This window comes from Lepisosteus platostomus, chromosome 14 (genome assembly GCF_059453375.1).
Source record: "Lepisosteus platostomus isolate fLepPlt1 chromosome 14, fLepPlt1.hap1, whole genome shotgun sequence".
Classification (NCBI taxonomy): domain Eukaryota; kingdom Metazoa; phylum Chordata; class Actinopteri; order Semionotiformes; family Lepisosteidae; genus Lepisosteus; species Lepisosteus platostomus.
The window spans coordinates 25733927-25850480 of NC_142624.1; the positions used below are offsets into that span (position 1 = coordinate 25733927).

General features: G+C 39.1%; 4 protein-coding genes across 12 annotated transcripts; 3 read left to right on the plus strand and 1 right to left on the minus strand.

Moving 5' to 3' along the window:
* Positions 1–558: 558 nt before the first annotated feature.
* sp9 (sp9 transcription factor) lies at positions 559–4583 on the minus strand. Of its 2 annotated transcripts, none has more exons than XM_088605263.1 (2): positions 4436–4583; positions 559–2614 (listed from the first exon to the last, which is right to left on the minus strand). In XM_088605263.1, the coding sequence occupies exon 2, from the start codon at positions 2579–2581 to the stop codon at positions 1307–1309; it is 1275 nt and encodes a 424-aa protein (XP_088461389.1). In that variant the 5' UTR covers positions 2582–2614; positions 4436–4583; the 3' UTR covers positions 559–1306. The 2 variants fall into 2 exon arrangements, with proteins under 2 accessions (XP_088461389.1, XP_088461388.1); XM_088605262.1 differs by lacking the exon at positions 4436–4583 and adding an exon at positions 3271–3442.
* An 8223-nt stretch (positions 4584–12806) lies between these two features.
* ola1 (Obg-like ATPase 1) lies at positions 12807–65567 on the plus strand. Of its 3 annotated transcripts, XM_088605264.1 has the most exons (12): positions 12884–12950; positions 13591–13691; positions 14603–14723; positions 17653–17796; positions 18681–18808; positions 40566–40741; positions 44573–44653; positions 45009–45106; positions 57561–57701; positions 58270–58366; positions 60638–60760; positions 65054–65567. In XM_088605264.1, the coding sequence occupies exons 2-12, from the start codon at positions 13685–13687 to the stop codon at positions 65153–65155; spliced, it is 1218 nt and encodes a 405-aa protein (XP_088461390.1). In that variant the 5' UTR covers positions 12884–12950; positions 13591–13684; the 3' UTR covers positions 65156–65567. The 3 variants fall into 3 exon arrangements, with proteins under 3 accessions (XP_088461392.1, XP_088461390.1, XP_088461391.1); XM_088605266.1 differs by lacking the exon at positions 14603–14723 and having other exon boundaries at positions 12807–12950; XM_088605265.1 differs by lacking the exons at positions 12884–12950; positions 14603–14723 and adding an exon at positions 13358–13513.
* A 19142-nt stretch (positions 65568–84709) lies between these two features.
* Positions 84710–100517, plus strand: LOC148649086 (transcription factor Sp3-like). Of its 6 annotated transcripts, none has more exons than XM_088605267.1 (7): positions 84710–84866; positions 85165–85262; positions 85449–85544; positions 86575–87946; positions 91219–91408; positions 93178–93374; positions 98499–100517. In XM_088605267.1, exons 1-7 carry the CDS (start codon positions 84860–84862, stop codon positions 98816–98818), a joined length of 2280 nt encoding a protein of 759 aa, XP_088461393.1. In that variant the 5' UTR covers positions 84710–84859; the 3' UTR covers positions 98819–100517. The 6 variants fall into 6 exon arrangements, with proteins under 6 accessions (XP_088461393.1, XP_088461395.1, XP_088461398.1 ...); XM_088605269.1 differs by having other exon boundaries at positions 85458–85544; XM_088605270.1 differs by having other exon boundaries at positions 84723–84905.
* A 3341-nt stretch (positions 100518–103858) lies between these two features.
* LOC148649087 (dynein beta chain, ciliary-like) lies at positions 103859–116123 on the plus strand. The gene is made up of 11 exons (XM_088606672.1): positions 103859–104104; positions 104850–105040; positions 105841–106012; positions 107036–107135; positions 108799–109010; positions 109333–109566; positions 110422–110589; positions 113631–113768; positions 114494–114618; positions 115459–115654; positions 116118–116123. The coding sequence occupies exons 1-11, from the start codon at positions 103859–103861 to the stop codon at positions 116121–116123; spliced, it is 1788 nt and encodes a 595-aa protein (XP_088462798.1).
* Positions 116124–116554: the final 431 nt, after the last annotated feature.

The window sequence follows — 116554 nt, forward strand, 5'->3', positions numbered from 1 at the left end:
AATTAAAATAGATATTCAAGGGAGCTTTGTCATCGCGGTTTTCCCTTCGGACAAGCTCAGATAAAGTTGGGCAGAACAAATGATGTCTAGCAGATTAATTAGATATTTGATAAGACATGAATCCCTAATAGGGAATACAAGACACAAGAGGCTGCTGTGTGCTCTAAGTCAAAATTAATAACATTTAACAAGATTTTCATTTAGGCATGAAATGTCTGTTCCGGGGTATTAACTACTGATATATTCCACAGAGGAAAAAGCTAAACGTCAATCCGTGCGCTTGTATGAGCTTTTTAGCAGCCGCATGTGTGTGATATGATTGATTTTGTAAGTGTCTAACTGCTGTTTTGCCAGATTTCCCATTTCCGCGTCTCTGTTTGCATTTTCAATATTGCAAAACAAAACGTACTGTCATGCAACTAAAGTGTTCAAGTAACCAAAATGAAAAATGTTTTTTGCGCCTCTTCCAAAAAGAGGTGTTTGAAAAACACCACATCTAGACAGTATACTGTATATAACCACAAATTAGTTTTAATAAAATACCAAAAGCTCTAGACGTGATGATTAGATCCCTTTAATGATAAGAAAATGAAAAGCTTATACTTGAGAAATTTTATACAAGTAAATGTTTATAATCTCTTTAAAATATGAGAGGCTCAATTACTCGAAGTAAAGAAATGATTAACTCATTTAAATAGCCGTTTACATACATACTGATATCCACAAAGTGCATCGAAAGTAAAGGAAATTCCCTGAATTTCAGGACCCCAACCACGGACAAAACTATTATAATTAACATTTACAAGAAAAAATAACATGTTTCCTTATTAATATCGTTATCTGTACAGTGAATGTCAACGTTACACACTGATAGTCCCACCAAGTTCATCATTTTTGCTCACCTTTTGTGCAATGATCCATACAAAAAAAAGTCATTCGTTTAAGCTCTTTACAACACAGCTTGTCTTGAAAATGTCTGAAAGACGAAAAGTCTATTCTTACACAATTGTGTTTTGCGTTTTATCTCATGAGATGTTCGGCATCCGTAAAAGTTTTAAAAACGTTCGGATTACTGCGAAGTGCGAAGTCGCTTTCATTATATATATATAAAAACTATTCGTTTTTATTATTTTTTTAAAAAAAGAAATCTTCTTATCGACCGCCTTGTGTTGAGAGGACTACTTGTTTCGCAACTTCCAGACCCGTTTTTTTTAATTCTTTTTAAATAAAAGGTGTCGTGTTAGGTGAGAACGAATTACTTTTTCAGAATGTCAGGTTAAATCCGGATTCCGCTTTCTCGGCGTGTTTACGACTCGTTGTTCTGTGGAGTGGAGTCTTTGCCCGGCACTCTGCCAGAGTTCACCCCCTCCAGAATGAGTTCCGGTGACTCGGATCTGGGAGTTTCCAGGTTACTGGTGTCGGTGTCACTGTCGCTTCCCTTTTTGCCTCCTCCGCCGCCGTTGTGGGTTTTTATATGCTTGCTAAGGTGGTCACTTCTCATGAAGCGTTTGTTGCACACCGGGCAGGCGAACCGCTTCTCGCCCGTGTGAGTGCGGAGGTGCCTCTGCAGTTCATCGGACCGCGTGAATCTTTTCCCACAAAAAAGCCAGTTGCAGACAAACGGCCTCTCTCCGGTGTGCCATCTCAGGTGGGCTTTGAGGTGGGACGTTTTGCCGTATACTTTGCCGCACCCGGGTATGTGGCAGCTGTGAAGACCCTTCCTTCTGAGGCTGGCTCCAGCTGGACCCAGCCTTTCCGCCTCTTGGCAGTTGGGACAGTCGCACGTTGCCCTGCCCGAGTACCTCCTGGCAGACCTGGCCGAGCCCCCTATGCCCGTGCTGGCTCCCGAAATCATGGCATTGGCTGTGGTGGAGTCCGTGTAGGAGGGAATCACGGTTTTGAAACCTTCCTGTGTCAACAGGTGCTGGCTGGTGGACAGGAGGTGAGACGCTGTGGGGCTTATCCCGGTGGAGCTGAAGGCGGAGTGCGTCAACGTGGAGAAGTCGGGGTTGTACCCGCTTAGCTGGGAGTGCAGGGTGGCTTGGGGGCTGCCCGAGTGTAAAGAGGTCTGAAGAGTGCTCGCCGGGTTCTGAACCTCCAGCCACGAACTGGGGTTGGTGTGAACATCCCACCAGGAGGAAGCGCCGTTGGCGACCTCGCCGGAGATGGTCGAATGGAAGCCCGATTTGTACCAGGACTCGTACGGATGGGCCATGCCTACCCGGGGGTACAGCGTTTCTGCCGAGGTGTGAACTTTCGAGATGAAAGCGGACTGTCCCGGCTCTTGCGACGAGACGCCGGCCGAGTTCGAGAAGAGGCTGCTGTACTCGGTAGTAAACGCCGAAGAGGTCGGGGAGGTGGACGCCAAGCAGAATGCGCTGTTGCCTGTGCCGGTACTTGTAGTTAGTCCCGTGGATCCCCTGCTGGTCGCTACGGCGAACCCAGAGAGGCTGGATCCCAAGTTGCAGCTCGAGGAAGACCTCTTCCAGGGATGAAATCCGCCCTTTGCGAAAGCGCTTGAATCAGGCAGAGTGGTCAGAGGACTCGTGTTACCAATCTTGTTGCAGGTTGCAGCGAGCATGGCTAAAGGCGTAGTTCCAAATCGTGGTTCTTCCTGGCAAAGGGAAAGTTTGAAATGGTTACGCGAATCTCTCACACGGGCTGGATCTGGGGACGAATTTCTCAAAAGATGTTCCTTTGTGTTCGCAGGTGCGTGCGGTGTTCAGCGCGAAAATCGATTAGCATGTAAAATCTCATAAGCAACTAAAATATACTAATCTTTAGCAAATCGCAACACACACAGGCAGTTCTGTTTCAGTCTTAGTATAAGTTGTTATAATAATAATAATAATAATAATAATAATAATAATAATAATAATAATAATAATAAAGAAAATTCTATTTTATTCTATAACTATGCTGCATTATTTTCTGATGGTGAAAACCTTAACTGTGCTTTAAATACGTTCTACTATTCAAAAATTGAAATGATCTTCTAACATCTAAAGTAATGGAAAAGAATCTCGATGTCGGAAGTCAACATGAATAAATCAGTCTTGTTCGGCAGAAAAGCCAGAGAACCGCGTTAACAGACAGAAAAAGAAATACAATGTCTATAGGAAATCTTTACCATCGGTGAGATGTTCCAAAACAAAGAAAAGGTTTGCATGAACGCATCAGTTGTCTTCCGTGCAAAGTAAGTGAAATATATATTTTTTTTAAAAAAACTGGAAATAAGCAAAAGCGAAAACAGTTCTTTTTGTGACTTACCCCAAGTATAGACGTAGCCATAGCCAGGGCCTGCGTTACTCTGAATTAAGAGCTACAAGAGGCAACTGCGCTATATGACAGAGTTTGATCAGACTTCCACGACGTTTTACTCAACTTACACAAGTGACTAACTACACTCTTGGCTCCGAGCTCCTTACTCTACCTAGTTGTAGAGAGCGCGTGCTTTGAAGTACAGCTGGCCAGAGCACCCAGCCAATCTAAGCGCTGCAATGCGCCGCCAGGAGTACAGCTCGGCCAATAAGAGATTCAGAAATGACAGAAGTAGCACAGCTCCACGTCAATCAATAACTGTTGCACGGAGCTTTCTCCTTAGCGCCCAGACCATTGTATTTTTATACGTTTCTTTTATACACATATGTATTGGCCCATCATAGATTTCACTTCGATATATTTCAATAGACACCGTTTCTCTAAATGGGTAAGCCGTGCTATGCTGAAGTATTTGGAATCTGTAGCGCTTGGAGAGACATATTTTCTCATTTCGTTTCCGACTGTAGATTTAGAGAGCCTATTTATGTTTGTACGTATGTAGGTAATAATTTACCATTGCTGTTTGAGAATTAAGCTTTATGTGCACAGACTGCACATAGTGTCTCGGTCTATTTTTTAAAAAGAAATGTCAAACCTGCAATGTTTCTGCAAGTCTGTTCGGATATTTAAGAGTGTTTGACGTGCTTGACTACAGATTAACAGGACATATACCGTACAGCGTTTAGGGGGAAAATGACAATGTTGAGATATGCACTACGTTTCAATGTGGTAGCTTCTAGATTCTACTCTATGACGTAATTTTCCTTTGGCGAGCAGGGAGAGAGTTTACTTGCTCAAACTTCTTTTATTAGCAGTTGACTTTTAAAACACTGATCGTGTTGAACTGGGGGCATGTCTAAAAGGCTATACACAATTATTTTCGCTCGTGCATCCACACAATTGTGTCCATAATCGAAGACGACATTTTAATTCGGGCATTTTTGTAAAAACTCTGCGCCTTCAAAGCGTGCCAGTTGGACCGATTCCATGGATTGTAGCACGCTAAGCGGTTCTTTATAAAGAAATTGCACACGCGCCCAGTTCCCATCAGTGAATCGCAAATTGAATTACCAACCTGAACTCTACCTCAAGCATGAAACAAACTGGGTCTTACCTACGGGGCCAGTAATCTCGGTCATACGGATTTCTCGTCGGCGCTGGATAATTCGTCGGAAGAAAAACAGAAGACGCGTGTCAATCCCACGAGCACTACAGGATCACTCACAACAGGTGAATCCTTTTTTTTTCTCCCGTGATTTAACTTAAGGTCCAGGTTATTTATGCGATTTAGAGGTGTGATATATATGTAGAAATAGAAATGACTGTGAGGTGTTCTGACCAGCCCAGAGGCAGGAGAGGGAGGAGTGAAACGATTTTTTGTGAAAGACAAAAGTAAAGCGACAGCACGTGTAATGTTAAATAGGTTTAACCCGACTCCAGTGTCTCCGTGTGCTGGGCATGTTTACAATAAATGACTGAATAATCTAGATCCTTATTATTTCAATTGCACGCACGCTTCATTTTGTTCATGGGCTGCTTGCTATATAGGTATGGATCAGCCTGGTCTGTGACGTACTTAATAATCCCGTAAAAAGATATTTGCCCAACGCCTTTTTAAGATCTTTGGCGAAGGAGATCCGAATCGCCTGCGTGAAACAAGAAGGAGTTACGATTAATTGAAATTTTGAACAAATATTCTGCGCAAGCCTTTCAAGAGTCATCTGCATTCTATCAATGGTTATGTGTTTTCCACTTAAGACTTTTTTTTTATAAAGATCAATGCATTATGCCAATGTGTTTCACAGGCTGTTAAAACATTTAGGGGTAATGACAATGTAACAATGGCCCGGTTTGGAGTGAATCATCATCCTTTTAAAAGTTAAAGCAATTTTCGGGAGAATGGCTTTCAGCGAAAGCTGTACATTACAGTATTCAAAACGGCCAAATAATGCTCTATTATAGCGCCTGAATGCTGCCAGTCAGTCCAAGTGCAATTTGTGCAAAGGCTCAGTGCCTTAAATCCCCACCTATGGAGAGGTGAATATAAAACAATTTCTTCAAATCCCAGGCACGGAGCTCAGAAAATTGCTTCATTTCTGCAATCATGGCAATTTGACTGGAGAGCAATTAGCACTATTAAATGTCGATTCTGCATAAACAAATTCGATTGAAATGCAAAAGTGCAGAGGACCTCGTGAAAAAAAAAACCATGTATCTGTATATACAGTCACACTTCGATAGATTCTTAAAGCGATCATTAATAACTACATCAGAAATATTTTAATATCTCCATAGTCACATTATTCAGTCTCTCATGCCTTTTAGTAATTGTTATGCCTCTTAACCCACGAACATGATAAACGTGAGATAACTACAAGTCTACTTATTTTAAGAAAAGCATTACAACATTTACAATTACCTATTATTGTAAGGTTTTCCTTTATTACAGGAATTTAATCTATGTAAGTGTATTTAATGTTACACATTACATATATGGTGTATATACACGAATGCATTATCAGATATTTACCTATGTGCGCCATAGTGTATCATGGTAAATGATCTTAAACCTTTGCATTTCTTCTAAGGTTAAAAGAGCCTGCAAATTAAAAGGAGATCGTTTGTCAAAGAGAGGAAGATGAATGTTCTAGCAGAGTGTGGGGTTTTAATTAGAGTGATTATTCTGAGATTATTCAACATACTACTGGCTATTCAGTCTGCTTTGAAATGCATTTCACAGAAAAAAAGACTATTTTAATGAACATCTCTATGTCTGAAACTAGAAAAATAAAAGATAATTGCCGTTTGGATTTTAAATTTTATATAAAGATATATCTAAATCGGTCCTGTTTGCTTTTTAATGTTTTCAGTTTTCACATTATTTAAAAACATACCTCAGAGAATATGTCGCAAGCGTTATTATAATCGAACACTAAAGTTGTCAATTATTTCACCTGTATCATTTCTTGATCGTTTCCATTTCTATATATAATTCCACAGAATTTACTTTACATCTGCTACAAGTGGCGACCACAAAAATACTAGAATTTAGTAAACGCTCCTGATTTAGTATTTTTCTGATAATCTGGTACTGATTATGATAATGTTATACAAACTACTTTTCTCTCACTCTCTCGAACTATTTTAATAGGTCATATAGTTTTTTTCTTCTTCTCACTGTTGTTTAAACTCGATGTTCAGCTTCATGTGTATTATGAATTAAACAGTTACTGGAAAATAATGTCAGATATACATTTATGAAGCTATCGTTTCTTCATTTGTTTGAAATGACCAAGACTGCTTATTAATTCGTGGGTTTTATTTAATTTGCTAATAAAGATATGATAGGAACAGTCACGCAGGACGCAAAGATATAGGTGAGGACGTAACACTTCACGTTCAAATACGAGAGAGTGCCTTTTTCTGGTGGCAATTAGGAACCCATTACAAGCCATTAGATTGATCAATGTACCTTAAACAATGCGAATGATTTATTTGGTTGGAACAAAACGTTCTGCATCTATTGTAGTGAAGCTGACTGAAAGAGCATCCATCACGGCGATAAACAACAAAAGATAAATGATTAATCCTGGCCTATTTATTATAATACTTCATACAAAGGCATTTCGACTTCCTTAATTTCTAGATTATTATAGTCTCGTTTTCAGTATGTTAAACGACCCAGGGTGCTAGATTTAAGAAACATCAGAGGAATACTCTACTGGTTGCCGAATGGATTAATTCAACATTTGCCTTTAGGTGAAAACCTTATTTGTAAACAATTAAACACCTAATCTTTTCTGCCTAATCTTAAAAAGCCCCGTGAGCGCAATCTGTTTATTTGAAGAACCTGTTTTGATCGAAGTTTAAAAAAAATAGTACGGAATTAAAATAATGATATGACAACTAAATTAAACAGAGGGCATAAAATAAACAAGATGTCACGACAGAGAAATCAAATCGTGAATCATATGAAAAATATGAATAAACCTTAAATTGTAAAGTATCAAACGTATAAAAATAGCGTTTATCTTCTGTTGTTGGAACAGGTCAGTAAATTACGTTCAAATGTTTTTTTTTCCCTGGAAATCTGTACTTTAATTTAATGAAAAGAAGTGCGCTAGTGTACAGCAGTGTTCTCCATATTGTGCGTTTTCACCTGACAGGGTGCCTAATCAGATTTACAAGAACAACCTATATCTCTCTTAGCACTCATCTTTTCGGTGGAGAGGAAGAAGCTGGAATCTGTAGTAATGCGCTTATTTCCATTTTTTTTTTCTGGTTTTCGGTAAAGTATGAATTCACCAGGTTTAACCCTTCTGTGTTGACTGCACATGGATGGCTCGGTCTCTCGCTCCAGGACGGAGTCATAAGGGTACCCCGATTAAAATAACCTAGTTGTTATCAACATAGCGTCAGCTGCCAGAACTGATCACCGCACTACGATCTTATCTTTTTTTAAATGATTACTATTTCTGTGAACGTCCCTTCACATATCAGCCTTTTGTATTCTTCGCTATTCACCTGCAGCCAAAAGGTGGTGTAGTACTGAAATACCTTTGTCGCAAGGTGTGTTCAAATATCTTATTTTATCTTCAAAAATGTTAGATCAGAGTTTAGCTCCGCTTTGTATTCAATATTTTATGCAGAACACAATAACATGTTTTGTTATATTTTCAATTAGTGTAGTCAAAATGTTGTGCAGATTACAATACCAAGTATTAATTTGGACGTAGCTTACTATTTCTCTGTGATTATGCATGTAAGTGCTTTGTCCCCTTTGTCTTAAATGTAGCGATGCAGAAGTGCAAAATACTGGATGCTAACTTTAACGTAAAAATGTAGGCTACACATTTGTCATTTTGCATTTGGAGAATGCTTGTTTTCTTTCTTGCCTTCTGAGTGCATTTCCTCATGGTATCCTATGTGTTATTTCAGTTTTTGAAACAAACCTTATTACCTTCTACAGAAGTGATCGATGTGTTCGCAGCATATAAACCAAGATTTTACTGTTAAGTGCACTGTATTTTTTAGCTTTTGAGTCTCAAACCGACAATCGTCTTTATTAACATACATAATTTGACCATTTCGCATGTTTTGTCTGTCGAGATATATATTCAGTACGGAAATCAAATGGTAAATGTTTGCCTTGGAAACTATTATAGTTATAGTAAACTATTAATCTGGCTAAGTAGAGCAATACATTTCACATAACGCCACATTATTACTGATCTATTGCAGCATGAAGTTGCGGATTGCATGCAAGTGTAAATGTATCCAAAAATTGAGAAAATGACCATATGTTCCCTTCTGTATTACTTTAAAAATACTAGGTTATAAAGGTACGAGAGAATACAGTAGTTTAGCGATTTGCATTTCCTAGTAATGAAAAAATTGCTAGTGCTAGACTCCATTAATTAGAATTGTGGTAACATATTGTAACACAGGCCTGAAAGCCACAACAAACTTGCCATATGTAATTGTGTAGTCTGCTCATAACATGTTGTATATTTAATTTTTTACATTGAGTTAATTTACTCTCTTTGAACGTCGCACTTTGAGTATTAGAAGTTCAGTGCCACGACAGATCTATATGCCTTTGTGGATCCTAGTTTTGAAATGGCAAAAACGTTTTTTTTTAAATGTTAGAACAGTCATATATTAAGTACTTAAATATGAAGTACGGAAATATTGTTACCTTATTATTTTGCCTTCGTAGATATTACCATCAATCTCTTTCACTACCTTAATTCTTAGTTTTTGACTGAATATTTTAATGTTAAAGAGATTGTAGTGATTATATAAGTAGACTTAATTTTCTCAGGTGCAAAATCTTCGATAACAAATAACACTGAGAACAGACCTCGAAGAGCTTATTTTTGAGAAAACGGGTCACATACAGTGTATGTATGTCTGAAATTAGAAAAGCTTGAATATTCATTGCTTGAATATTTTGTCCATATTGATGCCCTTTAAAAGCTATCACCTTGTTATAGCTAAACAGACATTGTTTAAGTATTTTTATTTTTTTATCCCTTTTTAAAATACTGTACTGACTAGACAGGCCTCAAAATCCACGGACGTTTTAATACACAGCACTTAATGTAACAGTAGGTTGACAGTATACTGTTTGAGATTCGTGGTACAATAATAATTTCTAAAAAAAGAAAGGTTAAAGTTTCATTCTTTAATCTGGTGATTAAAATCCAGAATACATTAAAGAAATGGGTTAATTATACCCTCATTTACATATGAAAATAATGTGTAAAGAAAATGTCACGTCTCTGTAATTCAGAAGAACCTCTTTAGCGTATATGTTCATAGGTGCGCATATTGTTTTTCAAACGGATATTTCCCCTTTAATAAAGATTTGAATATATTGTCTTTCATTGGATTTAGGGCGTGTGACAACATGTGTTTTGTGGGATGGGTTTTGAGTTCCTCTGGTATTTTTTCCTTATTCATGTTTATTACAACATTAACATTTGCTACTGTTTGTATTATTATATGCAAAAATGTGTTTTTTATTGTCGATAACTCAATTATATATTTTGCAATGGATAGTCTGCCCTCCACGCTGAAATATACTGAGCTGTGATAGTGGGTTGCCCTTTCTTACAATTTATAAATATAATACGAGTTCAGGCAATTATGCCAAGTAAAATCGTTTTTTGTCTATTAATGATTTCAATAAAGCCTACTGAATTTGTTTCTGCATGAGGGCCATAGGTAACACCATGTGAACAGCAAAGGTGCCACTTTCTCTCAACAAAGTCTGTTTCTAATATACCCATTGTTTAGCTCTGTAGAGATCTGACAAGCCAAAAAGGTAGTTTACAATTCAACTCCAAATGTATGTAAGCTACAGTTTATGTACAGTTTACATACAGTTAATATAAAGAGGCCTCGATTTATGCTTGTATTTCTTCCCTTTGGAAAGTAAACTTTGTTAATGTTTCTTTTTAATGCCATCCAAAGATAAGGAAATACAAAGCCTCATTACTTTATAATATTCCGAGTTAAAGTAAATCCAAATCATTCCTCGGAAACTACATAGTGTAATTACAGACAGAAGAAATGTTTACAGACTTTTTGAGGTTAATGAGATTATATAAGAAAAAATTATGGCTGCAGTATACAGGACTTTATATTTGCTTAAATGCACTGTCTGTCATCTTAAAAGTGTCTTTATTGAGCTTTACTCTGGTTTTAAATCTGTGGTCCAGTCTTGGTGGTATTCAGCCTTCAAGCCTCCAAGCATTTTGTGTTTTATGTCGATCTGGTACACATGTAGGGATGTTACACTTAACATACCCTCAGCCAACCAAAAGACAACGCCTGTCACTTCTAACAAGATGAAGCGACTTCATTATTTTCCTTCCCTCTTACAATATAATGAGGTACGTTGACTCCATTCCATGAAACTGCAGCCTGAGATCGTACCCAGTGTTCAGTTTGGCTGGAGCATGGGAAAGAGATTTTTCTCCATCTCTGGTGTGCTGACAGGAAGGCATCATTAGCATGGTAAAACCAGGAAGAAACTATTTGCTTCCCACACATTTTTCCTTTCTTTGTTATGTTTTGTTATGTTATGTATCTGTTTAATCTTTGGGAAAACAACTCTTAGACTTTGCAAGTGATAGAAGGCCTGCTATTGCTCATTTCAATGTAGCTATGTCTTTAACAGCACTTTTAAATAGAGGACATAACAGGTGTTAAACCAATCAACTAATTTAATGTTCATGTTTGCATGCAGGGTGAAAAATAGATATCTTAACCTGTAATAATCACCTTGAATGTTTCTGTCACTACTGAAGGAAAACAACCACACTTTTTATTATTTTTACGTTTACTTTATCATTAGCAGATTTCAATAATAATAATTGCTTACACTTATATAGCACTTTTCTGGACACTCCACTCAAAGCGCTTTACAGGTAATGAGGACTCCCCTCCACCACCACCAATGTGTAGCCCCCACCTGGATGATGCAACGGGAGCCATAGTGCACTAGAACACTCACCCCACATCAGCTTTTGGTGGGAATGAGAACAAAGTGACTAAGTCAATTCATAGATGGGGATTATTATTAGGCCATGATTGGTAAAGGCCAATGGGAAATTTGGCCAGGACGCTGGGGTAACACCACTACTCTTTTCGAGAAATGCCCCAGGATTTTTAATGACCACAGCAAGTCAGGACCTCGGTTTTACATCTCAGCCAAAGGACAGCACAATTTTACATTTTACAGTATGGTGACCCCATCACTATACCTGGACATTAAGACCCGCACAGACCACAGGGTGAGCACCCCCTACTGACCCCACCTAACATCTCTTCCAGCCACAACCTTAGTTTATCCCAGGTCTCCCATCCAGGTACTGGCCAGGCTAACACCTGCTGAGCTTCAGTGCGGCTGCCAGGTGTGAGTTGCAGGGTGATTTGGCTGCTGGCATTATTTCATATTTCAGGCATTACTGACAACATTCTAAGAACAGTACAAAAATGATTTAATGGTGAGTTCTAAATTGGTTGTTTCCACTTGTAGAAGAGTATGTACATGCCTATAGTGGGTGGAAATTTTGCTGAGCTCATTGAATAATAATAACACCATTAAGTAAGCTTTTTCAAATTGTTTGTGGACTAGTACCAACATGCAGTGGAAGCTGGCAATAGTGATGAAAACTGCATGAAACAAAACATTCCCCAGACATCCATTAGTAACAAAAACTTATATGGATTTATTTTTCCTACAATAGTTGCTGTTGTTGTTAGTAGAGTTTTTATAGTTGCCCTCCATATGCATTGCAGTAGATGAAATATGAATTCATATATAATGGGGGATGAACATTTACTGTAAATTTCTGAGCCAGTTTAGGAAATGTTCTGTTAATTGCAAGCACAATTAGGAAGGGATTTCTCTTGTAATTTTCGCACATGCCCTTGGATCTCTATTAATTGCCATTAAAAGCATTTACATTTCCTGTCTATAAAATGGTTTGAGGTTTCACGTGCATTTCGCAATATCGACGTATTGTTTGAAACACACTACTACAGGCCTGAAGACCTTTTTTTGAAAAAAAAAAAAGGCCAAATCCCGCGGACAGGCTAGTAACTGAAGATGGTGGTAGGTATCTGACTTATGCCATCCTTTTCTGACACAGGAACTCGACAACCTGGGTACGGATATTAAAATAGTTTCTGGTACTATCCAAAAGTTCTAGTGTCCTTTCCCCTGACGTTGTGTGTAGTGTTTGCATGAAGTTTGATCTTCACATACATCACAGAAAATGTAGGTAAAATAACACATACTTCTTCTAAACATACACGAATCGGTGACACCGCTCCCCCCACGTTATCTGAACGATTTAACTTGGGGTTACACACAGTATTTTCCGTGAGAAAGCTTCCTGTGGGATTTACAGCGCTCTGTCTGGCAGGCAGTACGCAGTCGCATACCCTCCTGCGCTACCGGAGTTTGGCCCAATGGGGAGCTGTGCAATGAGGATGTTCCGGTGTGTGTGACGGGCTTCCCCCTTTCCCCTTGCTCTCTGCAAAGCAAGTGCCGTGTGTACTGTGGCACCGTGTTTCAGTTTCGCGTGTAACCCCGGAGCAAACTAGATTTCGAGGTGAATTTGCACACTTTGTGTTTTTGGAAATGTGTTTAAAAGTACATGCCTCTGTTTTTGGAGCGCTTGTCGTGAACAGAATCCCACAGCCGCTTGCCGGCGGACCGTATGTTTAACGTTAAGACGGGCCTCATACAAACGTGTGTCAGTAATGCCACATGGGGTTTGAACTGGAAAGAGAAGTAACATGAAATAACTCTGAGCAGGGTATTTAATGGTATTTCATAGAAATGTAAAAGGTGACGTGCCTGCTGTCAGAATTGAAGTCCATGTTTTGGTCGTTACTGTGCCGGTTATAATTACGTGATTCCTCAATGTGTGTAAATATAGAAAGCGGTGGGGTCAGCATTTGCCATTGGTTTCATCTGGCACGGCATTCACTTGCGTGTTCTATTTTTAAGACCGAGTGGGCTAGGTTGGCTTGTGTGGATATCGGTGATCTGTGTCGGTGGTACAACCAGTCTACCTGGGAGTCTTGGAAAAATAATGGTGCAAGCAGTGGCTTTCTAACTTGCTGGCTGAAAATGTACTGGGGTTAATATGCGGCCATGGCCCCGAAGAAGGTGCGTCAGAGGCGGTTGGAAACGGGTAAGTGTCACTATATTAACAGAAATATTTACGGTGGTTTTTGCTGTTTCAGATGCCTCCGAAGAAGGGCGGTGAGGCACCCAAGCAGCCGCCTCTGATTGGAAGGTTTGGAACATCCCTGAAGATTGGAATTGTTGGATTACCAAATGTTGGGTATGCCACGCAGTTATAAACGTCTGCCACTATATTGCAATTTGATAGATTTTAAATGCAGCGTTACAGAATATACGACATATCACGTTTTTAAGCATGGTAGGTTATAAAAATGAAACATAATGTACCAGCATATGCAAGGCTCCTGTCGGTAATCGGAGAGTGATGATACATTACATTTTTAGATGAATCCCATTAATGTCAAGCAAGTATAGTTATGGAGTTTAAAGTAAGACTAATAGGCAGCTTTATCTTAAAGAAATATATAGGATGGCTGGCTTTGAAAGCAAGTTACTTAGATTGTTATCGTTGGTGTAAGATTGTTTTAGAATGCAAAAGAAATGATATGTATCTTGGGGGAGTATTTAGTCTTGAAATGGTCATGGCTGAAGCAGTGCTTTTTAGTCTGAAATAAGTCTATGGTGCAGCATTCTAAAGGCAACAAAATGGTTAAAAATTAATGCAGTATCAAACTTCACTGACGTTGTGTATTCTTGTGTTCTCACAATCCCACCAGTTTTGCTGTGAAATGGGCACTGTTGTACTGTATTTCAGAGCGCGCTTCATGACTTAATTGTTAGGGAGGAACACGGAGTCTGAATGTCTCTAAATCCCTTTCATAGACATTGATACAGTCTATACAAGGCTCAACTCAGATCCCAGCCAGATAAACACACGTGTCCACAGGTCCACAGCTTCAAATTCCTCAGCCAGCCCAGCCTCCTCAGTTCATGTGTTAAATGGCGCATCACTTTGCAGTAATTTCTGCCAGGGAGGAATGGGTTTGAATAGCCTGAGGCTGATGATGTACCCAGTGCCCACCAGTGATAACTGCTTTGCACCTGCATGCATTGCCGCTGTTAGGGCTGGATTTGGCAGGGATGGCAGTTGTGCTCTCTCCCCGAAAACAGCTGCCTCTGACCTGGCCCCCGAGGAGAGCACTTTCCCTGCCCAGTGCCAGTGGACGATCTGGAGATTCAGGGCTGCGGCGCCAAAGCTGGGATTTATCATTCCAGAGGCTCGTCTGTGTTGGCGAGTGTCGGAGAGAGGTTTTCCCCGGCAGCTGCAGAAATGTCGACTGAACTTGAAATTATTGTGATGCGTGCTCAATGAAACGCAGCCTGCTTTCAACCAGTGTAATCTTTCAAAAATATATTGGTGTAGAAATAACTCTGAGAGTTAATGGTAATTGGTTTAAAAAATAAAATTGGAACATTGCCTATTATATTTATTATACCCACCCAATTTGGAGTAGCCAGTTTGGTGTTTGGCATCTCACAACTATGAACCCCACAACTGTGACAGTTTGGATACATGATGGTGAGAACATGCCTGAAGACGTCTCCAACACAGCGACATTCAAGCCACTTGTCATTTAACACAAAACAAGCTACAGAGCGCTGTACGCTGAGTTTGGGTCCCGCTGGAGAACACTGGCAGAGCCCCGTATATCTGTAAGAGCCTAGAATGTCACCTGGATTTTTAAAAGCTGAGAGACCCCTAGTTGACTACTCCTATTTGCCCTTTGTGATGCTCAGCCAATTGTGTGCCCTGCTGTAAGAGACCCATGGTCACAGTGAGGTCGTGTCATGACCCAGGCTCAAACCCATGATCATAGAGCTCAGAAATCACTGCAAGTCGTAACCAGCAAAGGTTGACAGTCCTGCAAACAGCTCCAGTATTAGTTATCTTTAAATGGAGCAATTAGTTAAACTTTCATTTTGGAAACAAAACATTCAGGTCTGTAGTTGTGTAGATATCAGTTTAAAGCACCAAATCTATTCATTTGTCCCTCTGGTACAAATTAGTCTCTGACCTGGACAAAAAAAGATGTTATTTTTCTAAGGGCTGGAATCATGCTATTAGTTGTTAGCTAATAATGTAATCTTAATTATTTTAGATTTCTAAGATTATAGATTATGGGCTTAATTTTTTAGATTTCTTTATTGAAAAAAGTTTGGGCTAGTGTTTTTAAGTAGCTGGCGAAACACTCAGTCTTTGCACACTCAAATTCACAAGGAAATGTACAGTAGGCAACACCTTACAATTTTTATAGGTCTAAAAAGCACTCCTTTTGGTAGTGTTCAAGTTTATTCAGACTTTGAAGGAAGTTACTAAAAGTTGATATAGCACAGAAAATGTAGGTGCATATCTGGATTATTAAACATTTCTAAATTAAAATATGATACGCATGTATGGCTTGAATAGGCCAGTAGCTTAACTGTTACAAATAATGCTCTACTTCAGAATGGCCCATTTTCATTATTATTCTGTAAATATACTGAACCTGAAGCCTTCGATGTTTTTTTTAGTAATCTGGTAGCTAAAAAACAAGCTTCTGGTAGTCTCCTTGATTTCCACTGGGTATGAAAGGCTGAAAACAGGAGCAAAACACTTCGCGCCTTAAAAAAGGCGTAAGGTAAAGGATTATCAAAATCAACTTCTCTAGTGAAGTATTAAAAAATATTTCAAATTTCAAAGTTGGCGTCCATCATCTCGAAGTACATACCCAATCGAATATTTGATGTCCTACTTGGAAGGGGACATAATAAAATGTAACCCAAATGTGTGGTCAGCAGTAGGAAGCTCATGTTGAAAAACAATGCCATTCCTTCTGTGAAGAATAGAAATGGGATCTTTATAAGATTGTTTTGTATCATCTAGTGGTGGTACATTAGTTTGAAGGGATGGATGTGTTTTGAAGTTTTGAGTCCTAAGTCTACCAGGATATTTTAGGCACAATCCAGGTTCCTTCTGCTGAAAAGCCGAATCTTGGAACTGAAATTGGTCTGAAATTAATTCACAACCTGAACCACACTTTCAGATGCGTTGCCACATGTTTAAGGTTGGATGAGATCAGTAGACCTTCGCTGTCTCCAGGCCTCACACCAACAGAACAGATGTAGCATGACCTGAAGAAAGTAGTTCACAAGCACAAACTGCAGTCTGAAGGAGCTAAAGAAGTTCAGCATGAAGGAGTGGCCATATATCTTACGTTCCTGAACCTCAAAAAGTTACAGGAAACTCCTTTGTTATCAAAACCAATAGATTGTCAAGAAAATACTGGTTGTTAGAGTATGGCTAATTTTGAACATTTGCAATACAAAAAGAAAACTTGCAGTTAATTTGGACAGGTTTTTCCCTGTCCAGTTCTGATGTCCTTAACAGTTTTCTTTGCTTGTGTCTATATACAGTAAATCATCCTTATGTATGTGCAACAGTACTAAATGCACACATGGAGGGTTATTTCCTAAAGCCAACTTTCATTTGCATTATATCAAGTGTATGCCTAAATTTGGAGCCCATTATGAAGTATTAATCTACAAACTGCAGTGATAAAGAGATGAAAAGACCGTATTGCAGACAAACCACCCCCGAATGAAAGGGAACATGAGATTCGTGAATTTAGAGATCTCTGAATCTTTCATTTTTATATCGTCCCCAGGAACTCTCGCTGTGCGATTTTAATCCTTCATTTTGAGCCTAGACAACACAAGTAATCTTTCAATGAGTCCTCCCCGGGGACGTGTTTACCTTCTTGCAATTTGCACCTTATCTTTGAGCCGTGCAGTCTGCACAGCCTACTGCGCAGAACTGTTGAGGTCCTGCTTCTAGATTTTGTGATTAAAGACCCTGGTCTGCATCCTGAATGTCAGTAATAGCAGGTTATTTTGACACAAATTTAGGTTAGGGTTTCTCTTTCTGCTAGGTTTTGCCCTAAATAATGGAAGGTCATAGTTCAGGGTGATCACTTCCTACAATCTAGTACAGTTATTGTTGTTTATCTCATTTTGTATTGCTGAGAAAAAAAAACATTTCTTGAATCCAAAGTATTTGGCTGAATTTTGTACTTGCAATATGTTAAAGGTCCCCCTGACATTGTTATATCCATAGACCATAGCTAAACTAATACACAAATGTTTCCATTAGGCAGTGACCATGTTTTACTTTTTTTTTATAGGAAATCAACTTTCTTCAACGTTCTGACTAAGAGTCAGGCTTCAGCAGAGAATTTCCCCTTCTGTACTATTGACCCAAATGAGAGCAGAGTGCCTATCCCTGATGAACGCTTTGATTACCTCTGCCAGTTCCACAAACCTGCCAGGTAGAGTGAATATCTTTCAAAAAATAAGTTCTTGCCGCAGTCTTTTAACTAATTACATTGCATTGAACTGGGTTAGGCTCCAGTATTCCAAGACCATGATTTTCAAGGGCAGCTAGTTCATATTAAAAATGTTTAGAATCGGGCAATTTGTAGAAACTGATGACAAGAAAGTCTGTCAACTGGAGAACTGAAGAAGCTTGCTTGCATGCTTAACTTGAACCTTTTGGAATTTTTGTCTCTCTGTCAACAACACCTTTTGAATGTTTCTGACTCATTGCTTTCTCTGGGTCACCTGAGAAGTGTGGAGATTTTTATGTTTTCCTTGGAAACTATAATGCCAAGCTGGACACAGTGTAACTGATGGTGATTCCTCGTCAGTTATCGTTCCAGCAGTCTCCAAACAAGCAGTTTTTCCTCCACATTGGAACACAGTTGGTCTCCAGTAAAACAAAGGAAATGACAGCAGGAGTCTGTTTTGTAACTTGAATGTCTTGGAGGATATGCTGCTGAAGCATTGTCTGTTAGTTTGAATTTCTTATCAATTAAATGTTATCAGTTTACTATTAATTAAAATAAACTAAACAATGCAGTAACTCAGAGGCCGGTGTGCCTGGAACAAAATGGACTGTGCATTGAACCCATAAATATGTTTTGCTCAAATCCTTCCAGTGCGTTTTGTTTTTTTGTTCTGCAGCATTTTTAAATCCCCTTTAAAAGATTTCTAATATTCTAGTTGACACTTTTAGCGTGACACTTTACCACCAAAGTTGATTTGCCAGTTCCTATTGCGTATGTTTGGTATACAGTTGCAGTAAAAGGAAAGCCTTTGTACTAGAAATTCAGATTCAGGTCTTTTGTCTTCTTTTATTTTTTTTCCTATAAAGCAAAGTTCCCGCATTTCTGAACGTGGTGGACATTGCTGGTCTGGTGAAGGGAGCCCATGCTGGGCAGGGCCTTGGGAATGCTTTCCTGTCTCACATCAATGCCTGCGATGCCATTTTCCACATGACACGTGAGTGCACCCCTACTCCTCCGCCTCTGCGTCGAGTGGTTTTTTATTGAGTGCGTGTGTGTTTTTAAAAATCACTTGGGAAATCCCAGTCGGAGTTTGGTTAAGCCGTCAGGTGACGGTCTGTATCGATATTCAATACAGGCTATGTAAAACATATACCAAAGTTTCCGTTTTAATGAACCACATCATTCGTCATTCACTAGCCACCACAAGCTTCTAGAATTCTGCGACCAGCTGCCTTTTATTTGTGTCAAACCGCTGCTAAGGAAAGCTCTGCTGGGATGAAAGTGAACTTCAGTTTGCATATTGTATGTTTGTTCTTAAACAATACTGTTTACCTATCCACGGCGTGTTGATTCTGATTCTCTGTTTGTATCCTTGATGTCGGTATACATTTTATTTTTTTAAAGCGTGGTTATATAGGTAATAACCCAATCGATCAAATATTAATTCTCATAATGGTGCTGGTTATAGTCTCTGACCTGCTTAAAAGGCCTAACAGCTAATGAGAGCACATAAGATGCCTATTTTAAAAGTTATAGAACAGAAGACGATCAGTTCCAAGTTTGTCAAAAAGTAAAAAGAGACCTATTGTATTTCCATATTTCTTGAAACTACAGTTCAAATGGAAACTGGTTGGAAAATGAGGTTTTAATCAAGACATTTAAGCAGTGTATAAGACCATATTTGTGGGGTAAAAAGGGAACCTTTCAAACATGAATCTTTGAGGATTTATGTTCATATAATTTAGTAACTTTAAAAAAGTGAAATTACCTTTTGATGTAAGGTGATTTCATTTTTGCAGAGGCTTTATTTCCAAAGCCCTAAGCCCTCATTGTCAGAGTTCAAATAATGTTAAATTATATTTCATCATTGCCGGTGTCCATTGTCATAAACTGCCAGTGTAATGAAAGGATGATATCACCTTTCGTATTAGCAGCTCTTAAGCTCCTGTGATTTGATTCCAGAAATGCTGTTCCATGCGTCTTTGCTTTAGGAAAATGTTTAAATTTCATTCAGAGTTGTTCTGCATAAATGAAATAAGAATACTGTGATTGATTGTTTGAAACTAAATGTAAATTCACTTAATAGGCTATTATTTTGTGAAGATATTGCAGGCAGTTTTGTGATCAGTCCATTTTATGTGATCGTGTGTGATTCAGGGAACGTGCTATGGGTCTTTTACAGTAAAAGACAGTGCAGTAGTACTGAAGCTTACAGAAACACTCCGGTTGACATTTTCTTTGGATTAGCCCTTGTCATATGCTAAATGAAGAAAGCAGGGGAGAATATAATTTGTGCCTTTGAGGAAAAAAACTCAAGGAATGTACTGAGGGGTCCAGATGAGGGTAAGCGTGGAAGATGTTAAGAGGACTGCGGAGAGATTTCCAATCTTTAGATATTCTTCGTTACTGACACTTTTTGCGTCATAACCCCAAACTGCCACAGAGGTGCATCTCAAATGAGTAGCATTTTGCTTCCGGTTTTATTTCAGAAATAAAAACGAATAAAACATCCAATGTAAAGCTGCCTACTGTAGCATTCTTCTCACAGAAAAGCATGTTCACTCACTCCATCAAACCAAACCACAAAAATCTGAATTAAATTTACTCAAGGTGTAAAGAATTCTATAATATACTGCACTAGGAGTACCTCATTTAGAAAATGTGTGCAATTTGATTGTTTTGGTACACTAATAAAATAAACGATCTGGGGAAGAACTGACTCTTTGTCATATTGAAGAGGGATGACTGTGAGGGGACCTGATTCCAGTATACCATTCCACCAACATCTGCGGGTGTTCCATTCTTGAAATGGAAAGTGGTCAGAAAAAAATGAGTTGTTAACCATATGGCCTTGTGGAAATCAGAGTAAGGGGGAACCGCAGTTGTGCTCTTCTGTGTTGTCCTTATAACAGACTCGTTAACTGCCATGAGCCTCCCTACCAAAGTCACAGCTTCCAGTTTCACCACGAACAAGATGGTCACCCACTTGTAATTTTCTGTATGAGGACATGCAATTTCTGGTCTTTTTTTTTTTTACAGTTTTCTGAACATTAGAACTGAGTTCATGCTTGTGGGTCCTGTTCAAAGGCCAAGTTATTACTGCAAAGTGTGTATAAACGCTGAGCCACCCAACAGTGTCCACTCGGTTACCGTTCCTATGCAAGAGAATGATTAGAGGGCAGTAATAAGTAGGATTTACTGAGATAATGCGGTAGATTTGAAATTTCAAGTGTGGTATATGATGACTAAGCGACACAATTCCATAGTGCGGTTTGTGCGGTTGTATGCAGGAGGAAACTGTGGTGGGTAAATGCTCAAAAACATTGGCAAACTCATCCCTGCGGACGTCTTTAGAATGAAAGTAAAACCTGAACCAGAGAACAGGTGGAACTTGGGAGAAGTGCATCTGGAACTCAAAATGAGGCACTTTTTACGCCAAAGCGTGGGGCAGTCTGAACAAGTATCCCAGCCATGCTCGTGAAGGTGATAACCTGGCTCATTTCAATAAATGGCTGGACAAGATCCTCAGATCAGTTAGTTATTAACTACCAAATGAGCTAGATGAGCAGAATGGCTTCTTGCATTTGTAAGCTATCTGATTTTCTTCTTATATTCTGAAAACACTTGGAAGTTGTCTAGCACTGTCTTGTCCAAACCAGCATCAGCAGGGGGCTATAAGTTATTACTAGCTTGGTACTAGTATGGCCATTCTGTGTGAAATCAACTAATTTTGGCATGACCATCTCAAATATTTCCTCAAATTTCACTTCAATTGAGGCTAGATGTGATGTTAATATCTCTTATATATGGTCATTAAAGGGTGGCATTTTTATACCTACCCTGGCTACCTTGAAGGCATTGTCTCCTCTGATCTACACATGCTACAGTCACTGTTTTGTTTGTCATCTTAAATGTTTTCGTACTCTGTTGCTTAATTAACCCTTGAGGTTAGGAGTGCTCGGAAAGGTGAGGGGGAACAGTTAGAGCTTTTGAAAGGTGCTGAGGTGAAACGAGTTTGAGAACATTAAAAGCTGCAATGTAAAAATATTTCCAAAGGCTGGGGTATACATACTGCTGCTTTGACTCCTTTTAAGGACATGTCAAGAGTTATTAAAGGTTTGAGAGCAATATCTTCAACATTAATTCTAAATTTCGATTATCTCCTCAAGTAGCTGGGCAGCGTATTGGTGGAGCTTTCACAATCTAACGCTTCAGATTTGCTTTCTGCAAACGTATGTAATGTGGAAGATGTAGCTGGACATTTTATGGGCTGCTCACTAAAATACAGATTTTTCCAAATGGCTGGCCAAGAGATTAAAAAACTCAGTGAATGCTTGTCTCTCATTGGGCAATATCCAGTACAGCACAGACTTTTAGAAAGATCTGTTTGATACAGGCAAAAGAAGCTGCTGAAAATGCAATAAGAAGCAAATAGCTGAGCTATCACCATTTGAGTTGTAGAATGATTGTGGCACAGGTATGATTGCAAAGGTTAAAGAGAAATTCCTATCGTGTAAAAAGAAAAGAAACATTAATATTTGAATAATCAACCTAAAAGCTGCGCCTCTGAGGAAATACAAAGAGCTTAGAGCCTGTAATTTCATGCTTAAAAAAAACTAAAATGCTGCTTGGGGAAGAAGGGATGCTATCTATTCTGAAACCAAGGTCTAGTGGATTCTTATCTGATTCAAAGAAAGCACTGGAAAACTGATGCAGAAATGTTGGAAGAGCAATGCCAGGGAAATGAACATGTCCAGAAATGGCTCGTGAACATGAATTTAGATGTCCACGAGTGGTAAAGATACGTTTTCTTACAGTTTGCAGAATAAGTGCTTGCTGGAGAAAGTGCCACCCAATATATACAAGTTTGCACCAAGCACCACAAAATCAAAATGATTAATAATTCAGCAGCTACAGGAGGTAACTGCTTTCACCTACTTACCCTGCCTAGCTGCTGTTTTTTCAATACTGGTCTTTCATACTGTTATCTTGGAGAGTATAGATAGACGCAGACAAACTGTCCACCATGAAAGATACTCTTCAAAGCAGTTTGTACCTTCATATAATCAGTTTGGATCCAATGAGCAGTGAGTGTCGACCGACAGAGAAATATCGCAGAAGTTGGTCAAGAGTAGTGATGAATTCTGAGATGATTTTTCAGACCAATCTGCACCTTTTACCAGTCATTATTTAATTTGCAAAATTTTCCAAACAGGTAAAATACCTTAAACCAGGTGAATATGTTGCTTATTTGTCTGAGTATTACTGTTGTGCTCTTCATTATGATGCGCCAGATTTTCATTAGAACATTCAAGGAGCATTCCATACATGTGTCTGTCACTATAACAGCGGCAGTCATCTTGGATATGATCGTGTCACTGTGATTTCTGACAGCAGGCATTACGACAGTGTGGCAAGGCACCTCTTTCAAAAGATGTGAATTTGTCATTAATGCGAACATCCAACCAAGGAATTTTTCGTTTGATCAGATGGGGCAGCATCACATTATAACAACTGTAAAAACCTTGTCAAGCCGTGTCCCATGTAAAGTTTGTTTTGCAGTCCAGTCAGAATGGTATTTATTTGCCACATTTCTTTGAAACAAATGTATGTGAATGTGATAGGGGACCTATAAAGAGAACTGTTGGGGAAAAAAGCCTTCAGTGACTTTACTGCCACCAAACCATGGCACTAAGACAGCTTCTGCTTTTGGAAAAGAGAGTACAGCTGGCATGATCATGCATTACACAGTGGAAGAGTGAGAAGATTGAGAGGTGACAAGATAAATGACAGAGCCAGTGAGGTTAAGATACTCTAAGGTGCTCACAAGTCCCATTTTGATAATGTCCCATTATCAAAAACTAACCTGCATGTGAAAGTATAATCAGATAGCTAGGAATTTAACTTTGCTTTTGTTGGCTGAAAGAGGCCAACTTTTGAAGTCATCAGGGGCTTTGTCAAAATGTGATGGGAAATGGTAGCCTGGCGCTGGAGGATTTTCACCGCACATCTTCATTGAAAGTGAACATCTCCTCCCATCTAGACCTGCTCACTCATTCTTGTGTCCTAATTGACAGTGTTAAGATTTGTGTTTGGACACCAACTTTTGACAGTTGCAGAAATTTTAAGTTTGTTTAGTCATGAGACTTAATCTAGCAGAGGTCTCACTCTGTAAATGGCTGAGCACATCCAGTGGAATGTTCTACTGAAAAATAAAAACAAGGCCATTTTGAAAAATGACCAGTTTAAATGCCCATAAACGTCTCTCAAAAGGGATATGAGAGATTGATGTGAGATTTTGCCACTATCTTTCAGCCTTGCAACAAATATACATGCTCAATTTCCGGAAAATATGACATGGCCGTGCTTCCAAGTCAGATTTATTTGACCCAAAAGAACGCTAGCAATCTTTAATTCCTGCAAAATTGTCAGGCACCTTGTCAAGCTTGTGACTAGTTGGTTTCTCTGAAATGTGAGGTCAATTTGTGATTTTTCTGGTTTGTCCCATTCAGAAGTGGAAGTGACCAATGAGAAGTGACTTGCCCATGAGATATTTGTTGTGTCTACCACGGTGGAGCAACTTCAGTGTTGTATGCCATGGCACAATTTGCACAATTATGTCCTGCATCCAGACATTTGTTAACCCACTTATGCATGGTATGGCTTGTCACTGCAAATGCAATTTTGTGAAGATGGGAGCACAACCCTGTTTTAGCAGCCAAATGTTTATGTCTTTAATACATAACATGTTAATCTAAAATAAATACAGATCTCTGTGTATGTTTACTGTCAACTTACAACAGCATCACTTTTTATCTCTTTTGTTTCATAATCTGGAAATAAAATTACCTACCTTGTGAGAAGTAGGTCTATACATGTTACTTTTCTAAGATTCATTACGTTAAAAACTTCCATTTCTCTCTTCATTATTATGTTTGTTTATATTTGAAGAATTTTCCATGCCTTCAGAAAAAAAAAACCACATGCAGTTTCTCAGCTGAAATAGTATCTTTGTCTCTCCGATTTAGTACTGTAATTGTAAAAAGGGAGTTTTTGTAACAAAATAGTTAAACCAGGATTTTGATTTTTTTGGTTACTCCCACTAACAGCCCAGTGCCGCCTTCAGATACATAAGCAAACTAATTCTTACAAAATGCTTATCACTTGTCATCTCACAGTGGCAGCATAAAAATTACTTGTAGTTCTCCCTTTGCTACAAGTTCTTTTGTGTCTCCGACATCGTCTTTGTCTTACACAATTAAAGTGTTACACGCTAGAATAATTTAAATTGCCAGTGCTAAATGGAGATTGGGTCCTTTTAAAAATAGCTGAATTTGTTTACTGATTGTGTGCAGCTATTGACTTTTCCATTATGTGAAAAGGCTCTGATTAGTCAGACAATTTCTTAGCCCTGGTAGTGGTAGGCAAATGGACAGTGTTACAATACAGTATATTTTCTGTTATTGTCTTCAGACGAGGCTAGGATTAGTCTGTGGACAATATAATAAGCATGTCATTTTAGTGATGAGGGTACTTTTTAAACCTGGTACAGCAGGCTCCCTTATTTAAACTAGGTGGGTTTAGACCCATGTAAAAATGATTTGCGTTTTAGAATGTTTTGCTAGATAGTCACAGTAAATTATGAATATGCGATTTTCTTTGTTTGGTTAAGGAGGGTGCTCCTGGGTTAAGACAGCTTCTTTATCTAAATGTGAATTCCAGTTTGATGGTCACTGTTTGCAGGAAGAACCTTTTTGTGTTCTTTCTCCTGCCTGAAGTGTAGTTATCCAACTGAAGCTGAGTGACCATTTTTCAGTAAAAGAATAATTTCATAGTGCGTTACGCAGTGGATCATTTAGATTGAAAGACACAGCCTCCTTTCTTAAAAGTGCTGTAAGGAACCACAAGAAAAAAATTGCGCGAAAGCAAGTGTCTTTGTGGGAGCTGTCATCGATGTTCAATAGCTCTATCATCTGTCTACAGGAATTTGAATTGCTCAAATGATAGCTTGTATATAATTCTTTCCCGTTTTCTGCAGATCTTGCTCAGGAAATAAGCAAGTGATCCTTGGCTCTGCAAAAAATGCTGAAATCTCAGTTTTTTAAGATTCGTACGACAGTGAAAAACAAAATTAAGACATTATCACGCCTGATTTTTCCTTCAATTCCCAAATAATTCCTGAGTACAATACATATTGGAAGGGACCTACTTCATCCAGAACTGAAGTGCAGCATCCATATACAGTAGTTGATTGGTGGCAGTCATGCCCCTCCAGCCTCACTTCACAACAGTGTACAACTGGTGCTCTAAACTGTTGCAAAAACAAGACACTCTTTGGTCCCTAACAGAAAAGTACCTCAATAAACACAACTGCCAAATTGTCCCTGGTGACCATTTCTTTGTTAATTTGGCTGTGCGGTTTGGATCATTATCACGCTGGAATGTTCATTTTCTGCCAGTCTTGAGCTTCATGGCAGAAAGAACAAGGTCTTTGACCGACATATCTTGGATTTTGGTATTTATGATCCCCCAATCTTAACTAGGGTCACAGAACTCACAGATGGAAAACAATCCCAAAACATAGTAGATGAGGGGGGACCTTATTACACACTGTTAAGAGTGTTTCCTCAACATACATAAGCTTCAGCTTTTTATGTTAGACATTATGCTGATAAAGCTCAAGTTTACATTTCGTCCGCATCTGGTCATAAGACATGGTACTAGTTGTCATTAAGATGCACTTTGGCAAATTTGAGTTAATTCTTTTTGTGGATCACTCTCAGAAAAGGCTTTTTATTTTAAATCCAGTCATGGTCACATTTACACATGCTAAAATGTCCCCACTATATGTCAACGTTAGGGATCAGAACGTCGTGATTTCTAGCAAAACAATATACGTATATACAAATAGTATATAGATGATATTTTTCCATAAGAAAAATAGAAGTAAGGGGTTAGGGACTGTAAGAGCAGAACTCTTGCCCATGATAAAGGGGAATATCCATAAGAAATAATGTGATGAGCATCAGATACTTTCTCAATACGGTTCAAACACATGTATTTACAGTACATGTAATGTAGCTATAACCCATAAAAAAAAAATAGAAATGGAAATGGCGTCACCAACACTTTTTGAATTGTGTTCTCGTTGAAACCAACAAAATCATTCACGGTTTCAGAGTAGATTCTTTTTCCACACACTCTTCATGCATTCAAAGTTAGTGGTCATTCCTCGATCTAATGTTTGGATCACATGGTGCAAGCTGGTAAAAACTCAGATTTAATTTGTGAGATATATTCATAACTAATTTACTTGCAACCGCATTGTCTACAAGAAGAAAAACTCAATCTTAGAATTTGCTCCTCTCAATTTTTCATTTCTGGAACAAATGTATCCAGGAACCACCTTCATTGTTGGCTTTTAGTAACTTGAAAAACATTGTAACTTTTACTAGGATCCAACAAATTACAGAACAGAATTCCTAGCATATGAGCCAGACTGAAATATATGACATACTGTAACCCATTGAGTGCCTTAGGAAGCTCCCCAGGTAGGTGTTATAGTAGTTTAATCTTTGGTAACTATGTGACTTTATGATATGGTCAATGTTTCAGCATCAGATATGCAAAACAAGGGTCTAAACTGAGCTGCATTATGGATGTGTTCCTAACATGCTTTAAATTATTACACCGGCTCCAAAATAACATATCATACTTCCATCAGAGAAGAGAGGAAACAGTTTACCTGTTCATACTGTACTTTGTACCTGCTTGTATGTACTGAATTCCTTCAGCAGTTCTCAGTATTATTAAAACTTTAACATGTTATAAATTCCACATCCCTGCTGATCATCTGGCCAAATGGGTTTAAACTATTCCTTTTTATTAGTATTGTTGGGAGTGCTTGTCTGAAGCATGGCCTACATTGTAAGAGACTGAGTAGTTTAACAGTTAACGTAATAGTGCTCATTAAAAAGTCTTCATCAATAGTTTGTGCATATTTCCAAAGCAGTGAAACATGTACAAAAGGCTTGTAGTTCTTTCTTTTGCAAACCTTTTCATCAAGTGACATTACCAATTGATTTTACTTTTTCCCTCTCTTAAAAATGCAGGGACGTTTTAGAAGCCTTTTTATAGTGCTTGTTAGTACTATAAAAATGCTAGACTGGTTTGTGTAAAAGAATCAAAGTATTTGGGTTTAGATTCCAGTGAAACAAAGTGAACTGGTCAAACTGATGTCATGTTTTCTGAGATTTATGCAGGTTTGGGTCGTTGGGAAATAAAGCAATAACCCAGCAGTGCTGTTTGTCATAGCTCTTTTTTGTCCTATTTTCAGATTAAGGGTTAGTCTTTTGTTTGAAGTCTGAGAATAACACAGATTCAATCATACACATCTGTTCACATCTGCATGACTATACCGTTTGTGCCTCCATGATCACTGTGCGTGCAAGGTTTTGTAAACACTTAATTGCTCAAAAATGTCTACTTCTTTAATGTAGTGTCTTTTAACAGCTTTTAGTTTAATCTTTTTTAATGTAGTGTGGTCCTTTCCTGTTGATCCCCAAAATGAAGTCCAGCAAACCCAAGGCTCAAATTCCACAAGTTCTTGCATTGTTTCTCCTAAGGCAGTGGGCTTTGTCGCAAACTCTCTGCCCCAGCCATGTTGTGGAATTCGATACCCGTATTTAGTGTCATAGTACAAAATCTTCAGTATAATTACAGTTCCTGTTTGTAGTCTAAGTTTTTGAACCTTAACATCACACTGTGAACTGCTATGATAAATCCTGTAAGGTCGTAATTAAAGACTAAGGACTTGAGAGTAATAGACATTCCTCGGGCTCTTAAGTCAAAATAAGTAGTTTTTGTTTCCTATTCTATCATCGGCGGTAACCCATATTTTCCTCTTTATATTTAACATTCTCTCTTTTTATTGAATTTTACACAGTTATTGTAATGGCCTAACGTGGTTAGATGTTTTCCAACAACCAACAGATTTCAAAATGGACTATTTTCAGATTCACTGTTGATACAAAACTATACTAAACGATCATGTCTAGTTTTCGTTTTCAAATTCTTCCTGCTTTTATTAGAGTAATAAAGGCGATATGATTATTTTTCTTTAAAAGTTGAATTTACAGGGCTAACTCAGAATTCCTGGCTTTAGTTGCAGTAAAGACCTACACGTACAGAATTTCAGTTGCATGCCTTCACAAACTATTCACTGAAGCCAACAGTGATAAAACTGGATTTTCTGCTTTGAGTAAGTCTTTTAAAGTATAACCACTTGCTCAATCATGTCAGTAGTATATGGCCATACATGACATTAACCCTAATGGCTTTGAAAAGCTTATGTAAATAATGGATTTACTTACAACTAAAGCTTCCAAAAGCTATTTAGGAGTATTATGGCATCCTGAAAAATTATTCCTTAAATACCTTGCTAAAAAGAAGTGATCACAGAAGGAATAGTTTCCAGCACAAATGTTCCAGGGGGCCATTGACTGAAAACAGTTGGGGAAGTTAGTGGCTTTGCTAGGGAACACTCTTCTCCTTTCTCTGCAGGGGATGGATGAGCTACCCCAGTTTTTGTTGGTCTCCCTGGCTCCGTTCCTGGTGGTTTTATTTTAGCAATCAAATGCATGCAGAAATTGAACGCATACAGTTAAAGCTTACCCATGACTTTTTCATTTGCTGTGTAGTATCTCAAATCCTGTCCTTTTCCTTAGTTAAATACTGTGGTTGTATTTGCATAGTTTCATTGCTTTGATGTAAAAATTGTTTGATACTAGTCGTAGTACAACGGTTGTGACTGTTAATGCCAGAATTTCCAGAAGGAATGGAAAATGTAGTTTTGGAAAATTTCTCTTTGTGCTTCAGGATTTTTCATTTTTAGAGGTTAAACGGACTCTTTAAAGATTGAATGCTGGTTTGTGTATTAAGTCCAGTTTAATTAGCTGATGTGTCTTTGATATTCATTTAGTAAAACTGGAGGCCGTGTGTTCTGAGCTGCTCCTGTTCATGTGGGAAAAAAGCCCCGTCTTGTGCTGAAGTTCTGTCTTCCCTATGACTTTGTTCTGTGTTTAAGCACTCAAACGTTTTGTTAGAGCATCAATTTATTCTGCAATATGAGTGCCCTAACTGTTCTTCAAAACCACAAACACCAGTTTGTTTTTCTATCAGTAACATGGTCCAGATTTGCGAGATACTGATATTTTTTCATGAGATGCCTGGTAAGATGTTCTAAAAGAACAGTCTCATTTTCAGCATTACATGTACATTATCCAGATACGTTTGATTTTAAGAGCAATTGTTGTAATTCGTGTTTGACTTGATGACAACCACTGCAAATCTGAACGTGTACATACTGAAGTCTTTGTAACTTCTCATACAGTACGGTATATATTTCTAGACTTGTTTTTTTGTGGGAGCAATAATAATCTTAAACTTATTTTGCTTTTAAATAATGCTGATCTCTAGGGTTTCATTACTTCCTTGAAAAACCGATTAAATGATGTATAAAAAAATCTCATCTACTTATTTACTATAAACACATGTGGAAACAGCTTTATGCTTTGTGCCTTAAGCAGGAGAAAAGATCCTTTGGCATCTATAAATTGATTCCAGTAGAGACAAACCTCAAGTACCAGAAGGTGTGAATTCACTGCATATGAACAAATATTTTTGTTGTTGTCGGTGGCGGTGGGTTCTGTGTCCTCTCACCCTTATGATTGCAGATTTCCAGGCCCTGAAGGAATTCTTAAGCATTGCTTGAATTTTCCAGAAAACATTTAAACTTTGCAGTAGTGGTAGTGTCTCCAGCATCCACTTCCTTCATGGTATTCTGGCCAGAAACGTAACCAGAATGATTGCACTTAAGCCTGGTATTTGGGAGAATTGCACCACCAGACAGATTGTTCGGTCTTCTAGATCTCATAAACTACTTGGCCAGCTGCTGTATTCTGTTAACGGAGGAGGCAAGCCATGAAGACAAACATTTGCTACATAGGTTAACAACTTAATACAGTGTACTGTTATTAATACAAAATAATATGGTGTGGTTCAGAGTTGTCAAGCGCAGTGTATGATGTCTAATTTAGGGTTTTCTTGGGGAGTTACAGCTTTGTCTCACTGACTGCTAATCAACTTTGGATGACTGCATAACCGAATAGACGAATCACTGCACTATAAATGTAGTTAACCACTAAAAGGACTGGGCTGTTTTTAATGATACTTAAAGGGTACTGCTGTATAAGAATGTGTCCAATCTACGGTTACAGAAAGAAATCTGTAAGGAGAAAGCAGAAGACTGCAATTAATCATACTGAACAGAGCAGAGTTCTGCTAGTGGCATTGTGATGTTAACTTGTGGTTTATTATGATTTTTATTAACCAAAGCAGACGTGTATCGAATGCCGGCTTTGCATCTGTTGCTTTAAAACTGTAGTAATTACTGGAAGCAGTACTGTTAAAATGGGAGTCATGGAGCTTGTGCAGATTTTTCCTTTCTTTAAATAACTAATAAGATTATTACAAGGCGCTGAGCTGTTCTCCAGTGTTTTAGATTATATTTGCCTTAGGAAGGAAATTCGGATAAAAATCATACATGGTGTGTTTTCATTGCCTGTTGAAAGACTTTCATGCAGTTAAAATAAGCATTTTGATGCTGGTTGAATTAAGAGTTTTTGTCAGTCTCTTCTCATCATGGATGATTAGACTAAAATGTCTGCTTGTCTTGACTTGAGATCACCGCAGCTTCAGATAACATGCTTCGTGATTGAAGGTCGAAATATTTTGAATTCTAATAGGCTGCCAGATGAATTGCCTGAAATAGACTGTAAAATTTCAAGGCTTCCTTTCCCATCTGCTGTGAAAAGAACCATTGGGAATGGCTGAGCTTGATGATCATAGAATTACTGGATGGTGATTCTAAACCCCTCAAAGAGAAGTTGCTATGGAGATCCAGTTCCAAACTGTGAAATGATTCACCTTTGAAAGGCTTGAGGGGCTGAAAGCTGAACACATCATTGTTCAGGTGGCCATTGGTTAGGAAATTGCTGGTGCCTGTGCAATCAGCACTCCTATGGTAGTTAAAGATCTAAAAAGGTTTGTTCTCCGAATGATGTGGGACAACAGTGATGTGCATAAGATAGCTTCTTTCAATCATACCCTTCTCAGCCCCGCTCTTGTAAAAATACAGTGAAAAGAAAATGAAAAGGAAATGAACACCTTCATTTTTTCCCAAAGATTAATGAAATTTTAAGCTACCCTAGTACATTAATTCTTCACACATAAAGCTTGAGTAAAAGTGAAAGGGTCTCTGCACACCAAGATTAATTGACTGTACCTTTTTTGTGTTTGTATCTAAAGAAATATTAATAAATGCTGCCTGCTGTAGGAATTTGTGACTATGGATAAGATAGCATTTGAGTTTCATTGCTTCATTACTTCTCAATATGTGTGTATAATGTTCCTGTAATAACTTTACTGCTGAGCTTATCAATAAAACAAACTTAAAATGTTCCTTATACTCCCTTTAAATGTTAAATGTTATTCGTGTCTGGGTTTGGCACCCCAATGGCTCTGAAGTGGACCTTTACAGTCAACTTGGTTTCTGCTTACAGTGATGGGGTCCTGGATGAGAATGAACTAGTGCATTTTTTGACAGGAAGAGCTCTGTTTAGATTTAGGAGACTGTCAGCGACCTGTTTGTCTGCATTTTTGGCTTTTGTTTCTTTATCTGGGTTAATCTGACTTTCCTTAGAGATAAACTCGTTTAACTAGGCTAGCCTTTATATTGATTACCAGAAAAATTGCTGCTGGTCGCTTGTGTGATGCATCTTAAAATCTGGGAGAGGAATGTATTGTAAATGTGTTACAAATGCTGTTTCGTAAGCGTACATGTGAGTACACGTAAAGGAAGTTAAAAGCTAGCCAGCACTATAATTTGACAATTATATCAGTGACATGTCCTCTGAAACTTGAATATTACTGCAACCAGTTTAAGCATGATCAATATTGATATGGAATGTTTGTGTGGTCTGTACTCATTATATGGTAAGTGACTCTTGCACTTCAAACGGACAGCAGATTTGAAAGCATTTTATTTCTCAACTTTAAAACCAGCTTCTGCTGTCTCTCAAACAGTTGTTACTGAGTCTTGTGTAAAGCCCTGATCCCTGCAAATTACAGACATGAAGAGAAACAGAGAGCAGGAGTCCTTTGATTTATAATGTTGAGGGCCAAGCGCTGGACATTACTCAAAGCTGGAAACTGTGCTTGGCATTAAAGAGGGAGAAATGTTTCTAGTTCTACAACAGATAGTTTTAAAATAGTGTGTTGATAAATTAATTAAAAAACTAAACAGTCCATTAAACTGAAACTAAATAGCAAAAAAAGAAGTATGCTTACAAAAATCCGAAAAGATACAAACTGGTAATTGTGCTTTGCACTGTTTGGAGAAATGTAGAAACATTAAGTGAACATTCCAATTAAAAGGCTGGAGGGGAACCCTTTACTTTACAACTTTGTGCACGTACACATGCTGAGCATTGTGGTCAGCTGCACGATAGAGGCCTAAAGCAGTGTTGAAATTTCCCACAGCAGTCCTGTGCTTTTGTAGTTTATTTGCTGCGTATATGAACTCGACCCACTGTAGTTCACAATCCTGGAAAGCTGTCATAACTGATAAAGAATTGAACTGTCAGTATGCTGATGAGCTTTGTTCTACCCAGTATGTTCTTATAATATAGTTAAGGTTGGGAGAGTGTGCCAAACAGCTACAAGTGAGACTCTCTAGAAGTTTGTCGATCATCTACACACAACAAATGTAGCAGTGGATCTTCATGTGCACTCTGTATGTTTCAAGTATGTTGCTTGAGCACTTTGAGCTGTTCGATTTAGTAAGCCACAAGGATAGGAAATATTCATATGTATAGAGCCCCATTAACACAAGTACTGTATGTACATAAGAAATCAGAACCTTTTTCGATTACCCTTAACATGTTTTCTAATTTTATGTCTATAGCTCAGTTAATGAAAGAAAGTTGTTCTAAAAAATTACTAGACTTTTGTAGGTACCGAGGACTGTGAGTTGTTTAAGGAAACCATAACAAAAGAAATGATGTGATAAGTGCTATGTTTGATTTTGTTTCTGAAGTTATATGTTCAATACTTAAGTTTACGTAACAGTATAGAACAAACAACACTCTTAAAGCACTGATATTTTTAGTCTTGTGAAATGGTGCCTTTTGTTGCGGATAGATCACATGCTTCTTAGGACTTGGAGTGGTTTAGAATATCACCAACGTCATCGAAAGAACTGCTCTCCTTTCCCGACAAGGCCCGGGAATATTTCTAGGGCAACCTGTTCTCAGCCTGTCCATGGTCATGCTGTTATATTTATGTATAAAAGGTGATATATTTTGCCCTCAGTATTGGGGGTGGTATAGAATTGTGGTCAGGGCGTTTGGGTCCTTGCTGTCACTGTTGTATGCTCGAGGTGCTTGCTTATTGCTCTAAAAATGTGGACTTGCACTGCTGGAGTACACCCTGTGATGGGCTAGTGTCAGATCTGGGGGCAATCCTATTCTCCCATTCTATTTAATTTACAAAAAAAGATAAGCCCCTGCTTGTGTCAGCTGGTGCAGACTGGTGTAGACCATTCCTAGTGTGGGCTGCGTCCCCAGAATGTCAGTCACCCTACCAATCTCTTTTGTTTACTGTGCATTGAAAACCGTAATGAAGATCTTCAAGTTGCATCCATCGTCTAGAACTTCTAGACACGCTAGACCTTCCCTGACATGTATATTCTTTCAGAAAAGCCTTGGCACAAATGATTTTGTAAATTCTCTCACATTTCAAGCAGTGTGTCACACCATATAAATACTTGGGGAAATTGAATTTGTTGAAGATGGCATGGGAGGGAGCACTCGTTTTGTTAACCATCAACAAGACAGAAAGGAAGGGGAATTCAAAGTAAATACCCTGCTTTGTGTTTCGGTAACTTGCACAGGCATTATAGTCTCATTCATATTAATGTAAACATAAAGTGTGTGCAGATGTATGGATCCCTCCTTGTGAGACTTTGGCAAGTGGGCTGCTCAGTGCAAGTCTAGGGCCTCACAGACAAGGAGCTCGAGATCCTTTTGAAGATGAAGGTCTTTGTTCAGTCAATAAAGGCACACCTGCTAATGGGCTTTGCAAAACATACAGAAACCGAAATTAAGTGGTAAAATGTTAAACGCTACGATAGACTTGACTTCTGGAGCCAGTGGTTTTTTTTTTTTTACAGTCTTCCTTGTGGCTTTGTGTGGCGCCGCAGTCTTGTGAGTGCCGTCTTCACAGAAGCCTAACTGGATGCAGTCGCAAGGTCTAATTGTGGAGATTTTCTTCCCTTTTTTTTTCTCTTGCATAGAGCACTGCTATTAAGGCTGAATGGAGCTGGTGTGAAGTATGGGTTAAATTGGGTGAAATTAAAGCAAATTACTTTGGAATGTTGAACCCAGAAAATAGACTCTGTCACTGAATAGTTGATGATCAGCTGCTCTAAACCAAATATGGCAAGGACAAGAAGAAGACACACACTTTGTTTTTTTATTTCCACTCAGATTTTGTGCATTAATTGGTAAAGGGGTGGAAACTTGGTCAGTTCAGATGATTATTCCTTTGCCCTGAGCTACATTGGCAAAGCTTATTGCTAATATACTGTACAAGGTTTAAATTAAATCTGAAATCCTAGCCAGTTTTTCTTTGTTATACATGTTACCTACAGTATATACTTTTTTAGTATGAAAAGAATTAAGTTCCATTTAATCCTATTTGCAACTGTCCTTGTCCGGTGTTTCTTCTTTGAAGTGTGAGATTTTCTTAAGTTTGTGTGAAAGTTTTAGTTTTAAATACATCTGTGCGTAAGCAAATGTAAACAGTTCTCTCTTGATAAAATGCCTCTTCAATGGCGGTGCCTACAAAACATCCTTTAAGTATCTTCCCGTTTCTCATTGTCATTGCCACCTTTCCCATTAAATTTAAACGCATGCATTAGCTCATGATATAACAAAGTTTCTTCTTCATGCATTCTGTTTTTGTTAAGATTTTGGTTGTTTAAAAATTGTTAGAAAGATTCACACAGGAGATTATTCTGGGAGCTAATAGTTTGAACGCGAACACAACATACAATAGCAAATTTTCATTCCAATCAGTGCATAAATCTCAGTCTGTAAATTGGAGCGGCAAAACAATAATTCCACTGATTAGCCCCTTTCCATTTCTTGTAAGTGAACTGTTTATACTGTTAAGCACCTCTGGAAAAGAAGAAAAGCCAAAACAGCCTGATTAGTCAAAGAGTAATTGGATAACTTCATTTCACCAGGAGGAAGAATTGCTTGATAACAGCTTACACCCAAGTGTAGTGGTTCTGTCGAGTTGAATGGATAATGTGCCCATTATTGCAACTTTTTAGTAACGATAATTTTGTATTTTGTATAACACTATAATCTTATTGGCAATATGGTATTTAATAAGTCATACTGTTTCAAAATCAAAGTATAATTGTTTAGTTTGGTGGCAGTTCTGGTTCAATTGCATAACAATAACATAACAATCATAACAATATGATAATCTTGTTTCCTCAGGAAAGAAAAGGGGTAATAGCACCAGTAGTATTAATAGTCGCAATAATAATAATTAGTAACAGTTTTGTTATTCTCTAAAGGATGTGAGTGATATAATGTGCTGTTGTTTTTGAAGAATATTCATTATTTCCTAAGGAGGACTGACAGTGGGAATCTTATTTCCTGCTCCTAATACAAGCAGGCAGGTTTGATCGTCCTGGGCTCATCACTGTGCCTGAGAGGGGCCAGGAGTCTCTGATGTGTGAGCGTGTTACCTTCTCTGGACAGGGGGTGTTTATAATGCATCTGTTGTCTCCATAGCGCTGGGGTGGAGTAGAACAGGGACTGCTAGGGAGCAAGCAGGAGAGCAGGGATCATCTTCCTCTGACTGGAAGGCTGTAACCCACTCTGATTATCTCTCCAAGGCAATACCTTCACAACAGCCCCAGAGGGAGATTCCTCCGAACTGCAGGGAACGTGGAAATTAAATTAACCAGGCCCGGGCAGAGGAGCTGTCCCTGGGACATCTGAAAGCCAAGCTGTAAACCCCCAGTAACACACTGAGACGTTTGTATAATTAGGTATACTGGCTTTAAATTGCAAAGTCGTACAGAAGTATTAAAACGGTTTATTGATGAACATTCCTTCAATGTGTTTTTCAGAGATGTATAAGGTGACACATTGGTATAACTTATATTATTGCAATAAATACAGGTTGTTCTTGATTGGGGTGTTTTTCTGAACAATTAGCTATAATTCAAACACCTCTAGGTTAATAATCTTAATTCCCAATTACAATGAATGTAATTGAGGGGGTGCATTCTAGGATCCACTCCCAGTCAAAGATGTGAAGCCGACAATAAAAACAATTACACGCACTTATGCACGTAAAATTCCTATGTAGTTGAGCCAAAGTAATTTTTAACTAAATGTTTGTTTAGCAGTTTCTTATAAAACATGAAGGGAAGACTTGTAAGTGTTGTTAGGAAAATGCAATAGTGTCCATAAATGCATTGGAACTGCACAACTGTCTTTTAGTCTCAGTCCGAGCTTTAAATGCCATTTAATATAAAGGCGTGCAGTTATCATTGAAAAATCTTTTCTTATGGCATTAGCTGATTATTAATTGATAACTGTTTTTTAGTCATTTTATTTATTCAATGTTCTGCATAAGCACCCCCCCCCTTTGGAAAATAATTGGGTATGTTCCTCTTTTAACATACTCACATTAACAAAGGATTTTTCTGGCCGTCTCGCACCTTAACACTAAAAATAAAGCATCTCGTATTATTAATGAAAGTCTCATTAAACCTAAGAACACGTTAAGGTAAGTTCCATCATGTTTTTTTATGGCCTTTTTAATATCCAGTGAGACAGAATCTCTATCTCTATTCAGTGGCTATGAGGCACTGAATTGTATTTTGTTTTTGTTAGTGGAGCTCATTGTTCCCCACATTTTGTGTGTCATTGGACATTATTTCACTAGAAACTTCCACGTGAGTGTTCAGGTTTTCAAAACCTCTTTCATGGTGAAATATATCAATGTTTCTTTTTTTCAATAACTTTAAAGAACAATGTTTTATTTACAAATTCTTTGAATTCCTTTTCATTTTCAAGATTTTTCATTTTCTTTCACACCGTAACCTTTCTTCAGGGTGGTGTTGTCTTTATTTTTGCTTTTCCGCAAAATAAATATCCTGTAAGATGGAGACATTTGCTGGAAATTTTCCAAGAGGCTGAGATAACGGGAGATGAGCAGTGGCTGGGAGAGCACTGAGTCAGAGATTTCACAGCTGCTTGTGTGTCACCAGATTGACGCTATTCATCCTGGTGCACAACTGGGCACGCTCAGTGTATCTTGTCTCAAAACCTCTGTCAGGTTGCCTGTTGTCTACTGCTGCCAAGTGTGTTAAAGTGAGAGCTGACCTGTCCTGAATTAGGAAATGGTGTATATTTTTGAGGCTCGTTAAACCAGAAATGCGTACATCAAGAGCAATTAAATAGAGAAATACCTGTATGTTGAACCCAGTGGGTTTGGCACTTTAATGCATATTGTCAAAAATACATAGTAAAATATGAATTTGTTTTGTGCCACTTGTGATTAATTGGTGAAATGATCTCTTGTACAACAGGAGTGATTTGGCTCATGCTGGTTCTAGCTCCGTTTTAAAAAAATATACAGTAAGGGGGGTGTCGAGACATGCCCACATGCTTCATGCACACATCAAATGCTAGAAAAATAACTGTTGCAGTACTACACGCACATCATTGCAGGTATCTTTTCAGTCATTGAGAAGTTTGACAACACTGCTAGAAAAGCATAGGTATCTTTGATGATAGATTGAGTCAGTCAATTTCAACTCGAGCGCCATGTGTTAAACACTCAGTAGATGGAACAGACTAAGTAATTCAAAGTTTATTTTTCATGGAATATATGTAACACAGTTCATGTTTAAAATTGTTAGGTAACATACTGCTTTTGATAGTGTTGAATAATGTGAGAATCTTATCTGCTGATCATAATAAAACATTAAGAAAGCTTCCACTGATGCATGTTAAACCTTAATGCTATAAATAGGCTTGACCTTGATTTAACCTTCAGCTGTCAAAAAGCACTCTGTTTTAAATAAGGTGATGTTTTACCTATGGTAAATTAACAGTAAAGGTAGGTTGCATTATCTTGCGACATGTTCTGAAAGGGCGGGGGTCAGAGAGCATACTTAAGTGATATCTGGTTGTTTTACCCTGTTGTTTCCTGTTGGCAGTTTTAAATTATGGGCCTAACTGCTCTTTGAATATGTGATAATAGCATGTGCTTCTAATAAGGGCCAGCACAATTTTGTTAGGTTTGTGTGAATAGTTGTCACTCATATGTGACAAATGCACCTTCTTCTGCTCCGTGGATGGCCTTCAAACCCATACCCTGGAATCAGGGCGATAAAATTAGCCGCTGTGTAAATTGTGTCTCTAAGTGGTTCATTATCTAATCACCATCAGGACCACAGCAACAAAGAAGATTGATTTGGAGAGGAGGGACTGATTTCAGCCCATTTTTGAAGTTCGTGTTTCATGGAAACTGCATGTTATGTCTCATCTTCAAGATATATCCTCTGTAAACATTTTCATTTGTTTTTTGTACTTTCTGATTTCTATAGAGCACTCTGAGCAGTGAACAAAATATTCCATCCCTTGCTTGGGAACAAGCACATTGACATGTGCATTGTTTATTGTGGCTGTATAATTAATTCAGAATTGCATTTCACTTAGGATGTTCTGGTAATGTTCTTTATCGAGGGCGTCTCGGCTATTTGTCTGAATTCAAGGGAGATACTTTCCATTCATGAATGAGTTCAATGCTGAAGTACAATGAAATTCAAGTCCTTCCTGTTTTCAGAATGTGGAGATTTTTGTGCTAGAGCAGTGATGACCTGAGTAAGCTGATCATCATATTCATTTTACCAGTTTAACAATTTTGATGATTTCAAGAGACTTGAAAAAAACCTGCTGGATTCTCAGTCTCACGGACTGGAGTTGTGTACTCATGCGCTAGGTTGTTAAGTGTGTTTAAAAACAATGAATTTAGCTCTTTAAGAAGACTGAAGCTATCACACACTTGCTTTCCATATCTTTCCAGACGTGACTAAGAGTCAACTTTAATGAAGACTATAGTCCTTGTTTTTCTTTCAGTTGAAATAGCAATGTGTTATTTGTTTACTGGTGTCTCGCATCACAGCACAGCATTTATGATAATGCTGTGTAACTCATTAAAGTCGATCTCTATCTTTTTATCTCAGATATATACGAATATCGAAATGTGTAGAATTTACTGTACTGTTGCAATTATTATGGTTTTAATAGGTTTGTGTAGTGAGACAGCAAGTGAAGCTGTTCTCTTGAACCACTAAAAGTGACAAGCAAGACTGTATTTCCTGAAAACCAGATCTAATTTTGTTGAATCCGGGTGTGAGTTGTAAACCATATTATACAATTACCGCCTTTTAAGAAGCATTCTTTTAGTTAACATTCGGGCAGATAAAGCAATAAGTGGTTTGCGCTCTCCTGGTGAATAGAGATGGGGCGGTAAGTTCTTGAGTTTAAGTAGTTTGTGCCCAGATGGCTCATTCTCACCTGTGCTCGTCACAGGAGCGTTTGAAGACGAAGACATCATCCATGTGGAAGGGAACGTCGATCCGGTCCGGGACATTGAAATCATTCACGAGGAGCTGAGGCTAAAGGACGAAGAGCTCATCGGACCGATAATTGACAAACTGGAGAAAGTGGCCGTAAGGGGAGGAGACAAGAAGCTGAAGCCGGAATACGTGAGTCATAATCCGCCGTCTCTCACTGTACAAGCTCCCACCAGTCCTGGAGCTGCAGTAGAAATCATATCATCTCGGCGCTCGGTGTAAAAACATCGTGCAGTTTTCATTTTTGAATCTCCCCCGTCTTCCCCCTTTTGTTTTCAGAGATTGAAAGTGATAAGGGGTCAGAGGGCAGCTGCAGTAGAAATCATTAATAGTGAGTTACTTATTCAGCTGCTAACCTAGGGTCGCAGTGCTGGGCTAATGAAAGTGCTTCCGCAAGCTTCTTTTCATCTAGAGTAATACTCAAATCACTTGACGGTTCCGTCTTGCTGTGAATTTACTAATGCAAAACAGCGACAACCTAGAATCCTTCATGTAAGATAATGTAGAAATGTTTAGCATCTGTTTTGACGGTGCATTTCAGTGTTGCGGTATACAACAGAATGCATTACACTGTTGTAGCTTCTTCCCTGTTATTTTACTACGTCTTTTAACTAACTTAGTGTCTCAAAATGAACATTTTAAGACAACAAATGTGGTTGTTTGATTCTATATGTGCATCTTATGGGAATTCCTAGGGGCATTTACATCCATTTTGTTTCTTTTTTTGTTGTGTTGCTTGTTGTGCAATTCAGTCCTAAGCAGATAGGAATTTTGGTTCAATGGGTCTGTGTTTGTCCTTTTACTTTTTCTGTCCCTGGGAATACATTTCTATACCGTGTATATGTATATGTTATGAGCAGATACTGAAGTCAGGCTCTAGGTTAATGCCTAGGTGCGTCCACAGATTGCCCTGCTACCACAGGCAGAAGCTGAAAACATGCTTTGTTTGCTACGTGACTGTGTGTTCTGCTCATCTCCATTCACAACAAAAGTGACTGAGGATGCTGAAGCTGTACTTAGGGCTTTCCATTCTCAAAACTTGATTATAATCAAGCGCTTTTTTAAACAGCTCCCAGGCAGTGTGCAAAGTGCCTGGCTTTGGCATCTGCCTGTAACAGGTGTGTGTGTCCACTGGATCTGAATGGAGCTGACCCAGAACCTTCCAAGAATGGGTCACTTAACTAGGTGGAGCTCTGCTCTATTTAGGCTCTTTTATCCAGTTTGTCCAGCTTGTCTGCATGCTTCCGAAATTCTAAAATCACGTTCGGTCTGCTGCTTTGCTAACAGTTTTGCATGTTTTTTATTACAAACAATAAAAGCAGATTCATATTGCTTAATATATTTAGGATCTCACTTCAGAACAAGTGCTTTTTCCTTGGTCTCTTCAAGATAAGGACTTTATGAATGAGGACTTAGGCTGAAGCTTGAACATAGTTAATTTACTGCCTGTTCTTGGCTTTGTGGACGTAGGCCGTCTCCCCTCGCTTTACTTTCAGTCTCTTTGTTAAGTTGCAGAGGGAGTCTTAGAAATGTGGCATTTTATTTTGGGGGGGAGCGTTTCGGCAACCTGTGTTTTGCGCAAGATCGCTTACGCTCCTCTATCAGTGCTAAAGGTGAATTTGATTCAGTCTCAGCAGCGAATTATCCAGCGAGGGAGGTAAACGGAGTTGTCAGCTTTCACTATGTGCCCAATTGTTGGTCTGCTGTATGTAAGCTTTGGCCACTCATTAAATTAACAAGCTGGGCTATTTCACCTGCTGGATCTATTAGAACTCTGTTCCCTCAGTATAATCCCCTCCAACACCGGGTTTCACACTGGCTGCTGGAGGAGCCATTCAGTGTTTGCAGGTGGCTACTGACGCACATAATTGCTGACAATTTTAGGCAATGAATAAAAATGATCTACATTACTTGTCAAAGGTTGTATATGCGGTGCCAAGTGAAATCTATGGGAAGCCTTTTTAGAGTTTAAAGAATGGTTCTTATCAAGGGTTGCACAGAGCTCGGGAGAAATAATGAATTTCAGAATAAACCAATTTTGGTATTTGACATGTTCAGCTGAGTTTTATTTTAATGAAAATAAAAGGGGTTGTTAATATGGCTTTCAGTTTGATTGGAAGTTGCTTTTATCTATATGTACTTTTTCCTCTTTCCTGCTTTGCCTTGACTATAGCTTGAAATGTTAAGATGTCCGGTTGACTGAAATGAAACATTTTTGAAGAGGCTTTGTTACGATTGTAATGTATGAACATGAAATTGTCAAATGTGCTGTTCTGTAGCCCCTTTCAGAATGGCCTACTGGAAAGGCAGAGTTTTCTTACGTGAATTGGCTTGCTAACACCTTAAACCAGGAGTTGTTCATGATTTTTTCTGACCCTTTCAATAAGGTGTTAAAAATTTTTAAAATATTGCTTCATGTTCTTTAAGGCTGTTCTCAAGACAGTTCTTAGCTTTCTCAGATATTTTTTATTAAAAACATTTTCTGGAGCAGCCATGTGCAGTTAAAAGCTATTGTCTTTATTTTCAGTTTTTTTTTAATATAGTTCATGTTTTTAAATAAATTGCTTTCCCTTTAAATCAATTTTATACTGGAAGGAAGTTTATCCCTGAGCTGTGAGCTCTCTGTTCACGCAAAGTTAATTTTCACAATCTCTTTGGGGGGGGGGGGAAAGCTACGTTAATTAACAAAGATGGTGGCTTTACGTGTCTCTCATTTGATGGAAGGTGCCTAGACAATCCTTAACCAAAAAAAAATAGATGACCCTTCAACGGTCTCTTTCTGCCAGAGAATCTGTTTGACCTCCTTGGACCCGTGCGCCTTTTATTAACACCTGCCTGTTAGGAGAGGCTCGACACATGCGGCTAGCAGTTTCATGGCTGCGAAACTGATGAGGAAAACCTCGAAAGGGTTCAGTTTGTGTCACTTGCCGTTTGCTGTTTCCATTTCACAGATGATTAATCTTTCTGTGAGGAAAGGCCAGAGAAACAAAGTGCACTGGGCTCGTCCTGCAGTTGCTTCTGCTCAATGCACACTAGCTCACTAACTAAAAGGCCTTTAGAATTCCTGTGGAGAAAGATGTTCTGAAAGTGAATGCAGCTGGTTGGAGGTCATCAGCTTGAGGTTTTTGCCATTGTGTAATTGAGGCTTTGGCAGGCTTCTTCTTTCTCTGTTTTTTTTTTTTTCCCCTTTGAGGGGAGTGCGATTGTGGAGTGATTGGGGGGAGGGGAGCGTGAAGGAGGTGGTGAAGTTGACAAAAAAAATTAATGCAATATATTAAAGGGGAAAAAAGCGCTTTGACTTGTTCCGCTAATTTCTGTGGGGCTGGATCAACAATAATAGGCTCAATTTCTTTATTACAAATTTTATAACTCCCTCCCTCCCATTTTCCCACCCATTTCCACTTCCAGCTTCTTTAATAGCAGAGTTATCTTGCCTGTGGTCTTAACCCACAATGGCTGAAGTAATGAATGTGGCAACGCAGTTAGGAAAAGCTTGATTTTTTTTTTCCTGCTGGATAAGCTGAAATTAATTGGTACCTTCCTTTTGTATACCGCACACTAAATCGGCGTTGTGGAAAGCAGAGTGCAAAAAGGGGACAGAACCGCCACTTTCGCGAACTTTTCCCCCGTGAATGTGTACGTTTAACAGATTTTCGTGCCTCGAACCACTCTGCTTCTTGCGTTAAAATAAGATTTATCGTGCGTTCCCTTTTATGATAAACGTTTCGAATCGAGTGCTCTATAAGGCATTTGCTTCTGATTTGGAATTTAAAAAAAAAATCCTTTGTGCATCCTGTCCTTGTCAAAATTCAGCCTTTCCTGTTTGAATATGAGCATGCATTGTTCATTTTGGCATCAGGATGCCATGCATTTAGGAAATAATTACCCAGTATCCTGCTGGGTTTATATTCTTTTTCATCTACTTTAATGACTTCTTTTTCATTCCTTTTTAATCCTGAACAGGACATAATGTGCAAAATCAAGAACTGGGTAGAGGATGAAAAGAAACATGTCCGTTACTGTCACGAATGGAACGACAAGGAGGTAGGTCTTTGATGTACACTCAGATTTATTAATATGCCTTTTCTTGGAATCTTTTAATCTGTGCTGCATGTTGGATTCCTTCTTTTAGTACAAAGGTCTGTTATGCAAATTGTGACTTAATGTGCATGTTTCTTTTATTCTTTTTATTTAATTTTATTTTTATGGGACTAATGACATCTGTCCGGAATGCAAGCAAGCTTTGGAGATGCTGCCTGTTGCGTCTAACCTAGATTTGAATTCAGTCATCTTTTCATTTTCTTTCTTTAAATTCATCTCCTGTGTAGTTGTGAAAGAATTTTTGAACTCTTGTGTTCCTTCTGTCATTGTTTCAATTGTGTTTTTTTTTCTGCCACAGATTGAAGTATTGAACAAATACTTGTTTTTGACTTCCAAGCCAATGATTTATCTCGTCAACCTGTCTGAAAAAGACTACATTAGAAAGAAGAACAAATGGTAAGTTTGGCAAAATAAACGTTAATTTGTTGTTGTTGTTGTTGTTGTTGTTTTTTATTATCTGATGAACAAGGCGGCGAGTTCATCTTCCTGTTTCAAGACTATTTAAAAAGACCACTGAGAAACTGTTTTATTTGGGCTTTAAAAACATAACTTTTCTGTGTCTTCAGGTGTCTTGTCACTTTGGAAAGTATGTTGAAGAAAGCCTGAATGATGGTCCTTCACTTAAAACTTAAGTGGTGTGAAAAGACATTGTATATTTTAAATGTTTTCGCCTGCCTGTTTACCTCAATGAAATTCAGATCGGTATTACTTCTGCGTCTTAGTGAAAGAACTGCCATAACTTCCAGCTCATAAGTGAACAAGCTTTGGGATCAGTGTGCGCTGATGCCATTCTAATGTGGCCAGCGAGCTCTCCCTTTTCTTAGATACTCACATACAAATGAAGGTAAGGTTCCATCAGGCAAGATATGCTTTGGATTAAAACCTAACCTGATCTGACACAAAACAACGCTCTGAAAGTACATGGCCACTGCTCTCTGTAGTTCATTAAGTACTTAAAAGCACATGGTTTCAATTTACCATTAAAAAATTTCTCATTTCCATATGATATCAAAGAGTCAAAAAGCTTTAAACTAAAAAATAAACATTCATAGACTGGAAGCCAAAGCAATAATTAATGTCATGTGGGTATCTTTAATAAATCATAAGAATTCTTTCATTGAATATCATGCTGTCCAGAATTGTCCCTCTTAAGGCTTAGGTTGTTTTCCCCATTTGAAGGCCCTCTACTTTTTTCAGATGTTGCGGTACTGTCCATGTAATATTTATAAATAATGGCTTCTGTTGTCCAGTACCATCTGATTTATAAGAAAATGGCCCCAAAACGATTGTGGAGCAATGCATTACACTGGTACAGTATATATGGATTAATGCGTCTTTTTTTGCCAAATGCAGTGGTTCCCAACTCTGTGCTGGGAGGAACACAGTACCTGCTTTGTCATTCCACACAAGCTCTAAATCTCACAAGTTAATTAATGACTTAATTGTTCTGCTTGCCTGTGTAGACCCCTAAGGGTCTCAAATACCATTCTGCAAGGGGACACCTTCCATCAGTTTCAGCACATAGAACTTTAAACAGCTTCTCCTCAATTTGCTTGCCATTAATTCTCACTTATGCTGCTTTTACTTGCTGATCAGTTTGATTTTTCATTCTTCAAATGTCCAGTGGGTTTGATTTCAGGCCCCACGACTGAATGATTGCTGTTCTGAAACTTAGAAATTGGTACAGGGTTCATGTCAGTTTCAAATACCATTTCAAATACACTTTTGGTGCTGAAAGGAAATTGATGAATATGTCGTGAATACAAATCAAATAGCCTGTTCCTCCAGGGCTAGTATTGGAAATCACTTGTCTAATGCAAATTACGTGTTGCAAAGGTTCTTAGATATGTTTGCAAGGATGGATCAAAAATATCTCCCAGAGGTTAGTTCGATTCCTGTCCGGTGTTTGACTTGACCGTGACAGGCCTGGGATGCCCTCACTCTTTTTCTGTATGGGAATTGTATGGCCAGGGTGAGCTGATATTAATAGCACTTCTCTATCTATGCAGGTTGCCACTGGTGTTGGCAAGCATAAGTCAATACTGGATAACCACCTCCTTAGACAGTCCAGTGACCTAGATCTCACCCTGCTCCATGACAGGCACACCATTCTGTTTGTTGCAGGATGCAAATTGCTCAGTGACAGTTCCTGTTCTAGCCCCGTACAGGAAGTGTTCCAAAGGGCAGGAGTCACAGCACCTGGGTTGCCGTTTGCGGACAGAGTTCCACATTGTGCAGTGTGGAAAGGCTTGATCTCAGGAAAGGACCACTTACAGTTTTTATAGGGAAATGTGCAATTTATTTTTAAGGTTGTTGAACCTTGACGTGTAAGTGAAGGTACACATGTAATTCATCATAATAATCAATTTTACTCCAGTTATACACTTACTTTTTTTAGAACATCATTAGAAAAATGCATGATCCAATGTCTGTCAGGATGTCTGAATTGCAATTATAGTTGTGTTATCTTCTACATTTGTCAATACTACATTTTTAGTGTAGTTGTGTTTATTACGCTGTAATTGGCTGTATTTGTGTATAATCAAAATATCCCTGCAGTTGTAATTTCAGCTAACAAGACTGCTGTAATTTTAATTACAACTGACCTGTGAGTCTGGTCTTACTGCTTTTCCATTATACCCCATGCTGTGGAGATAACGTCTGAAGTGTTCTCATCAGCTCTTTCTCTTGTTCTCCTGTTTTTCAGCAGGGTTTGCCTGCTCTTCACATCACCTTGCTTTGGTCATCCAGGACACCCATTAACACAGTGGTCATCTTCTCTTAACATGAGCAATCACTTAGCTGATCGCCAGCATGGGACTGTCCAGTGCTGTGTCCTTGACCCACCTCTACTCCCCTTCTGAAACCTCGGAATTTTTCCATGTCTCGTTTCATGGCATTTCTGTCTTGAGTGCTCAGGTCCCGCCTGGCCCGCTTTCCGCAAGCAGTCGTGCTCATTTTGTGACTGAAGCTCCCTGTTTGAATCTCGGGGTGTGTCTATTTACTTAAGTCAAGACTAGGAAATATATGACCAAATAGTTCTACATGTCACAGTTCCTTGCTTGTGTTCTTGCGAACAGCAGAGTCTAACAATATATCAGACTGATTCCTTCCAGTAGGTTGCGCATTTTAGGTTAACCTTAATAAATCAAGGAATTCTTGCCTTGTAAAATATCTGTCAACGACAGGAAGGATTTTTTTCTGTTTTTGCCTAACCCAAATGTGATAAATCTTTTGACTTTTTGACAACGCATACTGTATGCTGAGCTTTCCTGAGGCTCACTGCCACATGGCGGGATTCAAAGTTTATTTATTTGACATTTGATGAGTCACTTCCCTTGTCCGAAAAGCTCCTCACACCTGTACAGAGATGATTACAGGTAGATCTCACCGGCTCTAATTGCACAATAAATGCTATTTTCAGAGCCTAATGGTAGGCAGTCTGCTCTTGAGACGCCAGTCTGCGATCTTGCTGTCGCCAGGCTCCCTGAGTTTTTCTACAGACCAGTTGTGATGATGACATGGTTATAGCTTATTCAAAGCAAGCCATCAGACAAATTGCTATCTCAGCTTTAAGGAGCAAAAAGGAATTTGAAATATGACAAACAAGTGAGTTAATCATTTTGTGGAAATGTATTTAGACTGTAAGCATTTTTATTAAGTAATCGATATTCTTAGTTTTGGTTTTCACTGCATAGCTATACCAAAAATGTATGAGTTCTGAAGGTAGACTACTTGAACACTTGAAGTTGTACAGCTTTCCTAGAAAAATGAGGACTTGTTAGGCTACCAGAAATGCTCCTGAATTTGCGTGTCCGCTACATCAGCGTCTGTTCTTGTAAGAAGGAAGCTGTTGTTTGTTCAAGAGTGCAAAGGTATTCGTAATCGAGGGGTCATGTAAAGAAACATTTTTGTGTGCATATGTTGTAAATACATAAAAAAAATGAAAAGGCGACTCCTTGCTCGTTTGGATTTTAGTGTAATTGCAGTCAGGAGATCAAAGCCAGGCTAGTCGAGTGATGTTCCAGAGGAGAATTTACCACATAGCCATTTTTTCTGCACAGTTTCTGCCGCCTGCTGTTCCTATTTTCCCTCAAGCTAGCCATTGACTACCCCCTGCACATCCCTGCTCGTAAAAAATGATTGAGGAAGTATTTGTCATGTCTTTATGAGTGGGAAGCATTGCGTGATAGAGAATGGCATCTTGAAGAGCCGAAAAGAGATTGCTGTTTTCTTTTTTATTCGGTTGCTTTGCCATGGCTCCAGTTCTCTGTGTGCCGCAGTGCTCGTATTAGAGAGCATGAAGCAGATGAGTTCATCACTAAGAGAGCAAACCGTGGCAGCAGTTCATGCAACATCACAGAGGGTCAGTCTAACGTTTGAAAAACAAAAGAGTTCCCATCATATCCATCCATTTAGAGGAACATTAGCAGTCGGTTCATAGTTGCGTTTATTGTCTTTGAAAAGATTTTCACGTGATTGACCGTCACGTGACCTGTCTTTCCTTGGCAAAAGGTGAGCCAAGTGTGTCTGGTTTTGTAGGAGCCCTCAGTTGAAGGTAGCAAGCTCTCCTTTTTCATTTCCAGTGAGCTTCAAGCGAGCAATTTTCATGCTTTCAAATGACATTTTTGAGGGAAATTGGAAGAGGGCGGCTTTCAGCTTTAAAAAGTTCAGAATGTGAGGACTGGACATGTTCCAAGTAAGCCCCTCACCCGACTTACAATTAGCCTGCGAGGCGAAGCTGACAGTGTAGCTGTGCCAGGCGCTGGGCCTGTCTGTTCAGATGGTGAAATCTGGGGGTCGGCTGTGGGGGGGAGGGGTGGCTGAATCGGTAGTCTCCTCCCAGCCTGGCCTGAAGGTGGTGCTGGTACAGTGTGGCTTGAAACTGGCACTCAAGGTGAGGAAAGATTTGCAAAGACCACTACTTTCAATCAGCTCAGTCAGGCCCAACAGCTGTCAGCCCAAGTTTGGTTTTCCAGACCAAAGAGAAGGTGGAATACCACACACAAGTCCATACTTGGAAATTGTGCGTGAGAGCCCATTGATCCACAGGTGTTTACCGATAATGGAATTTTGACTTGCTAATAACTATGATCCAAAAAGGATAAAAAACGCTGACGTCTGTGTTTTGAATTTGGGAGAGTACTTGGTAATAAATCAAAGTGAAACAAATTGGAATGGCATTCATGTTGTTTATAGCAAAGAGGGTGTAAATATTGCCACACATTTGTCATTAATGTGTCTACGTGAGATGATCCTCATGTTTCATGTTAGGCAAAGGTAGTAGTTGTTTTCTCCTTGCTTTGCAGACACCACTATTCAGGGTGAGCTACAGAATAAAAAGAGATTTAAAGTCCAAGTCCAAGAACAAGTCATTCAGGCAGAATAGGTGACCTCTATTGCAGGTGTCTGCCCTTGTGCTCTGTGCTATTCCTGTAAGAAAGCATGTTTTGTTTAAGAGTTCATAGAACAATGAAACAGTGGGAAAGAGAAACATCGGAAATGTCTGCTACAAACTATGGGAGAGTGGGTATTTTTTCTTTCCGGCAACAAGAAACGCTCACTGACTCTCGAGCCATAAGATTGTAATTGAACATTTGTTAGGTGCAAAAAAAAAACAGCAGTCTTCTCTGGTGTGTTGTTACTTTCATTTTTCTTTCAGAATTAGTCTTGTGTTCTTAATGTTCTTAAGTAATTTAATTCTAAATACGAATCAGAAGGGTTGCTGCCCTCTAAAATCATGGCAGCAGTTTGGGGTGACAAGAACAGTTCTCCCGTGAGCCCCTTTTGTTCTTCTGAGGTGCCGGTAGAAACCTTTTCCACCATGAGGTACAGACGGAGCAGTGCATTGTAAGTTGTAATGTAATCCCATTCCACAGCCTAGTTTGTAATGAGCGAAAATGACTGGAAAGGGTGCACAGTAAAACAGGAACAGATGGTCCTAATAAAGTGCTCTTGGAACTGGTTGTTTGTTTTCAAGTGTCTTGGGGTTCAGGTAACATAAGTCTGCCTCTTACTAGTTTCTAATTTTCACTTTGTTAGGTTAAAGGAGGACACCAATATCCTTTGTTGTTACTTGGGAGTACTATTAGAGATCTGTTTTTATCACTAATGGGATCTTAACGTGCTGTGTTTGCCTGAGTCTGCAAGAAAACACTGACATGTTTAGTCTTTATTAAGCACTGTGCAGCGTGGAGTCTTTTTGCAGACTCTCTTAAGGGCTTTTTTTTTTTCAAGCAAAACTTTCCGGTAAAGGTGGATATGTCTAATTTTATACTTACATGTAAAAAAAAAACTGTGCTGCGTACATGGTGTTAAGAGAATACTGAGGGTGAGGAACTGAAATATTGCTTTTAAAAATACAAGATTACTTGGCAGCAGATTTTTTTCCATTATTGACTGAAAATTCAAATTAAATTAAAAAATGCTCTAATGCACTCTCGCTAATGCTATATAAGACTACCATTTTTCCCTTCAATCTTAAAAAATTGCATAGAGGCAGGTTTAAAAGATTTTTTACTGTGCTTCATTCATTAAGTAGGTGTATATTTATCCTTTAGGTGAAGCTTTCTTCTGTTCTGTGGAGTTTGATGTACTTCTGTGTTAATTTGTCATCTGAATTAGTTACCTCTTTTTCACTACATACAGTAACTACAGGGAGATCTGTGTTTAGTTTGACATTATAGTACAGAGTTGTTCGGTGATATTTAACCTTTGTTCTTTTGGTATTTCCATCAAGAAGCCCAGATAAGGGGATATCCAATCATTCCACAGTGGCAACTTTAAAAAGTCTTCTAATAGACTCTCTTTAGATGAATCCGTTTCAATCTACTAGTAAAATGAAGTGAAGAGGATCACCTTGAAAATATTACAGATTTAGTTTAGCCGTGGCTGTTATGTGTCTGAATTAAAATATAAGGCAGGTTTCACACATTAACCTAGCATTATGATTCAAAGGCTTAATTTTAATTTGCTATTGATAGTATATGGAAAATGTGTTTTTAAAAGGCTGAGTAATGATATATTTTGATTATTATTCCAGAGACACATTGTTATTTATTATCTTTGAGATAAGGTTGCAACAAAAATTCATATGTCACAGCAAGTGTCCTGTAGTGAGCCAGTTTAATGAGCTAAATAAATGAATTTTGTGTTGCCACATACGGCTTGTGAAAGCTTGTTATCAGAACGATTGTTGAACTGTTATGAATGGAATGGGATGTTGAAACAGGGCATGATTGGCTGATGTTACATATGTCCTTGATTACCTTCCTTCTGCTTTTATTCTAATAAGTGACATTCTTTGTACTCCCTTGGATGGCTAGACAGTCTGACACGGGTTGAGAATAAATATTTCATGTGGTACACATTAAGCTGTCATCTAAGACAGCGTTTATAAGAAGTAGCTGGAAAAATTCGCAAGAAATTCTGCCGTGTTACAGTTTTCCAGCTCTTGTCACAATGTCAGATTTGGACTTTTTTTTTTACTGTCATCAGCAATGAATGGCAACGCATTTGCTTCTCTGAATATTGCAAGAGGTGTGCTCAACATTGCTTATTGTTCGCTTTAAAAAATATCTTGTAAATGAACAATTCACAATGGGAACTGGGGAAAAAAAACGGCTGTTTTATGAATCGTGACGGATTAATTCAGTTTATTTAGGGATATTTCAAGGGAAAGTTATATTTCGGCAAAGAATGCCACCGATTCATTGGAGGATTTTTTAAATACATTGGACCATATTTACAAATTGTGCGTTTAATCCAATTAGTTTAATTCTGTATTGCACAGTACGTTTCTTGTTAGCCAAACACTTCCTACCATATAATTTTAAATTAATGTGTGCTGTAATAGTTTTGCATATGGTGCACAACTACTGCACGGTCAAGAATCTTCATAGCAGAATCGCTGTTGTTTAACAGAAATGAATTGAAACCTCCCCACACACAGCTCATGGGGGAAAATAAAAGAACTTATGCAGTTCATTCCATTCCCTACTCAGTCCTCTAATGACCCTTCATCATTCCTAAGATTGCAGGACACAGGCTAAGGAAATACAAGTAATCTGCAGGTAACGACAGTGGCTACACTGATGTCCTCAAAAGAATTTACTGCTGGGAGGATGAAAAGCTTCCCACCGAGTCTATGACTTTCTAGCTGCAAATTACATCATGAGCTCATATGTGCTTTTTTCTGGGTGGAGGGGGGGGTGTGGAACACAATAGCATGTGTTAGAACATTCAGCAGGAACTCGTTTAGATGAAAATAAAAAAGGAAGAGGAGCACAAAAAAAATCAGGAGGTTATTAGTTGAAGCATCAGTGCATAGCATCACAGAGAAATAGGAATGTCCGCGGAGATGTGCAATACTGGTCAGACATTTCTAAGACTGATATTAATACTAAGTTGATTGTGTGTTTAGCACACCACCCTGAGATGGTGATGGCAGTGAGGCTATGGAGTGAGAATCTCTTCTCCCAGGGATGTCAGGAGTTTTACAGCTCCAAGAAGATTATTTCCCCCTTTTGTAAGTGGTGAATTGCATTTGAAAAGGCTCGTTTATGCCCAGGTGTCAGGCTCCTTTGTCCCATCCCTTTTTATGGGTTTACCTGTCTTAATTGTGGTGATAAACCCATTTGTATGCAAGCAGGTAAAACACCACAAGAAATAAAGGAGAGGTCCAAGCCACTGGATCAGGTAGCTGCACCTGTACTTTGGAGAGTTAATTGTTTTCCCCTTGAGTAATTTCTCCAGATCAAAGGTTTTACACAGCTTGAGGCAACCGCAGGCATGTGAAAATTCTTGAATTATTCCCCTGGCAAAAAAGGGCCATGATTGAGGGTTTTTTTTGCTCAAACTCTCTTCAGCAGACCTTCAGCTGTCGGAAAAGGGTTGCATTTCTCTTTTATTCACACTTTATTTGCTAAAGCGATTCTTGGCAGTGATGGCAAAACGGCAATAGAAGTACCAGTAAATTTGTTTTTGGCCCTTTGTTTTTGAAGTTCTGAAACAAACATGAGTAGTGTTTCTCTGGTAACAATTTACGGTGTGCTCAATTCAAACTCCGCAGTTTAAGTGTCAAAAGGGCTTTTCATGTTCTAAATTAATTTCATAGGCATAAGTTTATTAATGTTGATATGTTCTATTATATATATCCCCACTTGGAGCCAGTGTGTTGACCCTTTTTTTAAAAACTTTTTTTCCTTTTAAGTGATTTTAACTAATATTGTGGTCTTCAAATGATTGTGATCCTTATTTAACATTCTGGTCTTCTGGCCAATAGGCGAGACAGAAACTGTATTTTGTGTTTCTTTATGCTCTTTTTGCTTATACAGAGAATACAACCAGTGTGGAGAGAATGCAATTACCTTTTCTATCAATCAATAAATCAATAAAGTATCTATCTATCCATTCTGTGTATGATGCTGATCTCCTGGCACTTTACATCAACTTGTACTGTGTGACTTATCCACAAAAGGTGATGAGTGTGGTTTAGTTATGTGTATTTTCATGATGACTGATAAATATCTGTAATTGCAAGTGTGTTGAAATAAATTTAGGAAAACTATTTTAAAAAACAGCACTGTAAATCACTTGTTTTTTGATTGGGACATACAAAAAATGGCACAAACATTGTCTGTTCCTCAGACTTGTTTGAGCTTTTTAAGCAGATGAATGATTAGCAGAAATAATGACCCTGTCAGCCTTAATCACATTAAAACGTGGTTAACATTTAATTTTTTCCACTTAATATGCAAAAATTTCCACTAGATTTGCAGTGAAGGCCATTGAAATTCCATTATAAGAAGAATAAAAAATTCAGGCATCATTTGTTCAGAGGAGGAGGAGGTCTGGACTAGAAACTGCTGAATCTTTCTATTAGTGGAACTGTGAATGATGGAACTGCACAGAGATTCACATATTGCCGTGCTGGGCATGTAACTATAGGTCAGTAGTAAGGTAATGTTTTTATTTTTTAAATAAAAAAAAAAAGTTATTTTACTCTGGAAACATGTTATTGTGCCATACTGAACTGTTAATACTTTAAATCAAACACAACATATTCAGTGCAAAGGTAAAAAAGGTACTTAGGTAGCTAATAGGAACATACCTATTAAGTATAGGTAAAATAAAAGGAAAATTTGACCTCACTCTCTCAGGAAGTTGAAAAATCTGTTGTATTGCTTTTAAATCTTCAGACGTGAGGTTTTGACAGCTGCAAGAGGTCCAGAGAGTCCTTTCCAACTTTAAAATATAGTTGTTGAAAAAATAACATGATTTGCTTTGAATTTATAGTTGACAGAAATGTATATAATTTAATCCAGTCAGTATGTTACTTTAAAAATGAAGTAAAGAAGTTGACTTGTACCACATAACGTCTTCCAGTGAGGGGGAGCTATGAGAGAATCCCATTTTTAAATTAATTTGGTTCATTATTTTTTTCATATGCTTTTTGTGCTAGAAATGTGAAGGTAAACCCCATGTTTTTTTTGGTAACATGAGTAATTTCACCTTGTCTTGTTTTTGAGCTTCCCCCCTTCACTCACCATACCATCCCTGCGTAAGATTTCCACACTGTTCTTTGATAATGAAATTGTCTCAGCTCCTATTAGGTAACAACTAATAAAAGTACCTTAAAATACCATCCAGTGGGAAATGACAGTGAGTGCCGTGGATCATGGCTACCATCAGTGTGAAAGTAGGAAGGATGAGCAGATTTAGTCAAATCTTACAGCTCTCCAGCAGGTTGGATGCGTACAGACCACGAAAACAATTGAATTCACAATTCATTTGTCAGGTTGCGCCTTTTGTTTTCACATTTACTTTTTTGTGTTTCTGTAGAGGCCTGTTTTAGTCAATGTATTACGGAAAGCCATCTTTCGCTGCCATTTTACATCATCAGATTGGTTTGCCTTAGGACGATACAATAAAAAGGCACGCTTGTAGCAATATTATTTTGCAAATGAAGGCAGAGCTCGGTATGGTATATCACAAGCATGTTTTGACAGTAGCAAAAGGCAGCCTACATGTGCACTGCTGCTTGTGCAGATCATCAGATCGCGCCAGGCATTTTGTTTTAAAATATAGCTGTCGATGGAAAATTTTAAATTGGTTTAAAGTGTTGCCTTTTAGTAAACTTTAATCTGTAAAGCAACGGAGCAGAGCAGTGGAGCCTGGAGAATTTGATTACTTTGTTCTCACAGGATTTTGTCAGGTCCCATGTCACTCAATTTAAAGACCTTCAAACCCCTGTGCTCATTTACCGTTCGCTCTTACCCTTTCTGCTTTTACATTATGAAAATCATCTGTCAACACTTTAAAAAGAGTCTCTTTGTTATTTAGCTTGTGATGCTCAGCACTGTCAGGTTTGCACCAATTATAGTTTCAGGTACAGGGGTCTATTCACTGGATCAAAGCCTCTGACTAGAGTTGGGAGAATGATTTGTGAATCGTTATTCAACCGTGTTGTCGAACGGAATACCTGAGGAATGCAAATAATCCCAGTAAGAGCGGATCACAAAGCTCTTAAAATGACAAACCACAACTGTTATTATCGAAGATGGGATTTTTAGCAAGGAGCAAAGTTCTCTTCCTTGCATCCCGTTTTGATGAGTTTGTGATTTACCAGTCACACCATGCACTGTTCTTTACAATAAATGTCTGCCGTCTTATGTTAAATCACTGTAAATCAGAGCTCCAACAAAATCACCAGGTGTGCTGCACAACTACAGTTCCTGAAGTATTAGATAGTTATGGATGTGAAAAGTAAGTAGTTTATTATACATATAGTTTAGGCATAAAGATCCTTATAAGATTTGTACACCTATTGCATGTGCTTAAACTGTAAATTACATGTATTCAGCCATTAATATATCTTTACCTTTCTCGGTTGTCCTTAGTGCTGTCTGTGGGTCTGCGATGTTTACTTATAGCTGAGCTATTTAAACTCCTCCACCAGTATACAGTAATAAACTAGGGTTTAATTTTGTTTGGCGAAAAATGAAAAGCGATTACCTTGTAAGTGCGAACCAGTGCAGCAAGCTTTTCGGATGGATTTTTTTTAGTTTGAAGAGATGACAAACTGGTTGTGTTTGGGGAAATAGCACTGGCATTTAGTATGGTCTTGGCTTTTTTTTTCTCTTAGAACTTTAACAGGTTTAAAACGGAAATGGGGATTAACGGTAATGACAGGATATTTCTTAAGCAATCTTACATGTGAGCGCTAACAAACTGAAGTGTGAAAATTGGGTTGTGAACCTATTTTTTGGGATGAGTCCAAACCCCTGCTGAATGGGTGTGTGCCTAATCTCATAATTGTTCCCATCTCCTTCCACTTTGTTCAGAAAGAAAATCGTGATTAACTGCAAGGCTATCTTTGTCCCATAATGTCAGGTGTCCTGCTGTTACTGCCTATTGGCCAGAACAATTATTTTGTCTTGAGTTGCAAAAACCAGAAGGGCTTTAAAATGGCTGAAAAAGAAAGAACTTCAGAAGGCCGAATTCCCCGGTATCCTTAAGTTAGGTGAGCACATTCGTGAGAAGGGACGTGCACAGAGACCTCTGAAAATGGCTTTTTGAGAAACGAGGAAGGAGAAATCTACCCGGGTACAGTGTTATTCATTGCGGTGTATATACACACAAACATGTGCATCTCGACCTGTAAAGTTTCAAACACATGCGTTAAAAATATAAAGCAGCATTACTGATACCCTCTGACCTGGGAGACCCACAGACAAGAGGGGCAGCATTAACACACCGTGTTGTGATGAATATGAATGTGCTAGATGGTAATGACTGAAGCACTCACATGCCAGTTCCATGTTAATGCCATTGCCCTTTCTGTCTACAGGTTGGTCAAAATTAAAGAGTGGGTGGACAGTCATGACCCAGGGGCTATGGTCATCCCCTTCAGCGGCGGACTGGAACTCAAGCTCCAAGACATGAGCGATGAGGAAAAGGAGAAGTACACAGAGGAGCATAAGACACAAAGGTTAATTAGCATTCATTTTCCCTACACTTTATTATCAACTATTTCCTTGCAGTAATTTAATTGCTTGTGCTGATAGAATAATAAATGACAGAGTAATTACCATTATAAAGCAGGAATCCTTCTTTTTACGGTAAGACACAGTGAAAGGATTTATGTTAAATTAAGTTTTTAACTGTCATCTGTCATCTCTGGATAATTATAACTTGGACATTTTGCATGCATTTTTCTCAGAATATAAAAAATATTGCCTAATAATACGGTTAAAGACTTCTGCAGTACATGGAATGTAGCGTCCTGCAGATTTATGAAAGGTACTAAAAGCGTCTCATCTATTTGAAGGCAGGTAGAGAAAAAATAAACCCTTATTTTTGCATGTTTGAGTATATTTTGGATCAGAGGTATTTTTCTACACTAAACCTCAAACATTTCAGTTAAAAAGCAGAAAGTTAAAGGTTGTTTACCAGTGCCTGAAATGAAAATTGAAGTTGGAATTTTTTCAACTCTCTTATTAAACCAGAATGTGTGTGTGCATGGTCTAAAATAGTTGATCTTTCTTTCCCCTTCTCAGTGTGCTCACCAAGATCATTAAGAGCGGGTATGCAGCTCTTCAGCTGGAATACTTTTTCACTGCTGGACCAGATGAAGTGCGCGCTTGGACCATCAGGGTATGTTTCATAGCTATTCACAGGCTCTATCCAGTTCCACACTATTGAATACAGATTGATATCACGGAATTTGAAGTTTGTCATGGTAGCGGTTAGCTAGTCATTACAGATGAGGTTATTGTCCAGGATAACTTTAATTATTTGTGAGCTGTTGAACAGTGAAAGTGGGGCTGCGTTGATTGAGGAGGGTAACAATTGATTCTGCCTATTACATACTCTGAATTTTTTCATCCTGTAGAATCTGCCTTCCCTCCTCCTGTGGCCAGAGATAAGGAGCCTTGGTATTGTGCTTGCTTAATCTGTGTGACTGGGTTTGTCTCCAATGAAATTGATGTCGCTTTTCATTTTGTGTTTGTTGGGGTTGCTGGGTGGCTTTTTCCTCTTGTATCTTAGTTACTGTTCACCGTCTGCATTTCAAATGGAAGACTCATCGTAATACAGATGTTGAATTTGTGTAACAGACAAATTGTGCAAATATTTTTTATTTACTCAGTGGCATCTCTTACATCCTGTTACATTTGCACCACAGCATTGACTTGCTTTAAATTCAAGAGGTGACTGGGGATTTCTTGAATATTGGATGCAAACTAAGATGTGAAACTGGTGATACAACATAAAACTTTTCAGTAAATGTTCTGAAATATCATCATCTTACTATAAGAACATTTTTCTGTTCATTCCAATGCTCATTGCTGGGCTATGGTTATCTTTTTTTTTCTATAAAATCTGTGTATTTTGGTACAATCACATACAGGCCACAGATCTTGAAAACCTAATGGTCTCCACATTCAAAGATAATCTCTTATAATTAATCTTATAATTAAAATCCGTATCATAGTGTCTTCAATAAATGGATGCTGGTTTTCATTTTAGTTTAACTGATTGTAGGTAGCCTTGATTTTATGTGAGGGGCATTTAGTCAGGTAAGCATCACTGAGTAACTATATTAACCCAATACATCTTTTATTATAAAAACTGCATTCTGTAATGTCAGGCTCTTCAGCACTTTAACATGGTTTATTAGGCAGCCTTGAGGTCACCATTATCTATCAGCCAGCTCTGCATGGTTATATGTGCACAGAATGTATACCCTTGTAATTCACCATATGGAAAAATCACAGTCTAATGTATTTTTCTCCACCTAGACAAACCCTGATGCTGATTAATGGTAGTTATACTTGTAAGTGCTCTGTCAATGAAATTACATGGGGATGGTAATATATTGGAGTCATTAAATACACATCATTCTTTGGCATGAAATATGTTGACCCTGACCTTATTATATACATAATTAAAAATTGCTTAACAGTTTCCTGAACACAGGGTTGGGTTGATGGTGTACTGACAGACAGAAGTCATAAAAAGTGGAAGAGGATGTTTTTTCCTTTCTTATTTTTAAGTTTTCTGCTCCCACTTCGATGACTAGAATTTTTAATTCTCTAATGATTATACACTATTTGTGACGAAGGGTAATGGAGTCTGCATAAATAGCAATACACTAAATATAAATTAAATTTCCTAAAATGCAGGTGGAATTTGCTAGACTAAATTGTTTAGTCCAATGCTTGACGATTATTTTATTGAAACCTGGTACATGTACATTCTTTCTTTGTGGATTTGCGATTTGTTTTGTTCATTCAAATCGGGCACCTTGATGAAGTCTACGATAAAACCACAAAGCTGCTACATCCCAGTAACCCTGTATGTTGGCGATCATCAGGTTGTGCATGAAAAGTTTAGGAACCCCAGAAAGGAGAGGGTTAACATGGAGATGATGCATTGATTTTTATATTTTGAGTACATTTGTGATACGAGGACTCCGGACATATATCTATAAAATCCCACGTTACTGTATATTTGAAAACTGCTAGGTTTGATCTGTGGAGGTCAATAAATTCAATTATAATCTCAGTTTCTGTAACCAAAACATCACCTTGGACACCAGAGATGATCAGAGGCTGAGCTGAAACCCACAATGAAACAAGATTGCCTCAGCTGAAATCAATACTACCTCGAAATCTGTATCAAAAATTGCTGCCTTGCATTGATAGCAGCAGTATGCCCTTATCTTGAGTGAACGCAGCCTCTGTGAGCAGCATCTGAACAGTATTCCAATATCGGGAGTGAAATGATTGTACTCCTGGCATGCCGAGCGATATGAAGCAATGTTTCATTGAGTCCCGATTTGATATCAAAAGAGGTGACAATCTGTGCTGTAATCCATCTTCTTAAAAACAATTAATTGTCCTTGTTTTTTTTTTTCCCTGACAGAAAGGAACGAAGGCACCACAGGCTGCAGGGAAGATCCATTCGGATTTTGAAAAGGGCTTCATTATGGCTGAAGTAATGAAATTCCAGGATTTTAAAGAAGAAGGCAGCGAGTCTGCTGTCAAGGTGAGACATTTCTTTTGGAGCTGCTTAGACATTACTTTCAGATGAGAGAAGTCTCTTGTGATCAGTGGACCTGACACTCACTTTGGGTTTTTGACTAGGCAGCCAATACAAATGTACTTCACCTTTACACAGGGGAAGAAATTACCACGCGCTCCCACTCCAGACATGACAAGTTAACAGACTCCATGACTAAATGCCTTCATTTCCCACACATATGTAGGATCCGTCCTAATCAGAATAATATTAAACAGACTTCATCCATTTTTTTTCTCCTAATTCAAAACTGGGCTGTCTAAGGAAAGAATGGTGTACGGAATGTCAAGTTATCTCTCTGAATATTTGCTGTCAGATCCCAAGCTACTGTAGCTCAGTGATAGTGATATGAAAAGGCAAGTTAAATAAAGTGTGTAATTCTTAACATAAGAACTGTTTCACGGATGAATACCACATAAAAGTGGCTTATATTATCTTCTTTTATAGCTGGTAATGTGTTTTGACCTTTTTACTGGCCCATGTTGTTTTTAAACAATGTGGCCAAAATTGAAAGAGTCAATGCCAGCAATGGATTTAAGACTGAATTTTCAAAAATGAATACCCGTGCAACAAATATGCCAGGTGAATATTGTGTTGTTTCATTTTATGTCCTTAAATATGAGTACCTTTTAATTTTCAGTTTTGTTTGATGAAGAGTGTTTTTATGGTTGAATTAAATATGCTGAATTCAAATCTACCTGGAGAGGTAACGTTGTGATTGTTTCCCTTTTACTGAAGGGAACAAATACAGTTCCACATAAAAATACAGTACCTTAGTGGCTATGGCTAATTCTCAACCAGGATGATAGTGTGGTTTAGCTTGGTCGATTTAATTGGTTTTGCATATTAATTCCCTGAAAAAACAAAATCTAAATATGGCAACTTTGTGGTTAACTGGCCTATGCTAAGGAAGCTGTTATAATAATTCATTCATATATCATTCATATAGTTATATCTAGAAAATACATTGATTGGATTAAGTGCTTAAACTTTATTTGAGAAGACGAAGCTAAATATAGGAGCTATTGTAACAAGGCTTGAGACAAGGCCTAATAATTGTAAGGGAACAGGTAAATGTTTATTTCATGCTGAAAGGAAAAGAGACAAAGTTCTGGCTTTTGAGCCTTCTTCGGGTGTGAAGAAAACTTTACCTGTTCCTTTGCAGCCTACGCATGCTGACGCAGCTACCTACTTAAATAGTTAGCTTGTATATACACGATGGTTACTGTATATTCAAAAATGTTAAGTATATTTCACAGAGGTATTGTATGTCAGCCTGGACAAGGTTGTCCACTGAGCAGATAATCAGGAACACCATCCTTCAGGTATGGGGAACTGGCCGCACCACATTAAGACCCGGTATACCTGAATATCTAGGAAAACACTTCAGCTTTTGTCAAAAAACATTTTATCTTTTATTAAGTAGCCAAAAAAAAGTTATATTTCAGTTATATTCCATTATATTTCAAATAACATGACGTAGATTTTTTTCCAAGTTTGGGAAAAAAAAACAAATTTACACAATATTATGTTAAGGAAAAAGAAATATTTTTCTCTTGCTCATCTAGAAGAATGAAAACCTCAAATTGCTGCCACACAGGGGTGGAGCCTGGAAGACCTCTGTTTCTCTTGCCTGATTCGTCGTCTGCATGCATGCAGATTCCATCCCCACGTAGATGATATTTCATCAGATGAATGTGACTCTGGCTTATTTACAAGTGAGAGACAGTCTGGGAACTGGCACCACATTACAGTACAGCTCCCACACAGTGCTAGAGGTCAGCTTCTGTGGCCGGTATCCTGGAGGAATATGGTGTATTACTGCAGTTCCTCTGCACATTGGAAAAGTGTTGGTAGCCATACCTCTGTCTTCTAGAAATATGGGAATGTCTTTTTAGTTTCCAGTTATGCAGGCAGTAAATACTGTGGGGCTTGTTGGCAATGTGCTGTTTTGTCTGACCACGCAACTTGCAAACAAGATGTGAGATTGTTCTGCCTTAGTGCTCTCCATTGCTGTGGTAATATAATTTAGTTATATAGAATAGAATAATGTGTACGGTTTTGCAGCATATTGCATTTTGGAGCAATTTAGATTTCTTTTATTTGTTTAAATTGCACACGTATTTCATATAATACAATACTCGTGGGAAAAACAGCTAGATGAATGTCATTTTCATTTACACGTTGGATCTGAGTTCACACTATAAAATCCGTTCTCTTTATACAGCTATTAAAAATCTTTTGAAGTATTTGTACTTCTTTGTAAAATATATACTGTAGATCTCCTTTTGATTAGGAACAGACACCTGCAGGAATCAGGAATAACGAGAGGTTGTAGACTAGTTTGTGACTTATTAATTACTGTTGAATGGTAAATCTTGTAAATACCTTTTGAGCAAGGCTTAATTGAACCTTCTCTTTAACCCAGATGATCAGTGTCAGCTTTTCAGTGCTGGGCAGTGACAGAGGACAGAATGGTAGAATGGTAGACATATAAATACAAATTTTCAGTCACTGATGTTACAGAAGAAATGTTATGCTTAAATTACATATTAATTTTATTTTGCTGATGTTTTTTTTTTGCTGAAGCCATTTGTTTTGTATGTTTTTGTGTGAGTTTTTATGAAGTCTAAACAACTCTTTTTATTCATCACTATTAGTCAAATAAGCAGTATTTTCCCTGGCTATCCAACATACTGTGTACCATTTTTACATATTAGCATCCACATATCCATTAATTTGTACTTAAGATACTGCTTAAGTGTACTTTAATGAAGTTTGTTTGCTTTAAGAACATCTAATTTTTTCCTAATTGATTAGACTTTTTTACTAGAAACAATTTAAATGCATGTTTTATCAATTCGTTACTCAGACATTAGCCTTAGAATTGCCATTGGAAAAAATACATACAAATATATACTTCAGAATTTTATTTCTGAATTTGGAAGGTTATTTTTACATTGAGCTTTATAATATAGACTAAACTATTAAAATTGTAATAATCAAAACATTGTGATTTCCATTGGCTTTCCTGTCATTACAGTGTAAATGAACAAGAACCTCTCAGATTCTTCACACATCAAAGTGAAACCTTTACAGTTCAGGCTCAGCCTCGACTGTCCCCCCAGGGTTATATTCTAGTCCAATAAAGGGTCAAATTCTGGTCAAATCAGATAGTCAGCAAGGTTATTAATTCTTGGGTTGTGGTGATTCGGTTCTGTAAAAATCAAAAAGGGCACGTGCTGGACAAAGAGCCAGTTTATTTTTGGAGTTTAAGAATGGGGCTTTCAGCTGTGCCAAGTGCTTATATATCATGGTTTGATGAGGGACTGGGAGGAGCTCCTTGTTTTTTAAGATTTCCATAAACAGCTGATAGTGCTAATTAGATCTTTTAAAGCTTCTTTGACAAGTCTAGCTAATTTAGCTGGGTGCTGTAGTACTCTTCAAAAAAAAAAAACACAGAGCAAGCAACATAAATTGGCGCACTAGTGAAATTCCCCAGGTTAATTCTGAAGGTCTTGAAAATTCGGCTAAGATAGATCACAGCCTAGGTTTTCACTGCATGTTATCTGCTTAATCCTTTTTTTAAGTGTATTTCAGTGTTGAGCCCAAGTACAGCATAGCTAATACCATTTAATGTCAGTGGTATGAACTAGACATTGAATAGCTCTGTGTGGGCTTTATAGTGTATAGGGATATCACATTATTAGTAATCATATCTGCTTAGGCAAAGCTTGCTCCTCCAGATGGCTGCTTTCAAGTGCAAATGAACTGGTTAGACGTGTCTAGTTTAATACATACTCAGGAATCACAAATAGCCATTGATTTTTTTCCCCCCTCCTTCAACCAGTGTTTTCTGGTGGTATTGAGAATGGATTAAATGGTCTCCAGAGCATTTAAAAGGAACATTGATTCTTTTAATTAATTGTACACTCTGTTCAACCAGAATGCATAAGCTATTGCATATTAGCACATCAAGTAAATTATATGAAGTTTGATAGAAGGAAAAAGGCAAAGCTAATGTATATAAAGAAAACCTTGAAACTTTTTTCTTTAAAATAGTAATATGCCTGATTTAAATGCATTGTAAAATTTCACATGCAATTTTTGTACTAACCTCAGACTGATAAATGGAATTTCTACACCATTGTTTGAGCCTGATATACTTTAAGAGTACTGTTTTACAGCACGGGGATGTACAATAATCCTATTGTATGCTTTCTCTTATTCAAAATGTATATATTTCTGTTTAATTCACAGGCGGCTGGAAAATACAGACAACAGGGTAGAAACTACACTGTGGAAGATGGAGATATTATCTTTTTTAAATTTAATACGCCAAATCAGCCTAAGAAGAAGTGATCTGGAAGCGTTTTTCCCCAGTAAATGAACTGTGTGGTGAGGGAAGGCTGTTCATTGTTTTAGACAGAATTAGCTGGAAGGAGTGATTGGTACCTGCCAAGGATCAGCAGTGCCTCTGCCCAGCCCCATTATCTGTGTTTGTTTTTGGCTTCGATAATACAGCTCCCCGAAAGCACAGGTCCACTAAATGTTGACAGCTTTGCTATTTAAGATTAGGACCCCACTCCAAATTGTAGAAGCATTTGAAGAACCACATTACTCTCATGATACTTCATTAATCTCCATCATGTAAGCCAAACTTGACACATTTGACAGCTGCGACAATGCAACTTGCTCCTTTCTGAATCTACAGATAATGCATGTTTTACAGTACCCCAGATGTCTACACTCAATAAAACATTTGACAAAACCAGCCTCTGTGTGTTTGGGGATGTCTGTATTGACTGACTGTGGTGTGCTGAATGTGATATGGCACCTGGTGTAAGCTGATTACAGAATTAAAAGACGAGGGTGATGGAGAAACTGGCAGCATGGGGCAGCCGTAATTGTATCTTTAAAGTGATTCTTTTATTGGATTCGAAAGGGTAGGATACTGATGATTTTATACTAGGAGAAGGGGGGGGGGGGGGCTGCTAGTTTCCGTTCATTGGTCAGGTAAAATAAAATGTGAATGAACCATTTTTCAAAAAGAGTTTGAGCAGTTCATTTTTAATGCACTTGAGGTTATTAAGGCTTTTTGGAAGGGGGATACAAACCACAGATTCATATTTATAGCAAACCTAGCTACTTAATGGAGAAGCTTAAATGAGCTAGAATGCTTTCATTCTAGAGGTGCTTTAGAGATTTGATCAAGGACAATGTAACTATTATTGTGCATTCTGCTGCAAGAAAACTCAATTTTCTGTCTCCCTTTCTGCCATTTTTCTGTTTTTAAGAAAATGACAAAGCATGCACGCTGTATACTCTTTCAGCGCTAGTATGTTATTTACTCTGAAAAAATTAAGATATTCAACTTCCATTCACATGTTGTGTGTTACAGGTAAGTGCAAGTTCTAGTTATAGCTGAAGGAAAAGCAGTGAATTTTGAAGATGGTCAGCTAATAATTGAAAGGCAATGGCTTCCCATTTCTTCTTTAATGTTTTTAAATTAGTTTGATTTTTATAGGTACTTTAAAAAGTCCTCTTGCATTTTAAAGATACTTATCCCCTGGAAGTGTGAGCCAGTAATTCATAACACTTTACATCTGTTTTTGGCTTCAAAGGGAGTGTGTTATACATTTGTGCCAAAAAAAAAATCTTTCATATCATTCCCAGGCCACAGATTTAATTTTATTCCCCTCTCGTCACTTTATTTGTAAAGCTTACATGAAGCATTTATGCTAATGGAATTGTAGGACTGCTGTACAACTGCAAAGCAAGATTGGCGACACCACAGGAGTGAGAACACAGCACAAATCAACCCTCTCACACGAATATTTTTCAAACATAAATAACCCACTTTGAACGGAGAATAAAATGTTGCATCGATGGAGGCACAACGATTGAATAAAAATGGTCATTTTGGGGGAATGATGCTGAATGCAAGAATTTGCAGCAAACGTATGCATTTACAAAATAAAGCATGTAAATCATTTTTTGTGTGTAAAGGGTGGTGTTTAGCTTTCAGATTCTGTAGTGTTGCTCTTCGTAAAAAAAGTGGGTGCAGAGAAATGCGATTGTGCCAAAGGAAAAGGTTGCTCAATGTTGACATTCATATTGGGATGATGAGAAAATGTACGTTTGTCATTCTCTTGCAAAAATGTGAGAAGTCTGTGCTTGTGAATGAAGAAGCATGCTGTTGTTCTTCCAAGGCCTGCTTTGTGCATTGCGAGGGTTGTGCAAAAGTCTTACACAACAGAGCATTGCCCATATTGTGCATACAAACAAGAGTTCCAATTTGGCAAACATGTAATGTTATATCTGGCCACTTAGCAAACTAAGCATGAAGCGTTATAAGTCCTTTCTCTGTAGGCACAATGGGATAGCTTTTTTTAGCGTTACCAGCATTTGCATGTGTCTTGTTAATGGAGAAATCCAGTTGAGCCTACAGTGAATCTCCACTGTGTTTCCCAAGATTGACAGGATGTTTGAGAGAGACAAATTTTAGAAGTGCGTCAAATGTCAGCTGCAGGGATACTCGCTAAAAATGCCACATACTACAGAACACTACTTCTCAATGCCTACCTGGGATTGAATGCTGTGTGTATATTTCTGTGAAAGAAAAGACAGAATGAGGGCAAAACCTGTGAAGTGCTTTTCTCATACCTGGCTAATTTGAGGTCACTGTGGTAAACGTGGAGGTGAGGTGTGTTCACATATGTACAGAGGCTATCACAAATATTCAACCCCATTGGACTTTTTCACATTTTGTGTTACAATATGGAATCCTGTTTTTAATTGGGAATTTTGTTTGCTATTGACAGACACAAAACACTGTAGGATGTCAAAGTGAAAACAATTCTACAGATCCTCCTAAGTGAACAGAAACAGAAAAAAACTCACTCCGTAAGTATTCACCCCCTTTCCTATGTCACTCCTAAACAGGCTCTGGTACAACCAATTTTTGTTTTATGTCACATTTGAATGGAGTCCACCTATATGCTGTTCTGTTCCGTTTAAATACACATGGCTTAACGGTTAATTAGTACGGCTCCCAACAAACATTACATCATGAAGATAAAGGAACATTCAAAGCAAGTCTGGGATAGGGTCATTGAAAAACACAAAGCAGAGGAAGGGTATAAGAACATTTTCAAGGCATTGAAAAGTACAGTACAGTAAAATCATTCTAAAGAAGTGGAGAAAATATGGCACAGCTGTGAATCTGTAGAGCAGGGCATCTTTAAAAAGTAGAGTATCAAGGCAAGAAGGGCACTCGTTAGAACACCAAGAGGCCTACGACAGCTCCAAATGAATTATAGTCTTTCACGGCTGAGATGGAAGAAACTTCATACAATGGCAGTTGCCCTGGTGCTTCTCAACTTCATGGCTTCATGGGAGAGTGACAGAACAAAAGGCATTGTTGAAAACAAATATCAAATCTCAACTACAATTTGCTAGCAGGCATGGAGAGAGTGTGAGACCAAGTGGAAGACGGTTCTATGGTCTGATGAGACCAGAATTAACCTTTTTGGCCTCAACACTAAGGGCTATGTTTGGGTGCAAGAGTAACACTGCACATCATCTTAAGAACACCGTCCCTGCTGTGAAGCATGATGGTGGCAGCTTTATGCTCGTGGGATGCTTCGCAGCATCAGGGCCTGGAAGACGTGTGTTAATAGAAGGCAAATTGATGCAGCAAAGTACAAAGAAAGAAAACCTGCTGCTGACTTCCAACAGGACGATGGCCCAAAACATGAAGCCAAAGCCACACTGGAGTAGCTTCAAAACAAAAATGGCAATGTTCTGGAGTGGCCCAGTCAAATCGAAAATCTACGTCAGGAAGTGAAAATTGCTGTTCACCATCCGACGTGAGGGACCTTGAGCAATTCTGCAAAGAAAAATGGAAGAATATTGCATTGTCCAGATGTGCAAAGAGGGTAGAGACTTATCCCCCCATTAGAAGTAATTTCTGCCCAAGGTGCCTCTACAAAATATTGACTCGGGGGGGTGAATGCTAATGCAATCAGTATTGTTTTGTTTCATGTTTACAATTAATATGGAAGGATCTGTAGAATTTTGTCTTCACTTTTAGGCATGTGATACACACCCTAATGTTGGCTCAAATGATGACTAGCAGCTTAAGCACATAAATAGTAATGTATTCATAAGTTTTAGTTTTCTCCTCGTCTCCATTCAACAGATTTTTATTGTTTGCTGAAAGGGTATATTGATTGGGCAGAGGCATCTGCTTATACTGGAGTAGTTCAGGTGGGTAGCTGCGTCAGCATGCATAGGCTGCAAAGGAACAAGTAATAGGTTTATTCCATGCTGAAAAGAGAAAAAAAACATTTTGGCCGTGGAGCCTCACACCTGAAGAAGGCTCCACGGTAGAAACGTGTTTTCTTTCTTCTCTTTTCAGCATGGAATAAACCTATTGTTCATCTGCTTATACTGTTCAATTACTGACTAACATAGGTTCAAGAAAAAGGAGACTCCACCGGTGGGTAATCTTAATGTAACTGTCATGAGGAAGGTAGTGTTGAACGTCTCTATCTACTTTTAACAGCCATATGTTACCTCATGCACACACAGGTATTGAAAGGGGCACACAAGGTGCTAATTACCTTTGTCAGCCAAAATGTTCTCACGTAAACAGTTATGAATTTTGTGAACACTGCAAAGTGGAAGTGCATGCTGGGAGTGGGGCGGCCCTGTTCTCCTATGAAAGCAGCAAGGCTGTGTTGCAAAATCCAGGCCAGTCAACGTTTTGCTGCCTTTGAAGCACAAACAAATCATCAGATTAAGGCTTCAGGATATGTTGAGTACAGAAGGTTTCACTGGGCCAGTTCAGCAAGTCTTGAAAGGCCAGAAGGCACGAGTCCTTTAAAAGAGAATACGCATCTCGTGGACTGGCCAGTGAGGGCCAGGATTTGGGATCTCTGACCGATGACAGTGTCCTCCAGTTGACAGGAAATATGTCATGAGTAGAGATGCTTTTTTCCTATATGGGATTTGTAAGCCCAGCACATGTGAATGCTGGCTGGTTTACCCTTTCTGAGCATTCCATGAATTCGTAAGGGCCTTTGGCAGTTGGGATAATACTTTATATTACTCTTCATAGACTCCCTGATTCAAACCATGCGGTTTCCCCTGTTTGGGAGCGGTGATAGTGTTGGCCAATACTGAAAACCAACATTTGAGCAATTTTTCAAATTTAATAAGTTCGGGGATTTATGAGTTGTTTGCTGTGGTTTAGCTGTACTGTTTTGTTTTTATACAATGACAGTAAAATTTTACAAACGGTAATAAAGTTATTTAGAATTTATGCAGAGGCACCCTCTCAGTCAGAATACCATGAAATCTTTTGCTCTTTAATCATCTCACAAGCAGGCCATTGCATGAGCGTCTAATACTGACATGCTGGCTTCCAAAGAACTGGAGCAAAACAAACTCGGAAGAAAACCCAACATTTATTCTAAAAAAATTGTAATGTATATATATATATGCTTGTGCTGGTTACACATCTGTTTAAATCTTTTTAAATACTGCCTCTGACAGATTTGTACACCATTGTACCGAGGTTCGAAATCTCTTGATTAATTTCCGTTCTGGCTGTATTATTAATGAGAGGAGGTTGACTTATAAAAATACAGCTCTTCGATGAGCTGCTTGTCAGATTCTGTGGCATAATAATTTGGGAAACAAACGGCAATCTGTAACGCATGAATGGAACTTTGTGATTAAATCTCTTCAGTGCAGGTTTTTTACACTCATTAGTCCATACCTTTGGATGTAATGTATAGCACTGATATCGCTTCTTCCAATAATAATTGATGTGATTGAATAGCACTAACAGATCAGCCTGGGGAAGAATGTGATGGGACTCGGTAAACTTTGACCGATTCCGATTAGGTTTTCATGGCAAACTGGAGATTTTCATTATTTTAAGTTGTGGGGGATCACAGATGACGCAAGTTTAATGGAAATCAAAGGGCAATGTGACCGGTAGCTGCTATGACTTTTCTCTCTGTCTCCCGGTTCGAATACCCGCTGTCAGAATCATCAGTCAGATGGTGCCATTCTGCCCAGAGGCAAAACCACAGAGGCACCAACCCACGACTGGCAGAGCATAAAGAGAACTCAATGAACTAAACACATGAAAGGCAAAGCCTGCTATTATAAATCATGTAAGTCAGTGCTAACAAGAAAGAACTGAATCTTGCTTTCATAAAGCATTTTAGTATAACAGGAAAGCAAATAAATACATATAAATTACAATTATTTCGCTAAAGAAGACTGTTGTAACTTTAACGAAGGGCAAACACGCATTGCAAACATTTGTTTTACTTATGACAGAATCCAAGCTGTGCTGTGTAAATGCCAAAAGAGCTGTTTTGTGCAGTGGATTGGAAGGAACTGGGTGGTGCAGTCCTTGGCATTGCTGCCTCGCAGTGCTCTGGTCCTGGGTTCAGTTCCTGGGGAGCTGTCTATGTGGAGCTTGTATGTTCTCTCTAATATTCATGTAGGTTTTCACCAGGTGCTCCGATTTCCTCCCACAGTCCAAAGACCCTGGCTGTTGGGTTAATTGGCTTATGGGAAAAATGACCCTGGTGTGAGTGTGTCTCTGTCTGGGGTCTGTGTGTCTGCATTGCAAAAGACAAGGGTGTATCCTGCCTTGTGCCCTTTGTTTCATGGGGTAGGTTCTGCCCCACCACAAACCTGTATTGAAAACAACGGTTAGAAAATGGGTGAATGGAACTGTATGTTGGCTCTTAAACTTTGAGGCCTCTGAGTTTTAAGAACAATGTACAAATATGCTACTGTAGACGTTTTGGGAGCTTCCACAGATTTTTCAAAACCACTACATTTGCTGAATGTCTCGAGGAGGAATTCGTGACAGTAGCTCACGCCTTAAGAAAGTGCTGCAAGAGGGCAGTCACGGTTTTGTCATATCTGCAAGATGTAAAACATTGTTTAAATGGTGTTCGCAAACCTGAATTAGGAATACTGTTAAGCAACATTGTGTGCGTGTAATGTGTTATTCAGACGGTATTAACCCTGGTGAACACCTTGCACTCCAAAAGGTCACGTGTTTGGGTTTTTGTTCAAGACTGGCGACTGTAGCTGTTGGAACAGGAAAAGCAGAAATCCAGTGCTGTGATTTACTGCTTTCGCCTTGAGGCTAAATAAACATGCAATAGAAAATGTCATTTTTGATTCATTCCTGTAAAAACATCCTTAATGGGAGGAGTGTGTCCGTGTCTTGTTGAGACACTTGCTCCAAGCTGTTGATCGGTCCTCGGTTTTAGGGCTTTCAGTTACAGCCAACAGTGAGCAGAACGTCCGAAAGTGGGGAGATGGATCTTCACGTATAGTAAAATTCAGGAGACATTCACTAAAACCCAGCAGATAAGTGGAATTTTCACTATTGTCTTGAAAAGAGAAAAAGAAAGATTTACGCGATAGAAAAAAACTTGCCAACATGTTGCTTCACGAATTCCCTGGGATGTTTTTGGAAACTTTAAAGTAATAATTGCACCCCATCGTGCAGTCCTGATAGAGAATATAGGAGTGTTTGAAAACCAGTATCTTCTACAGTCCGAATGACTGGTTTATGGGGAAATAATGACGCTTCCAAATTATTTACCGGTATTGTATCCTGGTGATTTGGGGGTATATTGTCAATCCCATTTCATAAAGAACTAGACCACCAGGGGGCTCAGTGTTGTGTTTCTCTAAAAAAGCATTGCGAGACGCTTGAAATAAACGATTATTAATAGCGAACTATCTGAAGTTAAACGAAGAAAATGCCAAGCGATGTAAAAATTAAATGTGAAAAGAAGAAAAATCAAAGTTTCGACTGTTGAACCTTATTCAGGCTTTTAAAAAAAAAACCTCACACGTGAAATAAACAAAATGTAGTGTTTGTCTCATTTCTTTTTACTTTTCGGCTAGTAATTAACTTCTCCCAATTCCTTTGAAACTCGCCCTCAGACACATTTCCCTCAACATATTATTCTTGTTGTTAATTCGAATACTGTTTATACGGAGAATTTTCAGTTTATCTTAATTCGTGTCTATTATTATAACATATTATATCCCAGGTATGGGAAGAAAAAAACAGCCCCAAAATCATTTATGGATATAATTACTAAATAATCTAAAGAAATATTTTTATTTCCAAAAATGATAAATGGATCATTTAAAAATCATTTTCTCTATCTTTTTTTTTAAAAAATAAAACTGTTAATGAAGGGCTTATGGAAATATTTTGTTTTTATTTTCATTGAGTTTTCGAAAAGGACACGTACATAATTTTCCAGTGAAATATGAGGAATCCCTTTCCCCAGAGGTGTATTTCTTTGCCTAGTGTTTTTATCATAATGGACAAATGTAATATTTTCATTGTATTCAATTTGAATTTAATAAACATTTTTATTAAATTATATTATGAATTTCGGAAAGTATGTGTAGTATAAAGGCATGAGACTAACAGAGGTTATAATGGAGTTAATAATTGAATATGCACTATTACATTTTGAATGCATTATTATACAAATCATTTTATATCCCCGCATGAAAAGAAAATTTTGCGTTTTCAGAATTGTGTGTCTAGATTAGTTCTACTGTTTATACATTCTAAATCAAATAAACAATTATGATCTGGTTCTGAGTTTTTTTTAAGTGCTTGTAAATACAATTGTATGTTAGGAAATACTATTATTCCTATGTTTGCCCCCCTTGTTTTAGAAAAACATACAAACTATGTAAGATTTCAATGGTCCTCGGAATGAACAAAGCACAGAAAACAACGTCTTTGTTTCATATTGACTAACAGTTTATTTAAAAAGTCTTCCTGCACAGTTACTGTAGATTGTGAAAATGATAGCACTAGTGCACAAGTGTCTTTCAACTGCTTTCAGCTCATCATGATCTGATGCGAGTGACTGTTTCCTGTGACCTGCATTTCTCACAGGTGTATTAGTTTCTCTTTTGATGCCAGTGTATCGCATGTTTTTTTTATAGTTTTTCTCCAGACAGCAAACTTGTCAAGCAGAATGGAAAAGTGTCCTTTGTATCTGTTCCAACACTGAGAAATGGCTCTATGCTGAATTTGTGTGCTTGTGCAAAAATTAGAATACTTTCTTTGTGTTGACACGATCCAGTCATGATAGCGCAAACCAAAAACAGTCATTTAGATGCAGGCATACTAGAGGACTCACATTTTAGTTGACCTAAATCCATGTCTCACTTATCATTTGTAAGAATAAAGAGGGAGGTGCAACATAGACAAGTCGGAGGCCATTGTTCTGTTTGTAAATAACTGCTTTGACAAGACCCAACTTCACATATCAGTAAAGCACAAACAAGCAGGTAAACAATACTCTGGTTATAACCTGTATGCAGTTAACCCAGAAGCTTTATATTTCTAAAAGTCTATCAAGGTATTACCACACAAGAACCCTGCTCAGAAATGATATGATTCTTTAGTACATGCCTATAAGCTTGGCTAAATTAAACACTTGGCCTCTTTTACAGTCCTATTCGGTCTGAAGTGATGTGTTTCAAAGAAGTCTAAAGAAATTCAGTGCTACCTTTTAAATAGCTCTGCTGCGCTCCAGCTTCAGAAATCAAGCCTACAGAATAAAATCAATTAAAGAGTCCCATTTGAAATGATCAAGTTCTGCAGCAGTCAAATTCAAGAACTGTTTCCCGCAGTGATAAAGAAATATCAATTAAGTGTATTTGCAGTGTAAGCTTTTTCCTCCCAAGTTTGATTCTATTAATTTATTATACTATAATTTTAAAGGTTTTATAGAATATTTACCCAGTAGAGATGGAATGGGGAAGAGTACCGATAAAAGGGAATAATATTTAAAAACAAACACACAGTGGAACCTCCTTCCATCCTGAGTGCTTAGCTGTCTGTATTGTTGGTGTATGCTCTTCTTTTTTTTAATTCATGGCTGTTTATGTTAATTTATACATTGGAAATGAAATATGCAACAACATAAAAAGATTAAATCCGTAAGTGAAACAACAGATCATTTGATATAAAACGTTATTAAATGTACAGTGAATATATTGCTTTTGTGTGGTTAGCTAAACTTTTTTGAAATGCATTCAGAGGGCATACTTTCAGTCATGCATCATACTGGTATGATTTCTTGTGTTGGTGCATTTTAATAAATGTCTGGTTAGGATGTATTAGTCCACCAAACAAAAAAGATTATTCCTTGTTGATGTACATGTTTACAGAAATATTTCACTTTGCCATTTTAAAATACCACATCAAGGTGAATTACAGCACAAATATGTTTGAGGTTGTTTTTTCTGAATAAAAAAAAAAATCATTGGCTTTATAGAACTTCAAGAAAGAACAAGTAGGAATGCAGAAAACTGCCAACAGAAGAAAGAATCACTCCCTGCATATGGTGGTATTTTTCAGATACTCGCAAAACACCCTAGAGATTCGTTCAGGTCTTCAAAAATAAAGGATTGCTCTCGGAGAGATGTGGTAATTAAGTTACTGAAGAAAAAAATCCTTAAGCATTAGTTGGACTTAGAAGAAAAAATCTGGCCAAGTGTTCTCAGAACAGTCTTAGTTACTATTTGCTGACGAACAATATGTTTTCTCTTGTTGGCCTAAATATACTGTATTTTACAAAAACATAAAAATTCAGGCAACAGCCATCTAATCTGAAATCTTGTAGCTGAAGAATAGGATGTGGGGGAGGGAGTATTGTGAAGCCGACTTTTGACAAGACACTTTCACATATTATGGAGGTAGTAGGTACAAAATAATGCAGGCACCACTGCGAACAACATGCATAGCATTGACTAGCATTGCTGTCAAAACACAGGTTGAAGAACGGTGATGTAACCACACTCAAGTGATTAGATTGATGGTCTCTCTCTCTCTCTCTTCCTTTATGTAATGTAACACTTTTTACGAGACTTTATCTTGGAATTAACCCTTTTGGAGCACACCCATCTGAGAGCAGCAGCCACTGTTTCACCAAGACTCGCATACTTGATTGCATAATTACTGCAGCTGTATTCGCTCACGTGATGCAGGGGGTTTGTTTTAAAGGCTGATTATTTGTGACCCTTGCGGTTTGTCATTGTCCTGTAATTAAGAGAGAGGTGCTTTTTGCGCCCCCCTACTGATACTCAGATGTTTCCAGCAAATCTGGTCTGGTTCAGTCCGGTCTGCGTTTGCGTGTGTGATCTGCAGCTGAAATTAAAGATTTTACATTAAATAAAGGTAGAAACTGATGTTTAAGTGTATATTTGTGACTCCAGTCTTGCTGAACAGAAACTTGCTTGTGGAGAGTATAGTAACAGTAAACCATTTGGGCACAGAGCAGAGGAAAACAAAAAACCCCAGTGGGAGAAAATAAACATCTGGGTGTCCTAGGCCTGATGGTAGCCTCCATCCTGGCAAGGAATCAGTGGTACATTTATTATAATAAATCATGCGCAATCTGATTTGGATCATACTGTTCTGGGTCTGTCTTCAGGGTTATCGGAGTGAAGTAGCCGAGGTTTCTTGGGTCTGCAATCTTGGATCTAGGATACCTGATCAGTTGCTGTCAATCGCTGGTACTTGCACAAGAAAGAAAGGTACTGTATTCATAGCCCTCAGTGGCGAAAACGTCGATAGCACCGATGATGCCCCTGGATGCTTCACATCCACTGATAGCTCAGATAAGAAACAGTAAGGTCTGGACTACTAGGCCTGATTTGTACTCTGAATTGATGACTTTACTGTTTAAACTGCTCAGGAACACTGCAATACTCAGGAACAGCGCACAACCTCTGACTAATGTGGATTTACACAGTACTCAATAATACACAGGGTAAATACAAAACAAAAAAACCAATACACAAGTCAAGTGAAAACATATGTGAGGCATAGAGTAAGGCAGGAATTGCACGGCCTCTGCAGTTTTACACTGTATTTTTAATCCTGAAACTGTTTTTCAGGCAGAAACAGATGTTAAAGTGTATATTTGTGACCCCAGTCTGGTTGAAACAGAAACGTGCTTGTTTTGTATTTCCTAGCTGCCCTGTACTATTTTTCCTTTGATGTATCAAAGATCTCCAGCACCAGAAACTACCACACGTTTGCCATGTTTCATGCTACAGACACTCATCTTCAGTTTTGTCTGATGCATTATTGCCATACCATAATTCATCATCTGGGCCCAAGAAGAAATCTGGTCAAATTACTTTGCTGAATGCTTACGGCTTACGGCTGAGGAGGCAAAAATGTAGCAAAAATGTATATTTTCTCATTGCTCACAGCAGTAACAAAGGGCTTATCTCTGGTAGTTAGCTACAGAATCTCTGCCATTATATTTATACTGTTTAGGCTGCCCCCTGAGCAGTATACACAGACTCTGCCTGAATGACTGTAAGAACACATGGGGCCCAAAATAAGTTTTGTTTTAAAAGCACATAAAAAAGCTAGAGGACGTCTTTGCTAAAAGCAAACAAGAACCTGTTTTTATTCCTCTCGCTTCAATGGATTTAAAGGCATGCATGGTGAGAAATAAGAAAACAAAGCACCGCTTCAGTGATCGCTCTAGTTACACCAATCCTCTGAGAAGAGACACTTCTCAAGTTGCTAACTGCAGTAGCGCAGCAGCCATCTGGAACCGTCAAAACTTGATTTGCCATTTTGCAGCTTCAGACCTTTGTTCAACCTTCCCCATAAACTCTCAGTGATAAACTGGCCAGCAGATATGGCCAGCAGCCATATCACCCTGCAACTCACAACTGGCAACCCATTGAAGCTAAGCAGGTGTGAGCCTGGTCAGTACCTGGATGGGAGACACTAGGAAAAACTAAGGTTGCTGCTGGAAGAGGTGTTAGTGGGGCCAGCAGGGGGCGCTCATCCTGCGGTCCATGTGGGTCCTAATGCCCCAGTATAGTGACGGGGACACTATACTGTAAACAGGCGCCGTCCTTCGGATGAGACGTAAAACCGAGGTCCTGACTCTCTGTGGTCATTAAAAATCCCAGGGCGTTTCTCGAAAAGAGTAGGGGTGTAACCCTGGTGTTCTGGCCAAATTTCCCATTGGCCCTTACCAATCATGGCCTCCTAATAATCCTCCTCTATGAATTGGCTTCATTACTCTGCTCTCCTCCCCACTGATAGGTGATGTGTGGTGAGCGTTCTGGCGCACTATGGCTGCCCTCGCATCATCCAGGTGGATGCTGCACATTGGTGGTGGTGGAGGGGAGTAAAGTGCTTTGAGTGGAGTGTCCAGAAAAGCGCTATATAAGTGTAAGCAATTATTATTATTATTATTATTATTAAACTGTTGTCTGCAGCATCTGATTCCAGAACGAATTTGGCACTGAACTAGGAGAGATCCAGTACTTCACCTTTTCTTCTCTGTGACTCTTTCTCTATAATACTGGAGGTTATACCCTCAGAAAAACTTGACATCCCCTGCAGGGCCTAACCTTCGGACCCTTCTGCATTGATCTCTGGCTTAGTCTTTGTCCTTGTTCCTGGCCCTTCGCTCACTTGTCATTGAGACACATTAAATATTCTGCCCACATTCCTCCCCACTGCACCATTTTGAAGCATCCCTCTGAGGCCCCATTTATCATGTCCTACAAGGTGTCTCCTGTGTGGCAGTTTTGCTCCACAGGGTCACTTCTTCCTTAGAACAGTCTTTATGAGCAAAACTGTCAATATGTTAATGCAACACAACCCCTTCAGAACCTTTGCTTATACAAGCAACAGCAGCTACGTTCAGTCTGCCAGAAGAAATGGAAGCATTATCTCAATTTTCTTTGCTTATTACTGTACAACGATTTCTGATTAGAGTGTAACATGCACTATTCAAGCACAATACTAATATTATCCATGCACATTGCTCCTAAATTATGTAGATGATATGAATTTGCCAATAATACATGATACAGACATGAAGTAAACTGACAATGACAGGCTAATTTTGCCCTTTTGATCTTGAGATAATGTATTTTTGATGAAAACCCAAATAAAAGGTGGGGCTAAGTAACTGGAATCTCATTTCCATCTCTACTGTAATGTGACAGCATTTACTGATAAGAGGGAAGTTTCAAAACAGACTGATAGAAAGAAGCTTTTTTTGGGTGTTGGAAGAAATGTTCAGGATGCTGTATTTATTTTTGTAAAGAACATTCGATGTTCTACAAACCTTTGACTTTGGCTTAACAAATTTACCTAATTTGTCTGGACATTTTATATCAACATGAAGACTGCTGTTTATTTCCTCAAGTTATTTGACAGTCCAGGGCATACTGACAGAACAGAAGGAAGAGGAAGACTTTGCTGTCCACAGGGTTTACTCTTTGTGAAACGATTTACATTGTTATACCCAATGGTATCCATCAAGCACCTTTCATCAAAAACGCACAGTATTTCTGTTAGGCAATACCATACATGCACAGGCCATGTTTACTGCTGACCATCATAATAAATGAAAAAAAAAGCACCTGGATTTGAATAAGGAGCAGATGTAAACCTACCCTTATTGGTGCGATTGTTTCTAACTGAATTAAAGAAATGAAGAGTACTGCTTACACTTGGGAATGTAGACTTCTATGGTCTGGCAGTGTGACAGTGTCTTTTCTCTTTTCTTCACACAAATCACACAGAAATAATGACAGCCACATCCTCCAGATTCCTTTTTTAGATTGAGAGCATTTGTACAGTTTAGATTTTTTTTCATATCCCTGACTGCATGACTTCTTTCATATTTTAAGTGTTCAACAATGGTAAGAGATCTGTTGATCTTGCATAGTATATGCTAGATACAGGCATATGCATATAGAAACCAACATTGCCTGTGTAGCGTTGTCAGAAGAGCCTTGCCTTTAGGATTATTCAAGACATCTTGGTTTTACAAATTCAAAAAACTTATCAAACCTCCTCCTATGTTAGCGTAGACAGTCACTTGATGTAAAAGACATCTGCCATCTTTCATGCAATAAAAGTCAATACACAGTGTTCTCTGCTAGTGCAATTATTGGAATTGAATCAATCGATAGCACCACTACATTCTGGCATACAGTGTTTCTGCTCTGCTTCTCAAATGGTTGAGTTCTCTGTGGTGTGTGCAGTGGGCTGCCACCTAATACATTCGAGGAAATGATACACACTTCCACTGTGTAGATTTGCAGTTCTTTAAATTCCCAATCTCATGCACAAAGCTCTCAAACACTACTTTTCTTAACTGAGATCTCTTTTTGTTAGTGAAGACTGGAGATGAGATATTTGTCCTTTTTTCCAGCCTCATAAAAGGTTGTGGAAATTAGACTTTTTTTACCCAGTTTCTTTGTAGAAAGAACTGTGGATGAGTTGCCCTGACGCATGCATTTAGACACAGTGAAACAGATTTTCTAAGGCCTTCCTCCCAACCCCGATTTCACCTGCCACCAGGAGTGACAGGAAAGTGATTAGAAGTATCCGTCATTTGTTTCCACGAGCCCCTGAGCGCAAGGGAAGTGCTTTGTAGTCCGACTCTAATGGTCAGAGTCTGAATTGCAGGTTGATGAAATCACTCTGTTCCCATCACAATATCAGAGTAAATGACACAGCATGAAGGATGCTCAGTAGTGCTTATTTTGAATCTTGGGGTTTGTTAAAAAGAGGTCTGTTTTTCCAAAGAACATCAGTTACTCGTAGTTTACTTTAAAGGAACGCATACTGTATATGCATGGGAACTCATCCTGTGTACATACAGAAATATATAAGGACATATAACAATATGTAAATCAATACCAGATGCCCCATAGTCTTTGTTGGAAAAAATTTAAATTTACGCCCTGCTGATGGGAATTGTGGCTGAGACAATATGTCCACATAGTAACTTGAAATCAGACTCCCTGTTGGTAACAGATGAAAACAGGGCATTTGTGTCTAAGGTTTCCACAAAATGGAGATGCAAGCATGTTTTTTTTTCTATTTATCTATTATTTCTGCATATTTGCTATGTGGTAAGACACAAGATAATTGCAATACTAAGCACAATTTCCCTCATCTTGCTTACTACAATAGAAGAAACTGAAAAACAATTGCAATTATAATTGCATGCGTCACTCCAATAATACCAAATACATGTAAATATGTCAAACGTTCTGTTTAGGAACAAAAAAAGCTTGTTGTAGGGAATATTGATGATGTTGAAATGCAGAACTGCTTATTTGGTTTGTCATTTTTAAGCAACCCGATCTACCAATGAAGTCTTGGAGAAAGCCATTCGGGATACCAACTAGCCACTGAGTATCATCAACAGGCCTGTTGATTAACTCCAACACAGTGTTTTGTATAATCCTGCAGCTGAATTAAGGCACATGTTTCCACTCAGTAAAACTCCAAATGTATAGTCTATTATATGCAGGATACTTGAGGCAAATTGGGTTGTATTTTTTTGTAGTTTTTATAGTGAAGTATGGCGTTGTATACCATTGGGTTCATTTAGTTCAAGGTCCGCTTATTAAAATGAAATGAGGTATTTTCCACACTAACATACAGTAGCTGTATATAGATGCTTGAGGGCTCAGTTACCCTTTGATAATATAAAAGCAGTTGTGGCTAGAGTAAAGATGTGTTGATGAAATATCTGCTAATTAGCATTTGCTGGGGATCAGGATTTTCATGAATACTGTGTGAATTTATTGAATGGCACATGCTCTTGATATGCAGTTTAACCTTCAGTGCAAAACAAAGAGAAGAGACTTTGAGAACAGTTGATGGCACTACATCCTCCATGCAAAGATTGTGAAATTTCACTTCCAAGTTTGGTCATGAGCACATTTTTTAGGCTGTCTCACTTCCTATGTATTTGTATACGTTCAGGATGTAGTGAAAACAGTTTGAAACACCTAAGATCACTTTATTGGCCATATACAATTTCTTGTATTAGGAATTAGTCTTTTCACAGACCCCAGCATGCTCTTCATGAGACACACAGACAGGGAGAGAAGCTTGGCGTCAGAGCGCAGGGTCTGCCATTGTACAGCACCCCTGGAGCAGTTGGGGTTAAGGGCCTTGCTCAGGGGCCCAACGGAGTAGGATTCTTCTGCTAGCTACGCGATACGAACCGGCAACCTTCCAGCCACAGGCGCAGATCCTTAGCCACAGAGCCCACCGTACCACCTGATGAAACCCTTACAAACCTATTTCATACATGTAGAAATGCCAATTACGTTATACCAACACAAAACTAGCAGAGCACATACAAAGACAAACATTTATTTAACAAGTCTGAATCGCAAGTGCAAATTGTTTGGCTGCACACAGTTGTAGGCAGATTCCTCAGACACATCCATCTTTAAGATTTGTCTTTTAACACAACGTGAGCAACACAATCCTGTACTGGAGGTTCAGCACCGATTGGAGATGAGGCACATACCCGAGCAGCAGAACCCCATGCCTGCAAAAGAGGCGGGGGGGCACTGTGTCACTGAGAGCTGAGAGAGAACCCATGCTGACTAATCTCACATACCACCTTTAGTCACGCTCAGTCAATTGTGCGCCATCTTTTGGGGAGTCAGTCAGGAAGCAACCACATCCCACAAGTGTGAGGCTGATCTTGCTGTTAGAGCTCCGTCCCGGACAATGTTGTCCTACAGCTCCTGCAGAGTTCTGCTGTTGCCTAGACAGTATCTCACATTGCTTCAATGCGTTCAGAATCAGATCTCAGTGTGAATCCTCATTTTTCCTGTTCGGGATAAGCTGTAAGAAATGGCTGATCCTTCTGTGATGGGTCACAGAATCAGTCCAAATAAAGTTTAGGCCAAATGTCCTATTCCATGGTATCACAGTCTAATGACTAGGGTGCCAACCTGGATATCATAAAGTCTGTTTCCTCATGCAGCACTTAATGTGTTCCTCTACATGATTTGGAAGTATATATTCACCAAACTGTCATCACAGCCCTGACGTGCTGGCTACTACGGTCAAAACAGAAATCATAATATTTGTCAAATTTGCCAGTGAAGTATACTGTTGTCCATCGGTGACGAGGATACCATTGATGATGTCTTGTTGTTAACAGAAGCCCTTATGCAAGTGAACTTATAGTTGCATAGATCAATATCATAAACTTATATATAAAACAGACAGCAAAATAATGCAATACTTGATATGATAATGCAAAATACTTTAAAAATATTTACCATGCAGGAAGAGATAAGTGCATGTATTTGGCAGTGGAGTAATAACAACACATGGATTAGGGGGGTAATTCAACACAGTACAATATAGTAATATGGTACAGTATAATACTACAGAGAGTAAACAGTGTGTAGGGCTACAGACAGCAAGCGTGGTATGGCCTTATCACACTTATTTGGAGACTGGCTTAATATGGGGAGATCCAGTATTAGGTGTAAAGGTAAAAGCACATATGATCTAGACATCCACCTTCTAACTGTTTCTTCTAATTCAGGGTCGTGGGGGAGTCAGAGCCTATCCCAGAAAGCAATGGGTGCAACACAGGGTACTTATGTGAAGACAAAAAAAAAATGACGACACAAATATGTGGTTAAAAGAAAGAGTAATGCCTAGACAGTATTTTTTTAAAATAAAGAGTAAGCCTAAAGTGTTCTCCATTAAAAAAGGAAGGCTTTTCATGTAATCTGCCTGGAATGTTTTTCTTTTTTAATCAGATAAAGAACCAGTATGGATTCCACTTACCAGCGTATATATATCTGAATTGTTTAACCATTAGTTTCAATTTTCTTTCACACACAACAGTTTCTGTTTGGATGTAAATTAAACTGGCAGCTATGATATTCTGAGTGTCGCCACACCACATATGTTTGGCAGTTAAAACGAACCTACTGTTCAGATAATATCTGGTTAGTAAGCTTAAGTGAGTTTGCTAGAATGAGCACTGAAAATAATTATTATACGTTATTTTGAGTAGCCTGGAATAACTGTATATTACTGTCAGGTTCTCTGAACTTCTGTTTCTCTGTGGTAGAGGTTTTGTTGATGGGTGGAACATACATTGCACGTGGAATTCGGGAGGACTGTAAGGCATTATTTATTGAACTAAAACACTGTGACTTCGTGTATTTCACATATCCAACTTCAAAGGCATTTTTTTCAAAATAGTTGGCAAAAGGATATACAGTAATATAACTTCCAGTGTGTGCTATACATTTAACATAAGCGGACAGCCTGTATCATTCGGTGAGTAAGCTCTATCCTTATGACTCCAAAGAACTGTGGCAGCTTCGCAGAGCTCATATGTGGTGTGCAACACGTCCATAAACCACTTTCTTATAGCGTGATTTCGTGATCGCACATAGCTGAATTGAACCCTAAAGCATTACAGGTTTTCACATTTTACGCTTCAGTTATCCTGTGTACATATTATTTTTAGGATATGTGCATTTTAGAAAGCAATTTGCTGTCACCGGGTACACCAATTCGGCATAGCTTTCTTATTTTAAGGAATCGTTAGCAAAATATTAGAACAAAAATAATTCAATGTTGAAAACTGTAGTTTAAACTGTAGCCCAGTTAAAATAGACGAATTCGCCTAATCTTTTCTCACAGACGTTCAAGTGTGAGTTTAGAAACAAACGCCTCGTTTCTATTTTGTAACGATAACACAATCACTGTACAGTAGTTAGGCTCTATAAAAAGCGAAAACGTAAACATTCGGCATTCCGTGACAATATAACAACTTTAATGGCCGATTCGTTCTTTGAACAACTTCCTGGCATTTGCCTACAGCTCCATGAATAACAAACAGGAAACACTCGAGCCACAAAAAATGAGCGACGGACCCTCTGTCTACTGCCAACCAAGGAAACCATCCGCACCAACCAATCACTTTAAAGAAGAAAGGCGGAACTTCCTGTGCGTGACGCAAACTTTACCGTCAAGCCTGGAAGCCCCACCTTTTGTGTTTCCCGCACCGTCAATCAAAATAGAAAAAAAATCGACTCGAATCACCGATCGCAGCCCGCCTTTGATTAAAATAATCATGTTTGGCGTTTAAATAAATCGAGAATCTCACGATTTAAACCATTTACGCTATGACTGGTACGTAACATTTAAACTGATTCAAGCACACCATCACCGGTGAGTTTGTGTAACCCTTAAGTCTTTAATCTTTTTTCAGCAGCGGCACAAGCCAGCAGTTGCGATTTAAACGCTAAAGTTAAAGCTTTAAAGAATTTGCATCGAAATCCTAACAGAAACGATCCTGTCGGGAGTCAATCTGGGAGTTTTGTGCGTCCGTGTGGAGTTTGGATGCTGTTTAGTGTGGTTTTGGCGAGCGGAAAGTGGAGAGGAATGATTTGTTTTGCTCTGTTTCCCTCTTCTCTGTGCCTTTCTGTAGCCCCTGAAAAGCCAGTGAAACAAGAGGAAATGGCTGCCTTAGACGTGGACAGCAGTCAGAGCGACTATCTGCAGCACGGCGGCGGCGGAGGAAACCAGGTAATTTTTTCTCCTAGCTGCCCCTCGCTTGCTCTTCTGCCAGGTTTGTTGTAAATGCATGGTGTTTTTTGTGAAGTTCACACGTTTTAAAATTTGATGTTGTAAAAAAAAAAGTCGTACTTCCTGTGTAGCTCCGGACTAACGGCCACCCACTTTCTTCTTTTTAAACCCGCCCATTGTGGGTAGGACACTCAGCCGTCACCGCTCGCTCTGCTAGCAGCTACCTGCAGCAAGATCGGGTCGCCATCGCCAGAGGAGGATGGCTGTGCTGTCGCTGGCGTGGTAAGTCACCCCCGCTGCTAGAACCGTAGCCGAACCGAAACCAGCAGCCCGCCCTGTGCAAATGCACTGCAGCGTGGACTGTAAACACAAAAACAGCCACGGCCGGCAGAGCGCTAAGTCAGCCCCAGTGCTGAAGCAAACCCGGTGTTCAGAGTAACATCCAACCATGCATTATGATCACGACACGCTGATCCTTGACAAATAAAGCGACGAGCTGAGGTTTGAAATTAAAAGCAGTGTGTAATGGCCGTGGGTTCAAAGTGCCTGTTGGTGTCCGGATGCTGCTTTTTTTTTTCCTCTTTCAAAAGATGAATTTAATTCCTCCAATTATTCATCGATCAGTGGGTGATGAGGTCTGTTAAATCGCTTGTTAAGCAGTGTAAAAGAAACGTTTTTTTTAAATGTGCCTTTTATTACTGACGTGATTTAATTGTGTTTGAAAAGGCTGCCAGCCTTTCGTTTTCTCTACCCCCTTACACTTATTCGTCTTTTTTTTGTGACACTACACCATTTCAGATCAGTTACATTTCTCGATTATGCCTACGATGTACAACATATAAACCTGCCTTCAGCTTATTAGAATAATCTTGGCTTGCCTTCATTTCTAATAGTACCACAGACTTGCAAGTGCTCTGCAGGGTATCGATAGGTTTAAGCTGAAGTCTTTTGCCAAAGAGAACCAGTACCACAATAATTTCACTCCTGCAGTGAAAGAGCAGGAGAAATCTATATTTTCACCCAGATCTTTTGCAAATAGGCTACACTCCTTTAATAAATCAGTGATGTCTTACAAATCCCCTCCAGCTGTCGACTTTCCCATGAAAAGTGTAGCTTTTTATCTTATCGCTGGCGGCTTATTGATTTCCACTTAGTAACACATTTAGTAAAATGCTAGTGTAAAAATGACTTTCATTTGGCCAAGTGCTTTTTGCTCAACAGTTCACAAAAAAACAACAACAACTGATGCATTTACTAGGAATATCTGGCAGAAAATTAACTCCGGTCACCTTTTTTTTTGTCTGTGTTTTAGCCTGCAGATCTCACTTCCATACAGTTAACAGGGACAGCTAATAGATGGGAAGTCTTGGCACCTACAGCAACGATAAAGGAGGAACCAGGCTTAGTCCAGATTCCGAATACAGGGATAGTAACATCAAACGGACAGTATGTTCTTCCAATTCAGAATCTGCAAAACCAACAGATTTTTGTAACTTCAGGAACAGACACCTCTGCCAGCGCAGTGCCTAATATACAGTACCAGGTGATTCCACAGATTCAGACTGCAGATGGCCAGCAGGTACAGCTGGGCTTTTCAACTTCTGCGGTAGATGGGGCAACTCTGGGCCAGGATGCCACAGGGCAGATCCAGATCATGCCTGATGGGAATCAAAGCATAACCGTTGCCGGGACATCTTCTGCAGACATCCTTACTAACAGCCAGAACCTCATATCACAGGCTGGGCACGTTCATCATCCTGGTGGGCCTGTCCAGATTCAAGGAGTTTCTCTCGGCAGCTCCACATATAACAGCCAGGGTCAGGTTGTTACTAATGTGCCTGTGGGGTTGCCTGGAAATATTACTTTTGTACCGATCAACAGTGTTGATCTGGACTCCCTAGGGCTTTCAGGTGCTGCTCAGGCCATAGCTACAGGGGTGACCTCTGACGGCCAGTTGATCATGACTGGCCAAGCTATGGACAACTCGGACAGCTCCGAAAAGACTGGTGAGCACCTTTCCCAAACACTATCTGCAAACAATTCCAACACTAACCAAGACATGTACGTGCCAACCACCTCCTCTTCCCAGCTGCACGAAACGATAGACGGTACAGGTGTGCTTCATCAAGCTACGTCCTCCTCCTCGGCCAGCGAGCAGGTGGATCCCTCCAGCCTTCAGGAAAACTACATCCAGACGGCTCTGTCGGACCAGAACCAGGTGCAGAATATCCAGGTCTCCACGGCGCAGCCCATCATCCAGCTGCAGCAGGTCCAGGCGCAGAGCACCAGTGAAGCCCAGGTCATCCAGGGACTCTCCCAGCAGCAGGTTCAGGCCACAGGGCAGACCATCTCTCCTCAAGCCCTGCAGAACTTGCAGCTGCTCAATCCAGGGACTTTTTTGATACAGGCCCAGACGGTGACCCCCTCTGGGCAGATCCAGTGGCAGACTTTCCAGGTGCAGGGAGTTCAGAACTTGCAGAACCTCCAGCTGCCCAACGCACCTGCCCAGCAGATCACCCTGGCCCCTGTGCAGACCCTCTCTCTGGGGCAGGGAGGGACCCTGGGGTCCACACCTGTTAGCATCAGTACCAGCCAGATCCCCAACCTGCAGACAGTGACCGTCAACTCTATAACCTCGCCCGGAATACAGTTCCAGCAGCCAGAGGACACCAGCAGTCCTGCAGGTGAGTCCTGCTGTTTTCTTTCAATTACTAGTAGCCCTTGTACTTTTTACCTCTCAGGTCTGTTATTTTGAACAGCCACGTAGTTGTTAAGGAAATTTGCAGTGGCACCTTTTTTATTTCCTATAGGTTTATAACTGTTAAATTTTACAGTCGTCTGTGCTTAGCAATGTGAAACTTCATATTTTGAGAAAGCAGGTCTTGCGCGATGACATATTTGAACACATTTGTCATGTTTGTGTCCAGTATGTGTCTTTACACACCTATCTAGAGTGTGACTTGCCAGTAGAAATATTCATTGTTATTATTCCTGATTTTTCTAGTTTCTTAACACACAAGTGTTTTCATAAATATTTAGCCACCTTTTGGTACACCAGGACTTCACTGGTTTAACCAAACCCTGTGTCAGTTTGTACCCTTATTTTCTACAATGCAGCTTCCCACTTCTCTGATAAGAGTTTGTTTCAGGCTCAAAGTAAACCGAGACACTAACCTGTGATGTATTGTGCATTTACATTAGCAATGGAAGTGGTATCACTCATAATGATATTCAGTTGATTAAAATAAAGTAAAAAACTAAGGAGAGATACTGGTGAGTAATGGATGCTTGATGGCATTGTCTCCCAGCGTGTCCAGATCCAGATCTGTACAGAAGGAAGAAAAGGTTTGAACTTTAGACCGACTCTGGACAGTTCATTGTGGGAAAGAATCATTGTAGTGTTTCTTTAAGTCAGATTAGCACTTGCCTGGAGCGTGTTTATGTTAGCCCCATGGAAGTATCAAGACTGATATTTGAATAGGTCAGGATGATTCTGGGCAAACTTGTCAAACAAGCTGAGAAGTAAAAATACAATACAGTGCAAGTCAATCATGTCTTTATGTGGTCAGTTTCTACAGTGCCTCTTCATATATCATGTGCATTGTGATGTTATTGAATTTCAGGAGCTCACATCTATTTTATGACAAATTTGGATATGTTTTCCTGACCATTGTTTCTACAAGAGGATTTTGTCGCATCTTTGCTGAGAATTTGCCATAACTATAGTACAGTTTGTACCTGGTCGTTTTGACAGAAACAGTTAAAGACTACCTCCATACAAGCATTTTATGCCCATAGGTTTCCAGTTATGTTTTATGCATAGCTGTATAGCTTTTAAGATCTTTTAAAAAAGTTTCAGGGTAAGTGGACACCATTCTTTCCAGAGGTCAGTACTGTATCAGGTCACATTAGAAAGTCAGTCTTTGTTGGGCAACATACTTTTTGAATGGCTTTAATGCATCAATGCATCTTACATGTCACAGGCAGGGTTGTAACACCATCATGTTTTAAGCTTTTGAAGGATTGGAATGCATTCCAGACAGAAATTTGAATATAGAGATTTGCATGCCTTATCTTTTTTTTTATTGGAGAGAAGTCCTTTTTTTAGAGGAATTCCTCTCATTTGGAATTAAACTAACTTGCATTTCAAATGGAGCAAAAAGTAATCACTTGTTTCAATTTTGTCTCGGACAGAATAAAAAAAAATACATTTGATTTTTAGTTTGCCAGAATCTTCTGGATGGTTCAGGCTGGAATGGTGGGGTGCTGTTCATTGTTCTGAATGTTGGTGTTCTGTATTCTTTGGTGATGTGTCAGCAGAACTTATTTTTGCTTCTGTAACACCTGTTTTCTAACATCTTGTGCATCATGTATTCAGTGCAGTGCTGTGTTGCAGCACTGCCAGCCCTGTAGAAGCTTTCCCACAGTGCTGTGGGCCAGTAGGATGTTTTGGGTGTAATGTAGATGAGCTTGTGATTCTTTGGTGGGATCTTTAAGCCAACAGCTTTGCTCTGTCTTCCTACTGTAAATTCTAACTTCAGTGTCTCAGGTATTTCACTTAGAATTTGACTTAAATGGTTATATTACAATACAATATTTTAGTTAAAACCATTATTCACCGAAAAGCAGTACAAGCACAATCTAAATAATACATATCTGTGATAGCTTGCATATACAGTGCACTGCATGACTATTTCCCCCTGGGAAGTTTGGATCTTTTAATGCCACTTGAGCTTAAAATTACTTTCAAATGGGACATCAAAATTGTCACAGTCTAGACTAGTCCAAAGTCAGAGATCAAAGCTGCTGATGTGTAAATTTCTAGTTTATGCATTTGCATGTTTAAAATGATTCAAATCTAGAAATTAGATGTTTAAAGAAAAGAAGGTGTTCCTCAGCGTTTAACCCCCTTGTTACCAGAACCTTAAATCAGTTCTGGAGTAGAAGAACAGTTTGAAAGTTCACCAAATTAGTGATCCAAGTTCATGTATCAATGTGACAAATCAACCGTGAAGATGAGGAGCTTCTGAAACACCGGTACTGTAGTAGTAGAGTGGAACAGAGCAGGAGAAGGTTATTTATGCCATCAAGTTTGTGAAAGCGGCGTCATGTCAGCAGGGAATGAGTGGCGAGGAACTAGAACTAGAACTAGAACTGAGCAAAGCCCATGCCAGGCCTAGTGGTGTTGCTCCTCAAATCACCCACAAGTCAAAAACAAGGTGCAAAATGTACGCAACAGCAAAACAAGCATACAAGGCAAAAGGCAAAGCCAGCGGGTTAGTTCGTCAAGAAGAGAGTTAATTTCCTTGAAAGGCCAAGTCAAAAACCTGACATTCAGCCTCTTTTGCATGTAACAGTGCTCGATTTGATCATTTCGTTTTGAATAAGAGCAGTTTATTAAAAAATGTATGTAGCGTCTTGCTAGGGTTCTGAACCTTGTTATATTTCCACATTTTGTTGCGTTAACTACTAGGGGTCATAAATTGTGCTATAGGGATACTTCTCCTCAGCAGGGACTAGAAGGCTGGTTTGGATTGAAGGGAAAATGGATGGAACAAAGTGTAGGCAATGCTAGAGAAACACCTGTCACAGGATAACTTCAGTCTGTAAGCGATCTCCGAGCATTTTGCTGAAATTTACTGTAACTATCTTTCTGTTTCAAGTCTTTAGATTGATCATTGAGGTTCTGAATCAAATATTAATATTTTGGCAAGGTGCGCGGTATTTGTGTCTGAATATGAAATTGTTCAGGGCCTGAATGTCTTTGCAAAGCACAGTACGTATGATTAGTTTCTAGCATCCTGAGTGATTCTTTTTATGGTGGACACAAGTCTGCGTGACTTTAGGATTTTCTATTTAAATGTGATCTTCAAGGTTATAAAGAGAAAAAGTCAGAGCTATAGCCGAGTTGGGACGGCATGACCGTCGTGAACAGGAGATCCTTTTGCCTTCTCAGATATCCAGATCAAGGAGGAGCCAGACTCGGAGGAGTGGCAGCTGGGCAGCGACTCCACCCTGAACACCAGCGACCTGTCTCACTTGCGGGTCCGGCTGGTGGATGAGGAGACGGACCAGCAGAACCAGGAGGGCAAGCGGCTCAGGCGGGTCGCCTGCACCTGCCCCAACTGCAAGGAGGCGGGCGGGAGGTGAGCTGTTTCCACACTGCTTTCCAGAATGAGAAACAAAATGGCAGAATCGGGCGCAGTAGCTCTCCTGGTGAGGACAGAAGCAGGGGAGATGGTGAAGGTGAAGTGGAAGGAGGAACTGGGGGAACTGCAGTGCCAGTTTCTGAGACTGGCTGTTAAATCTTAAATTAATTAACGGAATTGCTAAATTTGGCAAATTCCAAATTAAGCACAAAATCGTTAACCTTGTGGAAGTACTGTATGGTTGCCATGTTGCTGCAAGCTGCTGGTCTCGCCAAAGGCAAGAGTGAGAGTTGGCACGAATTGTGACATGAAGAGGCCCTTCCTGCTCACTAGTCACCGTAATGACTAATGTAATGTGATGTACGAGTACGAATGTGATTTCACCACAGAAATGTTCCATTGTGATCCACGTGCAGAGTTCATAAGAAAGCAGTGTTTGTTGGCAAAACCTTCTGGAAGTCGAGATACATTTTTCTATTGTGTGAAGAGAGATGTATTCACAAGCCTGTTTGTTTACAATGTAATAAGGCTGTGTCACGTCACTGGAAGTTTTGTTGACTCATTTTGAATCGGAGACAATGACCGCAATATGAGCTGCACATACCTGGGAATTTTGTGTATATTGTGATGTAAATTGGAGGTTTTACATATTACTGTGCCCATTTGACTTTCATTGTGGTTTGAAATGCACTTATCAATGCCAGTTTTTTCTAATATACAGAAATAGTGTTGCTGCTCCCCTTTAACAGCAAATAAAACTGGCAAGGCAGCCCAGTTCTGAAAAGAAAATCATACCTTTTCATCTACAGAAATACACCACCGAATACTGTGCTGTCTGTTGACAGAATGGCAACATTACCCATAAATATGGGACTTTTTAGTCAATAAAATGATGAAAAGGCCGACAGTGGAGATATATTAGGTGTAATAAGGAGGAGATCCAGCGTTCCGAGAGAGTGAAAACGTTGAGGGGCAATGCCGAACATGGGCAGAAATGCAGTCTGTTTTGTTTGTCGCAGACTGGCAGATCCAGAGGGCATCAAAGAGCACGGCAGGATAAAAGAGAGGATGAGTGCGAGGAGAAAGAGGAGAGAGAGGCTGGATTAGTGCTGACAAGAATGGGAGGAAAGGAGGATACAGATGGTAAAGTTAGTCAGTGGAGAGGAGGAGAAGCCGAGTCCTACTGTGAATGTACACTCGCAGGTTTAGAAACGGTGCTGAGTTTCTGCAGGATCGCCATCTTAACATTCACTTATATTGCTTATTAAAGAGTGAGCAATGAACATATGTTGAACCACGTGATATAATGAAACAACACTTTTTTTGTAGAAATTTGCTGTTTATGGCTAGTTTTGTGGGCAGCAGTATTTCAGAATGAAGTTTTTATCCTCTACAAAGATGCTCTTTACAGAGCCTTCTTGTACGTGGTTTTGTACATTGTGATCGACATAATAAATAAAGGCTTATGAACGACGTGCACAGTCTTTCGGGTTTGTAAGAAAAGTAAAATCAGATCAGGAAGACTTCTTAAAGAGCCCTGGATTGTAACACCTCACAATCCTCCTGTGTCGGTGGTGTACTTTGACTAAAATATCAATGGTTCAGCATGCTGAGGTCTTTGGTTCTTGCCGGTGTTTTAGCACGATCCATTTTCTTGAAGAATGGGCGAATACAAGGGTATTGGTCGGGCAGATTCAAAAGAGGTGTACCTTACGTGCCCGCCGTGACGGGTTGTGTCATTGTGTGTCGGTCTTCCTGTCTTTCAGAGGTTCTAGTTTGGGGAAAAAGAAGCAGCACATCTGCCACATTCCTGGCTGTGGAAAGGTTTATGGGAAGACATCGCACCTGAGAGCCCATCTGCGCTGGCATTCCGGCGAGAGGCCCTTTGTGTGTACTTGGATGTTCTGCGGGAAAAGGTTCACGCGCAGCGACGAATTACAGCGGCACAGAAGAACGCACACAGGTAAACCCTTACTGGTAAATCAGACCGTAAAACCAGGGCACTGGCATAGAGGGCAGCAGACTTCACAAGTGTAAGAGGATTCATCAGACATTGCAGTACAAGCTTTGCTGTCTTTGCTACATACTGACATCCATGGAGAAAGGGACGTAATGGATAAACAAATTTACACTAATAAAATATTACTCTATACTATACAGTAAGAAGTATTTCCTTTAGGTAGCTGCGTCAACATACGTAGGCTGCAAAGGAACAGGTAAAGGTTTGTTTCATGCTGAAAAGAGAAGAAAAGAAACAACGTTTTGGCTGTGGAGCCTTCTTCCGTTGTGAGAAAGAGGAAAGTCGGCAACTGATATAGCATGGGAGGACAAAAGCTGGGAGTGGAGAGGAGGCGGGAGCAGGAGAGATGCAGAGTGGACACTCGGATGGTATGATGTTAAGAGAGGTGTGAAGTGAAAAGGCCTCCTCTCCACAGCCGAAACGTTGTTTCTTTTCTTCTCTTTTTAGCATGGGATAAACCTTTACTTGTTTCTGTACAGCAAGAATACAGCTGTAATTTAAGCAAACAGCATTGCGAAACAATGCGAGCATGGAACTTCAGATTTCTTGTGCTGGCGCCCTTTTCACGTCACTAGAATGCTTTTCGGCCATGACCGGAAAGGGTAACGCTGCAAACCAGGGGAAAACTATTCCAGACAGCGCGCGCGTAAGAGACCATGCGGAACAAGAACCGAGACCACACGTAGGACGTTGGGTGGCGTAAGAGTTTCAAGATGAAACCAGGCCAAGATTATACACTGTCTGCGCGATGGGGTTGGTTAGAGAACCCTAGCGAACGAGAGATCGCGGCGGCAAAGGCTGCAAGCCAGGCAGAACCAGAAATTTTCCTAGATGGTAAAGGCTGATTTTTATTGGTTTATGGAGAAAATGGCAGGTATTGAAGTGTTCGGGTGAATAAAAGGCCAGAGAGCAGCCCTTTGCCGTATTAGCTTGGTAGAGAACGGCGTTCCGTTGGGTTCACGGACAGACGTGCACTGTCGAGGAATCGTTCGCAATACACAAGGAGATAAATCTAGCACACAAATATATACCCGTGCACGTGAAATGACAAAGGAAAGCAGAAAAACATTTTTTTTTGTGTGGTTTCTCTGGGTTTTAATACAGTAACCATTATTCAGAGCATTTTGCCAGCCTTGCAGTCATTTTTTTGGAAGGCTTTGCTCTGCAGCAAATGAAGTTGCCAACAGGCTTTTGAAGTTCTGAGATTCAGTTTAGAACACAGTGAGCGACCGTGTGCTTGTTTTTACAACAAACAAACCTGTCTCAGCACTGTGGCAACAGAATTTCCCTTGAGATAGCCTGCTGAACCAAACAGGCGTAGTGCTTCTAGCAACACCAGTCTTGTCCACTTGAAATCCCTGCCGCTGGGATGCGTACCTGTGAGCTGCCTACCAGCATCCCTGCCATTGAAATATCCATTTGTGTTTTTGAGTTTAGCTCAGCGTATGCTGCTTTGTGTTTCTTCACACTTGTTGATTGCAATTGTTATTCTTGCACATTTTATAATTATTATTTCACGCGGGAGTTTCGATGACCTAGGTTGTTTTTTTGTAAGGGAGATGAAAGGGGTTCTTGGAGGACCAGTCGCCTGCTGGTTTTTGCTCCAGCCAAGCTCTCAGTTACACAATTGAACCCTTAATTATTTTAATAATAGGATTAATTTCAACTGTTTGACTGTTTGCAGCTCTTAAACCTGTTGGGGGTTGCCTTTTAACTACAGTAAACCCTTGGTTTAACGTACTAATAAGGGAGAAGGTGTGTCCATTACTGCTGAATGTCCATTTAATCATGAATAACATTTGTTCAGCCAAACGACACACTAGTATGAGAAAAAATACTATGCTATTTGTATCTTGTGACAATTTCTAATAATTGCCGTCAACAGTCAATGGAAATGTTGTTTTTTTATCATAAATAAGCAAGCTCTTAATTTCATGTTATAAATATACTGTATAAATTTAACTAAATCACATCAAAACAAACAACACTCATCAATTTACCTCCATTGCTCCCTTCCTGAATTCGAAAGTACGTAGTCTTTTTACCTTCTTTTATTATTTGTGCACTTGGATTTTACAGACAAAATTCCTCTTTAGATTTTGCCCATTAATGAGAGGGCTGCATTTCATAAGGAAATCAAAATCCTAGGTTTGTGAATAGAAGAAAAATCAAATTTTCCAGTTCAAGCCGCTGTTCAATTAACTCTTCAGTTCGCTAATTGGGACGAGCAAGAATGAAAACTATTAGGTGTGTACCTGGATTAGGATTCCCTGGTCTGTGGAACTACTGTATAGAAATCGTTCATACATGCATCCTTAATGTCATGTAAAATCAGAGACATACACCACTGACAGGCGCTTTAGAGATCCAGGGCTACACCCCAAAACCTCTAATGGCATTAATGATGCTAATGATTTCAGGTTGTTTTCTCAAATAGCAAATAGACAACATTATTTTTCACGACAATTCTGTAAAATGTTTTTTTTTTACGTTCTCATTTTATTGGAAAACAGTTATCCAAAACAACTGAACGTGCGCACAATCAGATCTTTATCTCAGCCTGCACACCTCAGAATTCCTATCCGATATCTTCCGGAAGCATGTGTGCCATTTCCCGCCTTATATATATTCCATTAGGATATAAAAAGGGTCTTAAACGAGAGTAGGCCGTTCAACCCACCCTGGCCCTTTGGGTTAGTAGCGAATTCATGGGAAGGTACAGAAAGGGGATAAAGTTTATCAGGTCATGCTGTGTGAATAAACATTGAAAAGGCTTGGAATGTTTTCTATAACTGTGTTGTCAGTTTCAGCGGGTAGAAGGTGGAAAGAGGGCACAGCGAAGAAACACACGTCAAAGGAACAAAATGAAACAATGAGCAGTGCCTGAGTCATCGCGAAAGAGGGGCTGGTGTTCAGTAATGCCTTCATGTTTCCAGCAGTAGCTGCTGCTGCTATGTTTCACATAAGAGAATCGCGATCATCTTTATTTGACAGTGGCACTGTATGTAAGGGATGTGGAAGTAAAAGTCAGAAACTGCTTTATAGGTTTTACCTGGTGCAAGAGGGAAGAAATTCCTTATACTGAAGTCTGCATGTTCTCCCTGCACCTACTTTTCTCTAGGCATTGTGGTTTCCTCCTATTTACCAAAGACGTGCTAGTGGGGTTTATTGATGTGTCTAAATTGTCCCTGTCTGCATGTGCGTCTTGTGATGGACTGGTGTCCCACCCAGGGTTTAATCCCTTTGCCCTACTCGTTTGGAATGGTCTTCAGCTTGCTGGTGCCGTTTTCATGGTGGTTTCTTGATAGTGGGCGGATGCCTAACTATAATAACCAGACAACTGTTCTGCTGGAAGAACCAGTGATTAATTCTCATCAGTTGTCAATATTTTAAGTTAAAGTGACCATCTGTTCTGCATGTTCCCAGTTTAACCATTTTTGTTGTCGCCATGCCCCCAGTACTAATGGTGCCAGCCTCATTTGCATGGTGCTTTGCCGTTGTGTGTCACCTTTCGAAGAGTCACAGTTGACCACTGAGATCCCTTGTTCCCTCATCCAGTGTCTGGTTAATGGGCTCCTCCTGCTGTCCAAGTGAGTGTCTGTACTGGTTGAGCCACTGAGGAGCTGGCAGTGCATAATCTTTTACCTCTAGTGTACTGGCACCAGTATATTTTTGAACAATGGTTTCATAGCTGCAATTGCTATCCTCTTAAAACAGCTCCATGTGTTCCTAAGTTTGTCCCTTCCATAAAACAGTCTGTATTAAAACGTAGCATTTTGAACTGACTTTAGGCAACCATATATGGAAGACTAGATCAACCAGTTGCTCTGATCACAGATATTCAGAAAGTTTTTATATTTATGTCCCAAAGCCCCAGGCTATTTTTAAGCCCCAGACTGGTGTATGAGTCTATGCTTTTCAAAAACGTTTTCAGCTTTTTTCAGAAAGCTGGATCGTTTTGTCATCAGTCCTCATTCTCCTTAGATAATATTTTTGAGAGCATACTAGAAATGCAAATCTTCTGTGTTAGGTGCTTAACTCCATCCTGGGAAATATATAGGGTTGGCCTGATTAATGAAATCAATGCAAATTACCATCTAGTCCTTTTAGAAAACCTTCCCCCCGTTTAACAGGCTGGTTCACCCAACAATTCACCTTACCTGTGCTGTCCGGGATGCAGGCTGAAGGTTTTCCTGTAGTTCTTTGCCGTGCTTGCAGCAGCTTAGGAATAGTTACTTATTGGTCAACACTGTTGCTCCCCAGCTGCTAGACAAAGAAGAGTTCTGATTGTAACTTTTTCTTTCAGAGTAGTAATTGTCCTTAGCCTGGACATGGAGTGTATGTCCAGAGGAAATTCAGTGTGTTTTAAACACTCCACACTGGAACACACAAAATAGAGGGTTGTAGATAAGTTATTCTTAGTAAATTGATACTCTAGTGTTAATAATCAGGAAAATCTCTTTTTCAGTTGTGCGTGTCTGGCATATAAAGGCTGCTGCATGTTATCTAGATGGCTGCTACACTTCAGTGGTGGATGAAGTAGATCCCCTGTTATATGAAAAGCTCTTGCAGACCGTTTGGGAGGAAAAATGTTATATTTAATGTGATGAAGCAGTACTATCCATCCATCTGGCCATCCGTTGAACTGGAGTCTAGTCTGGCAGGACACCAGTCTATCGCGGGAGACGCACATGAGTGCAGATGAGGGGGGCATTTTAGAGATGGCAGGTCACTGGGTCAGCATGTCTTTGGGCAGTGGGAGGAAACTGGAGGACCTGGAGGAAACCCACTCAAGCGTAGCAGAACAGGCGAACGGAGTCGGATTCAAACCCGGGACCCTGAAGCTGTGACGCAGCAGCGCTACCCCACAACATCACCCTTCCACCTTGTGCATGGATCGAAGATGTTCTGTCTTGCTTTGAGAATTTGTAGCCTGTAGGTGGCTATATAAAGGATTTGGATAGCTCTAGCTTCTTGATGGAGAGAAGTGTTGTTGTTTTTTTAGGGGTTTCTTTCTTTTTCTTTCAAGACCTTGTTCTAAAAACAGTTGTCTTATTTCCGTGACAGGTGAGAAGAAGTTTGTCTGCCCGGAATGTTCCAAGCGTTTTATGCGAAGCGATCACCTTGCCAAGCATATTAAAACTCACCAGAACAAAAAAGGCATTAACTCAAGCAGTACAATGATGGCAGCGGTGGAAACAACATCGTCGTCCGATAACATTATTACAGCAGGAGGGACAACCCTTATCCTAACCAACATTCAACAGGGGTCCGTACAGAGCATTGGAACGGTGAACTCGACAAACGCCAGTGCTCAAGAGATTCTCTCCAACTCTGAAATTCCTTTACAGCTGGTCACGGTATCTGCCAGCGAGGTGATGGAGTAACCACACTCACAAACTGAACTTATTTGGTCGTGTTTTTTTTTTCATTTTTATATATATATATTATATTTTAAAGAAATATCAGTTTATGTTCATTAGCAGTCTTTTTACTGATGGGGCAAAAAATGAAATTAATGTGGTTACAATACACACACTGAAATGCCTTATTTTGTATCATACTCTGTAGTATAATGGTGGAGTTGCATGTGGTTTTAGCTACTGTTCAATGTGTAATAGATCTGAAAAAAAAAGTTTCTGTAATATGAAAAGAATGGTACAGATGAGAATTAAGAGTATGGGAGCTTTGTTAACCTAAATATATATTAAATGGGAAATTGTGGATGTGAATACTTTAAAGGCGGGTAATTAAGGAAGAGTTCTGCCTCCAATTCCAGAATCAAGTCCACTCACTCATCATACGTCTAGGCACAGTGTCCACCAGGAGCAGTCCAGGTGTGTCACAGCTTCTTCTAAAATGTCGTTTCTGAAATTGTGTCATTTTAAACAGACTCAAAGTGGAGTCTGCCTGAACTGTCAGCATTTGGAGTTTCACCACCTTTTGTTTTTGTTTCGCCTTTGAGGTATTTTGCAGAGAGCAAAAGAAAACAATCGTGTAATTAAAATTTTGTATTTTTTCCCTCCTTGTACGTCCGTTGATCTGATGTTTAATATGCATAACTTGCAAATTGTTTTTTGAGCGAAAGCTATTTATAGTAGGCTTTACTTAGTAAACCGGTTTTGTTGTATCGAAACCTCGTTATTTTAATTACTTTTTAAATATGTATAATATTCAAATGTGTTACTTTTGTAAAACTTCATTTTCAAATGGAACTCAATTAAAGTCTGAATCCTTTCTATAAAAAAAGCCATGTTAAAAGGTTGATTTGCCAAATTTTATTTTCCTAACAACTTGCAATAATATTGGATGGAAAAAGTAGCACAACCACATTTCATTGATGGCTGATATGTGTTGATTATTGTAGACAATATAGATTTATCATGTGACGATGGACCAAAAGAAGAAGAAAATTATGCAGCCACTATTTCTTACATGCTGTGTCAAAATAATGTATATGTCAGGGTCTTAAAATTACTTTTTGCTAAATTTCTTGTGAACCCCCCTCCCATCTCCATCTTCCCACTGCTGGGTGATAGGAGCTGGTCTCATTTGTGACCAAACTCCTATAATTTCAGGTAAAAACACAGAGATCTAAATCATTCAAGATAGTCTCGAGAGAAAACCTTCTGCTAGTACTGTACGTTTAAGTACTGTACATTTACTAATCGACTGCAGTTTAATTTCTTTTTTTGTATGAGCATTGTCTTGTTTTTTTTTTTATACTGCCCTGGAAAGTGTGTAGGCTATGCACTCTCTTCTTGCTCTGTTCAAATATGTACCTGTCTTTTTTTTTCTCTCAAAATATTCCTATATCATTTTTATATATAGCAATGTTTCTGACTTTCATTATGCAGGTTGTGTAATGTGAGATTAAAGTAGATGGAAAATGAGTGCTATAGTCTTGTCACTGGAGGTAATTAATCCAGTGACTAGAATTTCAATAGATTAACTTGTATAAAGAAATATTGACAATATTTTAAAATATTGTACTTGTTAAGGCCACCTGAAATTCAGAATCTACCTTGATGTATTTGAAATATATTATACCCAAGTGGTCACTAATAAAACACTATTTTGACTTTTCATTTGATACTATTTTGTGGATAGTTATTGAACATAGCTCGAGTCTGCAGTACTGTGTTTTCAATTAAATTCAGAGAAGATCTGGCACTTTTAGCCAAAAAAGAAGCCCCAGTTCTAACACCCATATTGTGCTGAGACACCTCACTGGTATTCGGACTAGAAGTGTATTTTTCAGTAAAGAGAATATGGTCAACCAACTGTTATAGGAAAATGGGCTAGTTGGCAGAAGGCCTTCAGGACTATATGGACAGCCCATTTTGAGTACTTTTTTTGAAAGATGTTTGTGTGGTCTAACAATGTGGTTCCAATGGCTGTGGAAAATCAAACCAGCCGGTTCATTTTAAGTAAAAAGCTGATACTGGATTTCAGTCTTGCCCCTCAAACCTAGAACAGCTTTATACCAGTCGTACAACAGGGACATGGGAGCAGTGTTGGAGCACTGTTCCGTGTGCCATGGTAGCATTGTTTCCCAAGAAGCCAGTTGCCTTCAGGTTGTTTCTATAGCACTGGGAATGCACAAGGGATTTGGGAGCAAGGTTTATGTCCAGGAGAACTCCCACAGTGACTGAAGTGGCTGATGGAACACATCGACTGGAGCAGCAGAGAGGTGAGTCTAGTGGGACCTGCATGTTCGCACAAGGCATTTCTCAGCAAAACATTGTTTTGGAGGAGTAATACTGCCTTAATGTGAACTAATGCAGTCGTTGGCAGTGCCTGCTTCTGAAGTGCTGTGTTTTTGGGTATTAAATGGAAAGAGCACAAAACTTCCTGAAATCACACAGCAAACCACAGCCATGGCATCAGTGGAATGATGTGGAGACTGTTACAGTTGATTTATAGGTGTTTTCTAGCAGAGTTTGGAGATTTTGGTAGTAGAAAAAAGTCCTTTTATTAGATCTGGATGTGTTATATGGTATCTATATCAACCAACCTTTTATATTGAAAGACTTGAAATCAAAACTTAAAACATACTGGGTAGTATTTCTGTGCCATAATGCTGGATTTTCACACTTTATAATTCTTAGCATCACCCCTTCAGTGTAGATTTTTGTGCTCCTCTCTGACAATGTTGGGTATTTGTACACTACTAAAGCAGCTTGTTGAAGTAAGTTAGGTTTATTTCCCAGAATGCAATATTCCTCCAGCAAGAATGTTGCTTTTTTACTGTGGATATTTAGCTCATGTTCACGTTGTATGAATTGTTTTATGGTAATGCAACAATGTTCAATTATTTATGGGCTCTGCATGGAAGACAACATAGTGTACACATTGCAGTGTACTTTCAAAATAATTTGACAATTGTGATTCTGGGTTTAGATCTGCTTAGTTATTGGAGAAAAGCAGCAGCAGTTCCTAAAACGCTGCCTGTAAAAGTAAGAACAAGTCCATTTCCTGTAATAACTTTAATTTGCATAACTTAATTAATTCAATTCAGTGTAATGCAACACCTAATGGCACAACGAACAAGGAATGACAGTTTGAGTTAATGAAATGTGTTAACGGAATCATCATTTGCTTGTATGCTAATTAGTCCGATTAATTTCTTCGTTATGCAAATCAGCACATTGTAATAGTTTAACTGCCATTTTACCAAATTCATAATAGTTGGTAGGAGGAAAGTCAGACTTTCCTTTAGGATGAAGTACTTTTAAAGTTAATGCAATCTCCTTTCACCTCTGGAAATATGTTCTTATGTTTTAAATTAGCAAGTGCGTGCTTCAGGACTGTGCAGCTTAAACTGAAGCCCTTCCAGTCCACTCCAGTGCAGTACTTTGATGCGACCAGCTCCTTAATTGTTAAACTGACCTTGATAATCATAAATTAAATAATAAAGGAGCCTGTTGCAAGAAAATTGTGCGATGGAGTGGAGGATTGGGGGAGCCCGAGATACAGGAGCCCTGTTTTTTAGAAACAAGGAATGAAAGAGTTGTATAATTAATTTCCATGCTCCTCCACAGAATATGTCTGGTGAGTTCTTTCGATTGCGTTTCAAACTGAAGTGCAGATGTAGGCAGCAAACTGAGCCACAGATGGCAAAGAAATCGGTTGGCCAAGACGGGTTTGCTCCAGCCGACGAGAGCTTTTTCCTAAAGACATGAATCAACACATTTATATACTGTATATATATATATGAACTCAAGTTCTTGAACTCTACACCCATTCACTGAAGTGAGTCACTTACAGTAGGTTTCCAGGGCATTGCTTCTACATACAGTAGATTTTTCATCTTCAGAGCTGCTAAAATATTGTTTCTAATTCTGGGCCATGTTTATCCAATAATCATAATTCTACCAGCCCGCAGTTTGTTATGAGAGCACATAATATTCAGATTGATAAAAGGATTGGGCACAATATTATGGTGAATTATAACACCAAACCTTTGTCAGGGTCAGTGTGTGATGTGCAAAATTCACACATCACTAAGCTTTTACTACTAGGGGTGATTTGAGCTCTTCATTTTCTTCCTGCATCTTTGTGACTGCTTGTTAAACCTGCCCAGGTAATCCTTCCCTCCGCCATCTGTTTACATTGTAAAACAAACTTTGAATGTCTGGTATAACGGTAATTTTGCTCATTGGCATAAATATTAACTCCTGATTAGTCTTTGAAGCATTCTGCTTCAACCCACCACAGCAAGCCAGCCATTTGACCCTATGTTAGCAAGCGCAGTTATGACTTTCCTTGTCACGAATTTCCCACAATTTTCACCAAACCTTCATGAGTTCATTTACCAGTGTTGTAGAAGGTTAACAATTCCGAGGCACAGGTGCGGTGGAGTGGATGTGCTGAGCAGTGAGAGAGCTTGTGAGGCGCTCTAGGGAGCCTGTCGGTTATCAAGTTGCAGCAGAAACAGGTGTGCAGCATGCTCATGTGACAGTGACATAACAGCAGGCCGCACACCGAGATGGAACTGTGTCAGGAGAGAGATGCTGTGGCCCATTGTCTGTGTCACTCCGGTGCCAGGCCACCTGACACTCCACTGAGGTATCATTTGCTTGGAGTCTGCCCGAGAGAAGAGATAAAGTGGTTTGTCTCTGAAAAGTGAGCGGGTGAAGTCAGGTTTTAAAGGAAAGAACAAACTTTGTATGATTTTGTTCCCTTCTTCATGATAAGAATTTTACTGAACCATGAAGAAAATGTTTGGACAGGTTATTTAATATTACTTGCAGGATTCATGTGGGAGTAAGCCCAGGTCTACTGATGACAAAAGAGAGCCCTTTCCGCTGTTTCAGGTATACAGATTTTTCTGTTTCTATGGCTGTGTAAGCAAACGCTAATTTCCTTTTTATTCTTTTTCCTTTTAATAACCTAAGTTGTCTGTACAAGAAAGGATTTCTGATATGGCTGAAAGTAGCATCAGAACTCCGCTGGAGCCTCTCAAGACAAGCGCAGCGACCGACGACAGGATTGATTTTCTGAGAGAGCAGGCGTTCACTTCTCTGCGTCTCAAAACTGATAAATGGAATCGGTTCATTGCTGCAGAGGAAAACCAGAAATATTTACTGGACTTTCTAGATAAAGCCTGCTATAACAGGCTGATTCTCTTCACCGGCCCAGGGGGAACACTGCATGTTAGTAATGGAGAGGTGAGTGTGATAAAAATGCCTGCAGTCACGACAAGATGCTCTGTGACATTCTATCAATTTCAGAAAATACTGATCATTTCGTTTTTGAATTTTGCACTTTGCTATTGGACTTGGAGAGGTTTTTTTTCAGTGCACTTGTGTTTCCTCCCTAGTCATGCTGAATCAGAAATCTGATCTATGATCTATCAAGGTGTTTATGAGTTATTCCAGTTCTCTAAGCTAGTTACTTAAATGTTTACAGGTTTTAGAAATAGAAACAGTTCTGCATGAAGAAATCTCCACCACTTTATTAACAAAATATTTTTTTTTAACTTTGAATACCACCTTCCTCACCCTATATTGCCTTTTTATTTCTCCTTCAAAGACCCCTCTTTCCTCGAAAACAAAACTGTTGTGTGTCTTAAGGAAAAGCAACAGGAAAGTGCCCAAGACCAATTTCAAACGAGAGCTTGGGTTTGGAGAAGTATCCTGTCAGCCTTTGGATCAGTTACCAGTTCTCATCGCTGAGGTAAATCTATGAAGAACTGGATATTAAAGAAATAGAAATTATGTTTCAGTCTTCACAAATTAATCACCAATTTTTTTTTCTATGTAATAACCAACATCAAGCCCTTTAAGGATAAACTCTGTGGTACTGTATAATGATGTGTAATCTAAATTTATGGCACTTCCTTCGATATTGAAGAGAATCCTGTCTGTTGCATTAATAAGAAGCACAGATGTCAGGTAACTCATCTGTGTGCAGGTCTTGGTCCCCACTCTTGCCAACACAAAGAATCATGCTGGTTGGCCCAGGGTGGTGTCTGAAGATGTGAGGAAACACATTGAGAAAGTCACAAACCAAGTTACCATCCTGCGGGGCACAGTGGAGGGAAGAACTCTGCTGCCTCTTCCTCTCTGTGTGGAAAGATCTGATGAAGAAGATTCATCTCACAGGTAAGTCTACATTGATTAAATTAAATCTAAAAATCCTAAACCTAACACAAAAAATGTTTACTATAACTACTCCAACATTTACAATTTATACCTTGTAAGATCCTAAACCTACTCTTAAGCCTCAAAACCAACAGTTCTGTCAGCACTCTCAATTTTATGCACCTTAAATCTGATTATCAGTATATTCTAAATCTAATCAGTTTATACATCTTCACACCCCCATCGAATGAATGTAATGATCTTGATATATATATATATGTCTAGCACAAATTCTAATCTTTAATTAACACTGCGTCCTCAGCACTGTTAATCATTTTTAACATCCATCCATTTTCTAATTGCTTTACCAATTACCAATTCAGGGTTGCAGGAAAGCCAGCAACAGGCACAGGGATGAATACACCCTAACAGTCCATTGCAGGGAAGACACACTGACACAAACACACTCACAACAAATAGCTTCCCCAGAAGCCAATTAATCTACCAGTATTTGGACTGTGGGAGAAAAGTGGAGGACCCAGAGGAAACCCACACTAGCATACAATTTCCTCACAGAAAACACCCCACGTCCTGAAATTGAACCCAGGCACCCAGCACTGTGTGGCAGCCTTGCTAACCACTGCACCACTGTGTCGCCCTCAGTTTTTATATTGACCATGTGTATTTGCTTCATTCACCAGTTCCTTTTTGATATCCCAAAACTATTTTTTTTTAAAAGCTGAAAAAAAGCTGTTAAAACGTTTTTGACTTCAGGTGAGCACTTTCCACCCCCTCAGTTCTACAGGATGGCAAATCAACAGGGCGCGTCTGTACTCTATTGAAACCATGGTGATTCAGTGGACACACCAGATCTCGGAGGTTCTGAGGAAAGACTCCAGCCAGGCCCTGCTGCAGGAAGAGCATCCCGGGCCCTCTGTCGAAATAGATTTCTGGGTGCAGCAAAAAGAAAACCTCCTGGGGATTCAGAAGCAGGTGCCTACACCGCTGTCCCTGGACATTCTGTTCCTTGGTTATAGCCACTGTCTGCTGATTGATTGAAACGCATTCTTGTACAAGCATGTTAATTAAGTTTTGTGCCACTAGAAGAAAATAGAATAGGTTAATAAACTGCACGCATTACAGCTTCACAGATGCTTTCCCGAAACCCCCAGATGCCTCAAGTAATATTCTTGACCAAAAACAGGAGAATAACAGATCCTGACTATTAAAGTGTGTGCTTAAAATAATTGAAATAGGTTTATTCTAATTATATTAATCACTTATCTTTTAACAGAGGACACTAAAGACTTGCCACATGATTAAAAGTCATTGCAGGCAATGGTGGGTGGCTAGTTTTCTTTATGCAAAGAGTGGTAGGTGTATGGACCAAGCTATCCAGCCATTTGGAATTACCATGCAAAACAACAATAACCTCAGTTATACATAGTTGAAGCTCCCAAACTGGATAGGTAATGTAGCACACTCGAGTCCCACTTTGGGGCTGAGAGTTGAAGGCAGGTGTACAATAGGAAATTACAGTTTTTTTTTACAAATAGATTAGTAGCTTATATCCAGGAAAGAGGACATATACTACACAAAACCCTCTGTGGACATGACGTTACATAGCTTGCCTCTGAAACAAAGCAGAGACATTATATTCAAAGTTACATAAAGACCAGAAAAGTGGAGTCTGGTACAAATGGAATGAAGGAATTATGATCCCCATGACAACCATATTACACACACTATCAATGACAAGATCTGTGTCTGTGATCTTGCTTGTGTGGATGAACATGGTACACCAGTACGTGGAGCTGTGTAGACTGTCCACAGCCATGGTTCATAGGATTGTACTCCCCTTTGGTCCCAATGAATATGTGGCAAATTTCACCATTTGATGATGTGTGGTTGATTTCATTGACCCACAAGTTTTTAAGCACCCTGTTTATATTTAACAATAATAAATGCACATGTATCTGTTCTGCACATGTACTTTCTGTTTCTTTTTTGTTCCAGATACAGAGTCCAAAAGTGGATAAGATCATGGAAATTCTCAAGAGGATTAAAAGTAGCTACTACTCATCCTTCAGAGAGACAGTCTTAAACGTTAATGAAGGTAGCTATTAATGAGTAACTGCCTAGACCACCACTTTCACTCTTCAAACCCATGAGAGCAATTTTAAGAACAAAATGTTATTTATTGTTCATTTTAGTGAAATACTACATTTGGAAGTATTTATCTGCAAGGTTATCTAAAGAATGCGGTCTAAAGTAGGGGCGTCTCTGGCCGGTGAGCTGGCTATTTTGCTGTATGTGTCCACATCTGGCTATCACACCCAGCCAAAGGCCCAGGCTGATTGCATCATTTCAGATAGAGACTGACCAAGGAGTACAAGGTGCACAGATTACCACTTTGCCAAAAAAGCCCACTCTCTTGGCAAGGTTTCAGTTGTATTTTTTAAGGCACGTCCATTACATTTTTCCCTGCTCAGACAAAGCCTAGCCTAGAGCTGCCTATTTCAGTCTTGCTGGAATTAGCCAGGCTCTCCTCTGTGCTGGAGCTTTTAGACACACACACATAAGTATTTCTCCTCTGTTCTGAAGAGAGTGAGTCTTTGGGCTGAATCCTTGGCTGGGTATAAACCCAGACAAGAGGGACTATGAGGCGCATTCACTAATGTTGTATCAATACAGCTGACTGTCTTAACAAGGTTGTCCATTACAGAAGGTGCTTCACTGGAACATTTGCATTTGAAATTTTATTTAGCTTACAAACTACAATGGTTAATGACCCAAAATGTTCAAGAGCTGGGAACAAACAGTTTAATCTTATTATTAAATCAATGAATGGCTTATCACCCTGCAACTCACAGCTGACAACCCACTGGAGCTCAGCAGGTGTGAGCCTGTTCAGAACCTGGATGGGAGACCTCCTGGGAAAGCTAAGGTTGCTGCTGGAAGAGGTGTTAGTGGGGCCAGCAGGGGGCGCTCACCCTGCGGTCTGTGTGGGTCCTAGTGCCCCAGCATAGTGATGGGGACGCTATACTGTAAAAAGGCGCCGTTCTTCGGATGAGACGTAAAAGCGAGGTCCTGACTCTTTGTGGTCATTAAAAATCCCGGGACGATTCTTGAAAAGAGCAGGGGTGATACCCTGGCATCATGGTCAAATTTCCCATTGACCTTTACCAATCATAGCCTCCTAATAATCCCCATCTATGAATTGACTTCATCACTCTGTTCTCCTCCCCACTGATAGCTGATGTGTGGTGAGCATACTGGCGCACTATGGCTGCCGTCATATCATCCAGGTGGGGGCTATGCATTGGTGGTGGAGGAGAGCCCCATTACCTGTAAAGCGCTTTGAATAGAGTGTCTAGAAAAGCACTGTAGAAGCATAAGGAATTATTATCAGTGGTAGTAATATAATGAAGAGTTTGATTGTGTAACTGGTGCACCTGTTTCCTCCCACAGTCCAAAAACACACTGGCAGGTTAATTGGGTTCTGAGAAAACTACCCCTGGTGTGAGTGTGAGTGTGTGTCTGTGTCTGTGTGCCCTGTGATGGACTGGCTTCCCATGCACAGTGTACCCTGCCTTGCGCCCGTTGCTTGCCAAGACAGGCTTCAGCTTCCCCGAGACCCTGAACTTGATGAAGTGACTAGAAAATGGATGGATGGGTATAATGGTGACACAAGTTGATCTTTGTTACAGTTGCTGTTTGGTGTGTACAGTAATATGCGATGGACCCATCTAGTGACACTTGCATTCTTTTTTCTGAAGCTGTCTTGGAGGCTGAAGACATAGAGCTACACCTTAGACCTCTGAAGAGACACATAGCCTATTTTGAGGAGTGCAGCTTCAGTGATATTGAAATTCTCATACCCCCTCTCTTTCACACCCTCTGCTTGATTTGGAGCCATTCCAGATATTACTGTGTTCCTCCCAGAATAGTCATTCTGCTGCAGGAGTTCTGTAATTTGCTGATTGAAAGGGTAGGTAATTTAAATTTGCTTTGAATCTTCCTTCTCCTGCACTGCCCTTTAATCTGTAATAATATTCATTGATAAATCTCAGAGACTAGGATACATTTTTAGAAGACTACACTATTAATTAGTTGCCTGCATTATAAGGAACTTTACAGTTAGCAAAAGGTAATTTGAACATTGCTAATGTCTTCAAAGACACTATATCCCATTAACTGCTTCCTAGTTTTAATCTTAATAGTTTTTTTGTATCACTTCTTTTTACAAATAGCTTGGAGCTTGTACTCCAAAGAAAACATTTTCTCATTCTGACGCTTCTCTAATTTTCAAGGCTTTTGCCTACCTCATTCCTGAGGAACTTTTTAAAATGGAACTTGAGGAAGGAGTGGAGAGAGTGCAACGCACCATCAACATCATCAAAAGCTTTAAGAGGTGCTACAATCAGCACAGAGACAAGATCAAGCAGTATTACAGAGAGCAACATGATGTGAGGCCCTGGGATTTTCCATCACATCTTGTATTTGTGCGAATGGACAGAATTTTGGAGAGACTGCTGATGATCGAGGTAAAAGTGGTTTCTGCTTCTGTGATCTCTTCAACATTATTTTTTTGTTTAGGAATGAAAACCTGAACATGAAGATATGAAGATAAAGGTTAAGGTTACTTTAGCTTTTTATATATGCTAGGATTTAAAAAACATATAATTTATACAGTGTATATATATATATGTTCTCTCCTTTTTCATGAGGGTTTCCTCCCACAATCCAAAAACATGCTGTTAGGTTAGTTGGCCTTTGGGAGAACTGACCCTGGTGTGAGTGTGAGTGTGTGCCCTATGATGGACTGGGCTCCTGTCCAGGGTTTTTCTTGCCTTTCTCCAGCTGTTTGCTAAGATAAACTCTGGTTTTCCTGCAAGCCTGAACTGAAAGAAGTTCGAAAATGGATGGATAATTGATATTTTTCCTGAGAGTTTTTAAAACAGAACACTTACAACACTTTTAACACAGACAATTATTTTGAATTGGTAACAATTCAATGGCACAGCATTGTGGTTGTTAACATTGTTACCTCACCGCCCTCACGGCGTTCGTCTCTCTGTGTCCGTGTGATTTTACTCCATGAAGGGTCAATGTGTGTGTCCCCAAGTTGCCCCTCCGTGTGTGTGTGTGTGTGTGTGTGTGTGTGTGTGTGTGTGTGTGTGTGTGTGTGTGTGTGTGTGTGTGTGTGTGTGTGTGTGTGTGTGTGTGTGTGTGTGTGTGTCTTGTGATGATCTGTAGTCCAATCAAGAGCGTAGTCCCTCTTGGTGTGCTGTTCTTCCTTGACAGGGTACAGCTACACATGCAGATGTGATTTTAGCTTATAAAATTAAAATATATCCTGCCCTCCTCCAGCCTAGATTATTGAATTTCACACTTTTTAGGAGTTATTTACATCCGCACTGGATTTCCTCAAACTGGAGAAGATTGAGATTGGAGGATCCAGGGGGAAGATTCTTAGTGAAATGGTATACAGTATGAATGAGGAATTCCATGACAGCTGGAGAGTCCTACGAGAAAGCAAATATGATCCTTTGGATTATGAAAAACTGGTAATGTTGCACAGATTTCATTCTTTATCTGCCATGTCAATAGCTATGCCCTTTAAATGTGTAAATTCAGAATTCTTACCGTTAAGGTACAGTTTTACCATAGATTCAGATAACCTGGACAGACCAAACAGATCTCTGTCAGATAAGATTTTAAATCACAATGTACATTTCTGCATTAGGTGTAATAAATGCATCAACATCAGTTTAATAAATGAATAATAAATGTATTTAGACTTCCCCCCACCAAAACAATGACCTGTCGTGCCCTAGAAATGACAGTTAGCTTTCCGGATGAAGTTATGGTTACATTTTAAATTAAAGGGATGGTCCTGGTCAGTCTTTACCGGTTACAATTTAATCTGTGATCCATGATGGAAAGACATGATCCCCAAACTCCTGCCTTGACAGCTATTTATTTACCATTTGGCTGATAGCTTTTTTGATAGTGTTTTCACTTTGTCTTCTGTACTTGAATTGAAATGTAATTGCACTTAGCATTCTAGCTTCTTTGTTCCAATTTATGTGCAAAATACTTAAATAAAATAACCATAAACTAACAACAGACTTGTCAGTAACACACACTATAATAACATAAACGTGTTCTTTACAACATTTCTGATACAATTTGAAAACACCGTAGGGATTATGGATCTTTTCCTGCAGTCTGATAATGATAACAATTCGCTGTGATTTCTTTTATTATTTTGTTTTCCTTAAAGGAACAAAATACCTGGAAAAATGATACGATTTTACTTTTTTCTTCTTTTTGACAGCACATAAACACTGTTGTCATTGGAATTTCTATAAGTGAAGGCCCAAAATCTAATAACGGTCCTTTAGTCAAAACAACTGCAATCTGAAAGCATATTGATGTCAGAGAGTGAAGTGTGATGATCAAGACACACGCACATCACTTATATTCTTATTTCAAAACAGGTGTACCGCAGTCATTTAGTACAGGACAGTTATTGTAATGTTGCATTTTTGTAGTTTTTCAATATTAACAAATTATTATAAATCATTCTTGGTAAATGTTTGCTGAAGTTAACAATTGTGTTTTATCATATTGTCTCGATGAGATTCTATAGCCGTAAAAATTCAGTTTTCCAGTTCTATAAATACATTTTAAGGTCTGTGTCTTCATGACTTTTCAACCCTAATCTTTAAAATCGTCACACGGACGTGCATTGCCTTCTCAGTGTTAGCCACCTTGACTACTTTATATTTGCAGGTTTGAAACCCTTGAGAAGTAAAACAAAAATGTTTAAAACTTTTCCCCATAGCTCCTGTAAAGTGTCATTTACCCTTAATCTATTGTTCAAAACAAACAATAGACTTATAATTCGCAGAACAAAAGGCACAGCATGCATTAGCTCAATACCCTGATATTCTCTGTCTACATAATATGGCCAATTTTGGGGTAGGTCAGTGATTTTTGTTTCCACAAAACATCTTCAGACAATTTTGTGACCTCCCTCCAGCTTCCCAGCAGGCTATGAGAGCGAACCAAACTGAGCAGGTGTGTTGACATTGAGGAACAGGCTTTGTTAGTCAAGGTGAACTATTATCTGTAGAGTTGGAAACTGGCTATTATGCAAACTTGTTATTGGCAGGTTGCGGTTCTGTGCTCTGGATTTTCTTGTCATGTTTGCTGTCATTTTTTGCCACCAGTACCATAAAAGAGCTGACTGGATGGAAGTTTGCTTGAAAGATACAAATCATCAGACAAAAATATATAAGTTGCAATTGTTTCCTCTGTTTTCGCTCTCCAGCATCGGGAATGTTTTTCAGAGTGTGTAATTAAGCCCATTCCCCCTTTTCTACAAAATTGTTGGTTTTCATTGCTTGGATGCTCGCGGGGGATGGAATTTAAATGCCTTTTTGTGAATTGTTAACTGAAACGTCTGAAGCAATTTTAAAAGCCTTCCGGCCTCTCTTACATGGTGAACTGTTCCTCTTGTTTGTCATAATATTGCTAAATATTGTTTAGTTGGTCAACGCAATATCAAATTAAAACTGACGTTCACTTTAAATGCCTAACTTGAAATTTGCTCTTGAGTGATTTTGAAGGAGTATATTTTTGTTTAGTGCAGTGTGTTTTTTTGTAATTCTGGGTCAACTTAAAATTTCTTAACACTTTTCATGACTTTTAAAACTTCTTTTTAACTTTAGAATATCAGGGGCCGTGGCACAAATTAAACAATTGTGGGTGTTTATGAGAAGTAAAACTATTATTTATAACCATTTGGAAACTCTTTACAGCGCTACAAATGAATTATTTGTTAAAAGAGGAATATCTGTATAAATGTTTGGTTAAACATATAACCTTTATGGCTAGTCTACAGGAAGGATAACTATTGTGTAACCTTTCTCTGTGTTCATGAAACAAACCTTTAAAAAACACAAGGAGTGCTCTCTATAGCAATAGCGTTTTCAGTAAGAGTTGGATACTCTCTGCCAGGTTTGTTTCAGGTAATATGCATGCAAGCACTCTTTCTTCTGAAATGTATGGCTTTGACAATGATGTACATATCATTTTCCACAGTTACTGACTAAAAACTGTAATCTGTCCAGGATTTTCTTTCTGATTACACCCGTTTCATTGAACAAAACAAGGATTTTGATCAGCGACTGGGAACTGTGCTTAACCTCGCTTTTCAACACTCAAGAGGACTGGAATCTGCCTTTAAGGTGAAGACAATTTTCTTTCCATTTGCAGTATCATTACTAGCTGGAGATGGAGTGTGCGGAGTGGACAGTTGTCAGACACACAGTCATTCCAGAGATGACAAAACACATGTATTTGTTTGACTTTCAAGGTCATTCATTTTTCATCTACTTGGCATGCATGCTGTTAAAATGTGGTGCGAATAATTACGTGCAGCTTTTATGACAATTACATACAGTATATCCACAATCATATTCTTAACCACAGACTTGACTGCAAACCTCCTGGAAATTGGTTTCCGTTGCTTTTTTTTTCCTGTACTGCTAAAACCGTTGTGTCTCAAACCTATTCAAAGCCTTGATTGTTTTGATAGCTCCTGCAAATATTCGGAACACTTTTGGAGAGGCCGAGAATCAACAAGCTTTTCGCTCCAAACTACACCATCTTGCTTAATATGTTTGAGATGGAAATGAACTACTGCCAGCAAACCCTCGACACTCAGAGAGCAAAAGTAAGCTGATACATGATATAATCTCTCAGAGACCTTTGCCATGTAGTTACCATATTGTCATATGATAAATTGCTGTAGCTGTATGGCCCTTGATCCATACTTTAGAGCTTTTCAGCAGAAAAGAACATTGGCACATTTTAAAATGACCAAAAATCTGCCACAGTCAATCTATTCTAAGATTGCATCGACAGCTGTAGAAAATGGATTTGTTGTTACTGAAGCGCTGGGTTACCTGCTAGTGTTGACAACTGGTTGAACTAGATCTCCACTTTTTAAGTGATGAGAGATGGAGAAGTTACCCTTTTCAGAGTTCTCAAAGAGACTTTCTTGCATGCTTTCAGGTCTTGAAGCTTTATCATTTTAAACAAAAGACAACAAGAGAAAGAGAGGAAATGGCACAAAAAAAGATCTCCCTTTTTTGACCAAAGTGAGTTCCCTTGGGAGATCTGAAAATTTAAATTGACCATAACCCTTACCTAAGGGATTGGGCTTAAGGCTGAATTTCTTTTACTTCTGTAGTCTGTAGACGTTTGATTAGTTTTCTTGATAGATAACTGAAGAAGCAAGGTCTCTGTATTTTTTCTCCTTAGTAGCAGATAACACACTTATTCCTCTTTGGGATTGTAGTGAATACATATAGAGCAAGGAACTTTGTTGAAGGTATAAATAATAGGAGCTGGGGCTTTATTTAATTTGTGTTCTACCAAGTTATTTTACCATTTCAGGTCCGAGACGGTTGTGCTGTCCTGAGCAAAAACATGCCGCCTGTCGCAGGCAGCTTGAAATGGTCACAGCAGCTGCGAGAGAGACTCCTGAGCGACCGAAGCAATCTGAATCACTTGACTCACTTGTAGGTAGTCCTCTCCGAAATGGGCCTTCTTAACAGCATGGTAGCTTGTCATGAGCGTGGAACGCAAACATGGAGATAGATACATTGGGAGAGGGGACACATTTCTAACTCTGAGGCCGAGAGAAATAAGGAGAGAACAGTGTGTCTGTCGCAGTCGTGCGGTGGAAATGCAAGACTGCAATCTGAACTGCTGTCAGAGTCCACACAGAAGGTAGTATCTGATGCATAAGGAGTCCTTTCTCCGGAGGTTTCATTTGAGGTTGCTTCGGCAGCCTGGGTGGCTCCAGTGCTGGGTGTAGCTCAGTACATGGTCGATTAGATATGGAAGCACACTGTAGCCACTGTAGTCAGATATGTTACAAGGTAAGTCAAAACTGTTACAGCAATGCATAAATAGGAGATAAACATTCCAGCTTTGGTTTTCTTACAGGCAGGGTGCTGCACTGGTTAGCTTTGCTACCTTGCCTCTGGGTTTAGTTCTGGACCTGGTTGCTATCTGTGTGGAGTTTGTATATACTCCCCGTGTTCCCATAGTCCACAAAAACATAAATGGTAGGTTAATTGCTTCTGGGAAAATTGGCCCTGATGTGAGTATGCCCTGCCTTGCTCCCGTTGCTTGCTGGGATATGCTCCAGCTCCCCCATGACCCTGAATTGGATGACACAGTTAGAAAATGGATAGATAATTTACTTAAGCTGTGACTACTTTGTCTCTTCTATTTGCTGACTCTATGGTGTTAGTGACCTAATTTATGTAGCATAAATTAAGGTAATGTCCACCTTGCCGCACTTAATAAATGAATGCAGCCTAGCAAGTGCATTTTTTCCCAATTATTTCCAGGCCTTTGCAGAGTACTGAAGCAGATCAGATTCTTAAGAAATGTGAGAAAGTTCTGGAACAATTGGACCAGCTCGATGAAGAGGTTTACACATCCTGGACAGAGAATCTGGACGAGTTATGCAGCTCACACCTTCAAAAGCCCCTGTTGTCACATAGTGAGGAAACTGGACTGTATGAGCTGAACTTCAGCCCTGCGGTGAGTAACCAAAGCTGGCATGAAAACTGCTGGTTTTAGTTTTAGGTTATGGTGACTAGTGTATTTTTACATGTTGATCATGAAAGTAAATCTAAAAGAATTGTGAACTGTTACAAGTATATAATAATAATAATAATAATAATAATAATAATAATAATAATTATTATTATTATTATTATTATTATTATTTAAAAAATAATAATAATCATAATCATCATTGTCATCATCTTACCATTAGAAAACAGATTTCCATTTAGAACTAGCTGTATTAATTAATTTCTTCAACAGCTCTCCGCTGTGCTCCGTGAGGTGAAATATTTTGGGATGCTGAAATACCAGAATCTACCAAAGGCAGCTGTTCTCCTGTATTCTAAAAAGGACACATTTCACATGGTAAATTTTCACATGGCCGGTGTTCCAGTGAGGGGGCATTGGTAATGTTGTGTGGTTTGTGGGCTTGCAGGACTAGGACTCCTCACCACTCATATAAGTGGGTGTAAAACAGCACCTGGCTGGTTTTTGAAGTGGCGCTGGTGTTAGATTCAATGACATGACTTGGAAAATTGAAAACATTTCCTTTATTCCTTTTTAAGCATTCTCCTGCCTGGTTTTTCTTCATTTTACTGGCATGTGACTACATGAATGGAGCCCAAAATAGCAGCTTTAAAAAAGCAACCTTATTCCTGTCTTAATCTCCAAGACAGCCATTTCCTGTGAAAGCTCAACAGGTTCAGCCCTTTCAGTCTGTCATCATAACTTTTGCCTTTCTGCCCAGTAATAAGTCCAGTTTTCCTTCTCTGAAGTATTTTTATTATTCTTATGTCAAGGTAGGCAAACCAAAATCAGAATTCTCATTAAGGTCTAATCAGTGCATTTCACAAAATTTATCAGAGAATTGTC

Excerpts from the sequence above, each read along its gene's own strand:
- sp9 (XM_088605262.1), bottom strand. The coding sequence starts at position 3,291 with ATGGCTACGTCTATACTTGGG. Across the intron at positions 2,615-3,270 it reads TGGCTACGTCTATACTTGGG|GAAGAACCACGATTTGGAAC; the intron begins GTAAGTCACAAA and ends TCCCTTTGCCAG.
- ola1 (XM_088605264.1), top strand. Across the intron at positions 40,742-44,572 it reads AGAAGCTGAAGCCGGAATAC|GACATAATGTGCAAAATCAA; the intron begins GTGAGTCATAAT and ends AATCCTGAACAG. Across the intron at positions 58,367-60,637 it reads TGCGCGCTTGGACCATCAGG|AAAGGAACGAAGGCACCACA; the intron begins GTATGTTTCATA and ends TTTCCCTGACAG.
- LOC148649086 (XM_088605267.1), top strand. Across the intron at positions 85,263-85,448 it reads GCGGCGGCGGAGGAAACCAG|GACACTCAGCCGTCACCGCT; the intron begins GTAATTTTTTCT and ends CATTGTGGGTAG. Across the intron at positions 85,545-86,574 it reads GCTGTGCTGTCGCTGGCGTG|CCTGCAGATCTCACTTCCAT; the intron begins GTAAGTCACCCC and ends TCTGTGTTTTAG.
- LOC148649087 (XM_088606672.1), top strand. The coding sequence starts at position 103,859 with ATGGCTGAAAGTAGCATCAGAACTCCGCTGGAGCCTCTCAAGACAAGC. Across the intron at positions 107,136-108,798 it reads AGTCTTAAACGTTAATGAAG|CTGTCTTGGAGGCTGAAGAC; the intron begins GTAGCTATTAAT and ends TTTTTTCTGAAG. Across the intron at positions 114,619-115,458 it reads CTGAATCACTTGACTCACTT|GCCTTTGCAGAGTACTGAAG; the intron begins GTAGGTAGTCCT and ends AATTATTTCCAG.